Source organism: Pezoporus wallicus, unplaced genomic scaffold (genome assembly GCF_028554395.1).
Source record: "Pezoporus wallicus isolate ANWC-B61680 ecotype Strahan unplaced genomic scaffold, APGP_CSIRO_Pwel_v1 contig_2348, whole genome shotgun sequence".
NCBI classification, from domain to species: Eukaryota; Metazoa; Chordata; class Aves; order Psittaciformes; family Psittacidae; genus Pezoporus; species Pezoporus wallicus.
The window spans coordinates 793,368-923,935 of NW_026636985.1; the positions used below are offsets into that span (position 1 = coordinate 793,368).

General features: G+C 54.5%; 12 protein-coding genes, 1 long non-coding RNA gene and 1 other non-coding gene across 22 annotated transcripts; 6 read left to right on the plus strand and 8 right to left on the minus strand.

Annotated features, from left to right (window-relative positions):
- Positions 1-2,162: 2,162 nt before the first annotated feature.
- DUSP26 (dual specificity phosphatase 26) lies at positions 2,163-6,890 on the plus strand. The gene is made up of 4 exons (XM_057402514.1): positions 2,163-2,388; positions 4,883-5,155; positions 5,504-5,712; positions 6,118-6,890. Exons 2-4 carry the CDS (start codon positions 4,977-4,979, stop codon positions 6,315-6,317), a joined length of 588 nt encoding a protein of 195 aa, XP_057258497.1. The 5' UTR covers positions 2,163-2,388; positions 4,883-4,976; the 3' UTR covers positions 6,318-6,890.
- A 1,548-nt stretch (positions 6,891-8,438) lies between these two features.
- Positions 8,439-14,957, plus strand: RNF122 (ring finger protein 122). The gene is made up of 6 exons (XM_057402516.1): positions 8,439-8,512; positions 13,066-13,222; positions 14,074-14,119; positions 14,340-14,381; positions 14,655-14,737; positions 14,813-14,957. The coding sequence occupies exons 2-6, from the start codon at positions 13,113-13,115 to the stop codon at positions 14,925-14,927; spliced, it is 396 nt and encodes a 131-aa protein (XP_057258499.1). The 5' UTR covers positions 8,439-8,512; positions 13,066-13,112; the 3' UTR covers positions 14,928-14,957.
- Positions 14,958-15,363: 406 nt separating this feature from the next.
- On the minus strand, positions 15,364-15,460 carry LOC130595665 (small nucleolar RNA U13). Its single transcript, XR_008971360.1, has one exon. It is a non-coding gene; the product is annotated as a small nucleolar RNA U13 (small nucleolar RNA).
- Positions 15,461-15,875: 415 nt separating this feature from the next.
- TTI2 (TELO2 interacting protein 2) lies at positions 15,876-19,156 on the plus strand. Its single transcript, XM_057402497.1, has 7 exons — positions 15,876-16,540; positions 16,806-16,992; positions 17,090-17,182; positions 17,568-17,752; positions 17,841-17,984; positions 18,514-18,676; positions 18,946-19,156. Exons 1-7 carry the CDS (start codon positions 15,909-15,911, stop codon positions 19,024-19,026), a joined length of 1,485 nt encoding a protein of 494 aa, XP_057258480.1. The 5' UTR covers positions 15,876-15,908; the 3' UTR covers positions 19,027-19,156.
- A 190-nt stretch (positions 19,157-19,346) lies between these two features.
- On the minus strand, positions 19,347-74,425 carry MAK16 (MAK16 homolog). The gene is made up of 11 exons (XM_057402509.1): positions 74,422-74,425; positions 22,405-22,421; positions 21,991-22,040; positions 21,564-21,673; positions 21,393-21,457; positions 21,127-21,278; positions 20,791-20,845; positions 20,631-20,705; positions 20,206-20,313; positions 19,911-19,967; positions 19,347-19,650 (listed from the first exon to the last, which is right to left on the minus strand). Exons 2-11 carry the CDS (start codon positions 22,417-22,419, stop codon positions 19,465-19,467), a joined length of 873 nt encoding a protein of 290 aa, XP_057258492.1. The 5' UTR covers positions 22,420-22,421; positions 74,422-74,425; the 3' UTR covers positions 19,347-19,464.
- SLC18A1 (solute carrier family 18 member A1) lies at positions 23,552-32,736 on the minus strand. Of its 3 annotated transcripts, XM_057402494.1 has the most exons (16): positions 31,882-32,736; positions 30,788-30,957; positions 30,288-30,648; positions 29,660-29,718; positions 29,332-29,415; positions 29,002-29,094; positions 28,647-28,736; positions 27,642-27,685; positions 27,449-27,509; positions 27,243-27,338; positions 25,446-25,524; positions 25,276-25,327; positions 25,049-25,112; positions 24,832-24,951; positions 24,500-24,633; positions 23,552-24,412 (listed from the first exon to the last, which is right to left on the minus strand). In XM_057402494.1, exons 2-16 carry the CDS (start codon positions 30,909-30,911, stop codon positions 24,299-24,301), a joined length of 1,575 nt encoding a protein of 524 aa, XP_057258477.1. In that variant the 5' UTR covers positions 30,912-30,957; positions 31,882-32,736; the 3' UTR covers positions 23,552-24,298. The 3 variants fall into 3 exon arrangements, with proteins under 3 accessions (XP_057258477.1, XP_057258478.1, XP_057258479.1); XM_057402495.1 differs by lacking the exon at positions 29,332-29,415; XM_057402496.1 differs by lacking the exon at positions 29,002-29,094.
- On the plus strand, positions 28,428-33,221 carry LOC130595617 (uncharacterized). Of its 2 annotated transcripts, XR_008971355.1 has the most exons (3): positions 28,428-28,749; positions 32,743-32,873; positions 32,979-33,221. It is a non-coding gene; the product is annotated as an uncharacterized LOC130595617 (long non-coding RNA). The 2 variants fall into 2 exon arrangements; XR_008971354.1 differs by having other exon boundaries at positions 32,743-33,221.
- Positions 35,998-43,548, plus strand: ATP6V1B2 (ATPase H+ transporting V1 subunit B2). Its single transcript, XM_057402517.1, has 14 exons — positions 35,998-36,143; positions 38,692-38,747; positions 39,330-39,428; positions 39,972-40,065; positions 40,155-40,232; positions 40,708-40,847; positions 40,979-41,080; positions 41,429-41,526; positions 41,737-41,860; positions 42,093-42,243; positions 42,613-42,695; positions 42,786-42,890; positions 43,098-43,227; positions 43,353-43,548. The coding sequence occupies exons 1-14, from the start codon at positions 36,014-36,016 to the stop codon at positions 43,493-43,495; spliced, it is 1,533 nt and encodes a 510-aa protein (XP_057258500.1). The 5' UTR covers positions 35,998-36,013; the 3' UTR covers positions 43,496-43,548.
- TET3 (tet methylcytosine dioxygenase 3) lies at positions 50,951-70,581 on the minus strand. The gene is made up of 10 exons (XM_057402483.1): positions 70,229-70,581; positions 60,318-62,514; positions 58,201-58,291; positions 57,870-57,963; positions 57,174-57,382; positions 56,884-57,034; positions 56,193-56,282; positions 55,966-56,103; positions 54,863-55,199; positions 50,951-54,505 (listed from the first exon to the last, which is right to left on the minus strand). Exons 2-10 carry the CDS (start codon positions 62,467-62,469, stop codon positions 52,767-52,769), a joined length of 5,001 nt encoding a protein of 1,666 aa, XP_057258466.1. The 5' UTR covers positions 62,470-62,514; positions 70,229-70,581; the 3' UTR covers positions 50,951-52,766.
- Positions 74,426-78,788: 4,363 nt separating the features above from the next.
- DGUOK (deoxyguanosine kinase) lies at positions 78,789-82,376 on the minus strand. 2 transcript variants are annotated; one of them, XM_057402510.1, is made up of 7 exons: positions 82,231-82,376; positions 81,848-81,960; positions 81,583-81,758; positions 80,939-81,086; positions 80,198-80,313; positions 80,006-80,105; positions 78,789-79,233 (listed from the first exon to the last, which is right to left on the minus strand). In XM_057402510.1, exons 1-7 carry the CDS (start codon positions 82,307-82,309, stop codon positions 79,171-79,173), a joined length of 795 nt encoding a protein of 264 aa, XP_057258493.1. In that variant the 5' UTR covers positions 82,310-82,376; the 3' UTR covers positions 78,789-79,170. The 2 variants fall into 2 exon arrangements, with proteins under 2 accessions (XP_057258493.1, XP_057258494.1); XM_057402511.1 differs by having other exon boundaries at positions 81,848-82,007; positions 82,231-82,248.
- Positions 82,377-83,259: 883 nt separating this feature from the next.
- Positions 83,260-88,934, minus strand: LOC130595604 (actin, gamma-enteric smooth muscle). Of its 2 annotated transcripts, XM_057402505.1 has the most exons (11): positions 88,488-88,934; positions 87,181-87,283; positions 86,932-87,017; positions 85,714-85,887; positions 85,498-85,626; positions 85,297-85,407; positions 84,910-84,994; positions 84,658-84,819; positions 84,381-84,572; positions 83,615-83,796; positions 83,260-83,507 (listed from the first exon to the last, which is right to left on the minus strand). In XM_057402505.1, exons 4-11 carry the CDS (start codon positions 85,837-85,839, stop codon positions 83,364-83,366), a joined length of 1,131 nt encoding a protein of 376 aa, XP_057258488.1. In that variant the 5' UTR covers positions 85,840-85,887; positions 86,932-87,017; positions 87,181-87,283; positions 88,488-88,934; the 3' UTR covers positions 83,260-83,363. The 2 variants fall into 2 exon arrangements, with proteins under 2 accessions (XP_057258488.1, XP_057258487.1); XM_057402504.1 differs by lacking the exon at positions 87,181-87,283.
- Positions 88,935-91,319: 2,385 nt separating this feature from the next.
- STAMBP (STAM binding protein) lies at positions 91,320-106,270 on the minus strand. Of its 4 annotated transcripts, none has more exons than XM_057402498.1 (10): positions 106,118-106,269; positions 103,400-103,619; positions 98,623-98,698; positions 97,661-97,756; positions 96,637-97,003; positions 95,790-95,914; positions 94,348-94,485; positions 92,710-92,822; positions 91,898-91,997; positions 91,320-91,516 (listed from the first exon to the last, which is right to left on the minus strand). In XM_057402498.1, the coding sequence occupies exons 2-10, from the start codon at positions 103,612-103,614 to the stop codon at positions 91,460-91,462; spliced, it is 1,287 nt and encodes a 428-aa protein (XP_057258481.1). In that variant the 5' UTR covers positions 103,615-103,619; positions 106,118-106,269; the 3' UTR covers positions 91,320-91,459. The 4 variants fall into 4 exon arrangements, with proteins under 4 accessions (XP_057258481.1, XP_057258482.1, XP_057258483.1 ...); XM_057402499.1 differs by lacking the exon at positions 106,118-106,269 and adding an exon at positions 103,923-104,022; XM_057402500.1 differs by lacking the exon at positions 94,348-94,485 and having other exon boundaries at positions 106,118-106,270.
- A 543-nt stretch (positions 106,271-106,813) lies between these two features.
- DUSP11 (dual specificity phosphatase 11) lies at positions 106,814-112,057 on the minus strand. Its single transcript, XM_057402508.1, has 9 exons — positions 112,016-112,057; positions 111,755-111,830; positions 110,606-110,737; positions 109,896-110,019; positions 108,859-108,919; positions 108,493-108,539; positions 107,714-107,789; positions 107,311-107,439; positions 106,814-107,101 (listed from the first exon to the last, which is right to left on the minus strand). Exons 1-9 carry the CDS (start codon positions 112,048-112,050, stop codon positions 106,849-106,851), a joined length of 933 nt encoding a protein of 310 aa, XP_057258491.1. The 5' UTR covers positions 112,051-112,057; the 3' UTR covers positions 106,814-106,848.
- Positions 112,058-114,209: 2,152 nt separating this feature from the next.
- Positions 114,210-120,696, plus strand: PROM2 (prominin 2). The gene is made up of 23 exons (XM_057402492.1): positions 114,210-114,649; positions 114,834-114,883; positions 114,967-115,169; positions 115,271-115,391; positions 115,589-115,652; positions 115,741-115,830; positions 115,931-116,130; positions 116,214-116,288; positions 116,376-116,439; positions 116,547-116,706; positions 116,818-116,970; positions 117,315-117,438; positions 118,105-118,196; positions 118,274-118,358; positions 118,485-118,631; positions 118,743-118,814; positions 118,891-118,983; positions 119,095-119,148; positions 119,477-119,557; positions 119,762-119,830; positions 119,932-120,021; positions 120,212-120,318; positions 120,408-120,696. The coding sequence occupies exons 1-23, from the start codon at positions 114,433-114,435 to the stop codon at positions 120,469-120,471; spliced, it is 2,475 nt and encodes an 824-aa protein (XP_057258475.1). The 5' UTR covers positions 114,210-114,432; the 3' UTR covers positions 120,472-120,696.
- Positions 120,697-130,568: the final 9,872 nt, after the last annotated feature.

A 130,568-nucleotide genomic window follows, 5' to 3' on the forward strand; every position in this document is an offset into this window, starting at 1 on the left:
CATTTCAAAGCATCTGAGAATTCATTACCCAAGAAGCAGTCACGGGCTTTGTTGGGGACTTCTGGCTCCTTTGCCAAGCAATTCCAGGGTTATTATTGGAATAAAAACAGAACAACTACTAATCCTCTGTTTAAATGACCAGTAAGTTCCCTGCAGGCGATGCTCTGCCAAAACATTTATCCACCTAATTTCATCTCATGTAGGTGTTTTAAATTCAGATGTAACCTTTTGTGACGGGGGTTGCGGGCACTTCTGTTTAGAAGCACATTTTACGGACTACTGGGAATGTAATCCCATGGTGCAGGGGAGGCAGAGGGCCTCTGCCTGTCCACATTAGAGGTGTGAGAGTGCACGTGTCCTTTCGGTCACTCAACCCCTGGTTTATGGAGGGGGCACAAGTGCAAAGCTCAACTTCCCTGCAGCCCTTTTCAGGATACAGGGACAGGTTTTTCCCAAGCTGGCAGCATCACACTGCAGTGACACTGTTAGCTCAGTGAGGCCAGCAAAGCCAGCCCTCACCCAGGACCTGCTGAGCTTTGTCCCTCTCTGTCACTTGTGCATCCTTGGTTGTCTGGGCATGGAGGAACTGGAGCAAAGCATGGAGGAAGGGGGTAAATCAGGTTTCTGGGTGCTGCTTCTCATGTGGGGCACAGGAGCCAAAGGGTAGGATCAGCAACTGCTGCTCAGTTATGGAATCACAGAATGGTTTGGGTTGGAGAGGACCTTAAGATTCCAACCCTGATGGGGTTGACTGAGCTGGAGCCTCTGTTCCCTAAGGATCAGGTGATGGTATCTGGCAGGGACCCCCAGATCTGCAGCTTTATGGGTCTCTCCTGGGACTTGCTAACAGTGAATGAATATTTCTGCAGGTGCAAAGGAATTGGAGCAGGCAAGTCCATCATCCCTGGTACCCCACTCCTACAGCAGCCAGCAGTTACTGCCTGGGGAAAGCAGCAAAGAGATAGAGCCTTGGGTGACATGGGTTAGTGTGAGGTGTCCCTGCCCATGGCAGGGGGGTTGGAACTGGATGATCTTCAGGTCCTTTCCAACCCAAACCATCCTATGATTCTATATCCCAAATGCCTTCCTGAGCATATTCTCCATCTTCTGGGGTGTTACGCACTCCCCAGGCTGAAGCTGTACCCAGAACCCCATGCGGAAAGCTGAGAGATCTGCAATCCAGGTGTGTCCAAAGTCTTTTTGAACCCATATATGCTGTTAACCTCCAGTTTAGCTCCTGACAACCCTGCCATTTAGCTGTACATGATGGGAGGGAAACCAGGCCTGTGATACACTGAAAGGTGATGGGGCTGCACACGTGCGACCTGTGCTGCCCATGAGGGATGCTGGAAAAGCCCAGCTAAACCACGTTGCATGTACACAGTTGTGGTGCAGGTGGGTCTGGTGACGCTGAGTTCATCCTTGGAGCTTCTGCATCCTGGGATCAACACAAGCTCAGCTGAAAACCCAGCAAAACTTCCTGGGTTTTCATCCCTTAGGAGTATGGGAGGGAATGCTATAAAACCTCTTAGGATGAGTTTGGCCTGGAACAGCATGCTTTGATTCTTCCCTAGGTTGGTTGTTCCCCACCACACTCCTACCTGCTGATTTGAATCAAACTTTTACACTGAAAGGGGAAAAAGGAGCATATTCTGCCTGGAAAACGCTGAAGTGAAAACCACTGCAGCACTTGTGAAGTGAATGGTATCATTTAGAAAATGTGTCAAAACAAAAAGCTGCTATTTTCCTGTTTTCTCTACCTTTTTTCCCCCATTAAAAAAAAAAAAAGTATTCCCTGCATTTGACACCACTTTGTAAATAGTTTGTCAGCTCACCACAAACACACACACACACACACACACCCCTTTAAGTCTTAGTCTCTTAGCAAATGAAGCTGTCACCGAGCCATAGAGACCCTGGCAATAGGAGGGGGGGATGAGGTCAACTGTAAGTGAAGCAGCATCCTCTGGGCACGGCTGCAGGTTTGAGGTACGGGTGGGAATGGCACCGGCTTTTTCTTCTCCCCCTCTCAGAGCAGCTCCTGTTTTGCTGGAGGAGGAGTGAGAGGAAAGCTGGCAGGAGGATTTTGCCATGTTATTGCTGCCGTTGGTTTTGTCTGCACGGCCGTGGGCACTTGGATGTATGCGGATGTATGTGTGTGTATGTGTGTGTGCGTGCGTGCTCGCCTTGTCCTTCTCCCGCATCCCTCCCTCGCCCATCCATGCACAGCATGAGATAAACAAACCTGCCTCTGGCCATGTCATGGCTTAAAATAGATGTTCATACATCAGCCTTTCTCCAGCGGCGGCGGCGGCAGCGGGAAGACATGGCCGACTGGATCTGACTACGGCACCCGCTCCGAGCCGGGGAGCCACAGCCCTCGCCAAGGTAGAGCAATGGGGTGGGCGCCTCCTCCCTCCTGCCTGTCTGTCTGTCTGTCCCTGCCGCCTGTGCGGGGCTGCCTCCCCCAGCGCTGCCTCCTCCGAGCATCCAGGCAGGCTCTGGCTGTGCTTCCCGTCCCTCCCAGCGGGGCACGATGGGCAGAGGGGCTCCGGAGCCAGCCATGAGCGGGCTTTGGGGAGCGGGGAGCAAGCCCCGTGCTCGGATGGTTAAAGGGGGGGGGGGGATACAACCGATACCTGATTGAGTTGTGGGTGCCGCGAGCGCTTTGGGGTCTGTTTGGAGGTCTTGGGTGTGGGGCAGCTTCTCTTCCCCCGCAGCGCTTTGGGGGGGCTGGCAAGGTGCTGTGTTAGGGGTGGGATGCTGGAAGCCAGCTTTTGGGCCTGAGGTTTCTAGAGGCACATCCCGGGATAGGTGTGGGTTGCTGGTTTTCCAGCTGTGGCCATAGCAGGGTCTGCTGTTTGGGGTAGTTACAGCCTTATGAGTCAGTTGCTTTTTTCAGACCCTTCTGCTGTTTGTTCCTTAATGCTGCCCCATGGCTGGGGGCATGTGGCTTGTGCTGCAGCCAAGGTCACACAAGGTTTTAGGGCCCCGGCACATAGCCATGCTGGAATGCCTTTTCCAGGTGGGGGTTTGCCAAGTCTCAATTCCCAGCATGAAGGAGTCCAAAACCCATCAGGGCAGGGGAGATGTGTCAGGGTGAGACCTGGGGGAGCTCAGTGCTATGGGCAGTGCAGGCAGGGCTGAGCCGGGGTGCAGCACCCCGGGGTGCCAGGCAGGCTTGGAGCTGCCGCCCTGGAACAGGGGGCATGGAAGGAGACACCCATGAGGCTCCCTGCACTCCCTCTGAGGTCCCCCATGCCCTTGCAATGTTTTCCTCCCCTGCACAGTGCCAAGGAATGGCTGGAGGCTCCTTCCTTCTGCACCCTTGGCTGCTGGCCGGCGCCTTAGGCAACATGTCAGAGCAGACAGACGTGCTCTGAGCCAGCCCAAGGTCACAGCTTTTCCTTCCCTGAGTCCCGGGGACAACTGACCAGTGCAGAGCTGCTGCTGGGGGCTCTGCTGGGATGCTCTTTGGACACCTTCCAGAGTGCGATGCAGTGATTTTGGGGACAGGGAATTGTATTCTCATGTGTGCGTGGTTCTGTCAGCGGGGCAGCAGCAAACAGGCAACCAAAGGCAGCTCTGAGGAGCATCTGGCTGCAGGGGCTGTTTCCTGCTCCATAAGGCTGTCCGGGGCGGGGGGGGTTCTTGCAGATGTGTGACAAGTATCGGCATGAACTAAAGGTCTGAGAGCAGAGCTGCATCCTTGAGGATCTGCTCTCCAAAATGAGCTTTCTCATCCCCTGGAATTAACTCTTCCCACCCCAGACCAGGCCTAGATGTTCAAATGCAGCGCCAGGACTGCTGTACGTGGAGGGGTTAATCCTGTCTTTCCCTCCCCACAGGCTTTTGTGCCTGCTCTGTAGGTGTCTGGGTCCTGGCCAGACGCTGAGTGCTGCCATATGGAATCCTCCACCTGTTTGGGGGTTTTTCCTCCCCGATCCTGGTGACTTGCCCAGGCCTGGCCGCCTTTCATTGCTTCTGATCACAGGTTGGCAGCATCAGCTCTCAAGCTGGCATTGTCCCGCTGGCAGGCAAAGCCCCAGAGCCAGCTCAGAAGGAAGGTGGTCCTGTGTAGAACATCTCTTGCCAATGTGGCCTCAACCCAAATTCCTGGGGCTGGAGCAAAACTGCAGCCTGTGGAGACTCAGCAGTCTGGCTGCCTCTGGGGCTGCTCTCACCAGCCCTGGCATCATTAGCTTCTCCCCAGCAGTATTGATCCTTGGAAGCGAGTGTAGATGATGCTCTGTCTCACACTGGGAAGCTGACTTAGAATCATAGAATAGTTCGGGTTGGAAAGGACCTTAAGATCATCCAGTTCCAGCCCCCTGCCATGGGCAGCGACACCTCACACTAAACCATCTCACCCAGGGCCTCGTCCAACCTGGCCTTGAACACCACCAGGGATGGAGCATTCGCAACTTCCCTGGGCAACCCATTCCAGTGCCTCACCACCCTAACAGGAAAGAATTTCCTCCTTAGATCCAATCTAAACTTCCCCTGTTTCAGTTTGAACCCGTTACCCCTTGTCCTGTCACTACAGTCCCTAATGAAGAGTCCCTCCCCAGCATCCCTATAGGCCCCCTTCAGACGCTGGAAGCTGCTCTGAGGTCTCCACGCAGCTTCTCCAGGCTGAACAGCCCCAACTTCCTCAGCCTGTCTTCATACGGGAGGTGCTCCAGCCCCAGTCATCCTCGTGGCCTCCTCTGGACTTGTTCCAACAGTTCCATGTCCTTTTTATGTTGAGGACACGAGAACTGCACACAGACCTCTCACCAGGAAGGTGAGAACTGACTGCTTTGAGCCAGTGACTGTATGGAAGGGACGGAGTGAGAGGTCCCCAGCTGTTTTAATGGCATCTCCGCTGCTTCCATGACAGGACCGTGGGTGGCGGCAGCAGCAGAAGCAACCTCCAGGCCACTCTCCGGCCTTCACGATCCCACAGGTATGCCTTGTGGGTCTCGGCAGCTCCAATGGCTTTCCTGTCGAGGTTCTCCAGGAACGGCACCAGGTCGCCGAGCCGGGGCACGCGGGAGGAGCGCAACAACCACCCCATCCTCAGCGTCTTCGAGCTGGAAAGGTTGCTGTACACGGGAAAGACAGCCTGTAACCATGCTGATGAGGTCTGGCCAGGACTCTACCTGGGCGATCAGTATGTATCGGAAGGGGGGCAAGAACCACGGGGCTTCAGGGCTGTTGTCGTGAAAGGGGGAAATCTGGGAGCAGGAGGATGGGAAAGGGGAGGGAGAGGAGGATGCGATGAGCATGGTACATTGGGACAAAGGAGGAGGAAGGGTGTAAGCATGGCTGTGTGAGTTCAGAGCACTGCTGTGGTGGAGTGCTGTGGAGCCAGGCACTGAGATTGAGTTAAAACACAACAGTCTGGCATATTTACCTTCGCATCCAGATGTAAACATGATCCAGAACAGCCCTTATATTGTCCTTGGAAACTGTTTACTAGTCTAAACCTATGCTTCTTCACACTATATCTTCTCTGCAGAGATATAGCAGCCAACCGGCGCGAGCTGGCTCACCTGCGCATCACCCACATCCTCAACGCCTCGCACAGCAAGTGGAGGGGGGGTGCTGAGTACTACGAGGGCACGGGCATCCGCTACCTGGGCATCGAGGCCCACGACTCGCCTTCCTTCGACATGAGCCCCTACTTTTACCCTGCAGCTGACTTCATCCACCAAGCGCTGAATGAAGGTCGGTGGTAAAGATTGCTGGGAGAGAAGGGGGGAGCAGGGATGGGAAGAAGGTGGGAAGCTAGACTGACATCCTATTGCTAAGCAATGGTGTTTCTAGCCTGGGCTGGTGTCTCCTGCACTGAATCACCTCCTCCAAAGAGGAAACAAGCTAGATGTGAGCACCAGTACCCCAGGTCACAGCCCCAGCCTGTGTCCTAAGCTGTGCCTCAGTCTGTTTTGGCAGATAAGGATACACTGGTACCCTCTGCCAGGAGGGGGACCTCAGTGCATCACAGCTATCCTATAACTGGGGCTCCGCATCTAACCCTAGAAGGCAGAAGGTCTAGAGTTCCACAGGTCCTCAGTAAGTTTTTAATGGGGATACTGGCTCTGCTGCGACACAGCCCCTGTGTTTCACCCCCAGGAAGGATCCTTGTGCACTGTGCTGTCGGGGTGAGCAGGTCGGCCACCTTGGTCCTCGCCTACCTCATGATCCGCCACCACATGCCCCTTGTAGAAGCCATAAAGACGGTCAAGGACCACCGTGGTATCATCCCCAACCGGGGTTTCTTGCGCCAGTTGGTCGCCCTGGACAATGCCCTGAGGCTGAAGAGGAGTGCGTGAAGAGGGGTTGTGTGCGATGAAGAGCATTGTGTGTGTGATGCTCACCCGATCCCACTGCCCACTGAGAGGCAGAGATAGGGCTTTCCTCGCGGTGCAGATGCTTGGCAGCTAATGGGTTACATGCAACTGACCCCTGGGCCTCCTCCTCAGTTAAGAGGGTCCCCAAACATCTGAGCTATTCCTAGTGGTAATGCCTAGGCCCTCAACCTGCAGTCTTGCCACCCAGGTAGGTCTAAAGTATAGCATCCTTCCCAGCCTGCTCGCTCCAAGATGCCTCCAGAGGGACTCAGCCCCACGTTACAGGTTACTCTATCCCTGTGGGCTCCAGGAAGCTTTTAAGGCTTCATTCTCCCATGTGGCAGATGCATTTGCCAAGGCAGTCCTGTCCCTCCCTCCCAGGAGACCGAAGCTCTGTGTGTTCCTTGTCTTGTCTCCCATTTGTTTTTGGTCTGCGTAGCAATGTGAAGTAAATCTGGCGTGTGGGCTCAGGCAAGCAGGCCTTGTGTCGCAGTGTTTGGATGTCCTCCATGCCTTGTGTTAACCTGTACAAATAAAGACAGCGCTAAGGAAAAAGTCTGCCCATCCCTTGTGTGCTTTGGGAGAGCCTTTATGGGTTTAGGCTGGGGTTTGGCAATGGAGTTGGTGGGAGAGCATCACCAAGTGCTCAGGGCTGAGATGAACTTGAGTCCTCCTGGATCGAGGAGTGAACCCATCAGACCCCAGTGCCTGTGCTGGGCCTCCCCACTCCTTTTTCTCCATCAGTGGTGGGCTCCCGGTGGAAAGCAGAGCCGGGCTCTGACCATCACCAGGGGCACCATCCATCACGAGGTGGCGATGTTGGTCTCCCAAAGGCAGGCACCAGGCTCCCAGAAGGGCTGGCTGTCCCCTGGGACCCGTGACAACACCTTCGCTGCTTGCAGATGGGATGGATGGAGCCCCAGGAGGGTGAGCAGGGCCAGGAGTGAGTGCTTGTGATGGCACGGGTCCCACGGGTACCAAGCTGTCCCCGCACACGCTCATTGTCCACCCGCTCTTATTATAGCCCCATTCTTCCTCCACTTCCTGAGTGGAAGCTCCGCTTGGCCGATGTGTTCTGCTGAGATCACATAAACACGGAGCAAGAGTGAGCCCCTCTGCTTGGAGCACTGGGTAAGCTCCTGGGATGGGGACTTATAAGGTGCCCCAGGGTGCTCAGAGCACAGCATCAACCAGATCAGATCAGTCGCTGGCAGCAGGGCTGAGGTTACCCTGAGTTACCCTGAGCAAGGGCTGCAGACACTGAGCAAGGAGGAACTTGTATTGAGCAACACAACACATAGGGGCTGGTCACATCTGCGCCAGCACGGGGCATTGCTGGGACTGTTGGACACGCCAGAAGCTTCGGCAGGGGATGATTGCAGCTTGACAAGGCCTGGGGCTGTGAAATGCCTCCTGTTGTGGTTTTACAGCTTTGCTTTGTGCTCCTTGCTGCCGCAGAGCTCCCTTTGTGCAGCTTGCTGCAAACGGGGCTCTGAATGCGGAGCGGGGCTGTTGTTGGACAAAGCTGGGATCAGGGAGGCTCTGAGCATGAGGAGAGGTCGTGTATGGAGGATCAGCAAACTCATCCAGAGAGCACAACCACCGCCGGAGCCCGCGGCGTGCTGCACCTTGCTGTGTGCCTGCAGTGCCCAGGGACACCACAGTGCAGCGGGGGAAAGCACCCCGATCTGGGGAGGACAATCAGCAGGGACCATCCTCGGAGCTGTTGGAGGAGGAGGAGGACACAGCCCCTGCGATGCTGCTGTCCCTGACACAGGGCTCATGGGGCCATTTCCCGGCCCCTCGTGGTACCCCATCACCCGCAGGGCGCACAGTCCGGATGGAGATGCTGAGCGTGTCCAAAGCCATCTCCTGTGCAGGACACCAGGAGCTCAAGCACACGCTGAAGCCGGGTCATGGCGAGCTTCTCCTCAACACCCCCAACTCCTCCTCCTCAGGGCTGCTCCATCCAGCCTGGGATCACCCCGTGTCTCCCATCACCCCCATCTCCAACCGCCCGGTGCTCGCCGCTGCTCCTTCGGCTGGGGCGGCCCCGGGGGCGGCCCCGGGGGCTCGGGGCGGGGTTTGGGGCCGCTCCCGTTCCCATTCCCAGTCCCGTTCCCGGCCATGGCCATGGCCCCGCACCGCGCACGGCGGAGCGGCTCCCGGCTGCAACGGTGAGAGCGGGGCCGCGGAGGGGCGGGAGGGGTTTGGGGTACGATGGGGACCCGCTCCCCGCCCTCCTGCTGCGGGGCGATGGGGGGGAATATCCCCCTTTTCCCCCTCCCTGCCCTTCCTCGGAGCCCCAGTTCCATGCAGGAACGCACCAGGGAGCGCTTCTGCTTCCAGAGCAGCTGCTCCTGCCCCGTTCCTAGGAATGAGGCCAATTCCTGAGTGAATTTGCCTTGCTGCAACCAACAAAACCTCTTCCATGTGTCCGCAGATGGGGAATAAACTTGTTGTAACGGACCCCAGGCGAGGCCCCAGCTCTGGTGTTGGCTGTAAGGAATTCTCAGGAACGTGGAACTGAGTTTGCACATGTGAGGGGGGTTTGGTTGGAAGGAGAAGTGGTTGATTTTTATGGCTAAGGAGTGGGGAAGCTGCGCTGGGAATTCCAGCATCAAAGCCCTGCCCCAGCAGCAAAGGCTGGGTGATTTTAATTTGTGAAAGGGTTACAGCCTTTGAAGCTAAATATAACGCAAGCAGTGGCTTCCTCTCCTGTAACGCATCCCTTGTGGGTTCTTGGGCAGCTTGGGGGATGAGAAGCCACCGGTGCTGCAGGCAATGAGTTCTGGACATAGGATAACGATAACGGAACGGTTTGGGTTGAAAGGGACCTTAAAGATCATTGCATTGCAACTCCCTGCCCTGGATATGTGGTAAATGGGGGGGGTCCGTTGAGCAGGGTGTGAGTGAACACTCTCCAGCTGAAGATGTAACTTGGTTGTGTTAAAGGAACGTCCTAAATAAAAGAGACTTGGCTTTTAGAGGCTCTGAGCAGCAACAGCTTTCGCTGGCTTCCCAAGGCAGGGGCTTTGGGGAGCACCAAGAACAGAGCCCACCCTTGTTCAAAGGCTGGGATGTGGGTTTGGGAGCCTGACCATGGGCATCTGACTTGTACCTCTTGGCTTTCAGCCCTGAGCTCACAAATGCTGAGGTCAGCAGAGTCCAGCAAAACGGTGTCTGGGGTGCTGCAGAACTGGTGGGAATAAGCCTGAAAGCCAGGGAAGAAGTCTCATTTTCCACCTAAATAGGTGCATTCAGAGTTATCTGAACAGACAGCATGTGCCATGTGGCCTGGGCATGTCAGCTCCTCTTCTGCATCATGAGTTCTTCTCCTGTTGCTACAAGAAACCTGGAGAGGGGCTTCGGACAAGGGCCTGTAGGGACAGGCCAAGGGGAATGGCTTTAACCTGCCAGAGGGGAGACTGAGATGAGCTCTTAGGCAGAAGCTCTTCCCTGTGAGGGTGCTGAGGCGCTGGCACAGGGTGCCCAGAGAAGCTGTGGCTGCCCCATCCCTGGCAGTGCTCAAGGCCAGGTTGGACACAGGGGCTTGGAGCAAGCTGCTCTAGTGGAAGGGGTCCCTGGCTGTGGCAGGGGTTGGAGCTGGATGAGCTTTAAGGTCCTTTCCAGCCCAAACCAGCCTGGGATGCTGTGATTCTGTGATCACAGCAGAAACGGTTTGGGAGCTGTGCTCAGTTTTTCTGATGCAAAGCCCACAGCTTTTGTGTGGGAGGGGAAAGAATGGTTTGATTTAATGACCTGCTGAGTTTTCCATTTGTTTCACTGAACAAGGATCGGGGCGAGGGAGAAGCTCAGCTCAGCAAAACCTCAGTGCCTGCACACATTGGGTGGAAACTTGTGTCTGTCCTCACATAAAACACAGAACTGCTGTATCCAGAGGACCAAACCGTGCAGCGTCACTGGAGCATGAGGGTGCCATTAATGGGGTTATGATGGTCAGGGGTTTGGGGAGCAGGGCTGAGGTTTCCTCCATGAACCAGCTCAACCAGCAGCACTGTGTGTCCTCACCACAGCTTGCAGCAGGGCGTTTAGGGCAGCTCAGCACTTCAATCTGGCTGTGTGGGTTGGAGGAGGAGAGGCGCAACCGACAGCCCCAACAGGTCAAACTGCATCTTTGCTGATCCTGCTTAGGAAGGGGAGGGTTTGCAGTTCACATGAAGAACACGGTAAAATGAACCATCTTCTTGTAGTGAGAAGAGTGCGCAAAGTCAGCACTGGTCTGTAGGTGCTTTCATAGATGCCTATGATCCCTGTTGTCTCATTTTCCTACTAAATAATTGCTCCAGCCTGCTGTCTTACGGTGTCAGGTACAAAACTAGCAGAGTTAAGCTATTAACTAGACTTAAGACTACTTAAACTAACCCAAGTTAAGAAATGGGTTGTTCCGGTTTGGGTCTGGCGCCCATCAGGTCTTCATTTCATGTTGGTTAAAGCCAGATTGGATCCATTCCCCTTGAACTAAAAATACCAACGCCTCTGTCAGGTGAAGGGCTTTGTGCTAATGGAAACCATGGCTCAGCTGTGTCAGGGAGCCCTCATGGGGAGAAGCAAGAGGGGAAGGGGCTGGGAGGACCTGGCTTTTGGGAAGGCTCCATTGCCTCGCTGGGACCCGCTGCTCCAGGGCTTGTCCTTCCCATCCCGGCTGAGCCGATGGCTGCTCCTCCACCAGGACAGGGCATTGCCATGGAATTCTTCAGCACCGCAGCCTGGAGCTCATGAGTTCTGCTGAGCAGGAATGACCCTTGCTAAGCTGGTGAGTCTAAACTTAGCCTTGCCAGCTGTGTTGCGGCTGGCAGGGACGTGTTAGACCGGCTCCTCTGCTTCCTTCGGCACCAGAGTTACAGCATCTCGTGTTCCACCTCGGTTTTCTGCTCTCTCAGCACCCATGTGGCTTTTACACACAGCCCTTGCCACCCGTAGGGAATTCGGGCATCCAACCCGGAACAGTGCTCGGTAAGCGGCTTGTGGGGTTGGGAGTTTTCTGCCCCATGGGATGGGGGACGAGCCTGTGTTGAGGGGCGAAGTCTGGGTGTGATGTTCAGGAGTTTGGATGCTGGGGGTTGAGCCCCTTAAGATGAGCACAAAGAGCAGAGGGATGCGCTGGGGGGGATAGGTTAGCATGGGATTGATAGGGTTTGGCTCCCATGGGGCTCTCCTGATGCTCCAAGGGCTGGAGCCTGTGGAGCCAGGCTGAGAACACTGGGGTTGTTCAGCCTGGGGAAGAGAAGGCTCCTTAGGGGGAGACCTTAGAGCAGCTCCAGTGCCTAAAGGGGCTGCAGGAAACCTGGAGAGGGGCTTTGGACAAGGACCTGTAGGGACAGGCCAAGGGGAATGGCTTTAACCTGCCAGAGGGGAGACTGAGATGAGCTCTTAGGCAGAAGCTCTTCCCTGTGAGGGTGCTGAGGCGCTGGCACAGGGTGCCCAGAGAAGCTGTGGCTGCCCCATCCCTGGCAGTGCTCAAGGCCAGGTTGGACACAGGGGCTTGGAGCAAGCTGCTCCAGTGGAAGGGGTCCCTGCCCTTGGCAGGGGTTGGAGCTGGATGAGCTTTAAGGTCCCTTCAACCCAAACCAATCTGGGATCCTGATTCCCAGCCCATTGAGTACTTCTCCTGGAAACCCTCTGGGATGCCCATCCCAGCCTTTCCCTGCTCTCTGTGGTGCTGATTCTCCCACTGTTCTCATGAGGCTTCCTCTGTCCATCCACAGCTGCTCTGCAGCCTGTGTCCCACCACCAGCATTACCTTATTTAGCTGCTCAGTGCTGCTTTCAGAGCTGAACACTTTTTTTTCAGAGCATTTCTCCATCATTTCCAGCAAGGAAATGAAAAAAAAAAACCCCACCAATTTTCCCATTGTCTTTTCCTGCACCTGGAGGTCTCAGGAGCAGGAGGACTTGACAAACAAATCCTCCCTTTCTTGCTCTGTAGATGAATTGTCTCCCGGAGCCTTTGGCCATTGCATCAATGGAACTTGTGAATTCAAAGTAGACACCTGGGAATAGCAGGGAATGAAGTGTCCCGGGGCAGGATCTCACCCCATTGCTGCTGCCTGCCTGCCCTGCTCGGGCTCCCCTTGCTATCCAGGTGTTCCAGGCAATGGAGCCCACAGTGCAGGGAGAAAACCAGGCAGACCAAGCCTGGGATCTCAGTGCTTGTGCAGAGGTTTCTGCCGCCTGCTCTCTTCCTGTCTCCATGGGACAGAGCAAATTCCAGCCTCATGGGAAGCAGGCGGCCCGTAATTAAAGCCACAAGTGTTCCTGGAGGAGCTGCTTGATGGGATGGCGCCGAGCGGAAGGGGCAGGGGGAGCACAGATGGGGCCGGGGGCTGCTCGCCTTTAAAGTCCTGTCTGAGAAGGATCTGATGGGAAATCAAAGCTCCGGCTCTTGTGGTGTCAGCGTGGTTTTGGGGCATAAAAGGGCTGACTTTGCACCAGCTCCTGGCAGTGCCAAGGGTTGAGGGTCCCTGTGCCTTTCCCCTCTGGGGTGACCGCATTATCACTGCTGGGTGATGCTGAGCTGCTCTAAGGGGCTGCTGCTCCTCCTGAGGACATCAACTCACAGCCCTCAAGACTGTGCTGGTGTTGGTTTCTGCCCACTTTGCAAGCTCCAGAGGGGATGGAGCCAGCCCAGGCTTGCTCTGTTCTCATAGCAGCTCCTTTTCACTTCTTTTCCCCCTTCCTCCATCCTAAACTGACTCTTCCCCCCAAAGGGTGCTCCTGCAGTCTGGGGCTGATTTCTCCCAGTAAACCCTGCACGATGCCTCCCATCACATTCCAGGACCTCCCACTGAACATCTACATGGTCATTTTCGGCACCGGCATCTTTGTCTTCGTGCTCAGCCTCATCTTCTGCTGCTACTTCATCAGGTGAGCCAGGGCCTGAAGCGGCAGGGCTGCATCCCTGCGGTACCCCCAGCCCTTTCCCATATCCCCTCCATAACTCGCCATAAGGATGTGCCCTGAAGAGCAGGGCTGTGCTCGTGGTCCCTGGTGTTCCCTATGGCTGGAGCATGGCAGGAAACGCAGGAAGGGGAGCACACGGAGGGATGCATTGTGTCGGGCAGGGAAGGAGCAGGGCTGCACAAGGGAGGATGTGTCTGTACATTACAGGGAGGGCTATTTATAAACCCAGAGCCGAGGCAGCAGCTGGTGTTTCTGCAGGGCTCGGGTGGCTCAGTCATTCCCTATGGGATGCTCATGCTCTGCTGATGCCCTGTGCATCTCTCGGCCATTTTGGGGGATCGTGGAAGCACATCTCAGTGCCTCATTTGGAAGAGAAGCTCTATTGCAAGCAGTCTCCTTGTGCCCACATCTTGCTCCGTTTCTCTGCAGGGTGATTTTCCCCTGGCCAAGGTCACAGTGGGGCTGGGAGCTGGAAATACAGCACTGGAAATACAGCGCTTCCTGCACCATGAACGACTTCCTAAGGCAAACAATCAGGGCTGCCAGCTCTTATCGCTCCCCACTGCCCATTCCTGCCTGCTCTGGAGGTGGCACAAGTCCCATGGTGCTCCTGGGACATGACCATGGGCTGCTCCAATGGCACAAACAGCCTCAGAGCTGCTTATCCCCAACTCCCGGTTGGGAAGGGTGCGCTCCCCTGATTTCGGGTGCCTCCGGTGTGGTTTTGGCTGCGCTGTTGTCATGTTTTAAACCCAACTGATGCAACCCTTGGGGATGCTGTAAAGCTCACAGCGTCTTTTTCTCCCCCTCTGCAGCAAACTGCGGCACCAGGCGCAGAGTGAGCGGTTCGGGTACAAGGAGGTAAAGAGGCTGGTTGTTTCTGTACAGGAAATATGTATACTGCACATACCCGCAGTGATCTGGGGCCGGATGGGTGGTGGATGCAGGCAGGTGGGGATGCAGCAAGGGCTGATGCTGCTCATCGCAGCTGGGTGCATTCAAAAACGGCGTGATGGGACGTGCTGTGGCCCGGGCAAAATCCCTTTGGATATTAAATCCTCTGCCTCCTTTCCTTCCTCAGGTGGTTTTGAAAGGTGATGCCCGGAGGTTGAACGTGCATGGGGTAAGTGGTTCCGCCTCTGGAATGGGATGGAGTTGGGGGTAACGGGGATGATGCCATCCCGTCTGCTCCATGGGCTCAAAGGCAACTCACAAGCAAAGCGAGATGAGGATGGCTGGGAACGGGGAGGGAAACCCCCTCCCTGGGGGTATTTTGGGAGCTGGAAATACCCGGGAATAGGCACAGCAGCAGCGGGATTTCCCCAGCCACAGCATTACGGATAGGAGCAGGGCCGTGTGTTCGCACCCACCCTCACCCTTGTCTCGCCTCCCACAGCAGACCTGCGCCGTCTGCCTGGAAGACTTTAAGGTGAAGGAGGAGCTGGGGGTGCTGCCGTGCCAGCACGCCTTCCACAGGAGGTGAGCACAGCGACGCGGAGATGCGGGGCTTTCCCTGCCGCTGGAATCCCATCCCTCTGCGTTCCTGCCCCGCAGGTGCCTGGTGAAGTGGCTGGAGGTCCGCTGCGTCTGCCCCATGTGCAACAAGCCCATGGCAGGTCCCGCACAGCCCCGCGCCGGCATCGGCACCCTCCTGGATGAGCTGGTGTGAGCCGCTCCGCTCCCTGCCATCCGCATCCCTGCTGGACCGCGGGGTTGCATCACCCACAGGCGGCATCGCCCAGTTCAGGTCCCGAAGGATTCGGGAGCTGGGAATTGCAACCCGCAGGGCGCTGGTTTGGTTTGGGGGGGGGGGGGGGGGGGGGGGGGGGTGTACGGACACACCCTGTTTGCTGCATAGAGTATTTTTGTACCTGATCCCGATGGGGTCCCAAGGGGGGGGGGGGGGAAGCACATTTTGGTGTGAAAAGAGATTAAATGGGTGATTTCTCAGTTTCTGAGTGCTCAAGTAAACGCGAATTTGCTCAAAATCGACTAAAACGGACCCAAAACCGACCCACGTCGCTCCGAACCCACCCGCATTTCGTGACTTTTAAGCGCTTAAAAACGTAATGACGCCATCAGTGACGTCGCTGACCCCCCCGGGAGCTCAGATGGGAACTGTGCCACGTCGTAACGTCAGGGCGCACACGTCACGCAGCCGCGTGCCGATCCCATTCATCATTTGCTATGAACCGGAAGGATCAGGCGCGTCGCCGACGCGCTCAACCCCAACGCCGAGCCTCTCACCCCCAGGTGAGGGCGAGAGAAGAGTCCCAAACATGTTTTCCCCTGTTTATAAATGCATCTCCCTTCTCACCACTATTTCCACCCTCATCATCCTCTTTCACCCTTTATCCCGGCTGCGCCACCTCACTTTTAACCGCTTATCTATGATTTATAATCTATGCTAATTTATACACACATCGCCACGCCTCCATCCGCACCACCTTTACGGCAAAGAGTCGGAGTTTGCGACAGTGGCTGGAGCCGGCTCTCCAGAGGGGCTCGGCGGTGGCTGCGGGGGTCTCTGTGCCGGTGCCCGGTGCCCGGTGCCGGTGAGCGGTGCTTAAAGGGGCCTTTAAAAGCTCACCCTGGGGTGCGGGAAGCGGCTCTGAGGTGCCTGAAGCGGCCTTGGGGTGCGGGTCACGCTATGGAGCTCAGCGGCCTAGTGCAAGCCCTGAGGCAGGACGGGCCGCAGCCGCCCCCCGCTGTCCCCCCGGCCGAGCAGGTCCTGCTCCAGCTCGGGCAGCTCCTGTCCGGCGGTGCCCCCAAAGCCGGCGCGGTCCGAGACCTGCGTGCGCTTATAGAGGCTGCCGACTGCCGGTGGCTCTTCGGGGACCTGCGCCCCGCCACGCTGGGTGAGCTGGTGCTGGCGTTGAGCCGGTACGGAGCGCCCCCGGAGCAGGAGCAAGAGGCCGCGGATGTGCCCTGGAAGGACGGTGCGTGCGCGGCTGCAGCTGAGAGAGCAGCGGATGTCGGGGCAGTGCTCCTGCACCTCCTGGCGAAGCTGGAAGCGGCCAAGGCGCAGGAATCTCTGGGTGCCCCCGTGGTGGGCCCCATCCTGCGCTGTGTGATGGGGCCTGTCTACATCTTCGCTGCAACGCATATCGTGGAGAGGCCCTGGACAAACGGGAGGTCTCGGTCGGTGGCACGGGAGCTGCTGGAGTCGCTGGTGCAGGCCGCAGGGTGTGGGTCTGTGGCTGAATTCCTTCGGGGGAAGAGCGAAGATGAGGAGGGAAGGTTTGCAGCGGTGATGGGGCTCTTGAAACAGGAGTTAACCAAGTGAGTAGGAAGGGGAGGGCTGTGATGGGGAGGAAGGTGTGTTTGCCTGGTCTCTTTGTAGGAAATACTGGAAGCTTTTGGGAATCTTTGTGGCTGAGGTATTACAAGACACTGGATGAAGAATATGGGGCTAGAGCTTTACAAACACCTAGTGATTGAAAGCGGGGGGGGGATCAGAGCTTACTGTCAGCCAAGAGGCCTAAATGTGTAAGCAGGGAGCATTCATTAACCCCAGCATTTGCTGAGCTGAAGTTTGTATTCCCAGAGACACCTGGAAGCGGAACCCTGCCACGAAGCATGTGTTCTCCTGGACTCTGCCTCATGTCACCCGGCCCTGGCTCAGCCATTACCTGGAGCGGGTCCTCCCGCCAGCACTGCTCATCTCAGACGACTACCGGGAGGACAACAAACTCCTGGGTGTGCGCTGCCTGCATCACATCGTTCTGAACGTGGTAAGGGGGCAGTGTTCCTAAGGCACAGCATGTGCAAGGCTTAACTGGGTGCTGAATGTGATGCACAGGAATAACCTTTTGTTCTCTGTTGTTGCAGCCAGGTGCTGATCTGTGCCAGTTCAACAGGGCTCAGGTTGTATACCATGCCCTTTACAACCACCTCTATTCACGAGAGGCCACTCTCATCCAGGTAGGGCAGCAGAACTTCACTGTAATCTGCCTTGTAGTACTGTGCATCAGCCCCATGAGGGTCCGCCAGCTTAAGGCATGAGGAGGCAGAACCTGTTTGCTAGCAGACAGTCCAGTCAGGCTGTTAATAGGTGATACCTGTGGCCAAGAGACAAAGTAACTCAGTAGCTCTCAGGGAAATACCAAAGTAGAGGGAATACCTCTTGCCTCCTGTCACTTCCAAGTGGCAGCCTTGCTGAATAAGGCTGGGAATGGGTAGAAGAAGTAGTTGTGTCTTGTCAGATGAAATGCAGGAGCTGTGGGTGGTCAGTGGGGTTGGGGCTTCCTGGTGTTTTGGAAGGGACATCAGCAGGATTGCCCACGTTTACTGTCTCTCACTGGTTTAGGCAGTGCTGCTGTGCCTGCTGGACTTGCTGCCAGTCCTGGAGAGAGCCCAGCGGCAGCAGAAGCAGGGCAGACCAACCGCTCACTGCGATGAGGTGCTGCAGCTGGTTCTGACCCACATGGAGGCAGAGCATCGCCTTGCGCTGCGGCGGGTCTACGCCAGGGCCCTGCCTGCCTTTGTGCAGAGGTGAGAGCAGCCCCCACAGCCCTGCAGGGCCCTGCTTTGCCCTTGGTATTCATCTCCCTTCTCAGTGTGTTCTTATTCATGTTGGCAGCCTTGGCATCCAGATAGCACGGCACCTGAAGAGGCTGGAGCGAGTTATCCTGGGGTATCTGGAAGTCTCTGATGGCCCTGAGGAAGAAGCCCGACTGGGAATACTGGAGACACTGCAGTGCACCATAGAGCACGCTTGGCCCAGGTACCTGTCTAGGCGTGAAAGACACTACAGAGGATACGTCCTGAATGCTGTCACCCTTTCAGAGCCAAAGTTTCTGTTGCTTGAGGAAAAGGCCCTGATATCTGAAGGGAGAATCTGTCACAGGGAGAAATCACTGGCATGACCTCACTGAAAAACTAAGCTGGGTCCTCTTTTTGATCTGTTTTGTGCCTGTTCTAAAAGCATCAACTTGGCTGAAAACTAAATCTGTGTATGGCAGCTATTGCAGAGTAAAGCCTGTGCTGTGAATTGGGCTGCCCCTTGATACTCCATCCCAGGGCTACCTTTGTGTTCAGGGCCTGTGTCTGTCCTCCCTCTGGTGGGCACATTGAGCGAAGCAGCTTCTTCAACCTCACTGCTGAAGCAGTTGTCCTGCAGCTCCTTCTCCACACGTAAAGGCAGCTAGCAGTTCCTGCCTGAGGTACCCAGGAACTGCCAGGGCAAGGCAATGCTTTCCCCCGGCTTGCAAAGAGGATTTGGAATAAGGTGGAATTGCTGTTTCCCTTTGCAGAATGCCATGCAGACTCCCTGTGCTCCTGAAAGCGCTGCTGAAGATGCTCTGGGATGTGCACACTGACCAGGGTTCAACACCAGAGCCAGTAAAAGCTGCCTTGCTCCAAGGGGCCACTGAGTGCCTCATCCTGCTGGATCACTGTTCTGAAGGGCAAGTGAAGGTGAGCTGGGGACCCAGGACTGCTTCATCTCTGATACCTTACAAGGGGCAGCACCATGCAGGAGTTCCCACCTCCTTGCTCAGCCCAACAGTGTATTGAAAGCATCAATTTCCACCCACCGCAACTTTAACGCTTGTCTTCATTGATAAGTGAATTGACCTGTATATGTTTTGCGTAACTCACTGCCAACAGATAGCTGGGACAGGGTTGATAACAGCATAAACCTGAGTGTACCACAGCACTAGGAACTGATGCTGCTCTCGTTTCAGGACCTGCTGGAAGGTGTGTACAGCAGCTGTGAGGAGAACCGCGTGCGGGAATGCATCAGAAAAGTGCGAGAGAACACGTGAGGTGTGATCAATGCTCACCCCCTTTTTGGACAGTAAACTCTTTTATTTATTTCAAGTTGCTGTCTTGCTCCTCCCACCCCTGTCAGCCCCATAACCTCTCCCAAAGAAGGCACACTTGTGTGCTCACCTACCTACAGCTTTAGAACAAGGCAGCAGTGCCCCCAGCCCAGGTTCCTTCCTGGAGCGCACAGTTCAAGCTGAGCCTTGTCTAGTTGCAGAGAAGGTCAAATCTTCTTTCTTAAAACTGCTTCATGTAAGCACAAACTGGCTGCAACTGCCTGGGGTCGGGTCCGAAACCCTTCTTTTCATAAAGGAAAGTATTAGTCTGGAGTATAAGGAGCAATTATGAAGGGTCCTGCAGAGTGGCAAAAGCTGGAAGGAGTTCTGGTGGCAGATGAAGGGGTCCTGTCATTCAGTACAAAGTGCAGGTTGAAGGAGTCAGGCTGCTTTTGTTTTGCTGGCTGGCTCTGTTTCTTTTTCATACTCTATTTCAATGTAGGGACGTTTTCTTCTGGCTGGTCCTTTCAGGGGAGTTTTCCCTTTAGATTTGGAGTGAGAGCCTTTCTTTACTTCTTGCTCCACTTCCTGCTCCTCTTCACTACTTGTCTCTAACTTATCCATGTCCTGAGAAAGCAAGATGAGTGACATCAAAGCATGCTGTGTAACTAAACCTCCTTTCTGCACAATTAGGTATCCAATTCCATTTTCTAATCCTGGCTCCCAGCTGTCTGGCCAGAGGAGCTGGGGTGTAGTGGATCCAGCACACTCTGATTGTATCATTATGTTCCACAAATCTGATTATCCCATCACCAGAGACACCAAGAGGGAGGAGGTTCATTTCAAACAGCTTAGCCCTGACACTTTATAGCTGGTGCTTCACTTACCTCAAAGTCGCTGAGGTCACTGTCATCTCCTTCCACAAACTCTCTTTTATCCATGTCCTGCAAGACACAAAGTCCAAAGCTAATGCCTCCATGCTGAGCACAATGCAGTGTCGTGACTAGCAACAGAAGAGCCATCAAGGCCACCACTTGTACACACACTTTTCTTAGTTCACCTCTCTTAATTTCTTCCTTTCACCCCAACATTCACACTCCAGTGCCTGGCTTGTCGGTGAGCTGGTGGTGCTGCACCAGCTCAGGGAAGGACTGGCTGTGGTGCTGTGGCTCAAAGCATTACCTCGTCATCTTCTTCCCTCTCTGCATCGGACTCGCTCTCACTTTCTGCATCTTGCTCCTGCAGAGCTTTGTCAAAGGCATGGATGGGGAAGTTGTAAATGTCTCCATACTGAAAAGGAATATGTGGATTTTCTGTAAGTCACAGGAGGAACTCAGCCATGGGTGGCAGGGTCATCTAAAGGGCCTGTGTCAAACTCGGGTGAGTGTGGGGTTCAGCCCCTTCCCCAGTTCTGAAGGACATGCTCCTGTACAGAAGATGGGTGGCTCTGGTTTGAGGGGAAGCAAGTCCTCCTGTTACTAAGCCACTTAAGCAGGGCAGCGTACTGTCATCTGCCACCCCTCCCATACAGGTGGCACTTCCCTTCCACACTAAGGACTGTGTTCCTCCCTGCAGGCCAGCAGGCAGTCGGAGCTGCTGATCCTTACCGTATCCTGCTTCAGCCTTTCCAGTAATTCCTTCTCAATGGCATTATCCAGCTGAGCAGCAACCAGGGCTTTCTCCTAATGGAGCAGAGAGGAGCTGTGTCAGTTGTCTGATGTGTGGAACAAAAGCAATAGACACGAGATGATGAAAAAGTGGCTTTACCTCTCTTCTCTTCTCCCGCCTTTCAATCTTCCTGCGTAGAGGAACAAGCTTCCTCCTACAAGGAACATCAAGTGCTAGTTAGTGCATCTGTCCACCTCTTTCGTAGCAGATGATTAAATGGTCATTAAGGCCAACAACCAGCATTTACATCATTAGAAGTGTGGCTAGGTTAAGTGGACTTGGACTATGGTGTAGTTAAATCCACTTTAGCCAGGTTCCTGTATGAGCTTGGCAAAGCCTCAGAAAAGCCAAGTGCAGTGGGGAGAGACAGAGACCCAGGGGACAGGCAGCAGCTCCACAAATCACACTATGACCACTCTTAGTCCTGTTACTTACTGTCGCTTGAGTGTCAGCTTCCTGATGCGGATGAGGTACTGGGTGATCTTGGTGAAGCGCTGCTTGCACTTGTGTCGGATGAACCGCGGCCAGTAGATGAGGTTCTCATCGATCTCCTGCAGTGCTTTCTCATAGTTCTTGTTGAGCAGGACCTGGCATGGGGAAAGAGTTGGGCTATGGAGCGGCAAGGATGTGGGGATGTATCTGGCCCATCGCTCCCTGCCTACAGCTGCCTCTTGGTACACAACCCACTCCCGTTAACTCACCCTCTCCCATAGGCGACGAGGAAAAGCCGCCCGCTCTATTGTCTTCATGTACAGGTAACACCGACCTGGAGAAGAGAGCAATGAGATGCTGGCAGAGACACGATGCAGCCTGGACAGCAGAAGTGTGCTGGGGGCCCGGGTGCCATGGGGCAGACAGTATTGCCCTCTCACCTTTCTCCTCTCTGATGGTGGCATACTGGCTGTTGGCCAGTGGGCAGGAGGAGCGGTTGCACAGCCCCGTCAGGTTGTACTCATTGCGGCAGAAGTTCTGGGTTTTTGTCCTGCAAAGATGAGAGGGAAGAATAAAGGGGAAGGGTGGGAGCATCCCAGCACCCTCACCTTTGGGAACAGTGGTAAATGCTCCGTCCCTGCCAGTGTCAAAGACAGAGACTTGGGTGACATGGTCTAATGTGAGGCATCCTTGCCCATGGCAGGGGGTTGGAACTGGATGATCTTAAGGTCCTTTCCAACCCAAACCATTCTGTGATTCTATACCAGAGAGGCACCCAGCTTTGTCCCTCCTGCTCCTCTCCCCCCGAAGCACCCCATGCAGAGCAGAACCCCTTGGCTCAACCTACCCTGTCCCCCAAAAACTCACGTGATCTTGTAGGAGCAGAACTGCCTGTTCCCCAGCATGTCCCAGACAACCTGCGAGCACAAACAGCGGCTGTCACACCCCGACACCACTGACCCAGGGCCTGGCTCCTGCAGCACCCCCGTGAGGCTCTAAGGGGGGGGCACCCATAATTGTTGGGGCTCTCTGCACCCCATTGAGGAGCAAGAACCGAGGGGAGGGGTGACGTGTGCTGCCCCCTTCCCATTTACACCCTCCCCATAACACGCCCCGGTTGGGGACCGGGGGGGAGCCTCCCCGCCACGTGGTGCTTTGGGGGGGGGGCTACGTCCCAGCCGGACGCAACCGACTCAGCGGTGAGGCGGGTGCTGATTGGCTGCGGAGCGGGTGGTGGGCGGGGCGGGGACCGGACCGGACCGAATCAACCGGCGGACTCACGTCGTCCGAGTGCATGGTGCCGGTGCTGCCGGGCTCCGCGCCGCCATAGGCGGAAGGGGCAGGGCCAGATGAACTCTCGCGAGAACAAGGAGGAAGGGGCGTGGCCTGGGTGTGATGACGTCATGCTGGCGCATGGGGTGGGTATCAGTGGTCCGCGGGCCTGGGATGCTGTCGGGACAGGTCGCGATAGGAGCTTTGTGTCTGTTCCTGTCGCTCCTGCTGCACTCCCCATTGAAATGAAGGGTTTTCAGCAGGGTGGGTAAAAAAGTCGGGCCGTTTGGGGGCAAAACGTTTCACTCGCATTAGTGTCGTTTGGATTAATTAAGTAATTGGTTTATGCTTCATTAATTCAATGAATTCATTCGCCCTAGAGGTGGCGGATGGAGCAGCGAAGAGCTGTGCCTCTCATCCCATGCAGGGCTTAAGGATCCGGTGTTATCCCGGTGCTGGCAGCTGGAGGGCTTCCAGAGCAACCCAGCATGGATGTGGGACGCTACACACTGACAACAGCCATTTGTGCCCTTGGGTAATGAGTCATAAGGTACCAAATGTTGATGGGTTGCTGTTACCCTCCTGTTTCCCTGCTGGCAAATGCATCTGCCTTGTGCTGCTGTTCTTTCTGGCTAGTGGAGTGGATGTGCGTGACACAAGTGCTCATTCCAGGCTGGAATGAGCTTATAGAACTGGGGGAAGACAAGTTGCGAGGTTGAGGTGTTGCTGGAAAAGAGAACATCATTGGAATTTCTCAGATACAGAATTAGCTTACTAGAACATACTTCTACAGACCATTAAACTCCATTGTTAACAGTGCAGCGCTCCATTTCTAAACCTGTGACCAGGAAATAGCAGCAGGGTAATTAAACCTATTGTACTTCTCCTTGCAATGGGTTGGATCACAAGTACAGCCTATTGCCCCGTCTCAGCTGAGAGACAGGGGTTTTAAAACCCCTCTATTAGTCGCTTATAATCACAAGTGATTCAACCAGCTTTGCTGGCTATGTGTCTAAGAGACTAAAACTCTTTCCAGCCTCATTTCTACCTGAATTACTTCATATAATTAATTGGATGCATGTTGGAAAGGACACACAAGCAGCTGTAAGTTACACATCAGTAGCACAACATATGAAGCTATAGCGAGATACAATGAGCATTTGTTTAACTGTCTTCAAAGAAGCAAGGAGCACATTAGCAGCACAGTGACATCTTTATTGAGGGGCTTTGGACAAGGGCTTGTAGGGACAGGACAAGGGGAATGGCTTTAATCTACCAGAGGGGAGGCTGAGATGAGCTCTTAGGCAGAAGCTCTTCCCTGTGAGGGTGCTGAGGCGCTGACACAGGGTGCCCAGAGAAGCTGTGGCTGCCCCATCCCTGGCAGTGCTCAAGGCCAGGTTGGACACAGGGGCTTGGAGCAAGCTGCTCTAGTGGAAGGTGTCCCTGCCCGTGGCAGGGGTTGGAAATGGAAGAGCTTTAAGCTCCCTTCCAACCCAGATGAGTCTGGGATTCTATTTAAAGGCATTAACAAATACCACTGCACTCATCAAGAGGAGATGTCAATACTATTGACACGCTGTGCCTGAGACAGCATTACTCTGGAGGACAGGGTGATAGGATTCTCCTCCTCTTCATAACTTTTGTTGTACATATGAGATGTGTTGAGTTTGGGTCAGCTTGCCTACAAGTCACAGAGCAATTGAGTAGCTTAACTAATCGAATAGAGCCTCCGAATCCCAAGTGTCTGCTCCCTGCTCTGGGTTGCTTGGCTAAGAGAACAGGTCAGTGACACAGCTTGTGTCCAGAAGCCTTGGGGGAGACAGGGTTATTCCTGGGTGCTGATAGATCCATGTTCTATAACCGTAATATTAGCTTCAATACACGGCAAGCATCCTTGCGTGTGCTATTCCGCATGTTCTGCCTCCACATCGCTGTCGTCTGTGAGAGGGAAATCACGCAGGGTTTTCTGGGCCGTGTAGCTTTTGGTTTGCATGGGGCACTCCTGGCTTAAGATTGCCTGGGTAAAGGGGAAGAGAAATCATGGTTTAGTAACACTGGGGATTAATCTGAGTAGTTAACAAGAATTAAATGTGCTTAAACTCACAATCTTCTCCTCTTTCGCGGGGGGGTTACGCAGGTACCAGCACAGAGGAGCGTAGGCAATGTTGATGACACCAATGATGACCATCAGCCAAGGGAAGCCGATAGCACGTGCGATCGCACCGCCTGTGGATGGGCCTGCAAGTTTATAACCAAAAAGGACTTAGGATGACAGAGAGCAAAAGGTGCTTGTCCAGTTCAGAGGGTTTCTGTGCGTCTACGGTGACTGGGTTGTGGATTCTGTGCTGGTTGCTTGCAGTGAACGCTGGGTGGAGGAAAGGGAGGAGATACACACTGAGTAAGCATCTCATCCTGTGAGGAAGAGTTCCTCCGTACCAATCGCAAAGCCCATGCAGAAGGCGACATCAGCTATGGCATAGACGTTGCCGTAGATGGAGGTGTGGCGAAGGTCCACGAGGTAGCCCATGATGGGCATCATTGAGGAGTCCACCATGCCTGCCCAAAGCAAGAAGGACCTGATCAGCCCTCACCCCCTCCGAGTGGTGAGAGCTGTGTTTGAGCCGTGTCACACAGCCTGACCACAGCAGCTTACCTATGGCAAAGCCAAGCCCGCTGTTTGGGGCAATCAGCCCGTAAATTGTCTTGGCCAGAGGTACCTTTGAGAGGAGAGAGAAAGGATGAGGGCAGGAGAGCTGTGTGAGGTGTAACACAGTGCAACCCCTGAGCATCGGCCAGGTGTGTAACCCTATGTCAGCACCGTTGCCCTCGCTGCCCCTGCTGACTCTTCTTGCAGAAGGGTCTCAGAATCATCTTACTTACACAAAGGAGACTGATTCCCACCGCAGCCATGCCGATCAGGGAGCACAGCCACCTGCAACGAGGTCTCAGTTAGGAGAAGGAGATGTTCTCGGTGTGCACAGCTCCGTGAGCACGATTCGTGCTGAAAGCACAGGCTTGGGCTGAGCTGAAATCTCTGACGTCCCACTTACCGGCCTATTCTGTTAGCCAGAATCCCAAAGAGGTTGGTACCGATGAGGTAGGATACACTGGCAGGGAGGAATGCCATCCCTGAGAGAGACAAAGGATAATCCAGAGTGTTATCCCCAAGTGAATACAGGGGATGTGCAAAACCCTTCATTAACTGCCTCTCTTGTTTGGGGAATGTCATGGGGAGACAAGGCAATCCCTATGGGAGCCAGTCCCTGCAGTGGTGCTTTCCTATGTCCTCCACTGCCATTGCTCCCTTTCCCATCACTCTGTGCCCTGTAGAAGGGTGGGGGTCCCTCTATGAAGAAAGAGGCATAAAGAATGCATTTGCTTTTGATGGTGAGGGGGGAAACTGAGGCACGCAGAGGTGCAGTGCTTCACCCACAAACAGGAGCTAAGGGCAGGACTCTTATCCCCACTGCTTTAATAAGCTCATCCTCTCTTGTCGTGGTTTCTTCTTCTTCCCCATTTCCTCTTGTTTTCTGCTTTTCATTTACTAAAGAAAGCAGAATTAAAAAAGTGCTTAAGTAAAAAGCTGGGGGATCATGATGCAGTCAGAGCTCAATATTTGCACTGTTTGCTGATTTACCACTTGTTTGTTTTTAATATACTCTCCCTGCCACTATAAATAAACCTGATCAGCTCCATTTCACTGAGACAACTTCCTCATTGAAACACATGATTTATGTTTCATCTCCTCGCCTCTCTTTAGCAGCTACAGCACACAGTTAATCCTGCAGATTTACTCCAAGCTCTTCTGGTTGTTTTTCTCCAGCATAACAGGAGGGAATTGAATTGCAGCACCCAAATAAAGAAGCCCCTTGAGTTCATGAGGTGGGTGAAGTGCAGTTGGGCTGTGTCTCAGTCCAAACTGCTCTCAAATCTCTGCTACCTCAAACTCCAGTGAATGTATATGGGGTTTTCTTTGCTGTCTGCTGACCTCTGGGTACTGCTAAGTCATCTCAAAGCTTCCCTTTGGGCTCAGTGGTGACAGGGGCAGCCCTCTCAGTCTGTGACATCTGTGGTTACCAGGCAGCTCTGCTGTCCCTTCTCCCCACTCTCAGTATCTCTGAGATCCTGCTCTGCCCTCATCCATCCTTGCCCAATCCCTGGTTCTTAAGAAGCATCACAGGCACTTATCAGGATGGATGCTCCTGCCTGCCTAGAGGATAACTTGATTAGAAGCTCTCTCAGCCCTCCCGCTCCCAGGTTGCAATTCAATCTAGGCTCTGAGTGCAGCCCGAGGCACCCCCCGTGTCATTCCTCAGCCAATTGGGTTTGATAACAATTAGTTCTTATTTCTATAGCAAACACAACGTTATCTCTGTATCCCATTTTCTAGGCAGCTGGTAATTAGCACTCACCAGCCTGTCCTGCCTGCGACTCTCTAAATGGCCTTGTTTTACTCTGAGCTGCCTCTGCAAAACCCATCTGCCTGCCATGATTTCAGCCCAGCACGATACCATTATCTGCCCTGCAGAAGACAGGATTCGACAGGCTTCCCGTGCATGGAACAGCCTTTCTTCCACCATTATTGCTCTTGTGGGAAGTCTGATTCCAGACCATTTTTCCAGTAATAGAGAAAAGCACATTGTAGAGCTACCACTAAGGACATTTCCAGCTGCAATTGGAGCAACACGCAGCCTGGGATCACTCATTCCATGCGGGGGAGGGCATATGTTTTCTTCTCTTGTAGGATGATAGAAGATATTATCCAAGCCACCTCGCAGTGCCAAAGCAGGACTGGTTCTAGGTAAATGATATTAAGCAGGATGGAGGCTGCAAAGCACAGCACCTACCTAGCTGCCACTTTGGGGAGCACATGGTCTGCATCATCCAGATGGGCAAGGTGGGCTCCAGCATGGCCACCCCCATGTTGGAGAAGCAGAGGGCTCCTGATGGGGAGAAAAGCTCTATTTTAGCCACTTTCTGCTGCTGTTTCAAGCAGCACAAAGGGATTTCTTCAGTCACGAGGGGCACAGTATGTGCTGATACCCAGCTTTACCTGCAGCAACCAGGATGTAGGGGTCTCGCAGCAGGGTGAGCACTGGTGTGCCTTTGGTGCTCTGCAGGATGGCAAAGGGGGGTTAAGCTCAGAGCTGCATGTGTATCCATGGGGAATACATGGAATACATGGAATTCATGGGTGCTTGCTCCCCTCCACTTCATTCACATCACTAGCTCACCTATGGACTCACCTCAGGGGAGATCTTGGAGGGCTGCAGTGTGCAGAGCTGCAGAGCTGGGAAGCAAACATGGATGTTAGCATGTTTCTGGAGGCAGCATCGTTCCAATCCACATTTCCCTATTGCTTTTCCTTCAGCCCCACCCCTTCCATCATCAGACCTCCATGGGGTTACAGCAACTGTGTTTGGGAGCATCATTGAAGGGGGAGAGGTGGCTCCCAGCCCTGCTCCCATAGGAGGGAGCAGCAGAAGTCCCTAACAGGGATCATGTCAGAAGTGCTTTGTCAACCCATGGAGCAGCCAGTTATGCCAGTGGTCTCTGCCAGGCTGGGGAGCCACAACTAGAGCATGGCAGGAGTTCAATGTGGAAAGAAATAGGCTTTAGAAAGGAAGTTTCACGTGTATTGCACCTACGCTTCATTTTCCAAGAGCTCTCACATGCTTCATTAAAGGTCTCTTGCACTACATCGAGGCAAGGATGGTAACTGTGGCTATAATTGAATTAGCTTAATGCTTCCCACTAAAAATGCATGTTTCTGCTGTCTCTCATGGCATCTGCAGCAGCTATGGGAGAAAGATTGAGGATCACCATTTATGCTGGCAAAGCCTGATTCCTCTGTGGCATGGTGAAGAGGCTGCAGGTGGGCTATTCCCAAACAGAGCCTTGGGTGGCATGGCCTAAAGTGAGGTGTCCCTACCCATGGCAGGGGGGTTGGAACTGGATGATCTTAAGGTCCTTTCCAACCCAAACCATTCTATGTGCTATTCAAGCCATTAATGCAATCAGGGGATTTATTAAGTAATGGGGGACTATTTCTTACTCTATTGCTATGTCAACCATCTGGTGGCAGAAAACATCTGATTTAGCAGTGACAGAATAACCAGTTCTGCTGCTGTCACCTGTGTATTAATGTGCCTCTTCCTTCACACAAGCCCTGGGAGATTCTCCCTGAAGCATCCACATTTAAATCTCTTCATGTTTTTTTGGGGGTAGGATTTAACCACTTGGCTTCTCACCTCCATCCAACAGGGCAAAGAATGCCAGGACCAGGAAGGGAGATGACTTCCCCACGAATTCATACATCACACTGCCAAAGGGGGCCCCGACTGCAAGAGAAAGGTTTGTCACACAGCAGCACTGCCACCATCCCCATCACCCTCTGCATCCCAGCATCCCAGCAGTGCTCGGCTCCTGCCACCTAGCCAGTAGGTGTTAGGGGAAGGTGTCAGATCCCATGGGAAGTGCCCATGGAGAATGAGCAAAGGAGGGAGGAGGACAGGCCAGGGAAGGGGCACAGCCATGCAGGTGATGGCCAGCAAAGCTCTGGAGATGCTGTTGAAATCAACCCCATCGGGAGCAAGGTTTCCTTACTCAGCACACCCAAGGCCAAGCCTCCAAGAGCGATGCCCATCACGTTGCCCCTCTCGAAGTCATCCGTGTACACGCTGGCCAGCATGCCCAAGCCTGGGAGCAGAGGGAGCAGAGGCCACATGAGCATGGCTGGTACCACAGTGATGGGGCTCCTCTGAAAGCAGCCTGGGTTTTGGGGGGGATCTGTCTGCTCCAGGCAGGAGCAGTGAGGATGGGTTTGAAGCCAAAGAAGGCTTCAAGGGGTGTCTGTGCTGCTGATCATTCCTGAGATGATGACAACCCAGACAAGAGGAGCCAACACAGAGGCTAAGGGGTAGCTAAAACTTGTACCTGCGACTGATGAGAACGATGACCCAACGCCTTGGAGGGCTCGGGCGATGAGCAGCAGGGTGTAGGTGCCTGAGAAGGCAAACACTGCAGAGGAAGGGGAAACATGGGTCAGGCAGAGCTGTGGAGTGAGCATTAAAACCCTGTAGGAGCGGCCTCAGCTTGCACCGGTTTGGGTGCTGGACGGGGCAGAGGGATGCTTGTCCTTTCTTGTCACCCATTTCTGGGACCCGTTGCTCTGCTCTGCATGGGGACAGTGGTGCAGGCACAGAGCAGTGTGTTCTCTCCTGTGCTGCTGGGTGTGAAGGGCAGAGAGAAGGGCAATACTCACTGACTGTAGAGAGGAACATGGTGACGAACCCAATGAACATGGGGATGTGGTATCCTATCCTAGAGAGGGGAAAAAGAGGCATCTCAGGGAGGATTCTTCATTCCAGCCCAAGATATGGCCTTGCTGCCCAGCCTCTGTGGGCAGGAGATCAACTCTTAAACATGTGGATGTGTCTATGAGGGCTGTTCAAGGAAGCATCCAGTGTCCTCCCATAAAGCTCACCCAGAGACATGGCTTGGTTTTGCCAACTCATCAACCCACCCAGAACACATGGGCATGAGCCCAGCTCAGCCCACATGTGTCTGATGGAGATAAAGGCAAAGAAAAACCATGGGCAGAAAACATTATTTCCATAGCAAGGTGGGAATCATTGCTTATATGGTGGTTACTGGTATTAAATAGCATCTGTCCTCATCTGAGGGGGTTTATGTTGTAATATCAACTTGTAGGCTTTTAGAATAGGTAAAATCCATGCTTGGTTTAATGCACATGTACCCCCCTTGCTATTCTACCCACCAGTTCTGTAATCCCACGCTTGCAGGGGCTGCACCTGGGCAGCACAGCCCTTTAAGCTCAGCTAAAGCCGATTTCATCAGCTTGAAGGTACAAACCCAGGTCTCTGCCCTACCTGTTGGTCAGGAGACCCACGGCCGGGTTCACCATCAGCTGTACCAGAGCCTTGGAGGCAAACAGCAGCCCCACACGGGTGTTTTCCTTGGCGAGGAACTCCTCACCCTCAGGGCAGCTGCTGGGTGATGGTGGGATGCTCGCAGTGGGCTCTGGTGAGATGCTGCTCTCCGTCCCATTCACCAGCTCCACGGCACTGGTGGAGACCAAGACAGTCACCGTGGTGTTGTCAAAATAGGAGAACACGGAGGAGAAAGGAGGAGCTTTCAGGGCTGGAGGAGCTGTTTCAGTCTGAGCTGGGGCAATGGAGCTGTTGGTGCCTTCATATTCTGTTGCATAGAGGAAGGTGGGGACGATGGGTACTGGAAAAAGCAAACAGGGAAGGAATTAGTGATCTGACTCCATTTCCTGGCTCAGCACCCAGGACTGAATGGTTCTGGCCACACGTTGGTGGTCCTGAAGGCTCCCAGCGCCCAGCAGAGACGAGCATCAGCGCCATACCCACGACGGTGAGCAGCATGTTATCCAGCAGCAGTGCCACGAACACCACCACCAGCACCAGCCTCCGGGATGCCCTCGCTGCTGCCAGCCAGCGCCAGGGCACGTGCTCCGCAGCCGGCAGCATGGCCAGGGCTGGATCCTGGTCCTCAGGGATGAAGGTCTCCAATAACCTTGGAAGAAAAGGCTCCAGGTTACAACCTCCCGATGCTGTTGGCTTCTCCATTGAGGAAGCAGCTCCCAATGTCTTGCATCTGGGTGCTGTTCCTGAGGAGCTGGGACCACCAGCTTTGCTATCAGGCAGTGGGTTTATCAAGCCTGCATTTAAATGGAGTGTGTTCGAACCCATTTCCATTCTCCCGACACATCTTGTATCTGCTTCAAGGCATCATTTAAGTCTTCTCCCAAAGACTCAAAGCACAGATCAAGCTGGTAGCTTATCAGTGGTAAGCTCTACATCTTCTATTCCATGTTTGTTCTTCGGAGATTAAATTTGGTCTCCAAGGAAATTCATTTGCCTTACATGTCTTTTCATTTGACCTAATTGAAATGGCGTGGCAAGATACAGGACTTAAAAGCCTAATGTGTGTGATTAAGATCAGAGCTTCAGAGGGCTGAGAGAAGATTGCTTGCTTGGCCACGCTGCAAATATCAATCAGAAACTTGCACTAAACAAAGCAAACAATTAGCCAGTTACTCTTATAGCTCTTAGGCACTTCGGAGACTAAGTGGCAAATGACTGGAGCTGAGTCCGAAGTATCACCCTTCCCAATAACCCTGGTTTCCTGAAATCTCAGGCAATGAGATTAATCGTGTTTTCATTCAGGAAAGCAAACGCTCCAGGCCCTCTGTCATCAAGTACGAGTGCCACACAAGTCACTAAGTTGGGAAACGGGTTGTTTCTCACTGTACCTCCAGGTACCAGTAAATACCAAGTAGAATTAATGCAAGAGAAGAGATCTATGTATAAATTAATAGAGAGAAATAAGGAGTAACGAAGCATAGACAATAAATACACGTAGACCAATGGAGCCCTTACCTCTCAAGCCCCTGTTCCCTTCCCAACACAAACCTATCGGTGTGGAAAAGGCTCTTACCCTGCAGCCCATGTTGGTGCGAGGAGCCGGCTGCTGCTGCAGGAGGTGATGTGCTCTGCAGCTCCCCGAGGGTTTATGATTACCGTCTATCAGAAGAGGATATGAGTGTCCCTTTTCCATGGAGATTTAATTGGAACCTCAAACAAGCTCCATTCAGCCCCGCAGCTCCCTCTGCGTCAGAGCAGGGCAGTGGGGTGGGCTGGCAGGAGAAAGGCAGGAGCATTTATCTGCACAGAGGCACCCGATCTCCAGGCTTTCATCAATGCTTATCTCTCTCTCTGAGCACCTTAACTCTTGCCTGGCTCTGAGCAGACCAAACACCCTACCCTGGGGCTGCTCATCCCTCTTCTCCGTGAAGGAAATCTGCTCTGCCCCATTGGAGGGTGTTTATGGGGGGCAGTGATTGGATTCATCACTGGGCTGGTATTATTATATGGCCCTGGGAAATACATAAGAGTCTAGGTCTTGGACTGCTCTTCAGTGTCTGATGGCCATTCTCTTGCTCTTGTTCTTGGTACAGCTGCCCTCATTCCAGCTCCTCTACTGCTACCTGTAGGAGTTTTTACATCACCATGAGCCATATGTGTGTGTTCACTGGGTTGAGCTGGTGAAATCTTTATGTCCCTGGGTCTCATGGGGTGCTGAGAAGCTGCCTTTGCATAGTCCACAATGTAGATCAGCGTTTCTGTAATGCTAAGAGTGATGATAAGTGTTCATAGTGGATGGAGATATTTGTAAGGCTGGAATGCACTGATCTGCCCCCTGATTTTGGGCAGTTATGGGGCAATCTCACCTCCCTCTGGGTATCAACAGGTTGTGGTCCCTCCACATCTGAGTTCTGCCCTTGCCTCCTCCCCACAGAAGGATGCTGGCACTTGTCCACAGCCTTTCCCTGTGCTGTTGTGCTGCCTGCTTTGTCTCCAGGGACAAGGAGATATTTCTTGGACTAACAAGGGCAGTAAAGCTGCATGGGAAATGATATCCCTGCACAGGTGAGGTGCTGCAAATGCCATTTACAAGGTGATCTCTATTCTCCCATCATTTCTGTTTTCTTAAACTTTTGACATTTTGCTCCGTGATTTCTTTCTTTAAAGCAGAACTGATGCCATCTTTCATTCAGGAGATGGAGATTCACTGCAGAGATAGAGCATAAATCCTCGGCATATTCTCCTTTTCTCTGTTGCGGTGTAAATCTGCCACTGAGACCATTTGTCTGGCTTCTGCATGATCAAAACCCATTGCCGATAACGTGAGATGAGTACATCCTACCAAGGAGTTCCCTGGGTGTGCATTAGAGCAGAAGTTGAAGCCTTTAAATATACTTCATGAGCTGAGAATTGGATGCCTAGGCCTGGAAATGGCTTTCTCAACAGCCACAAAGCAGACCGAGGATGAGCAGTGCAGTATTGCCATCTACTGAGGGAGCTTAGAAGTGCTCAGCTGTACCTTGGGCGCTGGGTAGAAAAGAATTCAGGTTCTCCTTCAGGTGAGGAGGAGCATGTGGAGACAGTTCTTCCTCTTCCTCTTCCTCTTCTTCTTCTTCTTTGTCTTCTTCATCTTCTTTGTCGTCTTCATCTTCTTATTATAATTATTATTAATATCATTCCTCTTCTTCTTTGTCTTCTTCTTCTTCGTCCTATTATTATTAGTAGTAGTATCATTCCTCTTCTTCTTCTTCCTCTTCCTATTCTTCTTCTTCTTCCTCTTCTTCTTTGTCTTCTTCTTCTTCATCTTCATCTTATTATTATTATTAATATTATTCCTCTTCTTGTTCATCCTCTTCCTATTCTTCTTCCTCCTCTTCTTCTTCTTTGTCTTCTTCTTCATCATCTTCATCTTCTTCTTTGTCTTATTATTATTCCTCTTCTTCCTCTTCTTATTTTTATTCTTATTTTTATTATCATTATTACTATTATTATTATAATAATTTGTTATTATTAATATGATGGCAATTACTATTTCTATTTCAATTTCTTATTCCTGTTCCTATTTCCATTTCTAGCTCTATTTCTTATTTCCATTTCTACTGTTACTGTTATCTCCCGTAGGCCCCAAGGTCAGGACATGTCTCACGTGGCAGCTGAAGGAGATTGCAGTGTCTTGGCTCTTGTTGTGCACGGAGGATGGGAAAGCTTACTCATATGTGCTCTGGGAGCATTTCCATGAGTGTGGCAGCTTTTTGCAGGCAGTTCTCCCTGAGCTGTACTTTCAGTATACCATTATAAATGTTCGGATTTCTGCTTTCAAGAACCCTGCAGGATAAAGAGAATAAGAAATCACCAGAGTGAGATAATAAAACACAGTGAATATTTCTTGTGTAATGAGAAGTATTGGAGAACTGATGGCCCAGCATTGGATGTGGGCCTGAAAAAGGGCTGGCAGCAGCCCCCGTGCCAGCCCTGGAGCTGACTGTGGTTCCTATGGATTCAGCTGAGAGCAGGATGCACTGGAGGAGGTTGTTCACTCCTGTTCCCTCACCTCAGCAGTGCAGGGAAATACATCCCCTGTGCAGCCAAGGCTCCTGTGTGCCCAAAGGAAGCATGGGGCAAATGGCTCCTAATGTGACACTGCCAGCCCGGGGCCGAGTGAGCACACAAGATTTGAATGGGCACTTGGAGAACCAGACGTTAAAGTCACTCTTTGCTGATATTCCTCCACCGTGGAATCAAGGAATGGTTTGGGATGAAGGGACCTTAAAGCTCACCCAGCTCCAACCCAGGGACCCCTTCCACTAGAGCAGCTTGCTCCAAGCCCCTGTGTCCAACCTGGCCTTGAGCACTGCCAGGGATGGGGCAGCCACAGCTTCTCCGTTCAACCCACCCTAGTGTCCCATCACCCTCACAAGGAAGAGCTTCTGCCTAAGAGCTCATCTCAATCTCCCCTCTGGCAGTTTAAAGCCATTCCCCTTGGCCTGTCCCTGCAGGTAAAGTAGTTGTAAAGCGCAAACTTTGTTCAGTCCTGTTGACTCTCAACAAACAGGAGCGCTGGGTGATGCGCTCAAGGTCACGCTGCATTAGAAAGAGAGCTGAAAGCTGGCCAAAGCCTCCCAGTTTGGTGTTTAATCCGCTCGACAGCATTGCCCTTTGTCTGGGGGTTATTTATTGGGTTTGCTCCCTCCTTCTCCAAACAGTTCCTTGTGTCATTGTTTGCTCTTTCCATCAGTCTCACCGGTCCTTGGCACTTTGTAGCTCCTCCAAACCAGCTCAGGGTTGCCAGTAGCTCCTTGAGAATGTTATTTCCCCAGAGCATTTCTACTTTTAACGTAGAAGGAGAGGGAAGATTGGTTTGGAACATCAAATAATTCCATTTCACTGGGAAGCAAGGAGGAGAGCAAGCATGGCTTAGTGGGAGGTGTCCCTACCCATGGCAGGGGGGTTGGAACTGGATGATCTTAAGGTCCTTTCCAACCCTAACGATTCTATGATTCTAGGAATGATACATAACTCATATGGAAATCAAAGGTTGACAGACTAATGTTTAATGGGAAAAGGTGTCTATAGATAACCCGCTCTCTAGTTTATATTAAATTAAAGGTTTAAGGCAGCTCTTGTTCTGTCCTTCAAACAACTGTAAGCCCTTGACATCTGAGTGCGCAGCAGCAGCACAAGGGGGGTGATTCCATGGGCAGCCCTGCCTCATTGCCAGTTCCTGCCTTGTTCCTTATCTCCTATCTACCCAAAGCAGCCTCTGTTACACTCCCAGATCAAAGCACTGGTGCTGGATGAAGCAGACCCCTGAGAACACGGCTGGGCTGTGTGTGGGGACACGCATGGAGCCTGTGGGATACCCAGGGCTGGGGGTGCATGGGCAGGGGGCCAGGGCTCTGCTTTGCTTGGGTGGCAGAAGGAACCCTCAGGCATTGAACCCTTTTGCCAAAGCATTCGTTATTTAGCTTCATCCTTTTCCTTCCTTCCTTCCTTCCTTCCTTCCTTCCTTCCTTCCTTCCTTCCTTCCTTCCTTCCTTCCTTCCTTCCTTCCTTCCTTCCTTCCTTCCTTCCTTCCTTCCTTCCTTTTTCCTTCCCCTTCCTTCCTCCCTCCCTCCCTCCCTACCTTTTTCCTTTTCCCTTTCCTCTTCTCTTTCCCTTTCCCCCTCCTTTTTTTCCCGCATGCGCGGTGGCGCCGTGCGCAGAAGATGGCCGCAGTGGTGCGGGCGATGCGCGGGCTGGTGAACGGCGCCGGGCCCGGGGGGCCGCGGGAGCAGGGGGGGGCCCTGGAGCAGGCGGCGGCGCTGACCCGGGACTTCCTCTCGCAGCCGCGGCTCAGTGAGTGCGGGGCACCGGGGGCGGCGGGGGGGGAACCGGAACCGCTCCTGAGGTAGAACCGGGGGTGTCCGGTGGGGCCTCCCGAGCCGGAGCCCGCCGGGTGCCGGTGTCCTTCGTCTGCGGCAGGAGCTGGAGGCTGCCGGGGTGCTGCGGGGAAGGGGAAATACTGAAGCCTTGTGAAAACAGAACAAACCGTGACTGCAGGGGAGGGGAAGGCCAAAACTGCGGTGTTTCCCTGGTGTTTTGCCGGTGTAGGTGGTGGTTGCACGGTTGGCTCCCTGCGAGCAGCGGCAGCGCGCACAGTGTGTCAGGCGGGGGTGGTTCCCCTGAGAGCCCCGGCCTGGGTGGGACGCCAGGTCAGTCACTGCCATTCCTGCACACCCCCGGGCCTGCCTTGCTCTGCAGAGGAGGCTTCTGCCGAGGCTGGAGCCCGGGTGGCTGAGGGAGCTGGGCTGGAGAAGAGAAGGCTCCTGAAGGGGAGACCTGAGAGCAGCTTCAGTGCCTGAAGGGGCTGCAGGAAACCTGGAGAGGGGCTTTGGGATATAGGGACAGGCCAAGGGGAATGGCTTTAACCTTCCCGAGGGGAGACTGAGATGAGCTCTTAGGCAGAAGCTCTTCCCTGTGAGGGTGCTGAGGCGCTGGCACAGGGTGCCCAGAGAAGCTGTGGCTGCCCCATCCCTGGCAGTGCTCAAGGCCAGGTTGGACACAGGGGCTTGGAGCAAGCTGCTCCAGTGGAAGGGGTCCCTGCCCGTAGCAGGGGTTGGAAATGGATGAGCTTTAGGGTTCCTTCCAATCCAAACCATGCTAGGATTCTGTGAATTTGATTTTTTTCCATGTAGGTTTTGGCTTGTGCCCAAGCTGCAATCTGGCTATGAAAAACATTCCAGTTGCTTTTGGTTTGTCATAGACCTGTCTGATTTTATTGGAAACGGGAATTTGGAGTCAGTGGCGAGCTACTTTCAAAGGGGATTGATGCTGCTTCATGTCAAGGAGACACTGTTGTGTGGACAACACAGGGAGTGTGAGCCCTTTCCTGCCGATTGAGGAAGATGTGCTCATGAGACAGTCATGGGATGAAATGCTTTGCTCAAGAGCACGTTTTCCATTCCCAGTGGGTTGCATACAGCTGCAGTCTGAGCTGTGTTATAATGTCTGTGGGGTTCTCCCTGCTCGGGTGAAGAGAGCAGGCCAGCCTGTGCTCTTGACTGAGACTGATTCAGGGACATGTGTCCAGCAGGATGTTGCTAAACCTGAGAAGTTCCAGCTTTAGACCTCCTTATACACCCAGTGACCCTCAAGCCTTATCTAATGCAGTTCTGATTATTGCCAATTAGGAGATTACATTGCAACAGTTCAGGCTGTTTGTTGAACTGTAAATGCCACCTTGTTGACAGTTGAGACAACGCATGGTAAGTGTGCCAGAGCCAGGCTAAGCTGGATCATTCATTCCCTGGTACCACGAGTGCCTGTTTCCTCTGCCTTGAATGGTGCTGGTGTCTTCCCTGTGCTGCACATGGCTCCACTTGCTCACTTTTCCCTCCCAGGGATAAGTGATTAACAGTCACTCCCTTGGTCACTGCTCCTGTGACCCTGATCAAGCTTTGACTCAGTGTTATCTGTGGATCAAGTGATTCCAGGCTCCAGCTGGGGTATTAGTGTGTCCTTAGAGTAACACAGGACACAGTTTTCACACCCTTTCCACTGGGCTGATAGCACTGGTGAGTTCTGGGCACTCCGCACCCCAGGAAGCTGCCTGTAGTACTGACACCTGAGCTGCTGATGTTTAACACATGAGCTGCGGCCTTCTATCGGGTGTCAATCCTTAAGTTAAACCCAAGAGTAGGAGCAGTTTGGCCAAGGTGAAATTCATCCTCTTACAGTATCGTGCACTGACCCGTCCTCAGGAGATGGGAAAGGTGCTGTGAGGTTTCCTCTTAGCAGTGCCAAAGCCCATAGCTCACTGGAGAAGCTCTGCTGATCAGCTTTGGTGCATGGAATCTACTTGCTTGGCTCACTAGAGGCTGTACAAGTGTCGTGGAGCAAGGCACTTCTGTGCTTAAAAAACCTCCAAGTTGAGTATTGATTAAGTATCTTTGAGTATGATTGAGTACGATGAAGATCTTGCCATTTGTTGGGCATAAATTGCAGTGTCACCTTCATCACAAGTTACAGATGTTAATCCCTGCTTTGTTTTAAAGCTCTTGTGATTGTTGATTTTCCTTAGCTTAAAATGTCCCCTGTACATTGCATTGGTGTTTCTGTGCCATTGCCATTATCCCTGCATCTAGACCTGCAGTGGATTTCTGTGACAGTCAAGGAAATGGCAATATCATGTAGTTAAGGTTACCTGAGGTGCAGGGAGCAGCCAAAAATGCTGGTCCCACCATTCATAATTCATCCTTCTTTTGTAGAGTTCGTAACAGACAGCAGTGGTACGGAGCTGGGCCCAAAATCTGCAGACCTGAGGCTGGTGATAGGAATGAAGCTTTATGTAGGTTGTTACTGGTGTCCTCAGGAAGCATCTGACTTGTGCTTCGCTTTCTTGCAGCTTACAAAACTGTCTCGGGTGTGAATGGTCCCCTGGTTATCTTGGATCAAGTAAAGGTAAAGATTCAGATTCTGAATGAATGAAGGTTTCTGAGGGAGAGTTGTGCCTGTCCTGGACAGACAGGGAGAGTTGTTGAGCCTGTTGAGGGCAAGAAAGGAACCAGTGCTTCAGTTTTACCAAAACCACCCAAAATGTGGTCTAAACTCAATGCAGAAACATACCTATTTGCTTTGTTCTTGACCTTTTTGTTACTAGAGCACAAGTGCTCTGTGAAAGGAACTGGAAACACTTTTGGCTTGGTCTCAAATTAGTGGCAAGCAACTGATGAAGAGGCAAAAGCCAGCTCATTCTTCCAGCTTTCCATTAGTATTTTGGGACTAGTACGGGTTTAGAACAGATTCTGGCCAGTCTTTCTGTAAGCCTGAAGCTCTGAGCAAGTGTTACATGGATACAGTCCCTGCAGAAATGGCTTTAGCCTGATAACTTTTAACTGCCTTGGAATCAGCTTTGCTCTGATGATGAGTTTACTTTAAAAACTAGACTAGTTGCTAAGTTTAAGCGTGCTTGAAACTGGTAACTTTTGTTCGTGGCTATTCCTCTGGGTTTTAATGCTTTCCACCTTTCTTGCTCATCTTCAGTTTCCTAGGTACGCAGAGATTGTCCACTTGACTCTTCCTGATGGCACAAGAAGGAGTGGGCAGGTTCTGGAAATCAGTGGCTCCAAAGCTGTGGTTCAGGTATGGTGAGGGACAGGAGTGTCTCTTGTTGCAGCAGTCAAGTATTTTATTACTTAGCATGTGTCTGAGCCATCTCAGATCTATCTTAGGGTATGTTCTTTTGGTACTTATAAATGAAAAAGGACATTACCTACTTACTCCAAGATTACTGGAATCATACTGTAACTGTACAGTGTTGGATCCAAGCTCTGCTATGTGGACACAGGTATTTCTTCTAAGCAGCTGTTTCTTGTTAATATTCATTCTTCTTATCTGAAGAACTCTCCCCTCTTGGCAAAGGGAAATGCTTGAGATCAAAGGATTGGCGCTGGGTTTGTTGGTTGCTGCTGATACTTCATGAATTTGGTTTAAAATAGGTCTCTGTGTGATGTTTTATACTCACAAGCTGCTCTTGAAATCCTTTGCTTGCAGAAGACCACCTTGCTTTTCATCCTGGTGGCTGATCAGGCTGGGAAGCAGCTCTTTAGTGTGTGATTTTGTACAGCACAATGCTTAGTCCTTTTGCCTGTGTGTTTTTTTTTCCTTCTTCTGGTATATTCACAGGTATTTGAAGGGACTTCAGGTATTGATGCTAAGAAAACATCTTGTGAATTTACTGGGGATATTCTTCGAACCCCTGTGTCTGAGGATATGCTTGGTAAGTGCTTGATATTGCCTGGAAGAACAAGCAGACTTGCCACACACTGACTTACTTTCATAGGTTTATTTTACTGCTCTTTCTTTTAGGCAGAGTATTTAACGGCTCAGGAAAACCTATAGACAGAGGCCCCATTGTTTTGGCTGAAGATTTCCTCGACATAATGGGTATGTCCTTAATCCATTTCAGATACGGAGTTAATACAAATCTGGTGTTGCTGAATGTTACAGCAGATTTGGTTTTGAGTGTAGGGTCTACCTGTTAGGGGAAGATTAATCTTTGAAGTATGTGGCACAGACTCACATCAGCTTTACATAAGTGCAGAAAGATGAGGCAGCAGAAGCTTGGAAGCTGTTCTTTGAAGTATGTGTAGACTATGTTAATTCCACAGCCTCCGAAGACAAAAAACTTAATAACCTGACAGGCTTCTCTTGGCCATTTACATGACCACAGCATGCCAGAGTCTTGAGATCTACAAAAGGCTCAGGTTTGACCAGGCACATCTAAAGAGTTCTAGACCTAATGGTGGGGTTTGCACCTTTTGACATGAGCCTTCTACCAGTGCTCGTGGTCAGTAGCAGTTTGATTAAGCTTCAGACACGTATATAGAATAATGTATGTTCTCTTTAAAATCCATACCAGGTCAGCCCATCAATCCCCAGTGTCGTATCTATCCAGAGGAAATGATTCAGACTGGCATTTCTGCTATAGATGGTATGAACAGTATTGCCAGGGGGCAGAAAATCCCCATATTCTCAGCCGCTGGCTTGCCCCACAACGAGGTGAGTTCTCAGAGCTGTTCCCTAAACCCTTAGTGACTTATTCACGGGGGTTAAAAAGTAAACGTGGTTAAATTCTAGCCTGGATAATAGCATCAAACATCGAGGTGAGCTGAAACGTGTTTTCCTTCTAGATTGCAGCTCAGATATGTCGCCAGGCTGGCTTGGTGAAGAAATCCAAAGATGTAATGGACTACAGTGAGGAGAACTTTGCCATCGTGTTTGCTGCTATGGGTGTAAGCCAATATCACTGGAGGAAAATGATGCTTGCAGAATAAATCAAGCAATTCTGAGGGTAGCTGAAGTATTTGAAGTAGGTCTTATAAACAGTGCTGAGTTGCCTGGCTGAATATCCCGAATGGCCAAAAGTACTGTAACAAAATGTGTTTGATCAGGAAAAAGCATCTTAAACTTAATCTCTAGCCTGGAATTCTAGAAAGAACTCATTCTGGGAATGCAGGGGAATTTTCATCATGGAGAGCTTTGCTTATGGATTATTGATGAGGTGTTTAGACCTTAATATGCTGCAAAATGCACTACGCTGAAACCTGGTCTGGAACTGATGTCTTAATACTGTGCTTTAGGTGAACATGGAGACTGCTCGGTTCTTCAAGTCAGACTTTGAGGAAAACGGGTCCATGGACAATGTGTGTCTCTTCCTGAATTTGGCCAATGATCCAACGTAAGTATTTACAGTGTGTTGGCTGGGAAAAGGCTGAAAAGGACAAGCAAACTGGAAGAGCGAGCCCCACGGATGTCCTGCCAGATGCCACTTACATTGGCATTCCAGTTGGTGCGAGTAGCAGAGGGTTTTAAGGTCTTTGTAACCCCAAACTGTTACCCTGCAGCCTGAAAGCACACGCATAAATAACACCTTACTGTCCTATTGCAGCATCGAGCGCATCATCACACCTCGCCTGGCTCTAACTACAGCAGAGTTCTTGGCATATCAGTGCGAGAAGCATGTGTTGGTCATTCTGACAGATATGAGCTCCTATGCTGAAGCCCTGCGAGAGGTATGCATTTCTGAGGCTTACTTGGCTGGTGGCATTCAGCACTTGGATACTGTAGTTTCAGATTTGCCTTGCCCTACGTGGTTGTGGTGCCAAACAGGGGTTTGTGTGGCTGTGTTTTGGTATCGCCTGCAGGAAGGGGTGCTTCAAGTCGTTAGTGTAGCTTAATGAAGGGAGATACCAGGTCTAGATGAGAGATCTGACTGCTTGGAAACATTCTTCTGCATTGCCTCAGGTATCAGCAGCTAGAGAGGAGGTGCCTGGCCGGCGTGGCTTCCCAGGCTACATGTACACTGACCTGTCTACTATCTATGAGCGTGCTGGGCGCGTGGAAGGCAGGAATGGTTCCATTACTCAGATCCCTATTCTTACCATGCCTAATGATGGTGAGTTATTTTCAAGTGGTTTTAATAAATAGCACTTTAAAGGACTCCTTTAGAGCAACCTGCCCTATTTTGGACACACAGCAAATCCTGTGGCCTTCAGGTTCCTATCTCAGTGATGCATTTCTTGGCTGCCTTCTCTTTATTATTAATAGAAGGGCTTTGCCTGTTTCAGACTTCAGGACTGTTCTTCAGCCCTGTAGCAGGAGCTCTAAACCATGCATAAGAGCTTGGTGATATAAGGGGGGTACTGACCGATGGCATTTCACTTTGGAAGTCACTTCACTGCAATTTAGCAATGCAGTTTAGTGCATTTAGCACTGCTGCATCAGTGCTAAAATGGATCTAAAAGGCCCCATTTTATTTCCACAGATATTACTCATCCTATCCCTGACTTGACTGGATACATCACTGAGGGACAAATCTATGTGGACAGGCAGCTGCATAACAGGCAGGCATGTATCACCCCAGTTAGAGTATACTTAAGATTATTCTGTACTTCTTGAAGTGTTAATGATGATGTCTTGGATGCCTTTTTCCTCCAGGTTTACCCACCTATTAATGTCTTGCCCTCCTTGTCTCGACTGATGAAGTCAGCTATTGGAGAGGGCATGACCAGGAAGGATCATGCAGATGTATCCAACCAACTGGTATGTAAAAACCTCTTCAGAGAAGCAGGGCCATGTTTCAAGCAGACCTTGTACTAAAGAGCCTGTAAAAGGCTTGCTGAACAGTTGCCATCCAGAACACTGCTGAGGCTGCTTTTAATCATGGAGTTAGTGAGACCCTTTGAGTTTGAACAGAAATGGGTGCATGAACGATCAAAGTCAAAGCACTTTGGTTTCTTTCCCTTCTAGTATGCCTGCTATGCTATTGGGAAGGATGTGCAGGCCATGAAGGCTGTGGTTGGTGAGGAAGCTCTGACCTCGGATGATCTTCTTTACCTGGAGTTCCTGCAGAAGTTCGAGAAGAACTTCATTGCTCAGGGTCAGTGATTCAAGCACATCCCAGTCTGGGGGAGCACCTGCAAGGTCCTGCTCCCACACCTGCCTCCTGCTTGGTGCTGAGACCCTTCCCTGCCCCACATTTCAGCCTGTGCTTGCTTTCTGCAGGTCCTTACGAGAATCGCACCGTTTACGAGACCTTGGACATCGGGTGGCAGCTGTTAAGGATCTTCCCCAAGGAGATGTTGAAGAGGATTCCTCAGGCAACCCTGGCTGAATTCTATCCTCGGGATTCCACTGCAAAGCACTAACCGCAGCTTCATCTCTTACCCCTTGCTCTGTGAAATGCTGTTTGTTTTCCTTTTCCATGTGTTGGTGTTTACTTGTCGCCCTTACAATGAAAACCAAGGATAGGTGACGTTTGTGCCAGTGTTCCAGTGCACACTGATAGCAGGTCTTAAAGCAGCCCTTCTTCCAAAGCTTGGGTCGTCAGCAGAGTATGTAGGCCAGCTCTCAGAGATGTGCAATAGTCAAAGCTTTGTGACTGCACCTTTTGTAGGCATTTCAAGGGGATGCCCGAGGATTGCAGATCTTTACTTTCAAGTGTAAGAGCAAATGCTGAGTTCCTTTGTCCGAAGCATCTGCTCAGTCTGATCACAGACAGTTGTGGTGCTGCTGGTAGAACAGATGGAGCTCTGCCCTCTTGCCTGAAGCCCAGGCTAAGAGGCGCAAAGCATGGTGCATGACAACATACCCTGCTGCAAAACACAAGTCGCTGGTGTTTAACTATGGCTTAAGGTTCTTCAAGGTGTGCACAAACTGAGGGCACTAGGGTGCTGGGTGCTTTTCCACTAGCAAAGGGTCGTTTCAGAGCTCACAGGCCAGTGGGTAGCATGACAAGGCTTTACTGCATTAGTCCTGAGCTGTGTTTGGAACTGGTGTGGTTTGCACTCCAGGCACGGGTCTGGCTAGCCAAGAGAGCTCAGCGTTGCAAACACTGCAGCCTTGGCTAGTCAGTGCAGTGCTGTTCCTTTCCATTGGTTCCGCTGGGGCTCCAAGCCCAGTCCTGGCAGACTCCCCTGCTTTTTTTCCAGGCTCACTGTAGTCCATGCTCTGGTCTGGCTAACTAAAGCACGTTGCACCTCTCTATACTTGTCTAGGAAGGTGCTAACACGACCTGAAGGATGTGTAACTAATTCCAGCTTTCCCTGGTGTCTCCTTTGTGCACTTCTTTAGTTTGTTCAGTGTTCTCTGTAACTTGGACTCAATGGCAATTCTACTCCAGTGCATTCCGCCCTAAAGCTGTGTCAAGTCTATTTTTCTTGAGGTTGGGATGGGAGCGTTGGCATGAGAATACTTTGATGTAGAGAATACCTAAATAAATTAAATATGGGAAGTGTTGAACAAGGGGGGAGCTTGGGTGATCTTTGTGGTTATAAAACGGGTTGGGCAGCAGTGGCTCTGATGGTCTTTGCCACTGGGGAGCTGGGTTACATGAGTGAAACTACTTCCATTTCTGTTGAGCCACCATCATGTTGCTGCTGGAGCTTTTGAGGAGGAGGGGTTGGGCTTTAGCTTCAGGAAGGAATGCTTTGTGCTGGGGAGCGGGTAAAGGCTTTGCAGGGATGTTGCAGGGCAATGGCACACCATCGGGTCCAAAGGTGTCTCGGTGGTTTGCACTAGAGGAGGCTTAAGACACTTTAAAGGGCTGCTTGAAAGTGAGCTCAGGCTTATGCTGACTCAGTGTTCCCTATGAATAGTACTATGGGGTGTCCTTGTATTCGGGTGTCACCCTTTGAACGATCTGCACATCAAATGGGTCACTGAATGAGTGGAGGCACCTCCTGTGCCTGCTGCTGCTCATCCTTAACCTGGGTCCTGATGTCCTGCCACCATCACCAGAGAAGAGATTCTGACTGATGAAGTCTGTTAAGTGTTGCACTAGTGCAAACTAAGCCATAGTTTGAGCTGTTCCTTGTACAGAAGCACAAGTCCTTCAGGCAGCGAAGCCATCAGCTCATGATTTACACAACTCATCCAACCTCCCTGCACTGTACTTGTCACTGAAGAGGCACTTGAAGTTACAGCTCCCATCTCCTCAGTATCAACAAGCGCTTTCATTATCCCACTGATCACTGACTGGAGGAGGGAGGGGAAGGAGGATCTATTATGCTAAAATGGCTTAAAAAAGTTGGGATGCGTGCTTTTGCCTTTTCCTACTCGTTTATCCCCTTGGTTACAGCCCCTCTGTCTGCGGGAGAGCCGGGGAATAACCCCATGAGCAGCAGCCAGCACAGGGAAAGCAGGTTTGAAAACAGGAGTAAGTTCCAAAGTCCAGAGAATTCCTGAAATCCTTCAGCAGGTGCCAGGCTCCAAGGGACAAAGGTTGAGCAAGCTGGGGTTGAATTCCTGAGGTCGGGCCAGCGCTGCGGAACTGCTTCATGAGACACCTGTAAGTGTCTGCCTGCGGATGGCACATTCCAGGGCAAAACAAGAGGAATTCCGCGGGGATAAGGATACTGTTGGCCATTAACACCCATGGAGCTGCACGCTCAGCCTGCGCTGCGGGAACAGCCCGGCGCCACGCAGGGGCACTGCAGGCCAGGGAGTGGGGAGGGATGGAGCGAGCGCATCGCTTCCACCCGCTGCATCCCATAAGCTGGGGCTGGTCAGCAAGAGCTGCTTCAAGAATCAGCTGCTGGAAGCAGCACGGGTGCTGCTTGGTCATGGAATCCCAGCATGGGGCAGCCACAGCTTCTCCGTTCAACCCATTTCAGTGTCCCAGCACCCTCATAGTGAAGAACTTAAGAGCTCATCCCAACCTCCCCTCGGGCAGGTTAAAGCCATTCCCCTTGGCCTGTCCCTGCATCCCCTGACTTGTTTGGATGCCACCAACTGCAGTGAGTTTTTGACTGGTCCCTGTGGAGAGCAGGGGCAGACTCCGGTTCACTTGGCTTGGGAGCCTTAAGGGAGTTGTGCTTACAGGCACAAACCCAGTTCAGTCCCACTGGTTAAACCCCTTTAACTGCTGTGCTCCAGGACACCCGAGTGGCACCACTGTGGATCCCTATGTGTGTAGGTGATGCCCAGCACCACCCTTCTGTCCTGGCTCCTCCTCTATGCGAGCAGTGGCCACCATCCTCACCCACCCCCCAGAACACCGATCCCAATCCTTACCTCCCTATACCCCCCCTCCCTGCTCCCTTCCTCCCTCCCCATTCCATCCCCAGATGCTCATCCCGACACTCCCCCCATAACCACATCCCCATCCTATTCCCACCATTGCTCCTCATCCTGACGCCTCCCTAATAGACAGAGCCCCATCTTCCCCTCACCAACCAACCCCTCTAGGATGCCAGGTCCCCTTCCCAACCCACTCATCCTGAAGCCCAAATCCCAGCCCCCAAAACACATGGAAAGCAGAAATGGGGGAAGGGGGGGGAGGGCAACGTTTTGAGTGCAAAAAATAAATATAAAATTTATTAAAACACCCACAATATTTTAAAGGTATCAGGAATAATACATTTCACAGCCCGGCGGCCGCGGCAACGCAGAATAAAATACAAATTACAAAATCAACCAAAAAAAGAACCAAAACCCAGCAATGAAACGAAAAAAAAACAAAAAACCCAACAAAATAGGGGGGGAAAAGAAGGGGAAGGATCCAAAACTTGTCATTTTTAGGCATCCTAAAAAATAAATTTACCAAAACACGGGGAAAAAAGAGGGTGGGGGGAAAGGGTGTTAAAAGGGAGAAATAAATCAAACGTAAAGAGGAAAAACTGGGGAGGGAAGGGGGAAAATTATACAAAATAAAATTATCAGCATAAATTTACTGTCCTAAAAGTATCTACAGTTTAATACACATTAATCCTATTGCCTTGAGACATGGGGATAGAATCTACCGGTCCTCGATCCGCCCCGGATCAAAACTTCATTTCAAGTAACCACAGTCCCGACCAGGAATCTTCAAGTGTGAATGGTTCGGAGCCGCCGGGACACCCCCCGTGTGTCCCCCCCTTTCCGCCTGCCGCCGTCCCGCTCCCCTTTTCCATGATCCAAACATCCCCCCCCCCCCCCCCCCAAAATCCCTCCCCGCCTCCAATGGAATTCCCGACTCTGAAGGAGAAATGGCGCTTGATGGGTGGATTGTGGTGGAATTCTTACCTCTTGATGGGGTTTTTTTTTTGGGGGGGGGGAGTCGTGGTGGGAAAACCAAGGGGTTCCCCAAAAAAATGCAAGAATCAACCCAAACAAGTTGCTCCTGGGGTTAAAAATGAGGCTGGAATTGCGGCGGTTTGAAATCCCTGAAGGATGCGGAAAAATGAGGAACAAACCCGGGCGGAAAGGGAAAAAGGGGGGGAGTGGGGGGGGAGAAAAACCCATAATAATTAAGGAAGAAACCGCTGCGGAAGGATCCCTGATTTCGGAAAGATTCGCCCCGGATTCGCTCGGGGAATTGGGGGGGGTTGAGGTATTTGCCTTGGTTGGGGGGCGCGGGGGGGAGCTGCTGCCCCAGCGCTGACGGGAAGCCAAAGGGGAAGGAAGTAGCACCAATAAACCCCAAAACATGGACAAAAAAGGGGGGGGGGGGGGAAGGGGGAAAAGAAAAGAGCCGGGCAGAAGCGGGATGCGCGGCGCCATGGGGCGCACAGCGCGGTGTGGGGATGCGGAGGAGCAGCGCCAAGCGCGGTGCTGAGCGGTGCCCACATGCGGTGGCACCATACGGTGAGCAGGGGCTGTGCACGGGCGCCATGGAGGGGCATGGTGCTCAACCATAGCAGTGCCAGGGCGCCCATGGCCCAGCACCGTGCCCAAGCACCATGTGTCTGTGCATGGTGCCAACCACCATGGCTAAACACCATGGCTAAGCACCATGGTCAAGCACCATGGTCAACCATTGTGTCTGTGCATGGTGCCAAGCACCATGGCCAAGCACCATGTCAAGCACCACAGTCAACCATTGTGTCTGTGCATGGTGCCAAGCACCACGGTCAAGCACTGTGTCCATTCATGGTGCCAAGCACCATGGCCAAGCACCAAGGGCAAGCACCATAGTCAAGCACTGTGTCCATTCATGGTGCCAAGCACCATGGTCAACCATTGTGTCTGTGCAGAGTGCCAACCACCATGGCCAAGCACCAGTATCAAGCACTGTGTCCATGCATGGTGCCAAGCACCATGACCAAGCACCCTGCCCAAGCACCATGGTTAACCACTATGTCCATGCATGGTGCCAAGCACCCTGCCCAAGCACCATGGTCAAGCACTGTGTCCATGCACGGTGCCAAGCACCATGGCCAAGCACAATGGTCAACCACTATGTCCATGCATGGTGCCAAGCACCTTGCCCAAGCACCGTGTCTGTGCACAGTGGCTGAGCACCATGCCCAAGCACCATGTCCAAGCACCACATCCATGCACCATGCCCCTGTGGAAGCACCACGGCTGTGCACCACGCCTGTGCACCGTGCCCCGAGCACAACATCTAAGCACCATGTCTGAGCACCATGGTCATGCACAGTGCCGGAGCACCGCATCCACATGCCATGCCCTTGTGCCATGGCTGTGCACCGTGCACTGTCCATGCACAGCATCCCCATGCACCGGCCTGAGCACCCTGCCCGAGCACCATGTTCACATCCCTTGCCTGAGCACCATGTTCTCACACTGTGGCTGAGCACCATGTCCACGCGCTGAGCACCATGTTCCTATACCCTGGTGAGCACCATGTCCATACACCATATTCACGGTGTGCAGACAAGCACCATGCCCAAGCACCGTGTCCACACACCACGTCCATGGACAAGCACCATTTCCACACACCATGTTGGAGCACCGTGGTCAAGCACCATATCCATGCACTGTGGTCACACACCACGTCCAAGCACCGTGGTCAAGCACCGTGTCCACACACCACATCCAAGCACCGTGTCCATGATGCATGGCTGAGCACCGTGCCCGAGCACCATGTCCACGCATCATGTCCAAGCACCGTGGTCGAGCACCAGGTCCACGCACCGTGTTGACACACCATGGCCAAGCACCACGTCCATAGTGCATGGCTGAGCACCGTGCCTGAGCACCATGACCAAGCACCATGTCCAAGCACCATGACCAAGCACCACGTCCATATACCCCAGCCAAGCACCGTGTCCATGCACCACAATCCAAGCACCGCATCCACGATGCTTGGCTGAGCACCGTGTCCGCACGCCACGTCCAAGCACCACTGTTGAGCACCATGTTCACACACCCTGGCTGAGCCCAGGCACTGCATCCAACCACCGCCTCCACGACCAGTGGCCGAGCACCTCAACTGAGCACCTCATCCAAGCACCACATCAGCACCGCGGCCCTGCTCCGGAGGGGAACGGCTCCGATCTCTGTTTGCATAAACCCAAGTGGCTCCCGGCACGCTTCAAGCTATCGCTCCGGTAAAGTTAAGACCTCCTTCTCCACGACATTGCTTTTTGCTTTGTTTCCTTGGTTCCCAAGTTTCGTATGTACATTTAGTAGCACCTCAGCGAGATGGAATCAGGCAGAAGCGTGATAGAGTTTGTTAAAACACCATTAGCACCGTTTGGATTACAAGATTTCACTGAATAAAAATATGCCTTATAGAGCCCACAAAGCATACTCCAGTATTAAAAGGAAAAAATCAGCTATTGAGGCACCTCAGGGATTCTGCTTTCCTTCTCCTTCCCCTTGTCCCGAGAGTTGAAGGGGGGGGGACCCCAAAACACTTCCCGTTTCCTGCCCAAAGTGAAGCACCGTGGCTGGAAGAGCCAAAGTAGGATGGAAGGAGCCCGCTGGGGCTCCCCAAGCCTGGCTCTCCTCAGGGTTTCTACCACGGGCGTTGTTCTAGCACCATTGCGGCCACGACCTGCTGCAAAATGAGGTCCCCATCGCACTCCGAAGCGATTAAAAACATGGAACCCCCCCCCCCCCCATAAGTGAGTGCCCCTGAACGGGGTGGGACGAGCATGGCCGCTGGGACGGGGAAAGGGAAAGCTTTAGCTTGCAAAAAGAGCCTCTCAGCAGCAAGGGGTAAAGAGCTGTGCATAGATTTTGAGCTTTCGTACGAGTCTGAAGCGTGCTCCTTTATCATGACTGAGATTTGAGGTAGGTTTCGACGTTATGTAGTGTAAAAACGTGAGACTGCAGCAGTTCTCGCTCCCCGACCCGCGGCGCCGGCATCTCCCCACTTAACCCCGGGGTTGATCCCGCCGGACCGACCCTCTCCCCCCCAATCCCTGCACCAAAACCAACCCCTTCCGAGGAAGCAGGACTCAGACAGGTTACACAGACCCCCTTCTCCTCCCGATTATAAACGCAACCAGGCGAAGCTCACAAGGCACCCGCGCCACGAAAGCCAAGGCGATGCCAACCGGGGCCGGCACCCGAATCCGGCCCCGTCCAACGGGATCAGCACGGTCCCATTTTCACCGTATCCACACTGGAACCAGCATCGCCTGCGGGTTATCCCTACAATCTGACTCGCCCGCGACTCCTCCAATCCTGATATGCTATTGGGGATGTCTAAGAAAAGCGGTAATAGCTCGTTGAGTTTCCTTGTCAAATATACGCGACTTTACAGGTTAAAAGTTAAGAACAAAAAAGGGGATTAATTCTGAAGGACGGACGAAGCATGTTAAATATTCTGCCAGTATTTACAGTTCTCCCACAAGAATCTGGTTTCAAACGTAACTGTTTCAAGTTGGGGGGGGAGGGGGGGGGAAGGAATTTGGGGCTTTTTTCTCTCTTTTTAAGTTTTGCTTTCGTTTTTAAATCTAGGTGAAAGTGCTTTTAAAAAAATTCTTTCCCTATTTACAGGTTTAAAATCAAGAGCACGGAAATGACCCGGCTGCTTTCAACCGAGATCCTGCTGATCTGTGCCAGTGCGCGAGGAAGGAAGAGGGGGGACAGTAAACACAAGGGGATTTCTGCACGGTGACGGCGTCGGCTCTGGCTCGCTGGCTCTCCAAAAGGCACCTCAAAGTGCAAAAGCAACGACCTCCCCGGGGACGCCGGCACCCGGATTCGGCCACGCCGCCCTCCCGGTGAGCCACAGGGCAGCTCCTCGCCCGCCCATCCATCCATCCATCCATCCATCCATCCATCCATCCATGCATCCATCAAACCATAGAACGGTTTAGGTTGGAAAGGACCTTAAGATCATCCAGTTCCACCCCCCTGCCATGGGCAGGGACACCTTCCACTAGACCGACCATCCATCCATCCATCCATCCCGGCGCGGCTTCGGCATCGGCGACGGGCGGGAAGTTTCGACTGAGATTGTTCAAAAAGCACCACGCGGTTGTTGTCGGCGTTGGTTGGGCTGTTCCTTGGGGAAAGGGGGTTTTGCGGGAAGAACGGTGATCTGTAGGAAGAAGGGATGGCACCCGGGGGAAGAGATAAAGCACCGAGCCCCGGCGGTGCTCACCGGCACCGGCAGGGAAGGCGGACCAGCGGGGTTTTGGCCAGCCAAGTCTTGGGATTCGCTCTTCCCAGAGCCGATTGCACGGAGAAAGTCCCCCGGAGACGGAAAGCACCAGACTTTAGCAACAGTGATGTACAAGAGCAACACCAGCTATTCACAGTTTGGGCTTGGGGTGGGTTTGTTTCCTGGTTTTGGATCATTTTTTGTCCTGTCGGCTCCTTCTAGAGCTGCCGCCGCCGTTCCTGGGACCATCAGCAAAGGATCCCCCCCAAGTCCAAGCCCCCGGCAGCGGCAGCCCCCAGCCCGGACGTGTCCTGAGGTCTCTGGCGTTGGGAAAGACGCCGGCTCAATCCATTACAGCGGAGCCGATCCCGCCGGCAGCGAGGAGCCGAGCGAAGACGTGCCGTTCCTCACTGTAAGAAAGGACTCCTCGAGCTGAAAAACAGGTAATTTGAGGTCCTTGGGCAAAAACATGGTTGGATTTTCAGCGTGTCTGGCTGATGGTGAAGCACCAGCCCCCACCAGCCCCCGTGTGTTGGAGCTGGACGGGGGTAACCTCTTGCCTTTAAGCTGGTTTGGTGAGCGGGTTGGATTTGATTTGTGTTCAAGGTTGGGTTGAGTTTTCCACGTTGGCTTCTCTTTCGAAGATCGGCTTCGTCGTTGTGGTCGGAGTAACAAATAAAATAAAATAAAATCCAATAAATAGGCATTATTTTTAAGTGGGATTAAAAACCTCTCCTTTGCCAAAGGACGCTATGGACTTCTCCGGCCCTTTGCACGAGGCTGGATTAAAAAACCCATGGAGATATAAATATGAGATTCCCAAAAAGCCTCAAACAGCACCGTCCTCTTTTGGTTTTACCACGGTTTGCTCTGTTGGCCAACTCCTCGCCAAGCGCAGCCCTCCGACGGCGTGCACCCGCGCCGGCTCCGCTGTTTGGACCTTGGGTTTGCTTTCTGTGGGATGGGTGTTTTTTTTTCCTCTGTTCTTCTTGTGTTTTGCTTCTCTTTTTTTGTCTATTTTATTCCTAATCCTTTTCTTCTCCCCCACGCCCGAGGAGAAAGCACCACGAAGCAACGCCAGGCACCGGCGCTGCCGAGGGTTGAGGTAAGATGAGGCCGTGGCGGTTGCCTCTGTCTCAGATCCAGCGGCTGTAGGGGCCCGTCACCTTGGTGTAAGCATAGGAGGACACAGTGATGGCAGAGTTGGTGGGGATGGCCACCGCCTGCCGCGTGGGGACTGAGTCCCTCCTCTCCTTGCTGGGCGCCTCGGTCGCCAACGCACCGCCCCACTTGCGTTTCTTGGCGAAGGCTTTGGCGTCCGGTGGGAGACCCAAGCGCGCCGCCTCCTCTTGCCGGGCACGAGCCCGCTCTGCCAACTGCTTCATCTTGGCCTCCCACAGCGCCAGGCCGTGGTTGGGCTGGTTCAAGTTCTTGTGTTGGTAGAAGACCAGGGAGATGCGTGTGGGGTGGCAGCGGTTGGGTTTCTTCAGCGGGGTGGTGGCGTGGAGCTCACGGCGGGCGCACTCGATGAGGATGGAGCCGTGCGCCGGCGCCACGGCCACCCCGCCGATGTTCTCATCCAGGAAGTTGTGCTCGCTGTCCGACCACTCCTCCTCTTCTTCCTCCTCCTCCTCTTCCTCCTCCTCTTCCTCCTCTTTCACTGCCTTCTCTGGCAGATCCTCCTCCAGGCCAAATGGATCCCACGGCTTCTCCTGGCGGGTCCCTACAGCCCCTTTCTCACCCACCGCTGCTTCCCATGGCTTCTCCTGCAGCCCAGGACTGGGCGCTGGTGTCCTCCGCTCCTCTGCCTTCACCGAGCCCCATGGCTCCTCAGAGAAGCCCGGAAGCCCCGGCAGGGATGAGCCAAAACCCAATGGCCCCAGCAGGCTCGAGGTGCCCGTGCCAGACAGCGCTGCCTCCCCCAGCTTGCAGGGGCTCCATGGTTTCGGCAGCAAGCCCGAGCTCTGTGCCGCTGCCGGCGCGTCTCCCACCACAACGTTGGGCCACTGCTTCCCTGGCGGCGGCGGCAAGCGCGCGGCAGCATCGAAGGCGCTGGGCTTCTCCCTCCCACCAGAACCTGGTGTCAGGGAGCTCCAGGAGCCCTCCGCCGTGTTAGTCCTCTCTGGGGAAGAAGACGTGCCCCGGGATGCTTTAAAGGGGCTCCACCGCTGCTCCGGCCCCGCAGTGCGCGCCGGGATGGTCGGCAGGGTTAAACCAGTGCCGGGCATGGCGGCTGCGGTGGGAAGGGGCTCAATGGCTGGTGGAGGATCTGGAGGCTCCTGCTTGATCGGCCGGCTGCTGAAACAGTTCTGTGCAAACGGCTGGGCTTCCTCAGAGCCTGAGCTAGTCCTGTGCGCCCCGGCCACCGCTGCCTTCTGCTGGCTGGCATAGCGGTTAGCCCGCTCGTACGTGCGCTGGTGATGGTTTTTGCTCCGGACGCTGTTCGGGATGGGCTCAGGGAAACTGGTATTCCCATAGGTGTGGTTGAGGCTCTCCTGCAGGGCCGGGACGTCAGGCTTCTTCTCATAGCCGTTGCTCACCCAGTTGCTCCCAGAGGCATTACGGGATGCCCCGTAATTGAGAAACTGTGAGGGGAAGACGTGGTTGCTGGAAAAGCCGTAATACCCAAAGGAGGGAAGCGCGAACTTGGAGTGAAACCCGTTCACGGAAGGCAGATTGGGCTGTGCATAGTAGGAATGGTAAGAGTAAACACTGTTCATGCTGTACGGGTCAGAGGGCCGGCAGCTCCCCAGCACCGAATAGCTCTCCACCACTGCGTTGCCGTTGTACTTGAAGGCGTTGTAGTGGCTCGGTGGCTCCACTTTGATGGAAGGTTTCAGTGGCTGGGGGGGAAGCCCGCTTTTCAAGGCCATACCTGCAGGCACAGCACACACACAGCCCCTTGTGAACTGCCAGCCCAGGAAGCCACTGGTGGGGAACAAGGACCCCAACAACTCAGCTGGACTCAAAAACCCCATGATGACGGTGCTGCCAACCAAGCATGGAGGTCAGCATCACCCAGTGCACTGGCACTGATTCACACCTGCGGGATCAGAGGTTCCCAGTACCCAGCAGCACGGGGAAAACCCAGGCAAGCACAACAGAAACACCACCCTGCACCCCCAACATGCCAAGAGCTCAACAGCCACCTCTCCATGGCAGCACCCAACCACATCCTCATCCCTTCATGTGTGGTCCAGACAGCTCAGACTTTCGCCTCTGCCCCCATTACCTGCATTCTGCTGGAGCGTGGGCAGCTCAAGTGCCTCTTGCTTGATCTTCTCCGGTGTCATCAGCTTCTCTTTCTGCAGCTTCTTCTTCTCTGCGGCGGCTTTCCTCGCCTCCAGCTGCCTCTGCCGGCAGGACTTGGCAGGCTCGGGCAGCTTGCGGACCTCACGGGGGAAGGATGTGAGCACCTGGATGGCCCCGCTGCCCACCTTGGCGTTTTGGTTCTCCTCGCTGCCAAACTCATCCGTGCTGGACATCTTGTAGAGGGGGAGGACGTGCAGCTGCTCATCTTCAGGGATTTTCCCCACCACGCGATTGTCTTCCTTTGTCAGAGTGCAGACCTGCGGGACGCATGGGACACCATCAGTGTGAAGCCACCCAACCTGGCACCCTCCTGCCCAAGCCTACACTGGTCCCCAGCAGGCATTTGGGAACCTCCTGCAGGGGGGGTCAGAGAAAACCAAACACATGGTCCTAGCTAGCACTGTGGTTTAGTCCAGCTGGGGTGGCTTCAGCACCCCACAGACCTGAACGTTTCCATCTGAGGTGTGTAACCACCGAGGAGCAGCCACTGGAGTCATGCAGGGACGACAACTGGGGACAGCCGAGTGGCTCAAAAAGGAGCATAGAATCATAGAATGAATCATAGAATGAATCACAGAATGAATCATAGAATGAATCATGGAATGGTTTGGGTTGGAAAGGAGCTTAAGATCATCCAATTTCAACCCCCTACCACAACCAGGGACACCTTCCACTAGAGCAGCTTGCTCCAAGCCCGTGTCCAACCTGGCCTTGAATACTGCCAGGGATGGGGCAGCCACAGCTTCTCTGGGCACCCTGTGCCAGCGCCTCAGCACCCTCACAGTAAAGAACCTCTGCCTTATCTCCAACCTGAACTTCCTCTGTTTCAGTCTGAACCCATCACTCCTTGTCCTATCACTACAGTCCCTGATGAAGAGTCCCTCTCCAGTATCCTTGTAACCCTCTTCAGCCACTGGAAGCTGCTCTGAGGTGCAGCTTCTCTTCTCCAGGCTGAACAGTCCCCAACAGCATCCCAAACACAAGGGGGAGCACCCCAAAAAGCCCCACCAGCCCCTTGCTTACCACTGTGCAACCGTTGTAAAGGTTATGCTGATCTTTGTGAGCGTGAGCACAGAAGTCCATGCAGGCTGTCACTCCCGAGAACGGCCTCCCCTCCTTCAAGCCCAGCCGGCAGTCAATTGCCACGTCCTCATTGGTAACCTGCAAGAAGGAGGAGAGGGCTTGGGTTATCCAGAATCTCCCACATGCCTGCTGCCAGGTGATGTGTTCCAAAGGGGATGCATGAGTACCTGGTTTTGGTAGGCTTGTGGTGCCAGCCTCTTGTAAAGTGGAGCAACCTCGGTGGCCAAGTCCTGAAAGCTTTTCCGGAGCAACTCTTCCTGCAGTAGGGAAAAGAAGAGGATGTCACCCAGGGGTTTGGGGAGCAGGGATGGAATTGGGGACGCAGCCCCTGCACTCCACATGGCACCCAACCCTTCCCATGATGTCCTCCAGGGCACAAACGACATTGCTTCAATTCTTGGTGACATTTTGGCCATTCAACCTCCACCCTCAGCATCTGTTGTGCTTCAGCTTGCTTGACCCATGAGCCCTCTGGCATCTCCCCTGGGGTTTCTAGAGAGGACCCGTTTGTGCCACTCCATACCAGCACTTGCTGTCACTCCAGAAGTCTGGTTCTAGGACATGAACCTAAACCTGCTCTCTGGTTACATCAGGCTGGCTTCCATTTCCCCATCTGGAGAAGCTGCATGGAGACCTCAGAGCCTGGAGCAAGCTGCTCTAGTGGAAGGTGTCCCTGCCTGTGGCAGAGGGCTGGAACTGGATGATCTTAAGATTCTTTCCAACCCAACCCATTCCATGATTCTATGATCTCCCTAATTCATCAAAAATCCCACCAGGAATCCCATTTTCTGGCCTCTCCCCTGCAAAACTTGAGGGTAAACGGAGGTCCAAACCCACAACCCCACCCGTGTCACCCACCTCTTTGGGATTATCTCCCACCAGCCTGAACTTGCGAGGAGTTTTGCTCCGGGCATATTTGCATCCATTGAAATACATGCTCCAGGAGCAGCCGAAGGAGAAGGAAGCACCACAGGTGTTGGGGTCTTTGCCTTGGCACGCACAGGTCCGGCTGCAGGAGGGACACCACGGAGGAACATCAGCCACCAGTGTGGTGATGGCAGCTCTGAAAACAGGGAGGGAATCCCCAAACCTCCCACATCCTCTTCCCGTCCCATTCCCAACAGGATTAATGGTGTGCTGTGACTTACTCGTCGTTCAAGCCGCAGCGGCGGCTGGTGGGGTTCCCGTACTTGGTGAGGGTGTCGGTGAGCTCCTGGTACAGGGTGTCCCCGAGGGTGCGGGGGATGCCCTCCCAGGCCAGGATCAGGATGATGATGACGGCGTTCTGGCAGTGGTGGCCGGCCCGGTGCCGCACCAGGCACAGCAGCTTCTCCTCTTGGTTGTGTCTCCGGATCACCTGGAAAACAGAGGGGTCAGACCATTCCAACAGCAAAACACTTCCCAGTAATGGCCTCAAGCTGCACCAGGGGAGGTTTAGATGGAGATGAGGAACAATTCCTTCCCCAGAGGGTGCTCAGGCATTGGAAAAGGCTGCCCAGGGGAGTGCTGGAGTCATACATCACAAACCATGTAGCCTAAGGCCCTCAGAGCCATGGGTTAGTGATGGCCTTGGCAGGGCTGGGGAATGGTTGGACTTGATCATCTTAAAGATCTTTCTCGACCTGGTTGATTCTATGGGGAGGACCCCAAAAGTGGGTCCTGGCTGCCTTCCGCAGTGGGAATTCGGGTGGGCAGAGTTGCTGGAGCTCCCATGGGTGCATTCACCCCAATGGGCTTAGGGCTGCCAGGCTGGGGGTCATGCCCAGCCCAAGGGCTGCAGGCATGGACATGCCATTCAGTGGGCACTGCCAAGGGGGGACGAGATCCATGGCACAGGTACTCACCCACTTGGCGATGGGGCAGCCCCGGGAGCTCTTCCCCTCCTTCCCCGTGTAGATGACCTTCTCGATGCGGATGGCCTTGCCCTTCTCTCCATACCTGCCAGGAAATGGGCATCAGCCTTGCTCACCCATCCCCATGCTCATGAGTTCCCCCCTCACTTCATGGGACCCCACTTACCCTCAATGGACCCCTCCACTCACCCTCACAGGATGCCACTCGCCTTCACAAGACCCCCCAGGACCCCACACACCCTCAGAGCCCCTGCTCATCCACACAGACACCATTCACCTTTGTTAGTCCCCCCCTTTCCTTTCGGGCCCCCTGGTTCCTTACCGTTCCTCCATGAGCTCCCTGATGGATGCCACAGTGGGCCCCGAGCCCAGGTGGGTGTAATAGGGCCCCTCGTCCTTCTCCACAATTTGCTCTGCACAGACACGAAGGGGAACAGGGATTTTGGGATTTGCACCTCTGTGATCTGCCCCAAGAGATGCCAAACCCCAAATTCCCTCAAACCAAGCACTTCTGCACCAAAAATCAAGGGTTCCTCAGTGGCATCTGCCCCTTAGAGCATCAGGGAAGGGAAGACATATATGGGGTTCATTAAGCAGCCCGGTGGATCCTCTTTGTTTTCTGCTCTGGAAGACACTAAAATGCTGCTGAGGAACAAGGAGATGGGTGCTCAGACCTGCACCCATCAGCACACATCCCCTCTGCAGACATGGAAACCTCCCTGAGCAGCCACAGCCACTCCAAGCTGCAGCAACCATGGCTCCATCCCGGCACAAAGGATTTATACCAGGAAGAATGCTGGAGCTACAGAAGAAGGATGCTGGGCTATAGAAAGATGCTGGGCTATAGGAGAAGGATGCTGGAGCAACAGGAGAAGGACGCTGGGGATACAGGACAAGGATGCTGGAGCTACAGGAGGAGGATGTTGGGCTATAGAAGGATGCTGGGCTACAGAAGAAGGATGCTAAGCTACAGGAGGATGCTAAGCTAGAGGAGAAGGATGCTGGGGCTACAGTCCTGCAATCAACAACCTTCACCCCCTACCTTGGAGCATTTAGGGAGGGAAGGTGCTGACATGGGAAGCAAAGGATGCTCCCAGCATCCACGGAAGCCCAGGGGTCAATCCCGGGTGCGCAGGGATGCTCCAACACTGCTGGGTGGGATGCACCCAGTGCAGATCTGCCTGATGTGTCCTTCCACCCCTCTGCTCTCACTGCCCTTATTTCCATTCTCATCATGTCTCACTGGCTGGGATCCAGGGTGAGGAGAAAGCTGGGCTCAGCTGGGCTGCAGCTGCCCAGACAGGGATCAATACGGCCTGCAGCCAAGGTTGGGTTAGCACAGCCTCTAACAGCACAGCCACCTCATAAAGCACCAAAGCTTGGCTCTCACTTAACTGCTTCCTCCCACAGCTTTTCCTTAGGAAAACAGAGAGAGAATCCCCCCTGTTCCTGCCCCTAAATCAGGCTGCAAAAGGAAAAGCAACCCAAATCCTGGCACTGCAGGGAGAAACTTCAGAGTTAGAGCAACTCCAGAAAAGCCTTTTCATTCACTTGGTGCCATTCAAGGTAATTCCTGCTGCCATCTATAAGAAAATAAACATCAGCCCCACAACTAAAGGGCAGCCTGGGGTTAGCCCGAGGCTGGATGCCCCAGATCCTCACCCTGCTCTTCCCAGGGGAGAGTGGCTGTACTCTGGGAAGGAAAGATCCAACTGCTCATGCTTGGACGGAGGTGAACTGCAAGGACTGGGTGGGAATTCTCCAGCGCTTGCTGCAAAGTGTAACAGATGCCAAAACACACTAAAAAAAACCAGGGCTTTGGTGCTTATCGTAGAATCCCTCAATCCTAGAATGGTTTGGGTTGGAAGGGAGCTTAAAGCTCACCCAGCTGCAACCCCTGCCACGGGCAGGGACACCTTCCACTAGAGCAGCTTGCTCCAAGCCCCTGTGTCCAACCTGGCCTTGAACACTGCCAGGGATGGGGCAGCCACAGCTTCTCTGGGCACCCTGTGCCAGCGCCTCAGCACCCTCACAGGGAAGAGCTTCTGCCTAAGAGCTCATCTCAGTCTCCCCTCTGGCAGGTTAAAGCCATTCCCCTTGGCCTGTCCCTTCAGGCCCTTGTCCCAAGCCCCTCTCCAGGTTTCCTGCAGCCCCTTCAGGCACTGGAGCTGCTCTCAGGTCTCCCCTTCAGGAGCCTTCTCTTCTCCAGGCTGCCCCAGCCCAGCTCCCTCAGGCTGGCTCCAGAGCAGAGCTGCTCCAACCCTCGCAGCATCTCCATGGCCTCCTCTGGTCTTTTCTAACCCAACTGCTTCTACAGTTCCAAGCCAAAGTGAACTCCATTGTGCAAGCACAGCATCCCCCCCAAAAATACCCCCCCGGGGCCCACCACCCCCCAAAAATAAACCCCTGGCACCCCCCCCAGCACGACCGGTCACTCACCAACACAGTCACAGGTTGGGAATTCCGCTTGTGCCCTCTTGGCTGGCGTGTCCAGGAGGCTTTTGGTCGGCGTGTCCAGGTACTTGAGCGGCGACTCCAAAAAGCCGCTAAGGGTCGGTGTCAGCGGCACCTCGTCCTTGGTGGGGGTCCCGTCGGTGTCATCCACGTCTGGGTTTTGGCTTTCCTCAGAGTAAAAGCACGTGGTGGACACCACGGTGATAGCACCAGAAGATTCGATTTTGATCTGTTTGGGGGACCGGGCGGTGAAAGGGGGCTCCGAAAGCGGACCCTTCCCCGGTGAGAACGAAAAGCTTTTGGGTCCGGCTTGGGGAGCGCTGCTTGAAACGGCGCTGGTGGCATTGGGGGGCACTTGTGGGGCTGGCACCGACCCCCCCGGCACCTCGGCAGCCGTGGCGGTGAGCGTGGCGGGTGTTTCGGGGGGCTGCAGGTTGAAATTCTCCCCAAATTCAGCTTCAAATTGCCGGATGAGCTCTTCCAGCTTGTCATCCACCATGATGGGGGCCGGGGCCGGGGCCTCCTCAGAGCTGGTTGAACCCGCCGGCGCAGGGTGAATTTGGGGGCCCCCCCCAGGGGCACCCCTTTCCTGAGAGTCGGGAGCCGGGGGGCAGCCATCCAGGGGGGTTGGTGGGGGGGGGTAAGCGGCAGGCAGGGGTAGTGCAAGAGGCTGAGGCGGGCAGGCCGGTGGCGGTTCTGTTTGCATCTCTTCGGCGGGGGGTTCGGCGGGCGCCCGAAACCCCTCCAGGCTGATCTGCCAGAGGGGCAGGAAGAGCGGCTGCGAGTCCTTCTGCTTCGCCTTCTTGATCTGCACTTGCTTACGGAGCGGCTTGGCCGGGGGGGGCTTTTCAGGTGGTGTTTTCTTCTTCTTCTCTTTGGCCTGCTTTTCAAAGGGCTTGGGGGGCACGGATGGGGCACCGGGAGCCCACCAGCCGCTCGGCCGATCCGGCGCTGCCGCCGGCGCTGCTGCCAGGCTTTGCTCAAGGAAGAGGCTGCGCTTGTGATGGAGATGTTGCTGCAGGACCAGCTGCGTCTTTTTGTGCAGGTCGGGCTCTGGGGGTGCCAGTGGCAAACGGGGGCCACTCGGTGGCACTTCTTTAGCGGGTGCTCGTTCGGGGGGCTCAGTTTTAGGTGCTGTCGCTTTGCTGGCTATTGCTTCAGGTCTCTTGAAAGCTGCCTTGATGTAGTCATCAGCGTTCCCCAGGAGCTGCTCCAGCTCTGCCATGGGGTCTCCAGCCCCTGCTGCCCCCTCGGCTTCCAGCCCCCATGTTGCTGCAAAGCCCCCCCGGGGCGGTGCTGCACCAAAGAACGGCTCCGGCGCTGCTCCCGGCTCCGGTGGGTAACGGGGCTCATCCCCTCGCTGCCACACAGCCCCCGATGGGGCGAGGGGGCCGGGGCCGAAGGGGGCAGCGGGTGGCGGCGGTGGTGGCGGCGGGGGGGGCTGGCCATCGCCGGCGGGCTGGGGGAGAGCGGCCGAGAGCTGCGTGAGGGCTTCGATGGCTATGGCGGTCTGCAGGCTGATGTTCTTCTCCTTGGCGATGGTCAACACGCTCTGAGAGAAGGGGAGGCCGTCGGGCGGGCACGGCTCGGCGGGCTCAGGCACCGGCTGGGGGTCAATAGCACCTTCCTGTGGGGGTGGCAGGGGGTTGGCGGTGACGCGAGGCCGCGGCGAGGCCGGCTCTTCGCCGAGAGCCATCTTGATCTTCTGCTCCAGCCATTCCAGGTAGTCGGGGCACTCGGGGCCGTCGCAGTTGCAGTTGGGGGGCTTCACACCGTGTTTAGCCAAAGCCAAGGCAGCCTTCAGGGCGTGCAGGTCCTCCCCTCGTGGGACCCCATCCGCAGTGCTCAGCCCGCCCCGGCTCATCTCCGAGTCAAACTTCTCATACAGCAGCGACGGCGATGCCGGGGCTGGCAGGCGGTAGGAGGAAACGGCTTCAGCCACAGCCGAAAAGGCCACCAGGTTCCTGACGTCTTCCAAGTGGGCTTTCCCCGTGGCAGGCAGCTGGCCCGGGGACCAGCCGCTCGGCTCCATCAGCGCCGGGCCCCCCGCCTCCGGCCGGGCCCCATTGGCCAGGCTGAGCCCGCTGCCCTCCTTCAGCCGCCTTTCTTCCACATAATTAATTGGCCCTTCTTCCATTTGGCTTCTGCTGGGTCCATCAACCGGGTCGCCCGCCGAACCTGTCTGTGAGGAGGGAGAGAGGAGAGATGTGAGCATCCCCTGCCGTGACCCACGTGCCAGCAGCCCCATAGAATGATGGAATCAACCAGACTGGAAAAGCCCTTTAAACTCATCAAGTCCAACCATTCCCAGCACTGCCAAGGCCACCACTAACCCATGGCACTGAGGCCTCGTCTCCACGCTGTGTGAACCCTTGCAGGGACGGTGACTGCAGCCCTGCCCTGGGCAGCCTGTTCCAATGCCTGAGCACCCTTTGGGCAAGGAATTGTTCCTCAGCTCCATCTAAACCTGCCCTGGGGCAGCTTGAGGCCGTTTCCTCTTGTCCCATCCCTTGTTCCTTGGGAGCAGAGCCCAGCCCCTCCTGGCTCCATCGTCCTCTCAGGCAGTTGCAGGGAGGGATCAGGTCGCCCCTGAGCCTTCTCTTCTCCAGACAACCCCAGCTCTTCAGCCGTCACCCTAGTTCTCTCTCTTGGTTTATTGGAGGCCTACAAGGATGCTGGAGAGGGACTCTGCATCAGGGACTGCAGCAACAGGACAAGGGGTGATGGGTTTAAACTAAAACAGGGGAAGACCAGGCTGCAGATAAGGCAGAAGCTCTTCCCTGTGAGGGTGCTGAGGCGCTGGCACAGGGTGCCCAGAGAAGCTGCGGCTGCCCCATCCCTGGCAGTGTTCAAGGCCAGGTTGGACACAGGGGCTTGGAGCAAGCTACTCTAGGGGAAGGTGTCCCTGCCCATGGCAGGGGCTGGAGCTGGATGAGCCTTAAGCTCCCTTCCAACCTGAACCAGGCTGGGATTCTGTGATTCTATTTTTCATTCCCCCTTTCCCCATCTCTTTCTCTCACATCCAGGTGATGAAGACACAGAGGAGCCACAACCACGTGGGTTCTGCTAGGCTGCATAAGGAGCAGCATGGCTCAGGGGGTGGACGGACAGTTTCCACCTCACCACCCACATCCCTCCCCAGCTCCTGCTCTCGCAATTGCTCACAGGCCAGTTTGGGATTTCCATGCCCGCCATGGGCAGGATGTGGGACAGGGAGGGCATCCCCAGCCCCAGTGCCACAGCTTGCACCAGCGAAGGAAGCGGTGCAGGGAGGAAAGGGGGGTTTTTGCTTGGACCCAAGCCTGCAGCAAACATCCTGGCCAGGAGCAGCAGTCCCGCACCAGGGCAGTGGCACGGCAGGAAGCTGCTGAGCTGGCTGTGCCGGTGCCAGGGGACGTTTCACCTCGAATAACCCGGTGTCTGTACTAACACAGGGCCCCGGGCAACGCCGAGCTGCAGCCCTGGCGTCCACACCACCGGCTGCGTGCCAAGAGGAGACCAGAACCGTTGGAGACATCCGAGGTGGTGGCACCCAGACCTGTGTCTGGTCTCAAGGGGTTTTGCCAGGGATGGGAGTGTCTTTCTGTGCTCCGTGGCTCAGCAGCAGGGATTTCAGTGCTGCGGCAGCCAGGGGTGCTGGCTGTGTATTTAGCAGCTTGCTGATAACCAAGGGGGAGCTTCCTGAGAGCTAAAAATACAGCAGAGTTCACTGGGAAAAACACAACAAAGCTGCGGGCAGAGCTTCCTGCCTCCGGCCAGTGCCAGCAGCCGCTCGTGGGAAGGAGCTGCAGCCCTGTGCCCAAGTCACTGCTCAGTGTTCAGCAGGACAGGGGTGAGGGTTTAACCCTTCAGCCACCAGCCCCATGGCTCTGGCACAGGCATCCTTCAAGGTGAGATTTCTCCACCAGAGATAAGCACGCTGCTGACTGCGGCGAAACCAGGGCAGTACCACTCCCAGTACGATTCTATCCCCAAAAATCCCCCTTCCCAAGGGGTGAAAGCTCCCAGGGGAGCTCAGCACCAACACAGCGCAACCCTGCTCCGGCACAGGGCTTGCCCTGATGCTGCTGGGGCTTCAGAGGGGCTCCAGCCCCTCTGCAGTATCCCAGAGCCAAGCAACAGAGCCAGGAGCGATGGGACCGGTCCGTCAGGTCTGGGGAGCAAGTGCTTGGTGTGCTGGTGAAACAGCAGCTCGGGCAGGGTGGGGACAACACGCCGCCTCCACGCTCCTTTGCAAAGCAAGGAAGAAACAGCCTCACCCGTCCTCCCTACACCGTCCTCTTCCTCCTCCTCACCAGCCAAAAGGGTTTTTCCCCAGCAGAGCATGGTGGCAGGGAGATAAAAGCCCTGAGCCCCCTCCAAGACCTTGTGGACGTGCAATGAAGCATCCCCAGCATCGCAACAGTGACGCCAGCCCAGGGAAACGATGACAAACCTGTTTTGCTCTGGGTGGGGAGTGGGCGCCAGCCCCAAGGGTCTACCCAAGGAGGGGGAACTTGATGAGTAAGAGCAGGGGAAGCCCCAAAAACCAGCTTGCTGGGACAGGGCGGCACTTTGGGCTGCTCCATCCCATAAACCAGCGTATCAACCCAGCAGGAAGATGAGGCAGGAGCAAGTATCCCGTGATGCTCCTAAAGGGTTAATCCGAAAGCTGCAACCTTCCTCAAATCAGTGGGGAAAAGACATTACCCCGTGATGCTCCTAAAGGGCTAATCCGAAAGCTGCAACCTTCCTCAAATCAGGGGGGAAAGAAACTATATATGTATATATATATATATATATAATTCCTTTTATCCTGGCTCTGTCATCCAGCTCCTCTTGTTCCCAGTCCCACAGGCTGGAAGATGGAAAGACCTCAGGGTTTCTCCCCAAAAATCCATCCCCTTCCCTATCCCGACTCACTCCAGCAGCATCCACAGAAACCCCCAGATCACTGCCATGGGCACCTATCCCTCCTTTCCCTGGAAAAAGGGCTCCCTGCCCAAACCTCCTTCCATTCATCCCAGGAAAGAATAAAAGCTGAGGAAGGGGGAGGGATATAAACTCAAGAGAAAGGAAGGTTTGGGTTAGCTCAGTTGCTCCGCTCCTGCACGGTCCCTTCCGCACGCTATAAATGGGGATAAATCCCCCTGAGGATGAAAACATTTGGGTTTTAAATCTCTTTTTTCCTTCTTTATTTATTTCCCCTCCCCTCCCCCCCAAGTTTTAAATGCCTTAAACAGAAGGAAGGAAGGCAAAAAACACAACCACACACGCAGAGCCCGGCTTGGAGGGATTCCAGCCTGGGCTGCGCTCCCTGGGAGTGATCCGGAGCCGTTTATAACCCGGTGAGTGCCGGAGCAGGGGGAACGGCGCCGGATCCGGGCATGGCTCTGAGCGGGCAGCACTTACGTGTGTGGGGCGGGAGGCGAAGATGGAGCGGGACCATGCGGGGAGGGAAGGAGAACGGAGTTGTTGGAGCCTCGGCCCTCCCCGCCCCCTACAAAACCAGCTGGAGAAGCCATTAGCCCCGGCGCCGTGCGCACGTAGGGATGGACAGACCCACGGACAAGGGCCCCACCGCGCAGCATGGGCCCCACAGAGACACCTCAACACCCCATGGGGGGTTATAGGGGAGACCCACGCCCCAGAGCTGGCAGGGAAGGGTGGATGTAGTGCCAGAAGGGAATGGCAGCTCCTGATGACGGTGACCCTATAGATCCCTCTGCCCTATACGTGCTGGTGGCCTTGGGATACAGTGACGTGTATCCAGCTGCCTGCATGTTCAGCAAGCTTGTATCAAACAGTCCCAAATAGCCAGCAACCCCATGTATATATCCATATATATATATACCCAGCAACCTATATATATAACCAGGAATCTTATATAGTCAACAGCCCTATATATGCAGCAACCTATATATCCACCAGACTTATATATTCAACAGCCCCATATACTCAGCAACCTATATAACCACCAGTCTTATATATCCAGCAACCCTATATACCCAGCAACCTATATATATATCCATGGATCTTATCTAGTCAACAGCCCTATATACCCAGCAACCTATATATCCAACAATCATATATTCAACAGCCCTAAATATCCAGCAGCCCTGCAGAACCAGCAATCTTATACATCCGACAACCTTCATATCCCCATGTGCATAATCCTATATACCCAACAACTTGTTAAATCCACAGCAACATAACATATCCTGCAATCCCATATATCCAGCAGACCAATACATCCAGCAACCCTAAACACTTCACAAGCCTAAATCCCAAATCCTGTCTGTTCAGCAATGCTATATATATATACACACACACACCCAGTGACCTACGCATCCAATAACCCTAAATCCCAAATCCTATCTACCCAGCAACCCTATATATATATATATATATATATATATATATGTATGTATACACACACCCAGTGACCTGTACATCCAACAACCCAGTCCCTCTATACAGCAACCCCAGATACCCAACAGTCCTATATCCATCCAGATACACATCAAACAGGGGATGAGAACATGGCCATCCATCCACCCTGCCTCCCCCAGACCCCAAAGCCAACAGGGAAACAGGTTTTAAATCCCTCATCCTCCAAAACTAGCCGCTGACCCTGTCAGGATCCCCAAAATTCCCTTGCACAAGTATTTCCGGGGTTTATTAAACCCTTTGGCAGCAGCCAAATGGTTCAGCCACAGAGCACAGAGCAACTCGGTGCATGCCGAGCGGTTTGGGACACACCGCACGGTGTCACCCCGCTGTTAAAACCACTCAATTTCATTAAAAGCACTGAATTTGGGAGGAGCATTTCATCAGGAACACACATTGGGAATGCCGAGCCCATCCCAATGGCATCTGGGCAGCTGCAGGGGGGGAACACCCACCCCACTGCGTGCCGGGGCTGCGGTGAGGGCACGGCGGGGTGCTCGGGAGGTCAGTGGTGCCGCTGCCAGCCGGCGGCACGGGCCGGCCAAGAGGCAAGAGGCAGTTTGGCTGCCGGCCCCGCGCCGCACCAGTGGAGCCCGGCCAGCCCCGGCACTCGCCTTGTGGTTTTCCTCCTCTGGAAAGAACCCCGGGGATCCTCCGTTGGGATCGTGGGTTGGGGGGAGGAAGCACGGAGCATCCCTGAGAGCAGCAGAGCCTACAATAACAAACCAAAGGGCTTTGCTGGGGAAGGGAATGCTGCTGGAATCACACACACACACAGCCCGGTGGTGGGGGACACCGCATCACCGCATCAGACCCAAAGAGGTGGAAAACACCCATCCCACTTCCAAACCACAGCCACGGTCCCCAGGCACTGGCAAGGGGGACGCCGGAGCGGAGCCAAACGGTGCAAGGACCTAAATCCACGCTCAACACCCCCCAAAATGGGAATTAAAGGAAGTCTGGGAAGCCCAAGCGCTGACCCCAACGATAGCCCCCGGCTCCCCCCGGCCGGGGTACCCACCGCGCCGGCTCATGGTCCCGCTGCTTCCCGGCGCCGCGGGCAGCCGCGGCTGCTTCTCCCGCCTTGTTTTCCAAGCTGTTTCCATGGCCCCAGCTGACCCCGGCGCTGGGTCTGAGCTGCTCACTCCTGTCCTCATTTAGCCCGAAGAAAAGCCGGAATAGCACCGATGCCGAGGGAGCTGAGCTGATTTACGCAGTGGGAAGCCTGGATTTGCTTCACACGAGCCCTGCAAGCGCTTTTGGGGACCCCCTGGATCCATAACCCCTCTCCAAGGCCAATATTTCACCCCCTTTTCCTTCCCATCGGGATACAATGAACCAGTTGAACATGATTCTAGTCCCATTCCCAGCTCCGGCCAATGCCGGGATATTCTGAGTGAGAGGTGGGATATTTTTCCAGGTGGAAAATTTGTTCCCATCTCCATCCCCCTCATTTCCGCCAGGGAAAGGGTTTTCCCTTTTGAAGGGGCCATAGCTGGGATGCTTGAGGTGGGAGTATTTAGGGAGGGAATGCTCAGAGTTGGGATGCTTGGAATGGGGATGCTCAGATGCTCAGAACAGGGATATTCAGGTGAAGATCTCCATGGAAGTGTTTTCCCTTTTGGAGGAGCTGCAGCTGGAACGCTTGAGGTGGGAATTCTTGTGGAGGGGATGCTCAAGGTGGGGATGCCAGCATAGGGATGCTCACGATAGGGATGCTCAGAGCAGAGATGTTCAGTTGAAGACATCCAGGGTTGGGATGCTCAGGGAAGGAATGCTTGGAGCAGGGATGCTCAGCACTGGGGCCACATGAGCGATGCCCCAGCAGATGCTCCCACTGGAGCAGCTTTTGGGAAGCACGCTGCCGCAGCCAAGCCACAGTGTGTGTTCCCACTACAACGCTCCTTCCCAGTGCGGCGCAGAGCCGAGCCGGAGCCGCCAGTTGGCACAGGGCAAGGGGAAAGGCTTGGCACGGCACAGAGCCGCGTCAGGCTGCCGGCTCCGGCCGGACAGGGAGGGAGCCGCGCTCTGGAAAGGGAAAAGAAGGGAGGAAAGGCAAAAAACCGCGGTGCTATTTTAGTTTCTTGGAGCGTTTTTGTCCTCAAACACAGCTGGATCCTCTCGTGCCGCTACCAGATTGGCGCCGGGGCCCATTGGCAAAGCCAAATCACCCGCTGGTGGGGAGCGGTGGCTCTGTCCATGGGGAAAGGGAAGGAAGGAGGGGACGGGAGGAAGGGGAAAGGGAAAAGGAAGGAAAGGAAGAGGAAGGAGTGGATAGGGAGAAACAGGAAGGGGAAGAATGGGAAAGGGAAGGTGAATAAGGGAAGGGGAATAGGGGGAAGAATGGGAAGAGGAAGGGGAATAAGGGAAGGGGAATATGGGGAAGGAGAAGCACAAGGGGAAGGATAAAGGGAAGGAGAAAGAGGAAGAAGGGGATGGGAAAAATGGAAATGGGGAAGAAGGGGACGGGGAGAAATGTGAGAAAGTAAAAACGGGAGAAAGGGAGAAAGAGAATGGGGAAAAAGAGGAAGAGGAAAATAGGGAGGAAAGGAAACAGAAGAAGGGAAAGGGGACATGGAGGAAGGGAACATGAAGGGAAGGAAAAAGGATCCACCTGGGATTGAAGAAGGAAGGAGAAGCACATGGGCTGTAGGAGGAAGGCCCGGGGCCTCGCCTCTCGCCCGGCAGCATTCACTGTCCTACGACAGCCACCCCCATGGGGCTGGGCTGGAATTTCCAGCCAGCATCTCCCACAGGATCAGGTTTGGGCCCTTCCCGGCCCCTCCTGAGCCATTTCCACCCCACTGATTGCTCTGCCCTGCAAATAAGGGGGGGAAATGCCAGGATTTGGGAACAAGAAGAAAAGCCACCCTACACCCATGCACTAACCACGCTGCACCCCGATTTCCAACGCTTTTCCCCCCACTGGGCACCCTGATGGCACCCTGAGTGCAAGCGGGCAATGTGCCACCCAGCACCCACGGGCGCTCAGCTTCCCACCAGCCCATCCCTGTCCCGTCGTACCTGGGGGATGCTGCGGTGTCCCCCCCTTTCCCGGGATGTGGGGGCTCCTCGCACCGCTCCGTGCCGCACAGCCCGGCCTTTCAGCACAGGAGGAGGAGGAGGATGAAGAGGAGGAGGAGGAGAACCATGCACGCTGCTGCCCTCCCATCCGACAAGCGCGGGCAAGTTGGCGGCGCGATGCCCGCGGGGCAGGAGCCAGGAGATGAGTGGGAGCCCAGCCCTGCCCCGTCTGGGAGCAGGGAAAACGCCGGCTCTGCCAAACCCAGATCTGGTTTCACCACCGCGACCTGTCCCCCGTGGGGAAAAGCATCTCACAGCAGGTGGGAGACACAACCCCGCTGGATGAAATCCCTTCTCCAAGGACAAAACATGTGCCGGCAGCACAGACACAGGCTCGGCCACAGGAAAACCATGTTGGCAGCACATCAGACAATGAAAACCACCTTTTTCTCACCCAAAATTTAAAGCTCCCCCTTATTCCCAGCTGCCTCCCCTGCTGCTGAGTCAGCACCGGCACTGCTGAGTCATCACAGCCCGACGCCAACCGGCCCCGTGGTGAGCTCAGCCGCGGGGGCTTCGGCACCTCCACGCTCACCGGAGTTGCACGTTGAGGCTTTAACCGGCTCCTCTGACCACATTTTGGGGTCTCTCCAGCCTCTGCCCCCCTAAAAACCCTCACCCATCCCCAACACTCAGCATTGCCTTGAACCCACAGCTACCAAAACGCAAGGTAGGGCTGGGCAAGGAAACCAGCAGCACTTCAGCTCTCCCACCCTGTGACCGGTGCTGCAGTCCTCACCAAAACACCCCATCACGGACAACGTACGAGCCGCAGCCGCCGCGCGCATCCTCCCCATCTCGCTCGCCAAATGGGAATGGTGAAAAGAAGGGGGAAATAACCCATAAACCATGGAATTTCACTGGTTCTTTTCCCCCACGCTGGGGTCATGAGCACCGTGGGGGGAAGCGCCAACGCCGCCTCCGGCTTCCCCGGCCCGGTGACGGGGTTGATGACTCATGGGGAAGGAGGGGGGAAGCGGCGCGTGCACGGGGCCGTCATGTTTGTAAACCTAAAATAAGCCATGTGCGGGCAGGCAGCGTGCGCCGAGCCAGGCGCTGCAGAGAGGAGCACGGGGACAGGCCAGGCACCGGCTCCCGCTGTCTTCCTCACAGCATTCCAACCAGGGAATGCTCAGCCGGTGGGAGATGATGGTCCCACTGTGATGGCTTTAATTGGCACGGTTTGACGTGCACGGGCTTTAATTGCAATGGGTTTAATTGGCACAGCTTTGAGGGTAAGGGCTTTAAATGCAACGGCATTAGGGGCAACGGCGCTAGATGCAACGGCGTTAAATGCAACGGTGTTAGATGCTACAGCATCTATTACATGCAATGGTGTTAAGGGCAATGGCGTTAGATGCAATGGTGTTAAAGGCAATGGCATTAGGAGCAACAGCCTTAAATACAGTGACCAACTGCAACACCAACCAGGGTTTCTAAGAGCCTCGGGGTCTTTAAAGCCCCTGACCCTGTTGCTGCTCATCCCCCTTCCATACCCTATCGCCTCCCAACACGTTTGCAACAGCTCCCAGGATGCTTCCCAGCCAAGCTGGGAAGAAGGGGGCTGTGGTGACCTGGGCTCTGTGGTGACAAACCCTGTTGGCCTTGCTCAGCATCCCCTCAGCCTCCATGCTGATGACTGCAATCCATTGCTCCAATCCATTTTCCAGGCTTAGGGGTGGTTCGGAAGCCTTTTTCCCCCCATTTGGCTGTGCTGAAAATTGCAGGCTCGGGAGCTCGTGGTCCCCAGCTCCCCCGTTCGACAGCAAAATCTCATTTAATCAAAAGATGCAGTGACTGGATGTGCAGAAGCACTTCTCTTTCTTTTTTTTTCCCCCTTAAGAACTGCCATTTTAGCTGTAGCAAACAAACATGCCACATTGTCCCCACGAAACAACAACCCTGCCTGCAAATCCCCGCTCGGCAGCCTTGTCCTGCCACCAGCTCCCGGGAAAAGGGCACTTTGGCTATGGAAGAGAGGAGAAAATTGGGCTCGAGCTCGGTTTGTGGGACTGGCAGTGGCGTGGCAGGCAGATGTGGAGCAGGGATGGAGCTGATCGCAGCTGTTTTACCTCCAGCCTCTTCTCGTTTCATTTCATCTCCCTTTGGATGCCAGCCCAGGGAGGGGGATATAAAAAAAAGCTCTTTCATCCTCAAAAACGGTCTGGCACCCTCGCACTGAGCTCAAAGCAGCCAGATTAAATAGCTGGCAGAGGAGGGGAGAGGGGGAAACGGTCCCCAGGAGGGCTGGGTTTGGGGTGCATCGCTCTCATCCCAGCCTGCATCCCAAGCCGCGATGGGGACAGCGAGGAGAAGAGGACAGTGGGATTTGGCACAGACCCTTTTGCCACCATCCCATCATGGCTCCCTGCATGCATGTGGAGCGAGGGGCACGGCGGGGACCCTGGCGCATGGTGGGGAACGGACAGGGAATGGGGATCCCATTGGCATAAGTACAGGGATTAGGGATGCCGGCACGTGCAGGCGAGGGACTGAGGACCCCACTGCACAGGGACAAGGACAAGGGAGCCCAGCATGCACAGACAAGGGACAACACTGCCATAGGGATGGGGACACGAGTCCCTTGCACAAGAGCAAGGTACTAAGGACACTGATGCAGTGGAGATGGGAACTGGGGAACTTCGGCACATGTAGGACAGGATGTTATAGGAACAGGGACACACAATTGCCACAGGCACAAGGGACCTTGGTACACACACAGTGAGGGGACTGAGGACCCCAATGCCATATGGACGGGAACGAGGAACCCCAGCACACACAGGCAGGGGTCCAGGTTCATGCTGTCAGGATGGGGACCTGGCACATATAGGCAGGGATCCAAATATCCCAATGGCATGAGGACAGGGACCTCAACACATGCACAATGCCATAGTGATGGGAACCAGGGACCCCAAAGCATGTGGGCAAGGGAGCAAGGACTCTGATACCATGGGGACAGGGTACCCCAACACATGCAAGAGGGGACTGGGGACCCCAGTGCCATGGGGAGAGCTCACTGGGGACCCCCTGGGACAGACCCTCAGCACAACCACACATCCCAGAGGCACCGCACCACCATGTCACCGTCCCTCATCCCCAGGCTGTGGCTCGCAAAGCCCCACCAAGAGAGGCCAAAGTGGAAGGGGGACATTCTGCCTTTCAAGGTCCCACCAGATCCACCTCTCCCCTTAATTACCTGCCATAAAAAGTCCAGGTCTGAAAAACAAACCTCGTCAGAGCTAATGAGGTGCCAAAGGCCGCGAGCGGGGTTTATGGGGTAACAACCTGCGAGGACTCTGCTCCGGCGCTGCCAATCCCTCCCCAGCATGATGCAACCTCATCCCCGCACCCCGTGGTACCCGGCACCTGCGCCGGGGTCTTTCCCACAGCATCCGCGGATCTGGAGGCAGCTCTGGCGTTGGCGGGCGCATCCCGGGTGCAGGATCTGAAGCATCCCCATGCCTCGAAAGCACGTGGTGCCGAAATCGCTCAGCACCGGCTCAAAACTTCAGGGGCGGCGTTTCGGCACCGCGGCGATGTCCTCCGGTGACACCGGCACCACGCTTGATCCCATCCGCCACCAAACCACGGCATTCCCGGCACCGGGATAACCCAAATCAACGCCTCGGATGGTGAATGAGACCCCCCCCACCATGGAGAACAAGCCGCCTTTCATCCCCACTCCATCCTATTCCCGTTATTCCCAATGTGATGACAAGGGGGGGGGGGGAAGCCTCATCCCGACCGGACCCCGTGTCCTCATCCCCGGCAAAGGGGGTGACAGCGGCCGCGTGACGTCACGGTGACGGCACGGGGGGGGGGGGGGGGGGGGGGGGGAGCCTCATCGCCCTTGTTAGCATCATCATTACCTCTGAGCTCAGCACATTCGGGGGGGTGGAGGGTTAATTAAATCATAATTAACAATATAATAATGACGATAATAAAACGATGGAGAGCAATTGGGGTAATAAAGATTGGGGGGGGAGGCGATATATTCCTCCCCCCCTTTCCAACCCCCATCTACACACCACCCCCCCCACCCCCACCCCCCCCGGTAGCCTCTGAAGGTAAAAAAAAAGGGCTAAAACAAGGCAAAACAGTCAAAATCACCCCAAAACGCTTGCGGGCCTCGTTCGCTCCGTGCCTGCCGCTCCCCCCCCCGCCCCACGGCTTTGTCCTCCCGGCCGGGCCGCGCTGCCGCCGCTCACCCACCCGCAACCGCGACACGGGGCTAAGGGGGGGGGACGACACCCGGGGCTGCACCCCCACACACACCCAGCCCCACAGCACACACCGGGGCTGCACCCCACACACACGCACCACCCCCCCCCCCTCAGCCCCACAGCACACACGGCCATGGAGGAGGGAAGGTGGGGGGGGGGGGATGCATCGTGGATTCGGGGTGCGGGAGGGGAATGCGGGGTGCAGGGGGGTGCGGAAGGGGGTGTTTTATTGGGGGGGGGGGGTTACTCACCTCGCCGCTCCCCCCCCGCGCTGCCCCGCCAGCCCCCGCCGGGCCCCGCACGGCCCCGGCCCTCAGGAGGAAGCCATCTTGTCTCCCTGCTCCGCGCTCCCTCACCGCCGCCCTGCTGCAGGCGGGGGGGGGGGTGACCGCCGCATCTCTTCTTCCCCCCCCTCTCCTCCTCCTCCTCCTCTTTCCTCCTCCTTCCTCCTCCTTTCCTCCTCCTCCTCCTCCTCCTCCTCTTCCCCCCCCCCACACGCAGCGCGACACCGCCCGGCCGCTGAGGAGAATGGGGGGGGGGGGGGGGCTGAAGCGCCTCCTCCGCACAATTAAATGTGGGGAACGGGACCCCCAAACCTCGGTTGTGCCCCCCCCCCACAGGGAAACTGAGGCAGAGGCCCATGGTGGGGAATGGGAGCAGCAACACCCCCTAAAGCAGCCGGGGGGGGGGGCTAAATTAACGCCCCCCCCCCTTTTTCCTACTGTTATTAATTATTATTCCTACTTATTAATTAGGGGATGTTATTAATGAGGGGATATTGGAGCTTTGCAATGCTTAAATGCAGGCCCCGATGAGGTAAGGGGGGGATAAAGGGGTGTTTTCCCCTAGGGAAGGCAATGGGAATGGGCCAGCGAAAGGGTTAAGCCAGAGCTGAGGCTTTAAAACAGCCCTGGTGGGATCAGCTCCAGCTTTTCCAGGCTCTGTCCGGAGCTGGCAGGTCCCGGATATGGTGCACATATGTATTTGGAGACAAGAGGGAGGAAAAAGGGAAGAGGGAAAGGGAATTCCCCCCCCCAAAAATCCTTCCCCATCCATGTCTTAGGGGTGATGCTCCTGGGATGCTCCCGATTTGGAGTTTTCCAAGCCTATTCCTGCCTGAATTGTGGGCAAAACATCAACAAACTCAAAAAGTCGCAAAGGTTTCCCGGGAATAACTCGTTGAAAACTGTTTTCCCATCGGATTTGCGTCAGAAGGAGCGATCCAAAGATCCCCAGGCCCGCGTGATGCCGAGTGGCGTGGATAAACCCGAGTCCAGGTGGGAAACGAAACCACGGACCCAACATCCCTGGGATATTCCCCAAAAGACCAAGCCGCGATCCCTATTGCCGGAGCCTGCCAGATCCGACCTTTGCTCCAAGCAACACGACTCCCATGGGAATCGGAGCATAAACTGGTGCTGGGAACTGGTTTCCCCCGCCCAGGTTTCCCACCTTGTGGCAATCCCGCTTGGCCAAGCCCGGCACACAACAGGTTGCTGCAAAGGACACGGCGGGGATTTAATTAAGGCAGACACCTCCTTCCTCACATCCTCCTCCTCCTCCTCCTCCGGCCGGATAGAGCAGCGCATCCTGGTGATCTGCTCCCGCATCATTTTAGCTGTTAGCATCCCAGCGGAGGCACGGGGGCCGCGGCGCTCCGATGAATCCCCGGGTCACAACCCTTCAGGTGACACCGGGATGCATCCCGGCTGCTCCTTCATCCCATCCATCCCCCTGGTGCTACTTTGGAGATGCCGGACTCAGTTCGGGGCCGGCGACAAGAACATCCCAACCCAAGCCACCAGGGAACCCCCTTGAGATGGGTAGATTTAGTAACTTTGTATTAGTAATGCTTTAAATTATCCCTAATTTCCAGCGTTTGGCATGGAGACAGCCGAAATTCTGTTAGAGGCTTGCATTTCCCAACTCTGGGAACACCTTGAGCCACGCAACATCCCACCATCACCCAGCGAAAGGCTTTTAGGGGCCTGGCATCACCATTCCTGCCGGGAATGGAGCTTCCCGTGGGGTTTATTTAAGGTTTGCCCCATTTGAAGCTGGGAATATGGCTCAGAGCATCATTCCCTCCACCAGCTCCCGTCTTTGCTGGGAGGTTTGAGTGGCTCTTGTTGGAAACCAGAGGCTTCCTGGCTTTGCCATATATTTACTCGCATATATATATGTGTGAGTAAATATATACATATGTATTCCCTTACATGTATATCCTCACAGCTGTAGTGAGTTCCCAAGATGTTGATTAGTTATGGAAATGGCAAAGGAAAGTCAACCAGAGAGGGCAGGAGAGGGTCCGGCAGTGCCATGGGACAGGGAGCAGAGTGAAATCTCAGCCTCTGGCATCTCCCTCCTCCTCCTCCTCTCCCAAATCCCTCATGGATGGAGATGCATCAAACCCCAAGAGAGACGGCACAAGCGCGGCTCCAGCGATGGAGGTTCAAGGGGAGACACCGGCATTCCCAGGCCCAGCCAAGCCGGAGGAACTGGCGGAACAGGTGCCGGGAATGGGGCTTCGGCTGCCAAACCACCCCGGGAAAGGCGCCGGGACGTGGGAACTGCGGCACACCCGGTGCTACCAGGCCCAGCCCGGAGCAGGCACCTGGCTTCCCAAAGGAATCCCACCGCTGCCGACCCCGGCTCCGGCAGCATCCTTATAAATCATCTTTAGCTCACCCAGACAAGTGCTGGGGCTCCAATCTCCACCATTGCACCGGTGTTTTGCCAAGGGCAAAGTCCTTTCCCTTGCCTTTCACTGTGCCAAGCACCAGCCGAGCCCTCTGTCCCCATGTCCCCACATCCCCATCCCATCATCCCACCACCCATCCCAAGGGCAAAACCTGCTGGATACAGCTCAGGAGGCGCAAGGCAGCCGCTCACCACCCCCACCCCCCTCCCCAGCACCACAAAACAGAACAAGAACAGCAGTTTTGGGGTTCAAAATCCTAAAAGTAACCCCCAAAGAGATGCTTCTCCTTCCCCACCTCTCCATATGGAGACCCCCATATCCGGAGCCATCCCCCCCAATCCTTCTGCCTGCTGGGATGTGATATTGAAATCCCAGTTACAACCACCCCGGCCAGTAAAACCAGTTAAGTGCCAAAGGAAAGCACTGGGGATGACAATGCCACCGCTTGTTAGCTTGAGCACAGCTCCGACCTCCCCATGTGCCCCCTTCCTGCCACCCCTTTCTTCTTGGGGACACACCCCCCCCCGTGATGGCAGCTGGATTTCACAGTGTTTTGCCTTCTTAATCAAGTACTTCAATATAAAGGTGGGGTTTGTGCTATGTGTCCCCACTGCAACAGGGTTTTGGGGACACCCCAGGTACCAGCTGAGATTTGAGGGGGGGGCTTAAAGCATCAAAGTGGCCTTTAAGGCACCAAAAGCCCCATTTCCCATGGAAATACCCTAGACAAGATAAACCCATCCACCAACCAACAAGGGGCTTCCCCAGGAGCCCCCCTTCCAAGTACCGGTGACGCTATCAAAGAGGCCACGAATCACCCCATAAAGGTGACGGTGTCACAGGCGGGGGGCGACACGGGTGGGTTTGGGGTGGGGTGGGGGGGCACTCACCTCCCATAGAAGCCCTTTGCACCTCTCCCCGTGGCTCAAGTCAGATCTCGGGGCTCCCCCCTGCTCCGGGGCAGCGCAGGGAAGCGGTGCCTGACCCGGCTGGGCAGAAGGACCGGGTGGGTGCCCGGAGCCGGGTGACGTGGGGCGCCCACACTCTTTCCATTGACTCCCCACTCAAATCCCACCAAAACAAAGTGCTGCCCCCCCCCCCCCCGTTATTCCCACCTCCTTTTTATTCCCAACCCCATTTTGTCCTTGCTTTTCCCCTGAAATCCACGCAAGCTTCGCACAACTTCAACCCCTGCGCCGCACAACTTCAGCCGCACACCACCAACTTTCCACCTCCCCCCCCCCCCCCCAAAAAAAAATGAAATAGAAAAGAGCATTACCGGAATAAAGGGGTACAGCACCCCCCTCGGAAACGGGGGGCCGGGGGGGGTCGAGCCGGAGCTACGTGCATGCACAGCGGAGTGTGGGATGTTGGGATAGCGAGAAGAGGGGTTGAAATGCGGTCGTAGCGTTCCCCCCTCCACCCCGAGCGGGTGTTGCAGCGGAGCTGCACGTTGTTGCTGCTGCTGCTGCTGCTGCTGCTTCCTTTGTTCTACAGGCGCTCGCTCGGGGGTCCCAGCGCCGGCCGGGGGGGCTCAAGGCCAGCGCCCTGTGAACCCCCTCCATTGCTTTGCAGCGAGCGAGACTGGGGGGGGGGGATACCCCTAAACCCTGTGGGGTTATGGGGTGGGGGGGGGTGGTGTTGGGGGGTAAGAGGGAAAGAGACGGGGGGGGGGGGCATGTGAGTTAGGGAGGGAGTGGTTGTTGTAGGGTGGTTGGTTGAGGGGGGGGCACTGGGTGGTGTTGGAGGGTTTGGGGGGCTGTGATTTGGGGGTGTGGTTGATGTGGGCTGCACTGGGTGTTGTTGTAGGGTGGCTGGATGGGGAGGGGTCACCCTACAGAGCCAACCCCCCCCCCCCCCCCGCAGCAGCAAAACCCACTCCAAACCCAGTCCCAGCCAGACCCACACCCCCAGTGCCACAGAAACACCCCAGAAGTGGAGGTACAATGTGTCCTCCCAGCGTGGGACAGCACCCACTGCAGCCCCACCGGCCCCACGCTCCCCACCAGCAGCTCAAGGTGCAGAAGAGCTTAGATTTTAATTTAAGGGGATAAAATATCTACAAAAGAACCAAATACAGGGGCTGGTGTGAGCTAAATGTGAGCCACGATGATTTCCCATTGGAATTGAACCACCTTATGGAGCATCCTGGCTCCAGCATCCATATAGGGAATCCTATAGATGGAGAAGGGGTCATGGTCATGACCTGGTCCCCAAAACACACAGGGAGCTCATCATTCACCCTGAAACCATCCCATGCTGCCAGTGCCTTAAATACACCCTGGATAATAAGGACCAAAGGGGACAGTTGAGGAGCAGGATTTGGCCCTTGTCCTTTGGGATCTTCGTCCGGAGCTGGCTTGAGGTGGGTACCGGAGGGCAGGAATGATGCTGCTGCCGCTCAGAGCGGGTCAGGATGTGATGGCAAAGCTTTGGATTGCAGCACGGTCACAAAAGCCTTCACCTGCAAGAGAAGCTGATTGAGCGTGGCACCGGGATGGGGCTGGGATGGGACTGGGATGGCATCAGGATGTGGCTAGGATGGCACTGGAATAGCACTGGGATGGCAACTGGATGTGGCTGGAATGGCACTGGACAGCCCTGGGATGTGGCTGGGATGGCATTAGGATGTCACTGGGATGTGGCTGGGATGGCATTAGGATGGCACTGGGATGGCACTGGGACAGCACCAGGATGTGGCTGGGATGGCACTGGGATGTCACTGGGATGTGGCTGGGATGGCAGTGGGGTAGCACTGGGATGTCACTGGGATGTGGCTGGGTTGGCAGTGGGATGGCATTGGGATGTCACTGGGATGTGGCTGGGATTGCAGTGGGATGGCAGTGGGATGGCATTAGGATGTCACTAGGATGGCAGTGGGATGGCATTAGGATGTCACTGGGATGTGGCTGGGATGGCAGTGGGACGGCATTGGGATGTCACTGGGATGTGGCTGGGATGGCAGTGGGATGGCATTGGGATGTCACTGGAATGTGGCTGGGACAGCATTAGGATGGCATTAGGATGTCACTGGGATGGCACTTGGATGGCATTAGGATGTCACTGGGATGGCACTGGGATGTCACTGGGATGTGGCTGGGATGGCCCTGGGATGGCTGCGGTTTAAACCAGCCTGCACCAAGGGTGTCCAAATGATTTTTCCCATGGCTAGATGAAGGTGAGGTGGAAGCTCGGAGGATCCCACAATCCCGGGATGCCGCCTCGGCCATTCCCACCTGTGCCATGAGGCCGCCCCGTGCGGCCACGTCGTGCTCAAAGTCCTTCTCCACATCCAGCACCAGGACGGGCGCGTGCTTCATGTCTGCAAAGTGGACCCTGAGGAAGGGAATAAACCAGATCAACCCCAAATCAAACCCAGCTCCGGCCCATGTGCCGGGGGCAGCACCATGGGATGGGCTCGGACTCACTCCGTGCTCTTCTCCACCAGCCACTGCTCGTGCTGGGCATGGAGCTGCTGCAGGTATTCCAGCTGGATGCCCTGCTCCTCGCTCCTCGCCCGGCGCCGCAGCCGCTCCAGGCACGTCTGAACCACACCAGAGAAGAGAGGGGAACGGGATGTGAATGGGAGAGATGGGAAGTGAATGGGATGAGGAAGAGATGGGAGGTGAATGAGGGAGACAGGAGATGAATGGGATACAAAGGAGATGGTAGGTGAGTGGGAGAGGTGGGAAGTGAATGGGAGAGGATGGGGGGTGAATGGGATGTGGAGGAGATGGGAGGTGAATGGGAGAGGTGGAAGGTGAAAGATGAGGGGTGAGCGAGATGCAGAGGAGAAGGGAAGTGAATGGGAGAGGTGGAAGGTAAACAGGAGAGATGGGAGGTGAACAGGGTACGGAGATGTGAGGTGAACGGGAGAGATGGGATGAGAATGGGATCAGGAGGAGATGTGAGCTGAATGGGAGACATGGGGTGTGAAAAGCAGCCCCACGTGAGGGACTGCAGCCAGTCATCAAGCATCCCGGGCTGATGCTGCAGCCCTCCCTCCCCAGAATCCACTCCAGGATCATAGCCAAACCCCCACTGACATTCCCATGGGAACAGAGCTGCCGTTTATGGTTAAACCCCAACATTTTGGCAATTCCAAGCGCTCACAGGCTCAGTGGAGCCTCATCCCAATCCCGCCGGACGCGGGGTCTCGCTGCACCCACCTGCGGTGTCGCCCGCAGGTACAGCAGCCCATGGAGCACGGTGCGGGGCCCGAGCTGCCGCAGCAGGAAGCTGTGCCAGTCCTGGTAAATGGCCCATTCCAGCGGCTGCAGGTGCCCGGCCTCGGAGAGGTTCTTGGCAAAGACGTACCTGGGATGGGATGGAGAGAGGGGACAGGGCAGCGGGAGAGCTCCACAGCCAACACCTTCATCACAGAATGGTCTGGGTTTGAAGGGATCTTAAAGCTCATCCTTATCTGCCTGATCTCCAACCTGAACTTCCCCTGTTTCAGTTTGAACCCATCACCTCTTGTCCTATCCCTACAGTCCCTATGAAGAGTCCCTCCCCATCATCCTTGTAGCCCCCTTCAGACACTGGAAGCTGCTCTGAGGTCTCCACGCAGCTTCTCTTCTCCAGGCTGAACATCCCCAATGTTCTCAGCCTGGCTGCATACAGGAGCTGCTCCAGTCCCTGAGCATCCTCGTGGCCTCCTCTGCACTCGTTCCAACAGCTCCATGTCCTTACATTGAGGGCACCAAAACCGCACACAGTGCTGTAAGTGGGGTCTCACAAGAGCAGATCACCTTCTTCAACCTGCTTCTTTCGATCCCTTCATCCCTCTTCTTTCCTGTTTCAGTTTGGGTACCTGTCGCTGTAGATGGAGCGCTCAAAGACCTGCACAGGGCTGGGCGTCTCAGGCTCATCCAGCGGCTCCAGCATCGCCTTCAGCCGGCTCATGAAGGAGAAGGTCTGGAAGGTGTAGGACCATCGGGCTGGCTCCTGGTACATCATCTGCAGAAGGTTGGTGGAGCCCACGGCTGCCTAGAAGAGAAAGAGCCTGGTGATGAGATGGTCCCACCGCGGCGCGATGCCCATCGGTGCCGCCGTGCAGCCGGTGCCGGTCCCGTTACCTGCGCCGCGCCGCGGGCTGGCACCTTCTGCCACTGGGCCACCGGTTCGGTCACCAAGTGCCACTCGGGGAAGGTGGCACCCAGCAGCTTCAAGAAGGTCGATTTCCCCACGGCTATGGGGATGGGGGCGCAGGGTGAGGGGGGGTCCCCCGCTCTGCTCCTGCCATGCAGTAACGCGGGGTTGGGGGGTGCCCCCAGCGCCCCGCAATAACAATTAATCACTGACGTTCAATTAGACCCGGAGAGGTTTCAGGCTGCGCAACAGCCCTCCAATACCGGCTCCCCCCAGCAAAATCTCCCCCATGGACCCCCCCGCACCCCAAAAGCCACCTCGTCACCCCGGGGGACCCCCGCTGTGTGTCGTGTCCCCCCCATCCGGCTACCGATGTTCCCCTCCAGGGCCAGGCGCAGGGCGGCCCCGCACCGCCCCATCCCGCCACCGCTTCCGCCTTCCCGCGTCATATGCTAATGAGGTGGTGACGAGCGGCGCGCGTTGGCGCGCCCTGACGTCACCGCGCGGGAAAGGAGAAGGGGGGGGAGAAGGAGGAGCAAGTTAGACCCCGCCCACTGCGTGTATTGGAGTTTACAGTCATCAGCATGGCAGTGGGGGCACCGCCGTGAGGTCAAGGGCACCGGTATGGGATTGAGAGCATCTGTATGGGGTTGGAGGCATCAACACGGGGTTGAGGGCATCAACATGGGGTTGGAGTCAGTAAGATGGAATCAAGGGCATTGACACATGGTTGGAGGCATCACCCTGGGGTTTTGGGTCATCTGCATTGGAAGATGGTAGGGGGCATCAATACGGGGTTGAGGCACCAGTGTGACATTGGGGACATCAGCATGAGATCAAGGGCATCAACATAGGGTCAGGGGCACCAACACAACAATGGGGCACTAACATGGGGCCAAGGGCATCAATACGGGGTGGGAGGTATCAAGATGGGGTTGAGGGCATCGGTGCCAAAGTGACTAACACAGAGTCAAAGGCATCAGCATAGGGTTGGGGACACCAAAGTGGGGGGTTAGGTCACTAACATGGGATCGAGGGCATTGGCACAGGCTTGGGGACACTACCATGAGGTCAAGAGCATTAACACATGGTTGGAGGCATCATCCTGGGGTTGGGGTCAGCTGTACTGGCATGGGATGCCATCAACACAGGGTTGAGGGCATCAGTGTGACACTGAGGGCACCAACATGAGGTCAAGGCCATTGACATGGGGTTGGAAGCATCAACATGGGGTCGAGGACAAAGAGAGCTTTGAGGCCATCAGCATAACATCAGGAGCACCACTATGGGATGATGAACACCAATGAGGTAGGGGGTCCCCCACCTCTCCCCCCCATTACCCTCATCCCCCTCGCCCCCCCCCCAACACCCCAAAGCCTCCCACAAAAGAGCCAGAAGATGGAGAAAAGGCTTTAATGCGCGGTGGGGAGGAGCAGTGGGGACCGAGGAGGAGCTTGGAGCCCCAGCCGGGTGGTTGGGGCCACCATGGGGTGAGGAGGGGGCTTAGAAGCATTTTCGGTGGACGATGGAGGGTCCGGCCTCGTCGTACTCGGGTTTGCTGATCCACATCTGCTGGAAGGTGGAGAGGGACGCCAGGATGGAGCCGCCGATCCACACCGAGTACTTGCGCTCCGGTGGGGCAATGATCTGTGGGGACAGGACCCAGTGTAAGGTAAATCCACCCCCAAACCTGCACTAGGAGGTGATTTCGGGCGTTGGTGGCCATGGGTTTGCTCCCCATCACCATCACCTACTTTGATCTTCATGGTGCTGGGAGCCAGCGCCGTGATCTCCTTCTGCATGCGGTCGGCGATGCCAGGGTACATGGTGGTGCCGCCGGACAAGACGTTGTTGGCGTAAAGATCCTTGCGGATGTCGATGTCGCACTTCATGATGGAGTTGTAGGTGGTCTCGTGGATGCCGGCTGACTCCATGCCTGGAGGGCAAGGGGGCTGTCAGCACCCTCACCTCTGGCCATGCCCCACAGAAGAGGCTTGTACCCCCTCAATTTGGGGTGCAAAGCAATTGGGAGAGGCCTGAATGCTGCTGTGGTGCACCTATGGGAGGTGATTGCTGGCTGCTGGGGTGGTGGGGATGTGGTCAGGAGTACCAACACAACACTGGAGGCGCCAACGTGGGGCTAATGGCATCAATAGGGGCTTGGAAGCATCACCATGGGGATAAAGGCATCAGCATGGGGTTGGAGGCACCAAAATGGGATTGAAGGCATCAACACGGGGCCAAGGGCATCACCATGGAGTTGGAAGCACCAACATGGGGCCAGAAGCACCAACATGGGACGAAGGTCATCAACATGGGGCTGGAGGCACTAACATGGGACCAAGGGCATCACCATGGAGTTGGAAGCACCACCATGACACTGGCAGCATCACCATGGGGCTGGAGGCACTAACATGGGACCAAGGGCACCACCATGGAGTTGGAAGCACCACCATGACACTGGCAGCACCAACACCTCGGTGTCCTAGGGGACCGCAGGACAACTCGGGGCGCGCTCACCGATGAAGGAGGGTTGGAACAGGGTCTCCGGGCAGCGGAAGCGCTCGTTGCCGATGGTGATGACCTGCCCATCGGGGAGCTCGTAGCTCTTCTCCAGCGAGGAGGAGGAGGCAGCCGTGGCCATCTCGTTCTCGAAGTCAAGGGCCACGTAGCAGAGCTTCTCCTTGATGTCACGCACGATTTCCCTCTCGGCTGCGGGAGGCGATGGGGAACGGGCTCAACCCGGGGCCGTTTGGGGTCCCCCCTTCCCTTCCAAACCCTGCTCCGGGCCCCGTACCGGTGGTGACGAAGGAGTAGCCCCTCTCGGTGAGGATCTTCATGAGGTAGTCGGTGAGGTCGCGGCCGGCCAAGTCAAGGCGCATGATGGCGTGGGGCAGCGCGTAGCCCTCGTAGATGGGCACGTTGTGGGTGACGCCGTCCCCAGAGTCGAGGACGATGCCTGGGAAGGGTGGGAATGTGAGGGAAGAGGCTTGGAGCTTGGTTGCTGCCCCATCACGGATGGTCCTCGGGATGCTGGTGCCCTACTCACCGGTCGTGCGGCCGGAGGCGTAAAGGGAGAGGACGGCTTGGATGGCGACGTACATGGCGGGGACGTTGAAGGTTTCAAACATGATCTGGGAGGAGGGATGAGGGCAGGAATGGGTTAGGGGGGAGCATGGGGTGTCCCCAGCTCATCCCGCCCCAACCCATGCTTGGGAAACCACAAAGATCATTGCATTGAATGGAAAAGTAGGTGGATCACTGCGGTGGGTCCATGTGAACACGGGAACGCACCACTCATTCCTCTGCCTTCATTCCTCTCATCCCTCGCCACTGGCTCCTCTGCTCCGTGCCAGCCCCTCCTGGCTCCCTAAACCCCTGAATCCCATGGTTCCAGAGCATCCATCCCCATGCCTGTGGCTCAGCAGCCCCTCACCTGGGTCATCTTCTCCCGGTTGGCCTTGGGGTTGAGGGGTGCCTCGGTGAGCAGGGTCGGGTGCTCCTCGGGGGCCACGCGCAGCTCGTTGTAGAAGGAATGGTGCCAGATCTAAAGGCAGGCAAAGAATTGGGGGGGAAGGCTCACCCCAAACCGCATCTGGAGCTGGGCCCCCCCTCTCCATTCCGGTCCGGATCTCACCTTCTCCATGTCATCCCAGTTGGTGATGATGCCGTGCTCAATGGGGTACTTGAGCGTGAGGATACCCCTCTTGCTCTGCGCCTCATCGCCTACGTAGCTGTCTTTCTGCCCCATGCCCACCATGACACCCTAATGCCAGCAAGAGATGCCCTCATGAGCTTAATGGCATTGATTAAAGCAGGGTGGGGGCTGCTGTTCCCCCCCTCGGGTACCAACCTGGTGCCGGGGCCGCCCCACGATGGAGGGGAAGACGGCGCGAGGGGCATCGTCACCGGCGAACCCGGCTTTGCAGAGGCCGGAGCCGTTGTCGCAGACCAGGGCGGTTGTTTCCTCCTCGCACATGGTGGGGCCGGGAGCTGCTGGTGGTCAGGGGGGACCTGGGGGGAAAAGCTGGGGCAACGGGGGGGGGAACGCCTTAAATTGAGGGTTAAAGGGTTAAAAGGTTGGGGGGGACAGGGGGGCAACGCGGCGCCGTGTCCAGATTTGGGTGTTGGGAGGGATGGAGGCCGTGGGGATGTGGAGGTCCCCAAAGTCATCTGGTGGTCATGGAGAGGGGCAGCCGCTGGGTCCAGCCCTGGCTTGTGGATGCTGAGAGCAGGATGCAGCTGGGAATGGGATGATGATGCTGGGAGCGGGGTGATGTTGGGAGCAGGATGAGGCTGGATGGGGGATGATGATGGTGGGATAAGGATGAAGCTGAGAGCAGGATGCAGCTGGGAATAGGATGATGATGGGGGGATCAGGCTGGTGCTGGGAGCAAGATGAAGCTGAGAGCAGGATGAAGCTGGGAGCAGGATGATGATGGTGGGATCAGGATGAAGCTGAGAGCAGGATGAAGCTGGGAATGGGACGATGATGGTGGGATCAGGGTGATGCTCATTCCCCATGCGTGCTGCTCCACGCTGTTGCTTCTCCATCTTTCCAGTGCCCAAAATAGGTACCAAAGCTCCTGCCCATGCTTGCCCAGCAGCAGCATTCCCAAGAGAGTTCCGGTGTGGCTGTGCCTGGCCAGTGCCCCTGGAGCGGGCAGGGTGAAGGCAGGCAATGCCCTCTCATCCAGTCCTATTGTGGCTGCCTCTTGCTGCTCTGCCCTCACATCCTTTCCCAAAAATGGGAAAAAACCATCCCTTCCCAAGGGGTGTCCCCCTCCATTGGATGCGCTCCCAAATCCAGGGGGAATAAGGCAAAAACACCCCAAAACCCCCAAATCATGAGGAATCCTGGCAGAGCAGGACCCACTTTGGCCATAACCCAGCTCTGCCACCTCCATGGATTCCCCCAGCTGCGGGGTCGGGCTGGGGTTGGCACCATCCCTGTGCCCTGCAAAGCAAACCGGGGTCCCTCCCCCCCCCATCAATGCTGGGGCACCCCAAAACCCTGCTGGGGAGCTTGTCCTGCAAGGCAAAGGGGATGCAGGGGCTGGGCTGTACTCACCGCAGAGGCGAGGGCTCCTTTCCTCTGGGACCGAATCCCGAAGAGCCTTTGGTATAAATACGTGAAGGCTCAGAGGCGGGTCCTGCCTAAACAAAGACCCTAAATAGGCTCAGTGATGGTGTGTTGGCCTTATGGCCATATAAGGTGCTTTATTTCATTAACTTGACCTTGGGCTGGTGGCCGGGCCCGGCACTGTTAATTATTGCAAGACAAAAGCCATGTGGAGGCACTTGGGAGGCGAGGACTCACCCCTGAGTCTGCTCCTTTTATGCTCCATGCTGATAAACAAGAGAGACTCAAGTCCTTATAAGTGATGGGCTCGGCAAAGAGGAGGTGGGACCACGGCTGGTTCCTGGGGACAACGTGGAGAAACCTCATCCGGGTGTCAGGGGGGACGCCGTGGGGCTGGGGTGGGGATTTGGCATCACTGAGGTGATGGGAATGCGCTGGGTTGGAGCATCGCTTCCTCCTGGGTTCGTTCTCCCCCCATCCCCAGTGTGCAGCATCTTCGGGATGGGGTCTTCTCTCTCTCTGAACCCATTCTGGGGCTTGTGGTGCCCCCAGACCCCCAAATCCTCAGCTCAAGGGTGCCCGCATCACGGATGCTCACCTCCTCCAAAGGATGTTGGATACAGGATGAGCCTGGATCCCCACCAGGGGCAATGTGGGTGCTGCTCCCTGTCCCCTGTCCTGAACGCAGCACGGTTGGAGCCCCCTCCAACCCTGCAGATGCAGCTTTGGCCTTTCCAGAGGCCAACCAGCAGCTGCCAAGCCATCGTCTGCCTTTTTAAGGGCAATGGTCCCGCATTGGGGATGCTCCCCGAGCACCCAGGACACCGGGGGGGGGAGGCAGGATTGATGCCCCAAAGCCACCATCCAGAGCTATGGGGCTTGGGTTGCAGGTGGGGAAACTGAGGCACGGGGTGCCCCAGCTGCTTCCTGCTTTGCTCTATAGGGTCTGGGTTGTGCTCAGGGCAGGGACATCAAGATAAGGACCAAGAGCTGCAGGGTCCCATCACTGCCACCAGATGGGACATGCGAGTCCTGGTGTCCCCCCCCAACCCCAGCCCCAACAGACAGGGTCATGGCGTGTCCCAGCACAACCAGCTCACAACAACCCCCCCATGGGTCCCGGGTATCCCCCGTCCTCAGCACACAGGGCTGGATTTGTGCCCTGGATGTGCACTTGTTGGTGTATCCCTACCACACGCCCTGAGGAACCTTCCTCCACCTCCCATCCCAACCCAGTTCCCTTGGTCCACTGCCAACCATGAGGTCACCCAGACAAAAGGTTGCCATATATGACATGCTGGGGGAAATAAAAGAGGCAGAATTAACCCCAAACCCAATGCGGGGATGGGGGGAAGAAATAATGGGAATGGATGGAGGTCCTCCAAGGCTGGTGCTTGGAGGCTCCATACGGAGGGAGCACGGATGTGCTGGGGGCTGCATGGAGCCTGAGGTGAGCCCAAGGACCCCCCTGAATGGGTGCAAAGCACCCCAAAGCCCTGCTCCACAGCACAAAGTCCTGCTGCTGTTCCATCCTTGCTGTTTACCAGGCACAGGCGGGTCCAGCTCCAAGCTCCTGATCCCTGCAGGATCCCTCGGCACCGCAGTCGGGATGGATGGGAAGCGTCGGCACGGCCGCTTTGGAGCTGGGACCGCAGCAGCAAAGCCTCCAAGCAGGCAGGAGCAGGCGTGCAGCCTAAAAAGGAAAGGTTTGGCCATCGCAGCCAATCCAGCCGCCGGCTCTGCCGGTGCTTGGGAGCATCGGGAGCGTGGCCACAGCCCTGGGATGCTCCCAGGAACGCCAAGAATCCCCCAGCACCGGCAAAGCTGGATGGATGTGGGATAAAGGAGGGGGCAATCCTTGCTTTGTGTGGGATTTCAATACTCCCGGCCCTCAGCACCTCCCTATAAGGGAAATGTTCACGCTTTAAACCTCGCCGGCTGCTGCCTGGGATGGACAAACCAGCGCTGGGAGCTGGAGCAGGGATTTGGGTCTGTTCCCATCCCTGAGGCGCAGATAAGCATCATTCCCTGGCTGCAGCACACAGAACCTGGGCATAAACCCTTCCTGCAACGGGTGGTGGCTGTTAGGGCTGCTCCTACCAACTGCAACCCTGTTTTAAGGTGTCTCCATCACATTCGGAGCAGCCAGAGATGGGATGGGTTAGTGGGACACAGGGAGCAGTGCTCATCCTGACCCGTAACTGGATGACTCAGTGGCTTTAAGTGATAAAATGTGATTCAAAAGGCAGGAGCTGGCTCCTGACGTGAGGAACACAGAAGCATCTTTAGTCATGGGGAGGCTGATGAGGGAGGTAGCGCTCTGCCACCAGCTCCCCTCTGCTCAATGCTGGGGTCAACTCAAGCCTCAGCCCTTCAGGAATGACGAGCTGAGATAAATTCACCACCAATTGGAAGGAATTGCTGCTTTGCCAGATGGGATTCAACTCTGCTGCTATGGGGGTGAAGAGCAGAGCCTCCATCCTGCACGGAATCAACCAGGTTGGAAAAGAGCTTTGAGCTCATGCAGTCCAACCCTTCCCCAGCACCGCCACGGCCACCACTGACCCGTTAGAGCTTTCTCTTCTCCATCTGAACCCCCCCAGGTCCCTCAGCCCTTCCCCATCACCCCTGTGCTCCAGGCCCTGCACCAGCTCCATTGCCCTTCTCTGCCCCCCCTCTAGCCCCTCAATGTCTCTGTTGCAGTGAGGGGCCCAGAGCTGAACACAGGATTCGAGGTGCAGCCTCACCAGTGCCCAGGGCAGGGGCACAATCCCTGCCCTGGCCCTGCTGCCGCACTGGTGCTGATCCAGGCCAGGATGCTGGGGGCTGCCTGGGCACAAGCTGCTCGTGCTCAGCTCCATCAATCAGCACCCTCAGCTCCTTCCCCATGAGCCGTTCCCAGCCATAATTCCCCAAGCCTGGAGCGTTCCATGGGGTTGTTGTGACCCAAGTGCAGGACCCGGCCTTTTGCCTTGTTGAAGCTCATGGAGCTGTGGGACGAAGGAGTGTCTTCCACTGAGGCTGCAACACACACCCCCGAGCGTGGTTTAAATAAATCAGGGCTGAAAGCTCCCACAGATGTCCTGAAGTCCTGCTTCCCAAAGCCAACTGCACTTTGTCACGCAGGAGGTGGTTGCTGCACATAAACACCCCTCTTAAGGAACGGGTTCCCTCCTGCTCTCAGGCATACCAGCCCCACTGAGTTAGCTCAAAGAAACCAAGAACCCAGCCAGGATAATACAATCCATCTGTGTTAAACTGCACCAAACGATGTGGGATGTGGAAGTACAAGGATGTGACATACAGAACACGTATGTATGCGTGCCAGGTGGGAAGGCAACTCCAGCCTCTTCGTCCTCCCCTCACGGCCATGTGCTGATCATCAGAGCATCCTGCCAGAGGATGTGGAGATGTTGCGGATCATGCTCAGGCCTTTGAGGCCAGATGCCTTCCACCTTTCAGTGCTGCTGCTTCCCTTTCAGCGAGGGTGGAGGCTCTGCCATGGACAGGCTGGGAAGCTTGGAATCCCACCAAAGGAACTGGGAGGTCCCCGGCTGGTACCGCACCACAGCAATGTCACGGAGCGCTGGTTTTGGCAAGGACAGACTTCACAGTGCTTGGAGAAGCGTAGGGACCATTGGCCATGATGATCTTGGAGGATCCAAGTGGCAAAAGCTGCTGGAGTCCCACCTCAGAGGTGTGGTGGCCTTGCAGAGCCTTCACAGGACAGCAAGAGACTGAGAGCTTCATCCATGGTAACAGCAGCAACGAGCTGAACCTGAGCCCTCATCAGGCAGCACAAGGCCTGGAGCAAATCCCTCCTCCAGGAAAAGGAATAAAGCAACCAGACCCCCCTCAGCAGTGCTGCAATGAAGCAGCTTGCGCATCAAAGCACCTTCTCCCCCGAAACAGGGGTTCCCAAAGCAGTTTAGGCCCCTTCCTACCTCACTAGGCAAAGACCTGAGTACCAGCAAGCAGGGCATGGTCTGGCTCAGCAATGATAAGCTCTGGCATGGGGTAAGAGGGGTTAGGAAGGTTTAATCTTAAACTAAAACAAAGACTTACCTACTCCAGCCAGGTGCACTGGGACCACAGCAACCCAGGGAGGCAAAACATGGGTTTAGCAAGGGTTAATCTGGGCAAATCCCACTTTGGAAAGCACTTGAAGAGGTTGTCCCAGCTCATGTTTGCAGCGAATCATGAGGAATCCCCTCCCCAGAAGCTATTTAAGCCATAGATTAGAGTATTAAACAATTGCTGTTAGCTCCCATCTCTGAATTCCCAGTTAGCTTCTCCCCACACCCTGAACCTCAGCACCACTTCACCAGTCTGATGCCAGGCACTGAGGTTTCACATGCTCCCACTGAGGTCAGGGCACCGATTTCACCGCGTTTATTGGGGGAGGAAGGGGAAGGATCACTACACGGTGGAAATCATCTGCTACAGGAGACAAAACCAATTCCCTAGGCTCAGAAACTGGGTAGATGCTTTCCTGTATGTGCTTAAGGCAAGAGGCCTATCGGAGATCCATCAGGACTACGTCTCTCTCGACTACTGACACGTGATTGCAGGTCTGAAAGAGAAGGGAAGAGAAGGAGGGGACAGGGGGGTTATCCAGATGTTATCCAGCTCAGGTGAGCCTCCTAACACCACCTGCACCCAGGGTACTTCACAGAACAGCCCTCATGGACCAGGAACCAGTGCCCTGCCCAGTGCCACAGGGACCATAGCAAGACACAAATACACACCCCAAGCCTTTGCCACCTCCTCGACCTGTTTCTGCTCTGCATCGCACCAATATGCACTAACAAGAGCGAAAGCTCCCGCACCTCAAATCTAGAAGATCCATACCCTGCCAGGCTGACCCTCCTGTCCTGGGTCACAGCCCAGCACAGACACAGGCACCAATTCAACTCGTGGTCCTGCAGCCCTGCTGCCTCGTGGGGTCACTTACAGTGAAGAGAGGGGGGTCTTTGGAGTGCGGGTGGAATCCTTTCTGCCGGCAGGAAGAGATCTCGTCCAGGCCATGCTCTGTCAGCTTGAAAAACCCTGTCCTAGAGCAAATAAACACAACCTCTGTGTGGCTCAAGCCTCTGCAAAGAGAAGCCCCTCTGCTGGGTCTCAAGGAGCACGCTTGAGCCTGCTCATCTCAAGTGAGAGCGGACAAGGATGCTGCAGGACACCCACGTGCCCAGAGCCTCCTCTCCACAGCCCTGCAGCTGCAGACCAGTCTCCTTCCATAGAATCCAGAGTCACAGCATGGTTTGTGTTGGAAGGAGGCTTAAAGCTCATCCATTTCCAACCCCTGCCATGGGCAGGGACTCCTTCCACTAGAGCAGCTTGCTCCAAGCCCCTGTGTCCAACTTGGCCTTGAGCACTGCCAGGGATGGGGAAGCCACAGCTTCTCTGGGCACCCTGTGCCAGCGCCTCAGCACCCTCCCAGGGAAGAGCTTCTGCCTAAGAGCTCATCTCAGTCTCCCCTCGGGCAGGTTAAAGCCATTCCCCTTGGCCTGTCCCTACAGGCCCTTGTCCAAAGCCCCCTTCTACAGGTGGGCATCCATTGCCCAGATACAACCCCCCCAAACCAGCTCAGAAGAGCTGTCAACTCACACGTGCTCTTCCAGCCTCATTTGATGACTTGATGCTTTATACCCACATCAGGAATCCGACAGAGGAAGGGCTGTGGTAAAGACCCCTTCAATGCCTCCTTTTGGTGGGTCATCACAGGCAGAGGGAAAGGCCTTCCCTACCCACATCCATACTTACTCCTGGTATTTTGGAGAACACACGATAGCAATGGACTCTGGCAACATCATCTGGTAGGAGCAGTGTGTGTGCAGGTCGACGCTGGAGAGGAAGGCTGTCTGCGTGGGGTGAGTCTGCAACACAGGACAACATAAGAGAGGAAGTTAAGGCAGGGTTGGAGAGCTGGTCCAAAGGGACCGTGTCCAACAAGGGAAGCAACACAGCTCCTTGGATGGCACAGAGAACACACTGAAAAGAGGTTTAGATTGTCCCAAAACATCTCCTCTTTCTCCATTCAGAATACAGGAGGAGTTCCACATCTCTGGCCATATCCCACAGGAAGTCACACTTCAAGGCACAACACTTTTAGGTACCCCACTGCCAAAGGCCTCCAAGAAACCACTTCCACCAAGATGGCCAAGGGTTGTAGAGACAACCAGCACCTCACCCAACCCCATCTCACAGGTGGATTTCACAGCCTAAAGGTCTTTTTTTGTCTGTTAGGGCTTTTTTTTTGTTGCCAAGACCAGTGGAAAGGTCCAAGGAACCCTTGAGGGTCCCTGAATGTCACGGAGCTGTCACTGAAGAGTCAACCCCAAAGCAGCCACACTGCATATATCAGGCACTCTGCAGCAGGCATTTACTTGTCAAAGCCCTCGAGGCAGCTGCTGCTTTCTAGAGATTACTCAGCAGCACCAAACATTTTGCTTGGCAGGGATCTGACTGCCAAAGGCTCCATAGGGACAGGGAACAGGGCACTGCTGGAGCCAGCAGAGGAATCTGGAGCTGGCACATCCCAGGGCAGAGCAGCACACAGTTCCCTGTGAAAAGCAGCGCTACTACAGGGATGCAGCATGGGAGAGGCCCTGTGCTGAGAGCAGGAGCTCAGGACCCAACAGTCAGGGACTCCCCTGGAATCAGCTTTTAGCCGGGTGAAACATGAGCTTCATGTGTCCCACTTCAAAGGGCTTGATGCTTTAGGAAGGGACCCAAACTTAACATAGGCCCAGGTGTCTCCAGCAGTGTGAATAGTGACTGGGATGGCACCAGAGGGAGAAATTCAACCAGAGGATGCTGCCATCTCCACGCCAAGGTGTGGGAGCAAGTGCAGAGGAGGCCACGAGGATGCTCAGGGGCTGAAGCAGCTCCCATATGGAACCAGGCTGAGAAAATTGGGGCTGTTCAGCCTGGAGAAGAGAAGCTGCGTGGAGACCTCAGAGCAGCTTCCAGTGTCTGAAGGGGGCTACAAGGATGCTGGAGAGGGGCTCTTCATCAGGGACTGTAACAACAGGACAAGGGGTGATGGGTTCAAACTGAAACAGGGGATGTTCAGGTTGGAGATAAGGCAGAAGCTCTTCCCTGTGAGGGTGCTGAGGCACTGGCACAGGGTGCCCAGAGAAGTGGTGAATGCTCCATCCCTGGCAATGTTCAAGGCCAGGTTGGATGGGACTTGGGTGACATGGTCTAGTGTGAGGTGGCCCTGCCTACAGCAGGGGGTTGGAACTGGATGATCTTAAGATCCTTTCCAACCCAAACCATTCTGTGATTCTATGATCTCCTCCAGTAAACTCTCCTCCACCAGCCCTGTTCCATGCACCCCTTTCTCTCCTGCCTGAATTTAAGGCCAGTTGGGAAGTGAAACAGGAACCAGAGACTCACATGGATCCAGCCCAGTGTCACAAGGCTGTGTTGATCCTGGATCATGAAGAGCTCCTCCTCATTCTCTGTGTTGCAGTAATCGGGGCCCCCGTGCTGCTTGGGAACGATGACGTGGGTTATGGTGAACTCGTTCCTCATCTGCAAGGCAGCACAGGGAGGCTGTTACCCACCAGACACCCCCAAGCAGGAAACAAGGGTAATTTCCTAAGCTTTGGAACATGGTCCTTCTGCATTCAGAGCTCAGGGGCCTGGCCAGGGGAACAGCAGGTCTGGAAACAAGCCCATGGATGCATTCACCATCCAGTTATGGGTCATAGACATGGTAACTGCAAGTTACTAGCAAAGGAGTCACAGGGTTTTCTGAGTCTGAGCATGCCACATGGCTTTCTGTTTAATTTCCCCTGCTGTGCAGAGCACCCACAAGAGCTCAGAGAAGCCCAGGACACCCACTGAGTGAATCTCTCCACTCACCAGGAGATGATGCCTCATAATTAAACAATCATCATGAGTTTAGAAGCAGCTGCATTGCAGAAAGTTGCCACATCAAACAGCTTCATCTTAAAGCACACTTCTGCGAGCAAAGCAGCCCCAGGTGACTCAGGGAGACAGGATGGAGCTGCCAATAGAAACCTGGGCATGCAAACACTGTCTGGGGGAGAACTGTCTCCAGAGAGTGTTTGCACACCCTTGTCTTGGTGGGGGTCCTAGTTCACAGCTGGGACACCTCAGTCCTGCTGGTATCAAAAGGACAAACAACCGGAGCTGCCTGTCACTGGCAACATGGGAGGGCTTGAGGCAGGAGAGAGGAAACCGAATACCCATGGGGACTTGGCAGCTGGCACCTCACTCAGTATAAGGAGATCCTAACGTAAAAGCGAGGGAAAGAAGAGGCAGATCATCCTCTAGCATGACCAGCAGGTCAAAGGAGCTCTGCCTCTCTGCTCTTATAAGACCCCATTTGCAGCAGTGTGTGCAGTTCTGGTGTCCTCAGCATCAGAAGGACATGGAGAAGAGGCCATGAGGATGCTCAGGGGCTGGAGCACCTCCTCTATGGAGCCAAGCTGAGAACACTGGGGCTGCTCAGCCTGGAAAAGAGAAGCTGCGTGGAGACCTCAGAGCGGCTTCCAGTGTATGAAGGGGGCTACAAGGATGATGGAGAGGGTTGGAATTAGAATCATAGAATGGTTTGGGTTGGAAGGGATCTTAAGATCATCCAGTTCCAACCAACTAGATCATCATCCCTCGAGTAGATGTCTTTCATTTTTTCCAACCGAAATCATTCTATGATTCTATCCCTAACACTCACATGGAAGCCGAGCCATCAGCTAAACAGCACTACAGCCTTCTGTGGCAAGAATCAGGGTCCTCCAGCCATTTCCAAAGCACCTTGACAAAAGGTCCCTGTGCCACTTGAAGGGTCTTAATCAGGATTAGCACCTTACCAGCTTACCACAGAGGATCCCACATGTCTCCACACCCCGGACTGTGTTGGCATCAGCCAGCTGGAGGAATTTCTGACACAGCTCCCTAGGGACAATGACCTGGCGAAGGATGCCCATGCCTGCATCTGTGGGGAGAATGGGAGCACAATGACAGTCAGGGACACTGGAGAAATGGGCCTTTAGGTCAGTACCTGAAGGGATTAGGCTGAGGAAAATCATCCTAAAAACATGAACTGCTCTAACGGTGACCCTTACAATGGTAGTCACAGACACTGAAGTCACCGAGATGGTTCATAAAGGGCAGTGACTACCTCTTTCAGAACAGGGTAAAGGCACATAGACAGAGAAACACCTTTAGCAATGTGTTAAACCCCCCAATATTTTGTTAATAACAATGAACACCTTCCCCCCCACTTACAGAATGTTACTTAAATAAGATGTGCCACTGGTCAAGAACTACTCATTTAGAAGTGTCTGAATCAGTATTTTGGAGCCATATTTAGCTAGAGAGGGTTTCGTGAGGAAGAGGATTCAGTCAGCCTTAGCCAAGAACTCAACCCCAAGCTCCAACATTTGGATCTAGGAAAGCCAAACAGGCTGTAGCCCCTAGATCAGCAGAGATTAGGCTAAGGAAGCATGGTGGGGGCAATTCCCAAGAGGAAACACTTCTCCCCAGCCCTACAAACCTTTACAGGACAACAGGGACAACATCCAGTGACTTGGAAAGCCAAACCCCCCGACGGGATGGAATCACAATCAGATACTTCCAAGAGCCTCCCAACAGATCAGCTCTTTGGCTGTTTGGCTGAGCCCAGCAAGGGAGAAGGGTGCACTGAGGGGTACTAACTGTTTTCTGTGCTTCCCAAAGCACTGGGTTTCAAAGACCTGTCCACAACAGGAGGTTTGGATGAGACAGTCCCCGCTGATGGACTTGCAGGATGAACTGGAGAGACTGGGATTGAATCAGTTGGGGGCTTTTCCATGCCAGGGATGAGGGGCCCATCCAGAGCCATAGGACTTGGTTCTGGCTGTCCAAATTCCTGCACTATCCTCAGGCGCTCCTTCTCCAGCTCCTGTCGTCGGATCATCTCCTCAAAGACATGGAACTGCTCTTGCTCTGCCTGCTGCTGCTTCATCAGGGCCACCCGATTCCTCTCCTCCTCCAGCTGCTGCTGCAAAGCCAAATTGCGTGCAAATGCCTCTTCCTCCGCTTTCTGCAAGGGGAAACACCATGGGACATCAGCAGGCAGGGGAACACGAGGCCTCCACACTGCAGACCCTCAGTAATCCCAGGGGGTTTCAAAAGGTAACCAGCAAAAAGCACCCCCTGCAAGGAAGCTTCAGCTTATAACACAGAGATCCACACCTCCATCAGGAGAGCCAGCCAGACCAGGGCAGTAAAACTGCTGTCTTACCCTCCTTATTCCACAGAAATGGAATTCCAGGTTGATTCCCCTCTATCCTATCTCTAAAATTGCACTTGTCTGTAGCAAAACTGACTGCAGTTTTCTACTTTGCCCACACAACCCTAGATCCTTGTTCGTGCTGTTACCAGCTACCTGCTGAGTACCATAAGACCTAAACCTCATGTTGTGACAAAGAGGGCAAAACCCCAACCAACAGTCAGCTCACTGCCTCCAGGATGCACAAAGATGCAGAGGGGCCTATGTCAGATTCACTCACATACCAGCAGCAGAGACATGATCATAATAACCCTGTGCTGCAGTGATGAGGCTAGACCCTGCAGGGTGGGGTTACCCAGGCATCACACTCCAGAACACCCAGGGAACCCTGGAGACCTGCTGTTTTCCACACCCTTTGTGGCTCAGGGTCTTCTGGGGAGCACAGGTCTCCAGTCTCCTGTCACTCACCTTCTGCTCCTTGTACTTAGCATAGTCCTTGGCGTACCTCTTTAACAGCTCCTTCTTGAGCTCTTCAGCTCGGGGGAAGGCTACTTCTTTCAGTTTCTGAAGGGAGGAAACACAGTCAGGACAGGGTGATGGCCTCAAGGCAAGGCAAACAGGACCTGAAGAGATGCAAGAATCGATGGACAGGCAGCACCCAGAGGTTATAAACCATCCAGGAGGAAGGAAGGGCTGAACAGCTGCACCACGTGTGGGCAGGCTTGCAGAGAGGTTGTATCTGGGTGACACAAACAGCAACACCAACAACACTGAGCAAGAGCTTCGGCAGCATTGTCCTTTGCTCTTCTGCTCAATGTGGAAGAGAGGAGCAGTAGCCTCTTGTGTCCAAGAATCCTGTGGCAAATCCCTTGAGCACCACCACGCTGAGCATCCAGCCACCATGCATGGAAAAGCCACGTGGTCTTTGAAATGCAAGGACTTTAACAGGAACAAAAAGACATCCCAATGCTCAGCAGCAAGTAAAGTGGACAACCACAGCCCAGAATCATGGAATGGTTTGGGCTGGAAAGGACCTTAAAGCTCTTCCACTTCCAACCCTCTGCCATGACCAGGGACGCTTCACACTAGACCAAGGCTCTGTCTAAACTGGCCTTGAACACTGCCAGGGATGGAGCAGCCACAGCTTCTCTGGGGACCCTGTGCCAGTGCCTCAGCACCCTCACAGTAAAGAACTTCTGCCTTATATCTCACCTGAACTTCCCGTTTCAGTCTGAACCCATCACCCCTTGTCCTATCACTACAGTCCCTGATGAAGAGTCCCTTTCCAGCATCCTTGTTGGCCCCCTCAGATATTGCTTCCCAGTGTTTGTGTGGCTCACTCGCCCCAGGGCCACGAAAATCCCATGGGGCTCATAACCCCAAAGGATTTCCAACAGCAGCATTAAAGTCTTGGCCTTGTTACTACTCACTTTCACTGTCTCCCTCTTCTCAGGTATGACAGCAGTTTTGTAATCACGGTGCTGTGGCAGCTTCTCGATGAAGAGCCTGTAAATACAAGAGAGAAACTGCATCTCAGAGCAGAAAGGGACAAACACAAGACACTAAGTGGCATATCTGGGGTCATGGAGCATGCCCCTCTAGCACTGCCCCCTTGCTCTGCCACCTCCCTGGGCCCTGTGCTCCCCACAATCAGGACAGTCACCTTCTTTCTGCAGGAAGCCATCATGTAACAGCCTCCTGAGCTCTTCAGGCACACAGATCTCATTGAGTCCCAGGGGAGCACCTCACACCTGGACTTTGGAGATGATCCTCAGGGATAAATCCTTTTGTTTTGAACAGAAACATTAACAAGCTGGTCTAAACCACCAAGGACTCTGGCAGAGATTCAGAAAGGTCCTTGGGCACCTGCCTACACCTCTGTGAGCATCCAAGGGGATCACACACAAGCTCAAGGATTCAGCTGACTCAGTGCTCACATGGTCCTTCTGTACAAAGGAACACTTTGTGCCTGAGATGGGGAAATCAGCTCAGACCTTGAAAAGAGAAAACTTGCAGGAAAGCTAAAAGCATGTTCACATCCCCAGCTTCTGCATCAGGAGCCTTTTGGCTCTGTGTCCTCAACCATGCCCCAAGGTCAGGTCAGTGTTTCAGGCAGCAGAGCTGCTTCTGTGCAGACTTCACAGAATCACAGACTGGGTTGGGTTGGAACCTCAAAGCTCATCTAGTTCCACTCTCTGTGACTATGAACAGGTTAAGCTTCAGCTTCTCTACAAATGGGATAATGTTCCCCTGCCAGTGAGCTCTGCAGTGAAGATGCAAGCTCTAGAAGTCCTGCAAGCACTAGAACAAGGAAAGCAGCCTGCAAACACAGGACAATTCACTCTGGTTCATCTCTCTGAGGCTCCCCAGGCTTGAGGCATCCCTGAGCTCTCTCTGGTATCAAGTCCCCGGTTGTGCACAAGCAGACAGCGTGCTCAAGGTGAGCTCAGCTGAGTCCTTGTCTCCTGCTAGTGGAGCTGTGCTTGCTCTGAGTCCACAAAAGCCTGTGGCCGTAAGGCAAAATCCCTGCCCTCCTCTGTGGCTCTCTTATACCACTTCAGCATCTGAAGAAGGATGCTCTCCAGATCCTTTAGGCACAAGGAATAAGGGTAGTGAGGACGAGACTGTACCCCAGGGAGCAGCACAAACAAACCAAGCAGGAAGAACTCAGAGGGGACAGAGTGAGAACACTCCTCACGCTGAGAAGCCTCTGTGTGTGCTGTAAATAAACCCAGCTGGTTCAAACCTCAGTCCTCTGGGAGAAAGAAAGACTTTTTGCAACCCCAAATGCTCCTGGTTGCCACGGAGAGGGTGAGGATGCTCTTGCCAGAGGCCACGGGATCAGCATAACCACGTCACAGCCTGGAGCCACAGAGAAGCTCCCTCTCCATTTGAAACACACAGCGAGGTCCCTGCTCCCAGCTAGTGGTTGTTCATGAAGTAGGTCACTGTGTCGAGGAGACAAAACAAGGCAGTGCTCATTGCCAGCAGCGAGCTGATTAAAATGGAAGGCATTAATTAAAAAGGATTAAGAGCAGATGCTGGCCTGGAGAGGATGGAAAAACCAGCGGAGACAGCTGGGGTTTCACATGTCAGGAAGGGGGGAAAGCAGGCAGCAGGATGAGAGGGGACTCAGGCTGCCAGAGGAAATCTCTGGGACAAGACCAGGCAGTGGCAGGCTGGGGATGGAGGCAGAAGAAGGGCAGGAACTGTTCATGTTTCCTACTGACATCCCACCACGGCCTGGCAACACTGGAACCAGCAGTTTCGAGCTGGTTCAAAGCTTCTCCTGCTCCCGAGTCCACCCCAAGCAGCAGCTGTTTGGCACTGAGCAGCCACATCACAGGCTATTTATACAGAGTGCTGTGGCACACATGCCAAACCACGTCCCTCGAGTGCCTTCCAACACCCCACACAAACCCCCGGCTCCAACCCTGGCAGCTCACAGCCATGCAGCAAACCAGGAGCCCAAACACCACAGAAAATACATGTCTGTCTGCTTGCCTTCTTATCTGGCTCCAGCAAAATCAAATCTAGTGTGCCCGATGGGGATGTAACGAAAACATCCACTCAGGTCAATACAGAAGCTGTTCAAGAAGACAAGCAAGCAGATGTCTTACAAGACACACGTTAAAAGTCCAGTCTGGTTAGTCTTTAAGAGATAGAATCATGGAATGGTTTGGGTTGGAAAACTCATCCCGTTCCAACCCCCTGCCACGGGCAGGGACACCTTCCACTGGAGCAGCTTGCTCCAAGCCCCTGTGTCCAACCTGGCCTTGAGCACTGCCAGGGATGGGGCAGCCACAGCTTCTCTGGGCACCCTGTGCCAGCGCCTCAGCACCCTCACAGGGAACAGCTTCTGCCTTATCTCCAACCTGAACATCCACAGTTTCAGTTTGAACCCATCACCCCTTGTCCTATCCCTACAGTCCCTGATGAAGAGCCCCTCTCCAGCATCCTTGTAGCCCCTTCAGACACTGGAAGCTGCTCTGAGCTCTCCACACAGCTTCTCTTCTCCAGGCTGAACAGCCCCAATGTTCTCAGTCTGGCTCCATATGGTAGCTGCTCCAGCCCCTGAGCATCCTCATGGCCTCCTCTGGACTGGCTCCAACAGCTCCATGTCCTGATGCTGAGGACACCAGAACTGCACACAATGCTCCAATTCAGGTCTCATGAGAGCAGATAGCTGTGCTGCCCTCCTGCCTCCTATGAGGGCTGGGCAATAAGCTTCATTTCTGCATGAGAAAGAAAGGTGCTGTGCAGCCAAAATGACCCACACAGGATCCCATCAAACACACCAAGCCAAGAGGCTCTCATGTACTTCCCAGAGCTGGAGTCTTCCCCTTATCAAAGGCACAGCCTGATGTGGGAAGCTGCCATACACTCCAGCAGGCAGCTGGGCTCTGAGGAAGGACAACACAGCACTGACTGCACATGTGGGGTGAAGCCCTGGGGAAGGAATTCAGGTCCCATTTCTAGAAAGAAGAGAGCAGAGCAAGTCCTGTGAGAGACTCCAACCACCAGCACCCCACTCTTGCCTTCTGGATCATCCCCCTTGGAAAAGGACATCTAGAAACTCCTATACCTCCTCAGCTACAGCTTCACATCTTCATTTAAAGAAATGAGATGATGACATCAAGTTCCTATCTTTGGAGAAGCCAGGGGAGCATCATCACTGGAGATATCACACCCAGGGAAGGTTTTCCCCTTCCTGGCAGCCAAGCAAACATAAATGCCATGAGTATTTGAGGGAAGAACACACCAGCACCTATCAGTGTCCTAATGAACCAGAGAAGGTGCTTTTAGTTCATTTGTTTAGTTAAAGAGTTTCTCCTTCGGCCACAGCTACGTAACCAGCCTGGAAACCTTCCCAAGGGCTTTACACTCCCCAGCTCCCTGTGCAGCCTCCCTGTGATGCCCATAAAAGCTCAGGAAGTGCAAGGCGGGAAGAAAAGCTAATCAGAGAAAAATGCACTGGATTTAAGGAGCAGGAATCCTGCCCACGGGGGTAGGCAGAGAGAAAAGCCACATTCTGGATAAGTGGGTAGTGTGGGCACAGCAGAGACCACACCAGAGAGCATCGAGTGGGAGCAGGAGGCCAGGCTTTTGGCCAACAAACCCACAGGAAGAGGACACTCTGTGCCACTGGGATATTTTATGAGGATCCCAGTTTTCAGCTCTTTAGACACCAAGAGGCACAGCTACAGAAGCACACTTGCTCTGCTCGTAGTCAGGCTGCTCAGACACGATCCAGACCTGACACCACGTCACCGGAGTGCACGCTCCGGCTTGGCAGACACAGCAGTGGGGTTTCAGACCCAAGATGGCTCGTTTCTGGGCAGCTATAGAGATGACAGCAAGAAAATACAGCTCTGCACTTGTCTACATGGAATGTAGACCCTACAGCTGGAGACCAGGCAGATGAACGACCAAGCATGGTGTTGGCTGGGTTTATATATAATCTAGGGCTTTCTAGAAGGGTGCTCAGTAGCCAAGAAACTCAACAGTTAGTTGGGATTAAGTTCTTTGGACCCAGAACTCCCTCTTACATCCCTCCTGAGAAGGGTTTGGGTGTACACGTGCATGGCTGAGGGGGCATCACATTCTGAGATGTGAAACTAAATCTACAACTGGTCCCTGCACCTGAAGGAGGAACTCACAGCCTGCTGTAAAAGGCTTTAGTAATTCCAGTGTAAAAGCAGGTTTCTCCTCTGAAGCTGGTTCATTAGAGAAACCACCAACCAGACTATGTCTTTTCCAGGTAGATACCTGATACACAGATCCTTGATCATGGATCCTTGCCAATCCATATGATGTCATGGCTAACCTAGAGACAATCAAGGCCAATCTATAACCACTCTAGAGTGACAAAACCTCCCTCCTGCTCACAGGAGTATTCTGTAGCAGAGGAACACAAGATGAGCCTGGTTTCCAAAGGACCTTTTACAAACACCCTGCAAAGAGGTGAGTGGTGTTTGTGGGTTTCTGCCTCACACCCTTACAACATCACTTGGTCAATGGAACCAGCTCCATCCTCACCTATGTGGGAACTGGAATTCCAAAGGAGCAGAGCTCTGGACAGAACCCAGTTCTTCCAGCTCAGCAAGACCTCCCGGCGTTTAGACACGCTCTAAATACTGAACACCAAGCCCACAACCCCTTGCATGGACCACAGGTTTGCTGCAAGCCAAGCAACGCTGCTCTTACGTGATGTATTTGTTGTACAGGATAAAGGCATGCTCCATGTTGCCCTCCTCAGAGTAAATGGTGGCCATGCGGAGGATCTCCACCCCGGAGCGGTAGTAGCGTCGTGGTGGGATGTCCTCATTCACTTCCACAGCACTTCCCACCTGGATCAGTCGTCGCACTCGCTCCTCCGGTGGGAGGCTGATGTCAGCGTGGTCAGGCATAGCCCCACACATCAAAGCTGTGGTGGGAGGAAAGGCAAACACGTCAAAACCAGTGTCAAACAGGTAACTCACCCAGTTTATAGAATCATAGAATGGGCTGGGGTGGAAGGGACCTTAAAATCATCCAGTTCCAACCACCTGCCATGGGCAGGGGCACCTCACACTAGACCGTGTCACCCAAGCTCTGTCCAACCTCGCCCTCCTCCATAGAAATCACCCCCCTCAGCAGAAAAGCATTTAATTCATGGGCCAAGCAAGGTCCTTAGGAAGAGAACTGGGAGAGGCCCAGCTCTTTTGGGGCACAGTGCTTGGATGTTTACCTTGACAACCTGAAAAGCAGCCACAAATTCAAGATCAGGCCATGGTAATGATGACATGGGTCTGACCCAACCAAATCCTACCCAAAACAGCATTTCCTTCCCACTTGTCTCTCTGCACAACAGAACTAGTTCTGGTCACTGGTTTGGGGCGAGATGATCACAGCTTTTCATTCAGCCTCAAGCAGAACCAGCTTCACAGTGTGCACGGTTTCGCTTACACAGCGGCGAGGTGAGAAGGGAGCTGAAGCCAGTGCTGCTCAGCAGATCTGCCCTCACCCAACCAGCTCAAGCCCAGATTGCTCCTGCCTGGGCACAGTCACAATCCCTCTCTGCTCTGTGCTGCAGGAGGCACACCCGATGCCCCAGGAATGCACCTCGACCTGATCCATGTGCCTGCCTCTGACAGAGCCTTCTCAGCCATGGCACAAGTCGATGAACTTGAAGCAGAGGAAGCAGCATCGAGACTGTCTGAGAGGCAGCAAGCCCACACTCAGCAATGCTCTTCCCTCTCCACTAAAAGCAGTTTTCCCCTGGAAAAGCCACCCCAGAACCAGCTTAGGGGTTAAATTCCCTGTGAAATTACAGAGCTGAATCCACAGCAGCTCAACAAACCCTCCAGCAACTCAACTGCCACACATGGCATGCAACTGAATCATAGAACAGAATGGTTTGGGTTGAAGGGAGCTTAAAGCTCACCCAGCTCCAACCCCTGCCACAGGCAGGGACACCTTCCACTAGAGCAGCTTGCTCCAAGCCCCTGTGTCCAACCTGGCCTTGAACACTGCCAGGGATGGGGCAGCCACAGCTTCTCTGGGCACCCTGTGCCAGCGCCTCAGCACCCTCCCAGGGAAGAGCTTCTGCCTAAGAGCTCATCTCAGTCTCCCCTCTGGCACGTTAAAGCCATTCCCCTTTGTCCTAGCATGATTTACTGTGACTCATTCCTAAACAAGGGAAAGGTCCTGAGCTGAGCTAAGGATCTGACCTGAGGATCCTGAGCAGCAGAGGAGCTGCCCTTCTAGGGTTACTTCGGAGCACAAGTCCCTTGTTCAGGCTGGAAGGTTCATGTTTCTGAGCCCAAATCCTGGAGGGGGCTCAACAGGCCTCTTGCCCTAAATAAGGGCTGTAGGATGCAGTCCTGCCAGAAGTAGCTGTGCCAAAGTACTTACTTATAGGGCTCAGAGTGACCTTCAGCTTCTCTTCCTCACTGCTGCTTCTACCAGGGGTGGGTTCAGTTGCTCCTCAAAGGCAGAGCTCTCAGTCACCCCCAACCAAGCTCCACAATCCTCCTACCCCAGGAGATGACAAACACCACTCACTCCCATGTGGTAACTCCCTGGTGCCTTCAATCCAGAGCTCCCCCTTTAATCCCCAAAGCACCTCAAGAGATAAAGTGGCCAAAGCACCCACCGAGCTGCCAGCCACCAAACTACAGTCCTCTTCCTCTCACCATTGGGCAGCAAGAAATCATAAGGACATGGAGCTGTTGGAGCAAGTCCAGATCAGGGATGGAATCACACTCCCGTATGGAGCCAGGCTGAGAACACTGGGGCTGTTCAGCCTGGAGAAGAGAAGCTGCGTGGAGACCTCAGAGCAGCTTCCAGTGTCTGAAGGGGGCTACAAGGATGCTGGAGAGGGGCTCTTCATTAGGGACTGTAGGGATAGGACAAGGGGTGATGGGTTCAGACTGAAACAGGGGGAGTTCAGGTTGGAGATAAGGCAGAAGTGATTTATGTGAAGGTGCTGAGGCGCTGGCACAGGGTGCCCAGAGAAGCTGTGGCTGCCCCATCCCTGGCAGTGCTCAAGGCCAGGATGGACACAGGGGCTTGGAGCAAGCTGCTCCAGTGGAAGGGGTCCCTGCCTGTGGCAGGGGTTGGAGCTGGAGGAGCTTTAAGCTCCCTTCAACCCAAACCTGCCATTCCATGACACCCCCCGCACCCCCCAAACCCAGAGCCCTCCCCACGGCTCTCATTTTAAGGTCTCTCCTTCACACCCTGCAGGGGAGAGCGGAGGAGCCCCAGCGCCCCACAACAAACCAAGGGGAGGCCCAAACCACATCCCCCTTCCTAACAGCAACGACACCCGCAGCCGGAGCCCCACGAAGGGAACCTCAGGGGACAACCCCCAACCGGAGCCCGCTTGTCCCGGTCCCCCCCCGGCCCCCTTGAGCCGCCCATGGCCCCGGCCCCGGGCCTGACCTGCCGCCGCCTCCCCTCAGCGCTTCCGGGTTCTGCCCGCGACGCCGACAGGGCTGCCCCGCCCCGCTTCAAACAGCCAATCAGGAGCCGCGGCAACATCCGGGTACCACCCGCTCCCCCTCGAACGAGAGGGCGCTTCCCTTCGCTGAGCGTCGTCACCTTAAAGGGGCAGCGCCCCAACCCGAAAACACGCTTTTTCACCCCAAAACGGTGGGGAGGGCAGAGCGCACCGCCGGGCTCAGGGGAGAGCCGAAGGGTCGGCCCAAGCAGGGAGGAATAACTGCCCTGCAAGTGGGGCTCGGGGGTTATGCACTGTGGGGATTTACTGCAGCGAAAGGGGGTGAAAAGGACAAAAAACCCAAATAATGGAGTTTAGGCTGAATAAAATCTGTTGTATTGAGAAAAATAAGGAAGACTCTTTCAGCTGATGGTTAAAGGGATGCTCCTGCGGATGTTTCTTCAGCGTTAGTCCATTTGTGAATGTGTTTATTCTTCCCTGAGGGAGCAGAGCTCCGCCTCTGGAATTCCAGAGGAGACAAAATTCCTGCGGGATTTGTAAAAGCACCAGAGAAAGTAAATGAAAACTGAGCTAAAAGAGCTGCACTGGGAACAATTACAGCTCCCAATGGCTGGTGAAGGTTACAGCAAAGCCACCCATTCCAGCACCGAGACCCATCCCGGAGGGATGGCAGAAACAGCCCTGGATGGGCTTTCCTTACGGACAACATTCCCTAGGCTGTCCCAACAGGTTTCCAGTGATGGTGCCTGCGTCTCCTGGCAGGCTGCATTCCCTGAGCTGGGCAGAACTGGGGGTTCTGAGGGGGAAAGAACAGTCCATTGCTCTGCTCCTTGGTGGGGAGCAAGAGCTGACAGTTCCTCGCTGCCAGCCCGTGGGGCTGCCTTGGATCCATCGCCCTGAGCTCATGTGTCTGTGTCTGTGCCATGGCACCTCTCCTACGGCTCTTCTTGGGGCTGCCAGATTTCCTGGAATGAAAAGTCAGGAGTCAGAACCAGGAGAAGTCACAGTAAGGGAAGTTTTCATGGAGTGGTTTGGGTTGGAAGGGACCTGAAAGCTCATCTCTGCAGAGCTGGCAAGGCAGGGCTCTCTTGCGTGCTCTCCAAGATGTAGCTTGTGGAAGTCCAAGTTTAAGGGTCTTAAACATGAGAAAGGAATTCAAGAGCCAAAAACCTACCTGGGCACCGCTATGGGGAACTGGTCTGAATGATGTGAATAATGTTTGATCATCTGGTTGTTGCTGGCTGGGGTAGGGGCAGCTTTTTGTCTGAAGCAGTCCGAGTCCAATCCATTTAGTCCCCAGTTCCTTAAAAAGATATCCGCATGTTTTGACTGTTCCAACCATTCACAAATGATCCAAAGAGCTCTTCTACACTTAAAGCCCCCATCCCTCTGCATCACTGCTCCCCAAACAAGAATGGCAGTAGATCTTTCAACCTAGATCTCCCAGCTCCCCACCTTCATCCTTTCCCACTGGCCCCTTCGATCTCCCTTCCTAGGAGCCAGTCACATTAAGCACCTGCTGCTTGACATCAGCTCTCCCTGAGCACACACTTGATTATGCACACAAAAAGACTCACTTTTTTACAGGTCTCTGCTGAAGATGTTGGATATAGTTGATTCTCTCTATAGGATGCCCTCGAGCTCTGTTGAACACTGAAGAGAAACAGGTCTGAGTTGCAACAACACTCTGTACATGTCACTTCAGGGGCTGCAGAGGACTTAAATCCTTTAGAAGGATTTTAACCCCTTCAACCAACACTAACATGCTTAGGTCACACAGGGTGACTTCACTCAGTGTTACTGCCCTGCACACCACAGCCTGGCACAGGGCAGAGCTGCAGTGATCCAACCCCTGTTCAGTGCCCACCACGTTCCCTCAACCAGGCTTAGCTCCACAGTCAGGCCATAAACTTAATTCCAGAGAGACCCTGAAGGCCTTAGAGGTGGATCAGGGCAAACCCCATGGAATTCAACAAGGCCAAGAGCAAGGTCCTGCCCCTGGGTTGGGGAAATCCAATACAAACACAGGCTGGGGGAGGCTGGATGGGACAGCCCTGAGGAGAAGGAATTGGGATGCTGGGTGAGGAGAAGCTTGCCATGACCTGGCTTCAGCGTGAGCTTGAGCCCAGAACCCCCTCCATGTGCTGGGCTGCACCCCCAGAATGTGAGCAGCAGCTCAGGGTGGGGATTCTCCCTCTCTGCAGTCCTGATCCAGCTCCCATTCCACATTACAGGAACACACACAAAGCTAAATCACAGTTACCTTCCTGGAGCGAGCACAAGTCTTCTGACCATCTAAATCACAAGCCCACAATAAACACCCTGCACCCAACAAGAACATCACACACATACATACACTCAATTGCAGTGTTTGCCTCCATGCCTTCAACATCAATCAGGTACCTGTACAGCAAGAAAACTCTAATTACACAATTAGCTATGGAAACATTGAGAGGTTTGAGCTAACTCAACAAGAAGGAGTAACTGGGAAGTTTTTAGAACTTCTATTTCTGTGCCAGAATGGAGGATCAGAATTTGGGCTGCTGAAATTTGGGCCAAGAAGTGTCCCGAACAACAAGCTTCTCAAAGCTGAAAAGCTCTAAATCTTTGCAAATCTGGGATGACACAAGTTCACTTGACTCTTGACTTATTGCTGCAACTCTGTTTCCTCCTGGAGCACCAAGCAGCTGGCAATGCCACCACTGAACCCAGTTTGACTCACCTACAAACCAGGTAGCCAGTTCTGTTCAAGCCATGTGTGCAATGAACTCCTATGAGTTTATCTGTAAGACACCAAAATCAGGTTATATTTAAACAGCCTTACTCCAAAATCCCACCAGAACAAGCCCGTTTGCTTTCACCCTCCAGCAGTGACACCAGCATAAATGACTACAAGGGACCACACACCAACATCACTATATTTATGTCTAATTAAAACCACTGATTTGACTCATGAACTCAGTTAATCTCGAGTTTATCTGCATGGTCACACAGCTCACTACATGGAAGATGTATTTAAAAGCTCCACAAAAAGCCATCCCATGTTTCCCAAACACTAACAGTCATCTGTGTTTACAGAGAGCCTAGAGATGGACTCTCAAATGCAATTAAAGCTCAACTCAGTGCCAAATTATCAGAGAGCCAGCAGTAATCCCTTCACCACAACAATCCAAACTTACTGTCTTGACATTCACATGCCAAGAAGAGGAAAAGAAATTCATGCTGCTCATTCAGCACAAGAGGGACATGGAGCTGCTGGAGCAAGTCCAGATCAGGGATGGAATCACACTCCCGTATGGAGCCAGGCTGAGAACATTGGGGCTGTTCAGCCTGGAGAAGAGAAGCTGTGTGGAGACCTCAGAGCAGCTCCCAGTGTCTGAAGGGGGCTACAAGGATGCTGCAGAGGGACTCTTCATCAGGGACTGTAGGGATAGGACAAGGGGTGATGGGTTCAAACTGAAATAGGGGAAGTTCAGGTTGGAGATAAGGCAGAAGCTCTTCCCTGTGAGGGTGCTGAGGCGCTGGCACAGGGTGCCCAGAGAAGCTGCAGCTGCCCCATCCCTGGCAGTGTTCAAGGCCAGGTTGGACACAGGGGCTTGGAGCAAGCTGCTCCAGTGGAAGGTGTCCCTGCCTGTGGCAGGGGTTGGAGCTGGATGAGCTTTAAGGTCCCTTCAATGCAAACCAGTTTGGGATTCTACAATTAAAACATCCCTGGCCTCCAGCCCTGCAGTGCCCTTCTCAAGGGAAATCCACACTTACTGTTGTTTCTGTTGTCTCTCAGAAACTGTTTTACAACATATTTGAACTGAGAAACGGTGTGCCTGTTTGGGATTTGATGTCCCATTGTCAAGATCTTTGAGTAGAAGACTGAGGCTGGGAGCTCCTACAAGAAAGTCAGTCAGTGATTTCCACAGAAAGCACAAGGATTCTTATCACATAAGCACACACCATAAACCCAGAAGCAGCTTTTCAGGTAAGACCAACAGAGCAGCAGCAGCTCTGTTTTAGGTAAGAACACTTCTGCTTCACCCCCTGGGCATAGGCCCAGTATTCCAGAGCAGCCTTTTGGCATTTTCATTTCTCTTGCCTTTCCTCCCCAGGGAACACGTAGAGGCTGGAACACTTTTCCGAGCCATTATCCACACATTTGATACCACAAGGCAAAGCTGGTTGTAAGCAAGTATTTGCTCAGGAGAAGCCTACAAAAATAGGTTTAGGGGATCACAAAACTTGTGCTGACTGGGACAAAGAGGATCTACACAACAGAGTTTAAACACTCCAGGCCTGAACTCGATTGAGGATGAAACCCCCACCCCAATGGGCCTTCAATGCCTCAACTCATCCCCCTGCCAGAGGATTTGAGTGCCTCACACTAAAGTTATCTTCTTGCAAGAAACATCTTGCTCCTTGCCAGCAATGTCAGGGCTTACACAGAGTTTCACTTCCTCAGCAGCAGGATCAAGACTCACCTCTGGCCTGTAGTAACGAGTGGTGTAGGTCAGGTCAATGATCAGGCCCAGCTCTTCCTTCTGCTCTTTGATTTTCTTAATGAGGTCATGGGGTGAAAATCTCTCCTCTGGATGAAGGTTCTGATCAAAGCTCTAAAAGGGAATAATGTTTAAGAGCTGATATTAACAATCAGGTGAACTGTGAACTGGAGGAGGAACGCTCCAGAAAGAGCCCAAAGATCATCCCTCCAAAGGGAAGGGCTCAGGCAAAGCCATATGGACACACAGGTTACAGTGAGCCAAAGGAGAACATGCTCAGGCCCTTGCTGCTTTGAGGCTGCTCAGCTGAGGGTACAAAGCAGACTTTTCCCTGTGGCAGAACACTGCAGTGTGAAAAAGCACTCACAGAAAGTGAAGTTTTTGTACGGTGAAAGCCATCAAACAGGGCTTCAGCTCAAACAGAGGGCAGCAAACAGCACCACTCCTGGCCATGAGCTTCTCAACCCCCTTGGACATTAACCAGGGTTTGCTTTAGGAGTACCTGCCCTGCTCAGACCCCTCCAGAGCAGAGCAGGATCCTACACAGAATCAGCTTGATTGGAAAACAGCTTTAAGCTCATCAGGGCCAACTGTTGCCCAGCAGTGCCAAGGCCACCACTAACCCATGGCACTGAGGCCTCGTCTCCACGGTGTGTGAACACTTGCAGGGACGGTGACTGCAGCCCTGCCCTGGGCAGCCTGTTCCAATGCCTGAGCACCCTTTGGAGAAGGAATTGTTCCTCAGCTCCATCTAAACCTGCCCTGGGGCAGCTTGAGGCCGCTTGCTCTTGTCCCATCCCTTGCTCCTTGAGAGCAGGGACCAACTCCCACCCCCTGCTCCTGAACCTTGGCTCTGGCACTGCATTCCTTGGGATGCGCAGCCCCCAGGCTCCCGGCAGCACCAGTGGGAGCTGTTCACAGCATCCCTCCTGCCCTAACACAGTGGTGGTGGTGGGGGAATGCTCAGGGCAAGGTGCCACCACCCAGCATCATGGGGTTGTAAAGGACCTGGGTTGTAAAGGACCTTAAAGCTCACCCAGCTCCAACGCCCTGCTCACGCTCATCGCTCCTCCACACACCGACCCCTCCCCGCCGCCACTTCCACCCTGCACACGCCCAGCGCGCACTCACCCTCCCCAGGGGCACCTTGAAGGCGATGAAGCGCGTTCCCGGTATCCTCCTGCCCACCGGGATGTAGTCGGTCCACCTAAACCCCACAGCACGGAAGCGTTAAACGGCTCAACCGCGGCCCGGCCGCCGCCGCCGCCCCCCCTCCCTCCCCTCCCGGGGACTCCCAAAGCCACCCAGGCCGCGGGGGCCCTTCCCTGCCGCGGCTCCGGGGGCCGGGAAGACCCCGGGGGAGGCCGAGGGGGGACCCGGGTCCGTGCTCACCGGTCCGGGACGCGGACCGCGCCTCTGCCCCCCATGGCGGCGCTGGTGCCGGCGTCAGCACCGAGCCCGGTACCGTCAGTTCCGCTTCCGCCACACGGCCCGCGGAGCCAGGCGGACGCCACGCCCCCCAAAAGAGACCACGCCCCTTCACCGTGAGGTCACGCCCCCCAAGGAAAGCCACGCCCCTTAGTCCCTCGGCCACGCCTCCTCTGCCGGTTGAGCACGGCCACTGAGCGGCAGCTTCTGTGTCTAGGGCGCCGCGTAGCGGTGAGAAGTGGGTACAACGGCACCGGCACCGGCATCGGCATCGGCATGAGCGGCCCTGGCATCACCGGCAGCAGCATCACTGGTACTGGCATCACTGACTGCACTCACTGGCATCGGCATCGCTGGCATCACCGGTATCAGCATCACTGGTACTGGCATCAGTGACTGCATTCACTGACATCAGCATCGCTGGCATCACCGGTATCAGCACCACTGGTACTGGCATCAGTGACTGCACTCACTGGCATCAGCATCGCTGGCATCACCGGCGTCAGCATCACTGGTACTGGCATCACTGACTGCACTCACTGGCATCGGCATCGCTGGCATCACCGGTATCAGCATCACTGGTACTGGCATCACTGACTGCACTCACTGGCATCAGCATCGCTGGCATCACCGGTATCAGCACCACTGGTACTGGCATCACTGACTGCACTCACTGGCATCGGCATCGCTGGCATCACCGGTATCAGCATCACTGGTACTGGCATCACTGACTGCACTCACTGGCATCAGCATCGCTGGCATCGCCGGTATCAGCATCACTGGTACTGGCAGCAGTGGCTGCACTCACTGGCATCAGCATCACTGGCATCGCCGGTATCAGCATCACTGGTACTGGCATCAGTGACTGCACTCACTGGCATCAGCATCGCTGGCATCACCGGTATCAGCATCACTGGTACTGGCATCAGTGGCTGCATTCACTGACATCAGCATCACTGGCACCACTAGCATCAGCGGCACGCCAGTACCAGTGTGAGCAGCTGGGGCTGCTTTCCCATATGCAGACACATATGCATACAAATATATACATACGTATGCATACACACATATATACATACATATGCATATATACACATACATATACATACACACATACATATACATACATATATACATACATATGCATATATACACATACATATACATACACACATATATATACATACATATATACATACACATGCATATATACATACATACACATATACATACATATGCATATATACATACATACACATACACATACATATGCATATACACATACATATATGTATACACATGCATATACATACATATATACATACATACACATATATGTATGCACTGTGCACACCAGCACCCCCCAGACTCCACACATCGCTGGCCCTGGGAGCTTTATCCCAGGGCAGGGACTCAGCCAAGCCTGGGCAGGATTTTCCAGCATCTCACTCCCAAGCGGGTGTTGGGGAGCACCTCCCTGTGCCCAGCCTGGAAAAACTCTGGCAGAAACCCCCCTTTTCCAGAGGGAGGGAAACCACTGGATTAGCATCAGTGCTGGGAGGAGGGAAGCAACAGCAGCCGGTGATGGGGAAGGGCCGGCTCGACTCACCGGCCAAGCGGGGGCCCTGCTCTTAGTGTGCCCTGTGGCCGTCTGGGCACACGGGGCTGCTCCCCCCGCACTGGGGAGATCAGGTTCAACCTCCTTCCTTTCCAGCTGAGCCCTGTAATTACTGCTTGGCCCATGTTGGCGAGCAGGATCTGGCCCTGGGAAGGAGCCTTGGCCGCCTCGGGGTGCGAGGCAGGGACTGGCTGAGCCTGGAAAACTCATCTCATGCGTGGCTATGGAGCAGGATCACCGGCCGGGACTCACTGGCCCTTTCCATATGTTCCCCCTTGTTTTCCTTTTCCCTTCCCGTTGCTACCCCAGATCCTAGGATGCTTTTGCAAAGGGCGATTCTGCCCCATGGGCACCCCAGTCTGTAGATCCACCATTAAGGGCTTTCCCACCTAAGTAATGCCCAAATCCCAGCCCCGAAGGTGGCTGTGTTGGGATCAGCACCCACCCAGCCTGAAGACAGGGGGGGTTCGCAGCCACCAAAACCCCGATGAGGCTTTGGGAGCAACCTGGACCACGGGGACCCCGCGGCGGTGACTCAGGGATGCAGGGGGTTGTGAAACAAGCCTGGGATAGTTTGGGAGACGCCTCCAACGCAGCCGCCCCGGGGAGCCCGTCAAGAGAACAAGCCACGGCAGCGTCTGGGCTTTGACCCGTCAGGCAGGTTTCCCGGAGCAGCACACCGAGCCGGAGCGGGTATCCGGGGCCGGGAATGCCCTTCTGCCCGCTCGCAGGCTGACGGAGCCCCTCCGGCTCTCTCCTCGCCATGCGCGCAGCCGGGTTGCTGCTGGCTTGGGCACTGCTGCGTCCTGCTGGTACCCAGCAATGCCACAACGCCGGCCCCGGCGGTGTCCTCCGCTTCACTGATACCCACGCTGAGATTCGGGTGCCGGCGCTGCACCGGGTGCCCAGCTCGCTCGATCCCCTCTACGGCCTCGTGCGGCGCTGCCTGGACCTCATCCAGCAGAACCCGCTGCCCACAGGTGAGACACAGAGCCGGGATCCGCATGGATCTGCTCCGGGTGGGGGGGGCTGAGCCAATTCATGGAGCTGATGAGCTTAAAGGTCTTTTCCAATGGAGGAGGAGGATGGTGCCTCCATCACCCCCGGGAGGGTTGGGGGTGCATGGGGTTGGACCTCTTACCGGTGCCATGATTTCTCTTGCAGAGCTGCTCAGGGCAGCCCTGAACAACCCCAGTTCGGTGCAGACATCGCAGGTGAGCTGGGATGTTGGGGTACAGATCCCATGGGAATGGTACCCAGCCGGTACCGGTGCTGAGCGGGGTCTCCCATCACGCAGGTGGTGCAGTATGAACTGGGCTACGTTGTCTGCGCCGCGGTGGCTCTGCTCTTCACCGTGGCCGTGCCGATGGCCGGGATGTGCTTCTGCTACTGCCGGAGCCGGCGACGGTGCGGGGGCCGCCTGCGTGCCCATCGGCGCTCCCTGGGCTGCCGCCGGCACTGCCTGCTGGGCTGCCTGTCCCTCACCTCCCTCATCATCCTGTGAGTCCCCACAGCACCCCACATCCCTGCACCCTCACCCTAAACCCCATCCTATGGGTCCGGGAGGAGCAGCTCCATCACCTCTTGCTCATCCCCGGCAGGGCCAGCGTCATCTGTGCCTTTGTCACCAGCCAGAGGGTGAAGGTGCAGATGGAGCCGGGACTTGGGGCTGTGCCAAGCACCCTGCGCACGCTGCGGCAGCACATCGCCAAGGTCCCCCAGGTAGGTCCCCAAGTGGCTTTCTCCACCCTGGCATGGGGCGCAGCCCAGGGATGGCTGCGTTTCCCTCCTGGAATAGTGTGGGAGGTGAAAGGAGGTGGCATGGCTGCATTATGAATGCATTTTGAATGGAAACATTGGGCTTCCTCCCCTCCCTGTGGCTGCTCCCCGTTGGCCGACCGGTTCATCTCTGCTGGCAGGGGGTGCAGATGGTGGTGGATCAGTTCGAGGTGCCCCGACAGCAGATAACCTCCGACCTGGGCGGTAAGCAAAACTGCGCCGAGCACTGACAGGTCCCATTGCCAGCTCCCAACCGGGATGAGATGCTCACAGGGTGCCCATTGCCTTGCAGGGCTCAGCCGGAGCGTGGGGCTCTCCATCCACACGCAACTGAAGGCGATGACTTACGCGGCGCTGGCGGAGCTGCAGGACAGGGCTGGAGGTACCGGGCGAGCGCGGTGCTCCCTTGGGGTCGGTGCCAAAGCCTTGCCGGAGGTGGCCGAGCAGAGCAGCGTGACCTAGCCCTGGGCTTTCTCTTTAAGACCTACAGACCTCGCTGCACCATTTACAGATCCTGGAGCAGACGGCGCGGGCGCTGGCGGCGGCGCGGGATGAGCTGGACCCGGTGCTGCGGGAGCGGCGGCGCCGCGTGGTCGCGTTGTTGGATGACCCGCGCTGCACCTCCTGCGCCAGCGTCCTGGGCAGGGCACAGAGCCTGGAGCTGGGCGCTGACTATGGCAAGGTGCTGGGACACGGTGCTGGTCACCCACCAACAGCACTGCTCCGGCAAGCGCCGGGATTCATGGTTGCTTCTCCCATTCCAAGGTGCCGTCGGTGGAGAAGGTTCTGAAGGCGCTGGCTGGGCTGCCCCGAAGTGACTTTGCGGAGATGATTCGCCAGGTTTGGGGGGGTTATAGTGAAGCAAGGGGGTCCCCATTGGATGGGCAGCCCCATCCAAGTCACTCAGCATCCATTCTTTCCTCACAGGGCAACGGCACCTTCAACTCCATCCCCGAGCTGGCTGTGGAGCGCATGGCGCAGGTCATCCAAGGTGAGTGGCATGGGTGGACTGAGCAGGGACACCCTCTATGGGGTGAATAATCCCATAATGGATGGATCTGGGGACCATCCATCCCTTGCATGGCCTTGTCCTCGCAGATCTGCGGGATGAGATGGCCCGCACGACAGAGAAGGTCCAGTCCATCGCTGACAGCTTCCCCCTCCATGACTACACCCGGCCCGTGAGCGAAGCGCTGATGAAGGCAGAGGACCGGAGCCAGCCGTACCTCCGGGAGGTGCAGCGCTTTGAGCAGTACAGGTGACACTGGAGGGGGAGCATGGACGGGTGCAGCAGTGATGGGTGCTGACCCCTACCCCAAACCCCGGCTGGTCCCCCAGCCCCACATCTCGAGGCTGCTCTGTCCTGCAGGTGGATCGCGGGCACGGTGCTGTGCTCCATCATCCTCCTCATCCTCGCCTGCAACGTGGCGGGGATGGCGCTGGGTGCGTACGGGCTCTCCAAGCGGGAGGACCCGAGCGACTACGAGTGCCGAGGAGAAGCTGGTGCCAAATTCCTCCTGGTGTAAGCATCAACCTGGGCGCTGGGGAGGGGGGGGGGGGGGGGCGGTTGGCATCTTGGCATCTCACCCCCTTAAAATACAGAGAGGGCAAAGCCAAGGGAGGGACAGGCTGTGCCGAAAGGCGTTTGAAGCCACCGCCTGTGCCGGCAGGTTTGGGAGCAGCGGCTCCTCCCTGGGATCTGGCAGCTCCCGCGCCCCGTTCCCGCTGCCTGGCACACCCCTTCCCGAGCAACCCGGCGTGCCCGGGCGCGGGAAGGAGCCGTGGGGCTTCCGGCAGGTCCCCACAAGCCTTTCTGCCCTCTTGGGTCTGTAAAGCAGCCGCTGGCGCCTCCTCTCCCTCTTTCAGCGGCGTGGGCCTGGCTTTCCTGTTCTCCTGGCTCCTCGTCCTCCTGGTTTTCGCCACCTTCCTGGTCGGGGGCAACATTCAGACACTGGTTTGCAGGAACTGGGTCAACCAGGAGATTTATAAGGTGGGTGGCCATGCATGAGTGTCCTAGAGGGAGGACAAAGGGTGATGGGTTCAAACCCAAACAGGGGAGGTCCAGGTTGGAGATAAGGAAGAAGCTCCTCCCTGGTGTCCCCATCCGTTGCAGGGGGTTGGGACTGGATGAGCTTTAAGTTCCCTTCCAACCCAAATCATTCCATGATTCTATGATCCACCCATCACCCCATAGATCTCTGTTTGCATGCCCCAAAATGCCTCCAAATGCTCTGTGTCCTCCCTCTTAAACCCATTCAGAAAAGCCCCACCGCACCCAGCAGATTAAGGCTAGGATTAGGACCTTGGATTGCATCAGCAGCAGGAAATTGCCCTTGTGCTGTTCGTTCACTTGAGATGATGATGCTCCTACCTGCAGGACCCCGTTCCCTGGTCCTTGGGGACTGGGAGGGTGCTTTGGGCTGCGATGGGGCTCAGAGAGGAGTTGGGAGTGGGATCAGAGTTTGTCCCATGGGTTTACACATGGAGACATGGGGCTGTGCTCTGCTTTCCCTCTGAACACCACCCAGTGAGGCTCTGGAGATCACTGCAGCAAGACCAGCTCTGGCTGGGATGGGGTAACCCCAACATGCAACTGTGAGGCCAGAACACCCCAAAATCACAACCATGACCCTCTTTTTCCTCCTGCTTATCCCAGTTCATCGACACCCCTGGGAACCTGCCTCCATCCATGAACCTCACCCGCCAGCTCAACCTCAGGCGGGACTCCAACCTCAGCACCACGTACCGGTGGGTACCGCAGGAGCCCCGCTCTGCCCTTCCACACCGGGAGGGCTGATTTGGGGTCACATCCCTTTGCCTTCCAGGGAGTGCAAGAGCGGTGCAGGGCTGTGGGAGGTGCTGCAGCTCGACAGGGCTTACGACTTGGATGAGCACCTAAAAACCCCCAAGGTGAGGGTTGGGTCCAGGCAAAGCTTATGGGGATGCCATGGGGATGGCATGAGCTTTAGTGGGGATACAGGGGGAAGGTCTGGCTCTCCCGTGCCCGGCTCCATAACATCCATGCCACCACCCCAGTACACGGCTGACTTCCAGAAGCGCCTGGCTGACTTCACAGCGCGCTTGGGTGATGTGCGGCTCCTCCGCAGCGAGGGCAGGCAGGACCTGGAGACCTTCGCCCGCAGCGGTGTGGATGAGGTGGACTACGGGCGCTTCCAGGAGGAGGTGAGGGGATGCTCGTGGTCCTTGCTGCAACGGGCAGGATGCAGCCCAACCATGCCAGGACCAGCTTCCAGGGTTGGAATTGCATCTGGCACCAAGTCCATCTTCCCGCAGATGAGGAAGCCGGTGGTGCAGACCAGCCTCCCCGGCTTGGCGAGGAGCCTCGAGGGGCTGCAGAAGATGCAGGTGAGTGATGGGGAGGGCATCAGGAGCTGCCTTCAAGCCCATAGGGGCATCCGCACCCCATTGTGTCCCCCCACAGAGGAACAGCACGGTGGCGGGGCGCCTGGCTGCTGAGGCTCGGGCCCTATGGCAGATGCAGAACTCCACGGTGCAATCACAGGAAGCCTTGGTGGTGAGTGCGTGTTGGGTCGGTGGCTCATGGTGCTGCTGGTGTCTGCCTGGTGGTGTCCATGTCAATGGGGTGATGGAGCTTTGGAACCCTTCTCACCTCCCTGTCCCACAGGAGAAGCTGGGAGAGAGCGTCCAGTTCCTGTCCCGCTTGGCTCCGCACCTCCAGGTACTTGCGTGGTTTCTTCCAGCTTGGAAATGCCCAATGGGTCCCAAAAACCCAGTGCTGGGTGATGGGAGAGCCAGGGAAAACATCATCTCCTCTGGTGCTTAGATCTGTAAATCACCCTAAGGGCATTTCAGCATTCCCAACAGGAGCATCCGATGGCATTCCCTCTTGCCAAGGGTTTTCTCTGCTTGGAGCAGGCCCCTCTTTCCCCGGTATCCCACAACCATCTGGAAGCTCTGTGGTTCTTACCCTGCTTCAGGCACCCTCGGGGCACCCATCCTGCTGCCGGGTGCTCTAAGGATGCTTTGCCCTTCCCGTGCTTCCCTAGGAGCGGGTGAGGACGACATTGGCCACCATAGCCTCGGTGGAAGCCCGGCTGCCTGTGCAAGCCCAGCAGATCCTCCGGCAGGTGAGCAGGGGCAGGATATGCCCTCAAGGGGGGACAAAATTCCCTGGGGCTGGAATGAAAGAGTGGGAACGAGGCACTGCAAGGGGTCAAGTGGCACCTGAGGCTTCCAGTCCTTGTTTCCAAGCCTGGTGTTAGCCCGGAGCTGGTTGGAGCAGGGATGGGAAGCGTGATTCCGGCTTTCCACGCTGCCTTCCCTTTGCCTAGGAGATCGGCTGCTTCACCAGGAGGGAGCTGCGGTACTTCACCCAGTACCTGAACTGGGTCGGGCAGACGGTAGGTGCTGATCCTTCGGGACTGGGAGCCCCTCGCTGAGCCGAGATGCAGCTCCCACAGGCAGGAATGGGATTATCCCTTGTCTCCACTTCCTCTGGCAGCTGAGGGAGGATGTGGCTTCGTGTCAGCCGCTCGCCACGGCGCTGGACAACGGGCGGGTGATCCTGTGCGACCGCATCGCTGACCCCTGGGTAAGGATAACTGGTGTTACCCTTATGTTATCCCAGTGTAAGGACATGGAGTCCAGAGGAGGCCATGAGGATGCTCAGGGCCTGGAGCAGCTCCTGTATGGAGCCAGGCTGAGAACATTGGGAATGTTCAGCCTGGAGACGAGCATTCCCCACACAGCTCAGCAGGGATCCCCATGCTCTCTCCTTGCAGAACGCTTTCTGGTTCAGCCTGGGATGCTGCACCTTCTTCCTCATCCCCAACATCATCTTCGCCATCAGGCTCACCAAACACTTCCGACCCATCCGCAACCGGCTCATGTAAGCACTGCACATGGGGTGGGAGCTGCAGGGAGGGAGATGTGGGCTCCTCCTTGATGCCCTGATGATCTCTCCTTCTCCTTCTGCAGCTCTACAGGGTCAGAGGAGACCTGTCCCTTCCACATCCCCCGTGTCACAGCGCTCAAGCTCTAGCCGGGGGCCTGCCGGGTGCAGCAGCATTCCCTGTGCTCCTGGAGCTCCCATCAAACCCGTGCCCAAGCACTGCAGAGCTCCAGGTCCCTCCGACGTCTCACAGGGCTTGGGTCCACTCTGACGTCTCTTCCTCGGTGTCCTTTGGGGTCTGAGCATCCTTCCCGGGTGCGGGACACTCATCTCCATGCTCTGGGGTCTCCTTCAGATGTCTCCCCCTCGGCCACCTTCGGGGTCTGAGCACCCATCAGGGATGCTCCCAGATGATCCAGGAAGGCCCCCCACAGCTCCCAGTAACCACTGGTGTACCCCTAGCAGACCCATGGGTAGGACACCCGCCCGCTGCCCCACACTGGCACATTAAAGTCCTTACCAGTCAAACCCACTTCTGACTCTTTGTGTCGTGGCCACTATCTCCTCCTGTTCCCATTGGGAACCATTCAGGCCTTGGAGGTGGGGGTGACAGCAGGGTGCTGTCAATTAGTGCTTAATTAGAGGTGGGGTCAAACCTGCTGATTAAGGTGTGTGTGGGGGGGTACACTGAAGGTAGTTTATGGCTCTGCCCCCCTCCCAGGGAAGCCCAGTGGGCTGTGACAGGATAAGGTTCAGAGATGCTGGTGATAAGATGCCTTTTGGAAAACCAAGCTTGAAGAGATGCACAACCAGACTATAACCACTAATAGCTACTGTGAGTTAGTCATTGAGTGAACAGAAGCTCTTACCCAATGGGCATCCCTATGGGGGAGAAGACAGGTTCAGCCCATTGACTGATCCCAGATGGAGTCTTCCCTATCTGCTCCCCTCTTTCATTCCCTTTATAGAATCCCAGACTGGTTTGTGTTGGAAGGGAGCTTAAAGTTCCTCCAGCTCCAACTCCTGCCACGGGCAGGGACCCCTTCCACTAGAGCAGCTTGCTCCAAGCCCCTGTGTCCAACCTGGCCTTGAACACTGCCAGGGATGGGGCAGCCACAGCTTCTCTGGGCACCCTGTGCCAGCGCCTCAGCACCCTCACATAAATCACTTCTGCCTTATCTCCAACCTGAACATCCCCTGTTTCAGTTTGAACCCTTCACCCCTTGTTCTATCCCTCCAGTCCCTGATGAAGAGCCCCTCTGCAGCGTCCTTGTAACCCCCTTCAGACACTGGAAGCTGCTCTGAGCTCTCCACGCAGCTTCTCTTCTCCAGCCCCAATGTTCTCAGCCTGGCTCCATACAGGAGCTGCTCCAGCCCCTGAGCATCCTCGTGGCCTCCTCTGGACTTGCTCCAACAGCTCCATGTCCTCACGCTGGGGACACCAGGACTGCACTTGATGGAGTTTCAGTGACTCCAGTCATTCTGTTATGGATTGGTGTAAAATCCTCTCTTCACTTCAAGATAGAACTGTTAAAAACCATGAAGCCCACGCTCGGTGAGGTGTGGCTGTACCTTGGAGGTGGGTAACTTTGGGATGGAGGTGTGAATGCATATTACAATGAGCAAGGTTCACCTAAGGAAAGTGGTTTCACCACAGCTGCTGGCTCAGACATGCACATCTTCTCTTCTGTTTTCCATTTGACAGCTGCTATGTGGCTTATCAGCTGCATGGTACCATCCAGTTCCCATCCCTGCAGGGAGCAACAGGGGTGTTTCCACTCCACCCTCCATTGCTCCTCTAAGAGAGCAGATTGTGAAACTATATTTTACCCTAAACCCCTCTATTTTACCCTAAAAAAAAAAAGGTGTTTCTATAATGCTACAATTTGTTAGACCCCAATTTTCTCTAATTCCACCCTTCCAAGTGATACCCCCCCGATCATTACAAGGTTATTGCTACCCACAGCAATAAAGCACAACCCCTCTTGCTTCGTGCACCGCTGAGGTTCTTGCTGCCTGGAGCCACCTGCTTTATTCGGTATTTACCCTGCAGAGGTCAGCATTGCAAAGGCTTTTGGCTAAAGGCAATCGGGGAGCTGAAGCCCAAAGGAGGATGTCTGCAGGAACAACCATGCCCAGGAGTGTCCTCAGCCCATCAGGAAGCAATGTGATGGTTGGCGGGGCTAGGAGCTACCTGCTCGAGTGGAAGGTGTCCCTGCCTGTGGCAAGGGGTTGGAACTGGATGGGTTTAAGGTCCCTTCCAACCCAACCCATTCCGTGATGCTAGGAGTATCTACTTTATACAGCAACATAAATGGTATAATACTTGTTAAGCTGATTTCCTTTTTGGTTAAGAAACGGTAACAGGCAGTGATAAGAAGCTGGACTCAGCTGGCTCTTCTTCCTGAAGTTATTTCTTGTAGCTGGGTCACAATAATTAACAGATGAGGACATAGATAAGTAATGAATAACAGAGGAATTCACCCCAAAATAGATGTGTATTATAAATACACCTAGTCACCACTGTAATATATATATATTACAGTATATATATATATATATACATGTATACATATACATGTGTATATATATATATATTACAGCGCTATGTCCAGCCTGGGGGGTGGATGGATTAAAATGCGAGCAGTCGTAGCTCTGAGTTAATAGTAAATCACTAATAAATAACCCAGAAAATTGTCCTAAACCAACTGGAGGCACTTGATTTTTTTAGGAAAAAAGGGAAAAATAGGAAAGCTGGGGCCAGATTCCTCCCCCAAAGCAAGGTCACGGGGTATGATCAACCTCAGCTCCCTCCCCAAAGTGACCCCCTCGCATAGGCTCTCCCACCTTCCCTCCTCTTGATGACTTGTACTGGTGAGTTAAAGACTGAAGTGAGCCCATTTCCACTCCTGGATGTGTTTTTCTGCTGTGCAAAGTGGGTACCATCTCCTCCATCATGTTTCCCTGTCGCAGTTTGTGTGGCATCTGTGGCCTATGCGCTTCTAAGGGCTTAACTAAACTGGTGTTGATTAAACCGTTCCCCTTCTCAAATCCTCCTCGCTTGAAACCCAACTCCTGCGACAGCTCACTCAGCGCATCCTCCTCCTGCTCTCCCTGCTGGCCCCGAGAACTCATATATATAATTAATATACATAAGATCAATAATTCAAAGAGCTGGGGCTGCAGCCCTGCTCAGCCCAGGTGTGGTTCCCCACCACCACCTATTTCAAGGCATAAATCGCTCTTCTCTATTCCCGGAACTAAGGAGAAATACAGGAAAAGCCTTTGCCAGAACCAGCCTATTCCTGAAGCTGAATGGAAGGAGGTGGAATGAAAATAGGCTCCAGGTTTACTATTGTTGTTTCATTTCCTTTCTTTCTTCTTCTCCCCATTTTCCAAGGAGCACGACCTCCTTTCTTAGCTCCCAAAAACCACCCGTGACCTCTTCCATCTGCTTTTCGCATCATCCCCTGGAAACAGCTCAGAGAGCTCAGACACAAAACAGCTGCCACGAAGGGCTCAATCCCACCCCAGTCCCTAGAAACGTTCATTTTGAGGTTATTTGTACAGGGGAGCTGTAGCAATTAATAAGGGAGCCGTAAGACCCCAATTCTCAGCTTTATTCCATTAAATCTCAGCTGAGGAATTGCCATGATTATAGCCAGCTTTCCTTCCTTTTTGAGCAGTGGATTAGCTAATGAATCCTTAGCAGAATAACCAGGCTCCCAAACAAGCTCAGCTTTGTGAGGAGTCAAGTCCCAGAGGCTTTGCTCTGGCTTCCTTTAGCTTTCACATGACAAGCTCCTTGGATTATTGATACCACAACAGCATCTTGGACAACACGGGTATTTCAGGCCAGAATATGGACAAGAAAACACCCCCGGAACAAGCAGCTCTGTTGTATTATTAGTGCAGATTATTCATTGCATTTAATGGCTGTGGACGGGGCTTTGCTTGCAGGAAACCCCCTCGCACCAAGCCTGGTGTGAACAGTTTGGCCCAGCTCAGGATAAGCAGCGTATCCTGACCCGCTGCTGTGAATGCAAAACTCATTTCCTCCTGTTTCTGGCCTTTGATCATTATTCTCTGTGCAGTCCCCCTGGGCTTGCTGAGAAATGCACTGAAAAACAAGCAGGAGGCCAGCGTGACTGGAGCTGCTGGCAAAAGGGCACGATGGAGCCGAGTTCAACCAGATGCAGCTTTGGGTCTGGTTTCTCTCTTGTGGAGATTAAAACCAAATCTCTTTGCCCATCACTGGAGCAAAACCACTTTTCCCTAAGCTGGGGTTTGTCCCCCGGTGTCATTCCCCCATGTGGGCACATAGTAAGGTTTATGTTCATCATCTGATAAACCAGTTTCTTCTGTCTTTAAACGCTTTGCAGGCTGTGCTTGGCACCTCCGGTGTCTTGTTCTTGATGGCCTGTGGGCTTCTGCCCTTGTAATTCAAGCCCTCTGTGCAGATTTAACATAGAAGCATAGAATCCCAGCCTGGTTCGGGTTGGAAGGGAGCTTAAAGCTCATCCAGCTCCAACCCCCTGCCATGGGCAGGGACACCTTCCACTGGAGCAGCTTGCTCCAAGCCCCTGTGTCCAACCTGGCCTTGAACACTGCCAGGGGTGGGGCAGCCACAGCTTCTCTGGGCACCCTGTGCCAGCGCCTCAGCACCCTCACAGGGAAGAGCTTCTGCCTTAGATCCCATCTAATCCTGGCTTTCTCCAAGCAGGCCGTGAGCCACAGTGTTGGGAATGGTTTTGTAAAAGATAAAGAGATAAAATGAAGGAGACAACTTTTAGGGGAGTTGTTGGCTCTGGCATCTCTGCCCCTAAATCCAGCACCTCTCAGCTCCAGGCTGCATTAACAGGAATGCCCCACTGTGCATAGGCTTGGCTGCTGTTTACCAAGAAAAATCACTAGATAGGTGAAAAAACCTCATTTAAAAATGTTTCCTTCTCACCTCAGAGTCAAAGCTCAACTTCCTTATCTATACACAGCTTTGTTTCTTAAGGTAAGCATTCCCCTAGCAGAAGCCTGGCTCAGAAGCAGGAATATTAGCTGGGTTTTCCAGTTGAATTGGCTAAGGGCAGGCAAAACCCCCTGAGCCTCAGCTGAGCTCATCATGCACTTGTGCACCCAGCATAGAAACACCTTAGGGGAGATGCTACAAATCTCAGTTTTTCATTAAGAAAAACCTCTGCAATCACAGCTGCCAGCTAAAAACCAGCCGTCATCCCTGGAGATAACTCCTTTGGATGATCCAAGCATTACTTATTTCCACCAGCCAAGAGGGAGCAGGCAGCATTTAGGCTAACAACGCTGCTCCTACATCGCTTGCAAGCTGAGGTAGCCATGGAGATGTCTACGGAGAGGATCGTGCCCATGACAACTCTGCATGAGCATCTTGAGCGTCTTCAGAGCAGCCTCATCTCTCCCTGGGCTTTTCCTTGCACCAGGCAGTGATTGTTGCCTTGTTCTTGCTCCCACGCAGGCACTGGTAAAGCTTGCCCCCATCAGCAGCTCCCCTTCCAAGATAAAAGGGCAGAGAATGACACATACAGAGCAGATCTGGCATACGATGCTTGAATATTTGGCATATAATGTCTCTTTGGTATGTAATGTCAGGCTGATCCTCAGCATAAGCTTTATGAAGCCCTTTTAATTTGTTGCTTTAGGGGAAAGAAAAGCTTTGGACTAAACCACGTGTGGTTTTGGGTTGACAACCCAGCTGGAAGATGCTCCCAAATGGATGTAAAGATGCACATGATACTTGGAACTGTTTCAATACATTTTAAACTCCAATGGCTAAGACTCTGGCCAGATTTCCCCCATAGGCACCCATTTCCCAAGCCCACTTTGGTTTTGGTTATTCCACCAGGGGAAAAAGGGGATGAAACCTCATCAAGACAGCCCCAACCCTGGGAATGCTTCCTATGGAGGGCGAGGGGAAAAACAGGGTGGAGACATACTCACCGGCTCAGCTAAGAGGATTTGCATTGCTATTTAGTGAGTGAGTTGGGTTTAATCAGCTCATCCTCATGGAGCACGAGTTAGGGATGAGTCATGGGATGTAGCAGTTTGATTTGTTCTCAGGTGAATAAATAAGGTGAAGACCTGAACCAATATTATTGGATCTAAAAGAAAAATCTATAACAAAGAGAAAAGATTAAACTGCTCCTTTAAATACATGCCAGTCTCCAATCTGGTCCCTGTTTCTGTCTATTGTTTGACTTGGTTTTGGTTTTTAATTGAAAAATCAAACAATTCTCTCCGTTTCCTGGCGTTCAGCTCTCCCCATCTCCCCCATCTCCCCCTTTTCCCACTGGGAAAACTGATTTCTCCTCCCCCTTTCCCAATGCAACCCAGCCAGGACTCCACAGGGAGCCCCAAGGATTGCGGCACGATCCTTCCACCCATGACGCCTCCAAAAGAGGATGCTCCTGCCCGCGGCTCCACTTGGCGAACACATTTAAACACATCAGCTGGGCCTTCAGCACGTTCCTACAAGCTCTTGGCACACGGCTGAGGCATCCCGGGGTAGGAGCCACTCCCCAGAGCAGGATGGGAGGCTGGCACTGGTGACTGATGTCAAAGCAATGACAATGGGAGCACCTTCGCCCGTCCCGGCTATGCTCCGGTTTATTTCGAAGGAGGTGACCTCAGCCCAGCCGTGTTGTGTCATGCTCCGAGCTCGGAAAGTCTTCCAAGGGGATCACAGGTTAAAAATACATGGCAGAGAGGCAAAGGGAAGCCTCGTGGTGAGTCACAGAACACAAACCCTGCTGCCGAAGGAAAAGAGCTGTATTCAGCTTTTCCTGCGCAGGAGCCAGCTCCTGGGTATGGGGGAAGTTGATGGGAAGCTGCATTAGAGCCTCGCTGGGGAAGTGAGGGCTCCTCCAGCTTTATGGAAGGGCACCGTGGTGTAAAAGAGCCCCCATTCGGAGCTGGCTTTGCCTGCCTGGAAACCAGGGGGTTTATTGACACGAAAGGACATAACAAACCCTTTCTGTGCAGGGTTACGGCTCTTCCCATTGCTCATTCCCCAGCACACAGAAGGGAATTGTTCAGCCCAGAGGCACAGACCCAGCGTGTCCCACAGCGGCTGCTCCCAAGCAGGTTATTTTTAAACCAAGAGCTGGAATGAAGCAGGATCAGAGAGCAAACGTCTTCCTTGAACAAGCATGACTTACTGCTCCCGTTTCCCATCATCCAGCTGGCAGGGGGAAGGCTCAAACTGAGTCATGGAATGGTTTGCGTTGGAAGGGACCTTAAAGCTCATCCAGTTGCAGCCCCTTGCCATGGGCAGGGACACCTTCCACTTGAGCAGGTTGAAATAGCCAAATTTGATTTGTTTTCCTCCTTTCAAAGCATTTTTATTACCAGTGCTTATTCCAAAATGGAAAAGTACTTCCAAAAGAGCCTATATATATATATATATATATATAGGCTGTTTGGAAAACCAAACTTGAAGAGATGCACAACCAGACTATAACCACTAATAGCTACTGTGAGCTGGTCATTGCGTGCACAGAAGACAAAGCTCTTACCCAATGGGCATCCCTATGGGGGAGAAGACAGGTTCAGCCCATTGACTGATCCCAGATGGAGTCTTCCCTATCTGCTACCCTCTTTCATTCCCTTTATATATATATAAAAGGATATATATATATATAATATATATATAATGAAAGCTGTTATTTTGCCTTCTAGCACCCAAGTGATGCTGCCAACCCGGGAGAGGTCAAAGGCACATATTTGTGAGCTGTGTCCCATGCAGGTGATCTTCCAAAGTCGCAGTGCATCATTGGGAAGTCATCAGCCTGAGGCCAGGGAGGGTCCCTCCCCTCCCATCCCTAAGGAGCTTACGTATGTCCCTGCCTGGAATAGCAGCTAGCACACGAGCAGAGGTTATTACACTGCTAATCAGATTGCAGCAGCTGGATGAACATTTATAGCCTTTTTAGGACGGCTGCCTAATAGTGAAGGGAAGGAGGGTGCGTGCAGCCTCCAGTGTTTTATGGATCAGGTGCTGCTCTCTGCAGAAGAAAAGTTCATAGAATCATAGAATCCCAGACTGGTTTGTGTTGGAAGGGAGCTTAAAGCTCCCCTCTGGCAGGTTCAAGCCATTCCCCTTGGCCTGTCCCTATATCCTTATATCCCAAAGCCCCTCTCCAGGTTTCCTGCAGCCCCTTCAGGCACTGGAGCTGCTCTCAGGTCTCCCCTTCAGGAGCCTTCTCTTCTCCAGGCTGCCCCAGCCCAGCTCTCTCAGCCTGGCTCCAGAGCAGAGCTGCTCCAGCCCTCGCAGCATCTCCATGGCCTCCTCTGGCCTCACTCCAACAGCTCCATGTCCCCCTTGTGCTGTTGCCCCAGAGCTGGATCAGGACTGCAGGGGTTCCCTCCATGACCCACGCTCCTTTGGATTCAAATTCACATTGAATTCCCATGGTGAATATTCTTCCTCAAGGCTCTAGCTCTGTCTTTGAAACACAAGAAAAACACTTGTCTTGTTCACTGCTTTCTCTCCCCAAAACCACCTTTCAGTTGTCCCCCACTGGATCAGACAGATGTGTGCAGGACCCAGTGCCACATCTCCCCATACATCAAAGACATCACTATTGAGGAAAGCAGATGAATAAGGGGCGAGGACAAGCTCATCCCCAGCACCACGGCTGCAATGAGCCCCATTTCCTAGAGCAGCCACACACTGATTTCGTTTTTCCATGCCAGCTTTCCACCCTTTGGCTTTAGAACTTCCCTCTGGCCCAAAAGCAAATCCCTCTTGGAAGCAGCATGGGATGGAGCATGGAAAGCTGGGGTTGCTTGCTTTTCCCCCTGGGATGGTTCCTCTCCTGGCACGTTGTGCCTCCAGGATTAAGGAACTGCTGGGACTTCTCCCTGCTAGTGTGGGCTGTGTAGCTGGTGAGACTCTGGAAGTGCATGTATTTAATGTCCCGCTGCTGTCAGTTTTGCCTCCTGGCCTGTTTCCATCCACAGCAAAAGGCTAAAGGTTTATAGAGTCTTTTTATCTCCTTTATCTTTCCCTTTTTACAGGAAACCTCACAATTGTTAAGAGCGAAGGAGAAATGCTACGGATGGCTGCGTGATGGTGCATTTTAACACAGAATAATGGTGTGTGGGTGAAGATTTCTCTGGAAAACACATGGAAAACCGCTTCTGCTACCCAAAATGGGCAGCGCTGCGAGCCCCAGCCTGGCTTTATCACATGTAATGACTGTAACAAAGCCCTTGTCAGCCAAGGAAATGTGAAATACCCTGATGAGGCTTCAGGTTGTTAATGACACCCTGACACGGGACAATAGAGCCTGATGGAGTGGTAGCTGTCCCTGGAGTCCAGGTTTTGCCAGCCCCAGGGAGTGACAGCAGGATGGGGACGGGCTGTGGGACTTCATCCCTACCTCCAACCCCCCCAACTTACCCCAAAACTGCACTGAATCCCCCCCAAAAACCATTTCAATGCCTTGCCCTGCCTTTGCGAGCTGCAGTGAACTCTCCAAGCCCAGAGCTCTGTGAATAAAAGCATTTAGCATGAATTAAAGCAAACCAAAATCAATGAGGAACAATGAAGTGGGGTCAGGCGAAGCTGGGTCCTTTCCCTGCCCATCGTGAAACCAAAGTCAGCACTTCCCAACTGTTACGAGAAAACCCCATCCCATTAATGCTTTCTAACCTGGCACGAGCCCCCATTGCACTTAATGGTGCATTATTTCCTCTGTCCCCTGCTGCTGCTTGGGCTGAGGATGGAGAAAGGCCAAACCTCCATTGGAGATCAATGCAGCTCTTGTCTTGCTGCTGGGAGAAGCTTTACCCTGAGATGCACGTGGATACGTGAAATGGATGCTGTGGATCTACTGGTTTGGGTGGTTTTAGCACTGCTAACTTCCACGAGGAATTAAGACTTAATAGTCAATAGGCTTTTCCTGCTCCATTTGCGGCTGAGATCCAACAGAGCTTCAGTATTGCCCCAAACAAGACCAAAACTTCCTCTGAAATACATTATTATGGAAAAAAGTCCTGATTTTTAGAAGCCATGGATGAATTAATCCTGAACCATCCCATTCCCAGTGCTGTGTTCTTTCCTTTTCCTAGCTTTGGATTTTAACTAACCCACTGGAGAGTATTTAAACCAAAACCAGGGAATCAGGAGCCATCTGCCCATGGGAATAAACATGCCTGTGTTGTAGGGAAGGGCTTCTCCAGGCTTGCTGACCTTAATCCTGCTCTTTTTAGTTCAT

Excerpts from the sequence above, each read along its gene's own strand:
- DUSP26 (XM_057402514.1), top strand. The coding sequence starts at position 4,977 with ATGGCTTTCCTGTCGAGGTTCTCCAGGAACGGCACCAGGTCGCCGAGC. Across the intron at positions 5,156-5,503 it reads GGACTCTACCTGGGCGATCA|AGATATAGCAGCCAACCGGC; the intron begins GTATGTATCGGA and ends TCTTCTCTGCAG. Across the intron at positions 5,713-6,117 it reads CCACCAAGCGCTGAATGAAG|GAAGGATCCTTGTGCACTGT; the intron begins GTCGGTGGTAAA and ends TTTCACCCCCAG.
- RNF122 (XM_057402516.1), top strand. The coding sequence starts at position 13,113 with ATGCCTCCCATCACATTCCAGGACCTCCCACTGAACATCTACATGGTC. Across the intron at positions 13,223-14,073 it reads TTCTGCTGCTACTTCATCAG|CAAACTGCGGCACCAGGCGC; the intron begins GTGAGCCAGGGC and ends CCCCCTCTGCAG. Across the intron at positions 14,382-14,654 it reads GGAGGTTGAACGTGCATGGG|CAGACCTGCGCCGTCTGCCT; the intron begins GTAAGTGGTTCC and ends CGCCTCCCACAG.
- TTI2 (XM_057402497.1), top strand. The coding sequence starts at position 15,909 with ATGGAGCTCAGCGGCCTAGTGCAAGCCCTGAGGCAGGACGGGCCGCAG. Across the intron at positions 16,993-17,089 it reads ATCACATCGTTCTGAACGTG|CCAGGTGCTGATCTGTGCCA; the intron begins GTAAGGGGGCAG and ends CTGTTGTTGCAG. Across the intron at positions 17,985-18,513 it reads ATAGAGCACGCTTGGCCCAG|AATGCCATGCAGACTCCCTG; the intron begins GTACCTGTCTAG and ends TTCCCTTTGCAG.
- MAK16 (XM_057402509.1), bottom strand. Across the intron at positions 21,279-21,392 it reads CTCGTCGCCTATGGGAGAGG|GTCCTGCTCAACAAGAACTA; the intron begins GTGAGTTAACGG and ends TCCCCATGCCAG. Across the intron at positions 19,651-19,910 it reads GTGACCTCAGCGACTTTGAG|GACATGGATAAGTTAGAGAC; the intron begins GTAAGTGAAGCA and ends TTGCTTTCTCAG.
- SLC18A1 (XM_057402494.1), bottom strand. The coding sequence starts at position 30,911 with ATGCTGCCGGCTGCGGAGCACGTGCCCTGGCGCTGGCTGGCAGCAGCG. Across the intron at positions 30,649-30,787 it reads CATGCTGCTCACCGTCGTGG|TACCCATCGTCCCCACCTTC; the intron begins GTATGGCGCTGA and ends TGCTTTTTCCAG. Across the intron at positions 28,737-29,001 it reads CTTGGCCTTGGGTGTGCTGA|TCGGGGCCCCCTTTGGCAGT; the intron begins GTAAGGAAACCT and ends TTTCTCTTGCAG.
- ATP6V1B2 (XM_057402517.1), top strand. The coding sequence starts at position 36,014 with ATGGCCGCAGTGGTGCGGGCGATGCGCGGGCTGGTGAACGGCGCCGGG. Across the intron at positions 40,066-40,154 it reads TGTGTCTGAGGATATGCTTG|GCAGAGTATTTAACGGCTCA; the intron begins GTAAGTGCTTGA and ends TCTTTCTTTTAG. Across the intron at positions 40,233-40,707 it reads AGATTTCCTCGACATAATGG|GTCAGCCCATCAATCCCCAG; the intron begins GTATGTCCTTAA and ends AATCCATACCAG.
- TET3 (XM_057402483.1), bottom strand. The coding sequence starts at position 62,469 with ATGGAAGAAGGGCCAATTAATTATGTGGAAGAAAGGCGGCTGAAGGAG. Across the intron at positions 57,964-58,200 it reads AGGGAGCTCATGGAGGAACG|GTATGGAGAGAAGGGCAAGG; the intron begins GTAAGGAACCAG and ends ATTTCCTGGCAG. Across the intron at positions 54,506-54,862 it reads CACGCTCCAGCAGAATGCAG|GTATGGCCTTGAAAAGCGGG; the intron begins GTAATGGGGGCA and ends CTGTGCCTGCAG.
- DGUOK (XM_057402510.1), bottom strand. The coding sequence starts at position 82,309 with ATGACGCGGGAAGGCGGAAGCGGTGGCGGGATGGGGCGGTGCGGGGCC. Across the intron at positions 81,961-82,230 it reads GGCCCTGGAGGGGAACATCG|CCGTGGGGAAATCGACCTTC; the intron begins GTAGCCGGATGG and ends CCATCCCCATAG. Across the intron at positions 81,087-81,582 it reads CGCTCCATCTACAGCGACAG|GTACGTCTTTGCCAAGAACC; the intron begins GTACCCAAACTG and ends ATCCCATCCCAG.
- LOC130595604 (XM_057402504.1), bottom strand. The coding sequence starts at position 85,839 with ATGTGCGAGGAGGAAACAACCGCCCTGGTCTGCGACAACGGCTCCGGC. Across the intron at positions 84,820-84,909 it reads CGCCTCCGGCCGCACGACCG|GCATCGTCCTCGACTCTGGG; the intron begins GTGAGTAGGGCA and ends CACCCTTCCCAG. Across the intron at positions 83,508-83,614 it reads CCAGCACCATGAAGATCAAA|ATCATTGCCCCACCGGAGCG; the intron begins GTAGGTGATGGT and ends CTGTCCCCACAG.
- STAMBP (XM_057402498.1), bottom strand. The coding sequence starts at position 103,614 with ATGTGTGGGGCTATGCCTGACCACGCTGACATCAGCCTCCCACCGGAG. Across the intron at positions 92,823-94,347 it reads TGACACTGGGCTGGATCCAT|ACTCACCCCACGCAGACAGC; the intron begins GTGAGTCTCTGG and ends CCTGTGTTGCAG. Across the intron at positions 91,998-92,709 it reads TGTTCTCCAAAATACCAGGA|GACAGGGTTTTTCAAGCTGA; the intron begins GTAAGTATGGAT and ends TATTTGCTCTAG.
- DUSP11 (XM_057402508.1), bottom strand. The coding sequence starts at position 112,050 with ATGGGGGGCAGAGGCGCGGTCCGCGTCCCGGACCG. Across the intron at positions 110,738-111,754 it reads TCAAGGTGCCCCTGGGGAGG|AGCTTTGATCAGAACCTTCA; the intron begins GTGAGTGCGCGC and ends ATTCCCTTTTAG. Across the intron at positions 107,102-107,310 it reads TTCCCCATAGCGGTGCCCAG|GAAATCTGGCAGCCCCAAGA; the intron begins GTAGGTTTTTGG and ends TTTTCATTCCAG.
- PROM2 (XM_057402492.1), top strand. The coding sequence starts at position 114,433 with ATGCGCGCAGCCGGGTTGCTGCTGGCTTGGGCACTGCTGCGTCCTGCT. Across the intron at positions 114,884-114,966 it reads GTTCGGTGCAGACATCGCAG|GTGGTGCAGTATGAACTGGG; the intron begins GTGAGCTGGGAT and ends CCCATCACGCAG. Across the intron at positions 117,439-118,104 it reads TCAACCAGGAGATTTATAAG|TTCATCGACACCCCTGGGAA; the intron begins GTGGGTGGCCAT and ends TGCTTATCCCAG.